Below are 139574 nucleotides of genomic sequence, written 5' to 3' on the forward strand. Positions count from 1 at the left end.
CACATGGGAGAGTTGGATTACAATATTTCTTGGAACAGACTTAGTTAATATTTATTTGTCTAGTGAACTTTAACCTTTTCAACCTGGTATTAGGCATTCTTCTTTAGGTATGGTAAATATTTGTATGATCTCTTTGAATAAGGATTTGGGATTCACAGATCCTCCTGAACCCAAATAACTAGAATAATTTTCTCACTCTTTTTTTAATTTTATTTTTTTTAAATTAGGTCTGAGGACTGAACTCAGGGCCTTTCATATGCTGGGCAGGTGCTCTGCCACTGAGCTAAATCTCCAAATCTGAATATTTTGTCTTTTAATTTTATCCCAAATGGACTGAAAATCTCCCTCACTACTCCTCATTCTTTATTTTTCCTCCTCCAACTATGTATTTTCGAACATCTTATCTTCATGCATACTCTCTTACTGTGGATACCTTCTATAACACTTTTAATTTTACTTAGTATAGTTTTCAGATCAAGGCTTTCTGTTAAATTTTTTAATTGCTTCAGTTTCTCTGCTAAAAGTCTGCATTGAAATATAGTCATGAACCACCATTTGACCCAGCTATTTCACTCCTCCATTTATACCCAAAGGACTTAAAATCAACATACTACAGTGACACAACCACATCAATGTTTATAGCTACTCAACTTACAATAGCTAAACTATGGAACCAACCTAGGTGCCCTTCAACAGATGATATATATATTATCAAGATTTTATATATATATATATATATAATGATATAATGATGATGATATATATATTCAACAGATTATATATATATATATATATATATATATATATATAATCAAGTATTACTCATCTTTAAAGAAGAATGAAATTATGTCATTTGCTGGTAAATGGATGGAGTTGGAGAATATCATGCTAAGTGAAAAAAGCCAAACCCCCAAAACCAAAGGCCAGTGTTTTCTCTGATACGTGGATGCTCATTCACAATGGAGTGGTTCTAGGGATGAATAGATTTACTTTATATTAGGTAGAGGAAAGTGAAAGGAGAGGAAGTGGTATGGGGGTAGAAAGGATAATAGAGTGAAACAGACATTATTACATCATGTACATGTGTGACTGCATGACCAATGAGACCTACAATATGAGCAATCAGAAAAATGCAAAATTACACCATCGATGCATGAAAAATATATAGTCATTGACTTGTGTTTCCTTGAAGATCATTGGGTTAACTTTAATGGTTGTTTTTGATCAGTTTCTGAAAACTTATTTTGACTATTAAGTCATTATTTCCTGAATGCTCTTGTCTTGTTAATATATGATGATATGGGGCAAAAAATAGGTATCCTAGCTTCATAAATTAGGTTTGTCTGTGTTTTGTTTGTCTAGGATTCTAAGCATTGTGCCAACTGTGATTGAGGCTATACTTCCCTCCAGTGCCTCACAAGTAGGTGGCAACCCAACTTCAGGTTTCCTCAGTCAGCTATTGCTGTTTTGACACAAAGCTATATTACACCCTGAGTCCAGAACTCACCAAAATCATCACAGCACTGAGGGAAAAACAAGTCCTACAATGATCTGCACTGTGTATTGATGAGATGTCCTCATGGCCCAAGTTTACTGAAACTAGACATATTAGAGCTATCATGAATTAAATAATTTGAAACTGTATTTATTTTCTCATACTAGACAAAGGTGCCAAAAGTATGCAATGGAGAAAAGATAGCCTCTTGAACAAATGGTGCTGGGAAAACTGGAAATCCATATGCAGCAGAATGAAACTAAACCCCTATCTCTCACCATGCACAAAAATCAACTCAAAAGGGATCAAGGACCTCAGAATCAGACCAGAGACCTTACATCTTATAGAAGAAAAAGTAGGTCCAAATCTTTAACATGTCCGCTTAGGATCAGAATTCCTTAACAGGTCTTCCATAGCACAAGAAATAAAAGCAAGAATCAACAACTGGGATACATTCAAACTAAAAAGCTTTCTCTCAGAAAAGGAAACTATTAGCAATGCGAAGAGAGAGCCTACAGAGTGGGAGAAAATCTTTGCCGCGCATACTTCAGATAGAGCACTAATTTCCAGAATATATAAAGAACTCAAAAAACTACACCAAGAATACAAATAACCCAATCAACAAATGGGCTAAGGAAATGAACAGACACTTCACAGAAGAAGATCTACAACCAATCAACAGATATATGAAAAAATGTTCCAAATCTCTAGTAATAAGAGAAATGCAAATCAAAATTACCCTAAGATTCCATCTCACCCCAGTTTGAATGGCAATTATCAAGAATATTAGCAACAATAGGTGTTGGTGAGGATGTGGGGAAAAAGGTACACTCATACATTGCTGGTGAGGTTGCAAATTAGTGCAGCCACTCTGGAAAGCAGTGTGGAGATTCCTCAGAAAGCTTGGATTGGAACCACCATTTGACCCAGCTATCCCACTCCTTGGCCTATACCCAAAGGACTTAAAATCAGCATACTACAGAGATGTAGCCACATCAATTGTTCATAGCTGCTCAATTCACAATAGCCAGATTGTGGAACCAACCTAGATGCCCTTCAATGGATGAATGGATAAAGAAACTGTAGTATATATATGCAATGGAATATTACTCAGCCATAACAATAATAAAATTATGGCATTTGCAGGCAAATGGATGAAATTGGAGAATATCATGCTAAGTGAGATAAGCCAATCTCAAAAAAACAAAGGATGAAGGATCTCTTTGATAAGTGGATGATGACCCTTAATGGAGGTGGGAGGGGGACAAGAATGGAGGAAGGAAGGACTGTATAGAGGGATAAGACGGGTGGGAGGTGTGGGGGGGGAGAAAAAATAACAGAATGAATCAAACACCATTACCCTAGGTAAATGTATGATTACACAAATGGTACGCCTTTACTTCATGTACAACCAGAGAAACAGCATGTATCCCATTTGTTTACAATAAAAAAATAAAAAATTAAATTAAAAAAATAATTTGGAACTGTCTTTCTCTGATAGACAATAGAATTGTTTCGGGCTCCATTCTCAGACAGTCCTGAGTTTGGAAGCTATTAAGTTCTGATCAGCTTTCAGTTTCACCAGCCTACTTTACATTTACATTCTTTACATTTCTGGAAGAATTTTCAGATAATGTTTGCTCTTTTTTCTCTAAATATGTATTAGAATTCTCCAGTTCAGCAGGGATTTGGGGCAGAAAAGGTGAGTTTTTTTTTTTTTTTTTTTTTTTTTTTTTTAACACACATTTCATGATTGACATCCTCCTTACCATGATTTTCTCCTCATGCCAGTGCAAGTGAAAAATCACACTACTTACATCTCTGACAACCACAGAAAGCTTTTCCTTTCCTAGTTTTTCCTTTTTCTTTTTCTTTTATTTTTTTCTTTTGAGGTGCTGGGATGGAACCCAGGGCCTTGTGCTTGTGAGACAAGGACTCTTCCAGCTGAGCTATAGCCCCAGCCCCACAGAAAACTTTTTATAAACACTCGAGATTTCTTTGAATTTTTTTCTTTTTCTAAATGTGTTTTGAACTTACTCCATAAAATATGAAACTACATCCACACAAATTATTTTTGCAAATAATAAAATCATAAGTCAGATTTTTTTATATTCCATGAAAAATTTCCTGAAATAACTTTTAAATCCATATAATGATGTAAAAGAGAACCACTGTGAAATGAAAACGTGTATCAAATATTAAATATTAATCCATTATTTTGTGGTTTTATCATTTAAGGACTATATAAGCTCCATAAAGAATTATTTTAGAAGTGCTATATTGAGTTATGTTTATTGATATTTTTAAATTTATATATTAGAGGCTCTTACCTTCATCTATTATAAAAGTCAAATTTTTTTCCATGAAGTTAATTTGGTATAACAAAAAATAGCTAATAAAATTAATAAAAAAATAATTTTAAAGCTATTACAATCTTGTGTCCTTTACCAAACCATATTAACATTTTATCTGACCTCTATCCAGCCCCATTTTCTAGCCAATCCCAGAACTTTATATATGCATATGATGAGTAAATGCATAGCTAACAACTAGGTATATTAAGCTTTCACAGGGAACAAAAAATAAAACATGTACACTCTGTAATAATGTTTATATTCACATGAAAAATATTTGTATGCTTTTACTTTTCCAATTAATTATTTTTATACATATGTTTAGATATATAGATAAATATTTTACTTGAGAGTGTAAAGAGGAAACAGATCAATCTATATATGATACAAATAAAATTCCATGAATGTTAAATTAAAAAAAAATAATAAAGAAAATATGAATATGTTTGGGGAGGGTTTTACATGAAATGTGCCAAAACAACAAGAAAAGCGTTTGTGTTGACACAACCACAGTACACTCTCCCTACAAACACAGATCAGCTCAAGTCATGGCTTGTCTGCATTTGATTCTTTCAAGTCATGTTATCAAATCTATGTAAAGAATGAATACTAATGAGAAGACCGGACACTCTCTTTGGGACCAAATAGTACAGAAAGCAGTCACTGAACAAGGAGCAAGAGACTTGCTTCATCACACAACATGAGACATGGGCAAGAAAACGAAAATATAGGCTGAGTTTTAGACAAAAATTTTTCTGTTCTTTTGGAAAGGTGAGGACAAGTAGCCATTTATTAGACAAATATAGGGAGAAAAATTTAAAAGAAAAATGAAAGTGCTGGAAGCTTATAGTAAAAACAATATCATCTCTTAAATATGTATTCATCAGTGTCTATAAAGGACTAGATTAGATGGAATTGTATTAGCAGCACTGAACCTCTGATTTTCTGAATAGTAAGTTAGGTTAGGTAAATAGGCTCTTTTGAGCTGGTACATGAAAGAAAGGCCACTGATGAGGAAAAACTGGAGCCTGGAGCCCCAGGTAGAAGAGGGCCACTGAGTACTGGCATCTGACTCAGTCATTTAAATCACTGTGCTACAGTGAGCTCCTGATGACACATGCAGTTTGATTTTAGCACAACCCATAGATCTGTATGAAACCTAGAGCAGAAAGGTTACGCTTGCACAAAAAGAGAAACACACAAGCACATGCACTGTCATTGGAAGTTTATTACAATAGTTGTGACTATAAAAAAAAATAACTCTTTTTCCACACGTAACATTTTTTCTCATTTCAGTACAGCATCAAACTCTGACAACTCCCTGTGTAAACTATAAACCCTAAATTCATTCTACTTTATCATACAGTTTATTCAGTATTTTTTCAATTCATCTTTTCCCATTCAGTAAAGCAGATCTTGCTGTTTTGCTCACTAATGTACTTTAAGCATTTAGAAATTTTACTGTTAACTACAATAAAAGTAATTTTTTAAACATATGTTGTTTGCCGAACATGCTAAACATGGGAAGACAGACCTGCTTCACAGTCAAACCATATTCATGCAATTCATATTCTATGCCCATTAAGAGATGACACTGCATATCCTTTTCCATGTGCTTAGTAGGGCATACTTTACATCTTTATTCCTCAAACTGTAGATCAAGGGATTCAACATGGGGATGATCAGAGTGTAAAATATGGAAGCCACTTTATCAGTGTCCAAGGAGTGACTGGACTTGGGCTGCACATACATAAATATCAAAGTCCCATAGAACACAGTGACCACAGTCAGGTGGGATCCACAGGTGGAGAAAGCCTTGCGCCTGCCCTCAGCTGACTTCATCCTGAGAATGGCTATGAGGATGAGCAGGTAGGACACCAGGACGATCAGAAGAGAGGAAAGCAGATCAAAAGCTGCAAAGCTCATAATTATTAGTTCAACATCATGAGTATTGGAACATAGCAAAGATATCAAAGGCATACAGTCACAGTAGAAATGATTAATGACATTGTAGCCACAGAAGGATAAACTAAAAATCTTTATAGTGACTGTCAGTGACATAAATGTACAATAGAGATAGGGGATTGCCACTAGCAACTGACATAACCTGTTCGACATGACGACAGTGTAGAGGAGAGGGTTACAGATGGCCACATAGCGATCGTAGGCCATTGCAGACAGAATAAAAAGTTCACTTCCAATGAAGAAGAGAAAGAAAGCCAGCTGGGTAGCACAAAAATAAAAGGAAATTGTATTTTGATCCACAACAAAATTGACCAACATTTTGGGGCCCACAGATGTAGAATATCCAAAATCAGTGAAAGCAAGGTTTCTAAGAAAAAAGTACATGGGTGTTTGTAGCCTGGAGTCCACCTTGGTGAGGATGATCATGCCCAGGTTGCCTAGCACTGAGACCAGGTAGATGATGAGGAAGAGCCCAAACAGTGGAGCCTGCAGCTCAGGGCGCGATGTGATACCCATCAGAATGAACTCATGCACCACTGTGAGGTTGTGTTTCTCCATCCAAGTTCATTAAACAACCTGTTTCAGATACAGCATCAGTGCAATCAATGGATTGCAAATATTATTACTTGAGAAGATTTTATTATGGAAGGCTGGTATACATAAGATATATTCAGACTTTCCAAAGTAGTAAACTTGAAATCATATGCATAGGTACATGTACAAATACATAGAAATAAATTATCAATAGTTCTAATCTATGGTGATTTTACTCACAATAGAATCCTATTCATTGTTTAGTCATATTTGGGTTGTCCCAACCTTGAAGTCAATTGTCACTGACATTTACCAATTAGATGCCAGTTAAGTTGCTAAACATTCAACTCTGTCCGATGTGCAGTCCGAACGATATTTACATCAGTTACCTTCTTCCAAGGATGAGAAACCCTGATGCATAGAGAGATGTACAGATGTATATAGATAGATATGTAAAGCAAGTAGGAAAATAATTTAAATTTTGTTAATTTTTTTGGTGTTAGATAAAAGTACAATTATAGGTTTTTTTTGTTTTTAAGTTTTTATTTTCATGTACTTAAATTACACAGTCACAATTAAAATTGCATGGAATAATATCAGATAATGCACTACAGTTACACAGTAAGGATTCCTAAAGAGAAATTATAAGATTGTATACAGCTCCCTATATTAAAAGTTACTGAATAATTTTCTTGAAAGAAATGGGGAAGAGGTCCACCTATTAACACAGCTGGTTAAGACTAGAAAGATGTATGAATAGACAATGTGCAATTGTTTTGGATTAATTATCTTCTAATCAAAACAACTATTATAAAAATAAATTAACATATACTATCATAATAGAAATCAACAACATATTATTCATCCCCTGTGATATTTTATTATAAATGAAATATGCTTACTTGTGTGTAACAAATTAGATTCACTTTATTGTACTATAACATAAGGGAATATTAGGAAAATATGAACAAATGTGGAGAAAGAGATATTTCATTGATGTTATACAATGAGGACATATAATCTCATTTAGATACTTTAAAGAAAAATGCTCAAATATTTTCAAAATAAATTTTAAAATATTCTATATTGTACATTTTTGTGACATATAACACCATGTAGACAAAATAAACTATAATAAAGATGAGATAAAGATATTTGGATATGTTTTATAGTGCTCTGTACATTTAAACTGAAATAATTTCTTCCAATATAATGTATCACACTTTACAGGTGTACGTGTGCATAACAAAATAAAATAAACTTCTCTAATAACCCAGAAATTAGAAGGTGTGGCAAAATAGCAGGTGTTTGGCAGGTACATCCTTAGCCTGATGTAAAAGCTGTGAAGAAGCATGTTTTCCTTCATAAAGAAAGGAAAGGGACATGACCAACTGCGCAGTGCAAATTTTAGTGACAGGCACTTTTTACAAGAAATACAGACTAACAATTTTACAATGGTCTAAATAAAACTGTCTACATGTAATTTCCACTTAGCTCAAATATAATATTTCTTATATAGTTGTAGCTGCTGATATCTTACCCTTAATTAAAATGATAAACTCCCTCATTTTATGTTAGAGAAATACCTTTAATAAAAGAACAGGAAATAGATTGAACCATGTAATTTATTTTTTCTGTTTTGGTTTGGTTAGCAATCATGAAATACTACAATACAACATGAATAAAATCAGTATTAATTAATAATCTTATAAGATAAAGAAAAGTATTATTATTAGCTTAGTTGAATCATTTCACATTATATTGAAAAGTCATAATGCCATTTTATGTCCATACATGTATATACCTGTAATTGTCAATAAAAAGTGAAAAATAAAGAATGTTTTATGTTCAACAGTTTTGAGGTTCCATGAAAAGAACCAAACTGCTTTTCACAGTTTACTCATCTTTACCAAATACTCAAATTTCCTTTTAATCTTATGCTCTGAGAAAAATTTAGTAAGATCTCACTGCAAAATATGGAAAATTTTGTTCTTTTTATAAAACCAAGTCTCCTGATATTGAAAAAAATGCTTTTTATATCTCAATGTGAAGCAGTTACTCCAATCTCTTAGTAAGAGATCTGGAATAAATGATATGTATTTAATTACATAAATTTAAATATTAAATTATCTTAGGATCATAAGAGAGCATAGAGCCACTAAATGCCTAAATATTTGGGAGGAAATAAAAAAGTGGTTATTAATCTCTGTTGTTTCAATTATTTGCCATTATGTGGTCTTTTAATTTACATATCATCCTCAGGTTTTTTTTGCTTTTACATATTAAATTGAATGTATGCACAATTAAATTATTTTATAAGCCCACACCTTGTGTACACTTATGAGCTTTTAACTTCTCAGGTGTCAATATTCTAAAAAGATGAAGGAAACAGAGAGAGGTTCTATTGCTACTGAGGTATTAAGGAGCTGAAGAAAACTCAGAAACTGAAACAGAAATGGTCACTTGCAAAAGATTACAATGTCACAGCGAAATGTATCTACTTCAGTAGCTCCTGCTAACACATGCAAAACCTTCCATCTTTGTTACCTGCACTGAAGCCTCTCTCTTGATTCTCTCATGTGTTCCTAACATTGCATTACTGAGGACAATTTATGGATTTTTTTCACCATTTGAGACTCTCCCTCAGGAGATGCCAAGCAACTAGTAGATTATCCCTAAAGCATTTTAGAACTTAATGAAAGGCCTGGAGTTTGTCCATGAATTGTCAGGGACAATTTGTATTCAATATTTATTTATTTATGATAGGATGTAGCCAACCCTCTTTTGAGTTCTGTGCAGATTTGAAATTAGAATCTCAAATAAATGCCAACACCCTCTTGTTTTTTGTAGCATAATTTGAAATAGATGAGATATGGGGAAACATTTAATACTATTTCTAGATTAATAAATTTGTAAAATGTGTCATAAACACAATGTGGAATATTAATTACCCTTAAGAATGATAACCTGCACTATGCACATGGATGAAACTGGTGAACATTGTGTGCTGTATGAAAAAATCGACTCACAGAAAGACAAGTCCCCATGCTCTCCCTTACATTAAATATGGAAAATAATAAAACTTATGGAATTAGTATTGGAATGGTGATTACCAAGGGCTAAGAGTTTGGAGGAAAAAGGAGATGCTCAAAAATAAAGATGAAATCTTGATTATACTAAATAAATATTTCAAGAGATCTGTTTTAAACACAGTCTTGTTTCCTGCTTTGAAATTAAGAGTCTGAATCTTATGTTAAGCACAACACAGTTATCTTTAAAAGGAACTGTTTCAATACATGCCAGATATGAATATAGAAATCAAACTAATTCAAAGTAGACAATAAACAAAGCTACCTTTGCCATAAATCCTGTTTTAAGAAATATGCATAGTAGAAAAATACATAGAAATGGAAAAGAGTTAAGGAGGAACTGAAGGAAGTGAAGGAGGGGGAGAGGTAACTAAATGGGTCCTTTCATAATAATAAGTGCATCACTTATTAACAAACCTTCAAAGGATTCAGTGTTATAAAGAGTAAATAAATATGAATGTTAGAGATTGAATATTATAAGATCAACTTCTAAAATTAGTATAAATCTATTTCTATTAATCCAAATCAATAGTACTTGGAAAACTAAATATCTTAGGTTTTTGTTTTTTGATCTAAGTTCACAAAAGATGAGAGAAATTATAGCAATCCTATTGAGCATGTGCTGCAGGAATGAGCTTTTGCTGTTTACTTCTTTTAGTAATAAAGTCCTCAGTCTATTTATAAATTAAATTGTTCTTTACTATTGAAAGTACTTCAATATTAGTTCCATTTTAGATATATATTCCTAAAGGTTTTCTCCTGTTTTGTACCTTGCCTTTCACTTTGCTGATCATTATTCTTTGCCTTGCAGAGGATTTTTAGTTACGTGTGTTGATACTTGTATGATTTTGTTTCTTTTGCTTGACTTTGGAGTTATATCCTTTTAAATTATTGCCAACTTCCAGTCCTGATTTAACTGACCATTCTTTTTCCATTATGTGTTCTCAGCACCCATTTGAAAATCAGTTGACCATATAAGATGGTATTGCTTCTGGACACTCCATTTTGTTGCTTTAGTCTACCTCTATATTTAAGCCATTTCCAAAATTCTTAGTTACTGCAGCTTTGTAACTTATTTGCAATCAGAAAACTTGATTCCTGTAGCTTTGATCTTTTTCAAAATCATTTTGAAAGTCAATAAACCATATATGTGTGAGATTGTGGTATATGTTGAATTCCAGTACTCAAAATGTCTCCTTTTTGCAAGACCCACAAGTTTTTAAACAATTGTATTAAAGTTAAATTCATCTTAACTCCCACATAAAATAATACAAAATAATGAAGCACTAGGTGATGTTTCTATATGCGTATGCATTGGGTAATGTTTAAATCAGTTGAAACAAGTTCATCCTCTTTAACACATCATTTCTATGAGGTGAAAATGTTCAAAATTCTTTCTTCTGGTTTTTGAAACATACAGCAAACTGCTACCTATACCATCCGTAGTGTAAAATAGCACAACAAAAATTCTTCGGCTTATCTAATTGTAATTTAGCACACAGAGATCAGTATTTCCTCAGTGCCCACACCCACCCTTCCTCCTGGCCACTGGTAACCACCAGTCTACTCTAAACTTTTATAAGAATAACTTTTTTACGTGCCACACATGTGTGAAAAAATGTGGCACTTGACTCTATGTGCCACATTTATTTCATACAACCTAAGTGTTTCTAGTTTTATTCAAGTTGTCAGAGAGGCCAGGATTTCATTCCTTTTGAGGTTAAACACCATCCATTGTGCATATGCACGTTTCTTCCTGCACATTCACCGGGGGATGGGTGCTTAGGCTGCCTCCCTTGGTGACTGCTGTAAGTAATGATGCCGTGAACACAGGAGCACAGATATGTTGTTGCCCACATACTAATTTCAGCTTTTTGAATACCAACTTAGCCAGATGATTGCTGGATCATGTGGTAGAGTGATCACTAACTTTTTGAGGAACCTCCATGGTTTTCCATAGTGGGTATGCTAATTGACATTCCCAACAACAGAGTGCAAGTTTCCCTTTTCCCCATGTGCTTCCTGATGTTTACCAATTTTTTTCTGCCATCTGATCTTCATTTGTGTATTTTCTTTTGATAAATGTTGATTTAGGTCTATTGTCTATTATATTTTTTGGGCTATTTTGGTTTTTGGTTTTTAAGTATTATTTGGAGTTTCCTATGCCTTCAGGACATTGACCTTTGTTTAGTATATACATGGCAAACATTTTCTTCCATTCTTTGTGTTGGGTCTTGATGATGTTTTTCCCTGAGAGCAGGAGTTTTTAGTTCAGTGTAATCTAATTTGACTATTTATATTTTCAATTTGTGCTCATCAAATCTCCAAAAAATTCTTGCCCATTTCAATATTCTGAAAAATTTTCTTCCTGTCTTCTGGAACTTTCATGGTTTTGGGTTTTTGATTTATGTTATTAATCCATTTGGGGTTGATTTTCATAGCTGTTAAGAGATAGAGGGCTAGTTTCAGTGTTCTGCATATGATTGAACAATGTTCTGAGCATGGTTTATTGAAAAGACTTCTCTTTTTCAGTGCATGTTTGTTAAGGTTTGGATATGTGATGCCCCAAAAAATCTCATGTATGAGACAATGCAAGATTCTTCAGAATAGAATTGAGTACATTATGAGAATAAAACCTATCAGTGGATTAATACACTAATATGGATTAACTGGTGGTAACTGTATGCAGATAAGGTATGGAGGAGATATGTAACTAGGGGTATGCCATTGGGTTTATATTTTGTCCCTGGTGAACAGAACTCTCTGTTTCCTGCTGACCATGTCCTGAGCTGCTTTCCTGTACCATGCTCTTTCATCCTGATGTTCTGTCTCACCTTGGGCCCAAAGCTATGGAGTCAGTCATCCATGGACTGAGACCTCTGAAACTATGAGCCCCAAATACTTTTTCCTCCTCTAGGTTGTTCTTTTCAGGTCCTTGGGTCACAGTGTTGAAAAGGTGACTAACACAGCAGGATTAGAAGACAGATGGTGAAAAAGTCCATTGTCCATTAAGGCTGGTGCTAAGCTGGGTCACAGTTGACTCTCACAGCCCAGGCAGCCTTGTTTGCTGTGTGCCTGACCCACTCTAAGTCTGGCAAAACTTAAATTTGCCTCACAAGCATGTAGGTATCTACCTGATGTCAGTGCTGTTCTTAAATTTCATCTTTGTGCTCTGGCCTACATATAGGGCCATTTGTTTCTGGCTCGTGCTGGTTCTCTCTGCAGTGTGCCAGGTACTGAGCTCTACAACAAAGTCTTCTGGTGGTATTTATTCTGAGATTCTACATGGGTAGAATCTTGTTTCCTACATTGCTGTGAAAAGTTCATGGAGGATGATGGAAGTAGTCGCTTTGCAGACTGGATAACACTGTTCCAGTAGGTAGAGGTCAAAGCACTCTGCCTAGGACTGGGATCCAACATGGCAAGGCTTGATGCTGGGTTCATGCATAAGGTCTTGATTTAATTCCCCTTTTCTCTCCCATATGGGAGGTAGCTCTCTCCACACTGCAGTTTTGGGGGAGTTGGGAGAAGACCACCCTTTCTTTGCTGGCTTCTTTAACTCTGTTTTCATTATACTAAAACCAGGCTCCATGTTCCCTCAGGTGGCTTCCTTAGCTCTAGTGATGGTAGGTTTGTTCCCTTGATATCAATTACAATTAGTGTGACTGTAGGAAGGGAAGCACTGGACAGTAATCCTCACTGGCTATCTTGTTCCACCACGCCAACATTTAAAATACAATTTAATTACTAAGGGAATTCTACTAACCTTAAATGCCCTGGCAAATTGCTACTGGTAGAATTTCAGGTTTTTTCTATATTAAACCATGGTGGAATTCTTAATAAATATTTGTACTTCTTCACTTCAGTTAATCTTTGATTTATTTTTATCATAAAATTATACTTCATAAAAATTCTTAAACTCTTTCATCTATTTTGAATCCTGGTTCTGATCCTAATAAGAAGTCTTCTTTACCCTATTTCTAATTCATCATGTGTATGGAAGTAGCCTTTTGTAAGATATATTTGCATAATCATTAGAAATATCTAGTCTAGTTTCTCAAATTAAATTTGTATTTAAAACTCTAAATCTCACATTATACAAATTTTTCAACCAGATGTATTTTTGTTTCCATGTGAATTTATTTGGATCTAATTGGTCTTTGATTTTTTTTTTTTTTTTTTAGGACACGTAAACTTACTAAATATGTGTTTGTTTCCCAAAGTGACTATAACTTATATACCTCCATGGCAGCTCTACACTTTTAAGCATGTTCCAATATTATGAAACTGTAAGAGCAGTTGATATAAATTTTTACATGTTTTGTGCAGAATATTACTGAAGTGAAAGCATAGGACAGAAAATATTTCTAAATTTTTAATTTTTCTCTCTACATACTTTGTTTACTTTTCTATGGATTTTAGACATTTTAATTAGTAATTCCATAGATGCACAATTATATTTCTTTTTCTACTCTGTGGTGTATTTATTTTACCTTATTTGGGATTCTTTTCAGTGTGCATACTTTGTAATCTTTAATGCATAAATCTATCAATCTTTGTGATTTTCAATTGTATTTAAGTGTCTTGTCTGTGCTGAGTTATACTCAAGTACACACACACACACAAATAGCACACACATGCAGACAGTCCTTGTTTGCAAGCTTAGAAATTCAGGGATAGTGCTAATCAGTGACCATGACTAAATGTTGACACTTAAGGAAAAGAACCATATGAACAATAGAGAAGTGATCCTTCCGAAGCAAAGCAAAAATATTGCAGTACAAATATGTGAGGCTGTGTGTATATAATATTGGGGATTATTTGAACTCAATAATATCAATGTAGGGTAATAACCTTTGAATTCTGCTTTCTAAGAGATTTCCCTGTAGGAATAAAGTATTAAAGTCTCTCCTTGACAAGGAAATGAGTCTTGCAGTATAATAAAAATTAAAAAGAACCAAAGGAGAGACAGTAAAAAGGGAGAATACTGTATTAGGACATTCCATTTTAATATCACTCAGTGTTTTTGTTATTAATGCATATTCCAGCTTTTGCCTTTTTTATATTTATTGTGATATCATATGTGTTTTTCTTTTTCGTTTCATTACATAGTGAATATTGCAGTTTTGAATATTGAACCAAATACAAATGCCTTGCTTACACATAACTTGGTGTATTACTGATTGTACTTACTGCTAGATTGATTAACTAATATTTTATTTGGAATTTTCACACAAATGATACCTTTATCTTCCTTTGATATCAGTGAAGTGGTCCTCAGAATGTCAGAAAACATAACTTCTTTTTAGATTTTGGAATTTCTAGAGTGATGACTCCTTTTCCCTTTGACACATAATTCACCATAGCCACTGAGGACTGATTTTTGGATCAAGCTAGAAATTTATTTTTAATACAAACTTCCATTTTGAGGCCATTTTCAACATGAAATTTTTCCTGTGGTGCATCTAAGTGACTCTATAAGTGGACAGCTACAGTACACCACTGCTTATAACCCTGAGTAATTTTTCATAGACATCCTAATGTGCATACAGTTTGTGTATTTTTCTTATACTAAATCGAAGTTTCTGATCTGTATTACAAAATATGAAAATTTACTGATTCAAATTATTACAGCACATCATAAAATCATATGACAGATTGTAGTTTTTAAGTGTTTTATGCTGTCTAAATCCATCTAAAATAATTTATAAATTCATGCATTAATGAGAAAAAAAAAACCTAACTTTTAAAATGAAGGTGTGATGTGTTATCAATTGTTAAATGTTAGCATATTGCTTTGTGGTTTTTGTTTATCATTTGATACACTATGAAAATTCAATCAAGATTTATTTTACTTATAGAGTTTTGGATTATGTTTATTCAGATATTTTTGCTTGTATTTTAAAGCAGTTTACCTTTCTATATCATAAAAGTTATAATTTTCAAAGTATTAATTTGGTGAAACACATAAATGATTTTAAATATATTGTTTAAATTTAGTATAATCTTGCACCCACAGAAAAACAATATAAGTATTCACTTTACATCTGTCCAACATACACTTCCTAAAAAATTACTTTTTTCTTAGATATTTGTGTATATATGAATAAAAATATAGTGAACCATAAGGTATATAACATAGTCACAATAAACATAAAATCAGTTATGCAAACTATTTAGGAATATTTATTAGCAGGTGAAAATATACATGTGCTTTTACAATGCTACTTAATTATTTCACTCCTATTGATCAGCTGTATAAATAAATTTACTACACGTTGGCATGGCAAGAAAACAAATAATTGTTTCTATGATATAAATAAAATGCAATGTGTGTCTAACAATAAAATTAATGAAATAAAAAAGAGGACTTTAGAGAGTGTCATGGATGAAGCATATCCAGAGAGAAGAAAAGTACATCAGTTGCAACATATCAAAGTATACTCTCTCTAGAATTACAGCATATTTTAAATCATTATACTATCTTTATTTACTTCTCACAATTCTGAACATTGATTGGGTATAGCCAAAGAATGGATTCTAACAAAAAATGTTACAATGATACAAGGGGCAAATACAAAGAATGTTGGCTATAAGGAAGAGGCAAAACAAATCCATTTCATCATTAAGTATACAACTTATATGGGAATTAAACAACAGAGTATGCCTTTTAAACCAGACGGAGGTGTTCTTTTCATTTAGAGAATAAGTCAGAGTGACTATCTATTAACAAAAACAAGCAATGAAAAGGGGAAACATCCTTGCAACCCTCAAAAACTTCTATGGCAAAACTTAAGAAATATATCTTAATTGGTGTCTTCACTCAAATACAAATATATTCTGAATGAGATGGAATTTGAGGCAGCACTTAATGCATCAGGTGCTACATAACCAAATAGGTACATTTAATAGACTCTCCCAAGCTCATATGTGAGAGAAAAGGAACTAAGGAAAACAAATAAGAGTCTAAGATCCTGACATAGAATAGGAGCATCTGAACACATTCATGTGACTGAATGCTTCAAATTAGCCCAGTACAATGAGCTACCTGATACCTTTGGAAGTGGATGACCTAAAATGGAAAGATTGTGCTCACACAAAAAGAGAAATTCATACAAAACACACGTGGGAATTGGAAAGTTATTTGTAGTTGTTTAGAATAAATAGAACTATTTCAAATCCCCTTCTGTAAAAACAAATCATTCTTAGCCTTCTACAACCTGCTGCTCTGCTACCTGATCTGTTGTGCTCCATAGACTTCAAACCTGTTCTAATTCACTCTAGAATTTACTCTATTATTATGATTAAAATCCATCTCTCTCCCTCCAGGAAAGCAAAGACTTGTCTTTCTTTGTTCACTAAAGTATTTTCAGCCTTTAGAAGTTTTACTTTTATTCCATGCTGAACCCATTGGTAATTACTCTACATTCTGCATCCCTTGTTTGTAGAACTCCTTTTATATCTAACTTTTAAGAAATAACATAGCTTATCTTTTTCCAAGTGCTTTGTATGGCATGTTTTACGTCTTTGTTCCTCAAGCTGTAGATCAAGGGATTCAGCATGGGGATGACAAGGGTGTAAAATATGGAAGATACTTTATCATTTTCAGAGGAGTGACTGGACTTGGGCTGTACGTACATAAATATCAAAGTCCCATAGAACACTATGACCACTGTCAAGTGGGATCCGCAGGTGGAGAAAGCCTTGCGCCTACCCTCAGCTGACTTCATCCTGAGAATGGCTATGAGGATGAGCAGGTAGGACACAAGGACAAACAGAAGAGAGGACATCAAATCAAAAGCTGCAAAGGTCATGATTATTAGTTCAACATCTTGAGTATCTGAACACAGCAAAGATATCAAGGGGACACAGTCACAGTAGAAATGATTGATGATATTGTAGCCACAGAAGGATAAGGTAAAAATCTTTAGGGTGACTAGAAGAGACACAAATGAGCAGTAGAGATAAGGGATTGCCACCAGGGCCTGACACACCCTCTGTGACATGACAACAGTGTAGAGGAGAGGGTTACAGATGGCCACATAGCGATCATAGGACATGGCAGACAGAATAAAAAGTTCACTTCCAATGAAGAAGAGAAAGAAAGCCAGCTGGGTAGCACAAAAATAATAGGAAATTGTATTTTTTTCTGCAACAAAGTTCACCAACATTTTGGGGCCCACAGCAGTAGAATAACCAAGATCGGTGAGAGCCAGGTTTCTGAGAAAAAAGTACATGGGTGTTTGCAGGCTGTGGTCCACCTTGGTGAGGATGATCATGCCCAGGTTGCCCAGCACTGTGACCAGGTAGATGATGAGGAACAGCCCAAACAGTGGAGCCTGCAGCTCAGGGCGCGATGTGATGCCCTTCAGAATGAACTCGTGCACCACTGTGAGGTTGTGTTTCTCCATCCAGGTATTTTATAAGCCTATTCTGGGTAAAGATACCAGCACAGTTAAAAAAAAAAAAAAAAAATCAGATATCATCAACTGGGATTGCATTATGCAAGGCCAGAGTAAATAAGGTAAAGAGATTTTTCAATTTAGAATATTTAAAAATGCACGTATATTTGCACTTAAATTATGTATAGAGATAGTGGTAGATATGAGGTGCTCATCGTTTTTATTCACAGAATATTAATCAGTCTATCCACATTTTGCTTGTCCCAACTGAGGGATGAACTGCTGCTGGCATTTAATATTTAGATAGTACTGTTGAACTGCTAACCATTTTATTATATCCAGTACCCAACACAAACCAATATTCACATACAAGGCTCGTAAATGCTTTAAGATAAGAAATCCTGATATATATATACATATATGTGTATGTATATATATATATATATATGTAAAAGATATAGAGATAAAATATATAAAACAAAAATGAAAAAATATTTTGATAAATGGATGATTATTGTACTCTAAGTTTTCTACACGTTCCTTTTTAGTTGTATTCCCAGTGAAATTTAATAGATACATTCAAAAACATACATGACACTATTACAAATAGCATAAGACCTTTTTTTTATAATCCTCAAGAATGTAAAAAACTACCTACTTCAAAGTATAGTTCTATAAAATTTTTAGACTTAAACCTGTTGCAACTTAAACTTTTAATGCATTTAATAGATTTGGATGGAAGAATGAATGAACAAAATAGTAATGGATTACACTGAAATTTTCTCTATAAGAAACAAACCAGGAGAGATATATGTATGTAGATATAGACTATATTATACATTAACTTGTATATTACAACAGGTCAAGTAGTACTTAATATGTGCAAATAAATTCTTCCATTCTCTCCTTAGTACTGTTCCTCCCCACTCCATGACAACAATTAGACAATCAGTGTGTTATTATTTTGGATTAATTATTTTCTGTTTCAAAATAATTTAATGACATTTCAATACATATTATCTTGATATGAATTTACTTAAAATATTATTTTCCTCAGTGAGAATATTTGTTGTGATTAAAATATGCTTGTATTTAATAAATCAGATCCACTTTTTCATACCAAAAAAACTGAAAGACTATAAGAAATTTTGAACAACAACAAAGAGATGTCATTGCATTGATTTTACACAATGAAGTCTCATAAAATTCATTTTGAGTGAATACACACACACACATTTCTTTTTTTAAGTATTGGCGATTGAACCCAATGCACTTTACCAACTGAGCTACATCCCAACCATTTTTAATTTTTGTTTTGAGACAAAGTCTTGCTAAATTACCTAGATTGGTCTCAAACTTGCCATTCTCCTACCTCAGTCTCTTGATTCACTGAGATTACAGGCTGCACCACCACGTACAGTAGAAATAATGTATTTTAAAGAAAAGAAGTCTAATTTAAGTACCTATCCTTGACTAAATTATGTGATGTGTATGTACAAATATGTGACAATATTGGTTACTATGTTGTATCGATAATTTTAAAGGTTGAAATGATTATAATAATTTTTATAAAATTTTATATTCTATAAAATTTTCTATGGTACACAATAGGGACTCAATAAATAAACTAGAGTTGAGATACACATTTATTGTTGGATACATTTTGAAATTTTCTGCCGCAAGGCCACAAAAACTTCTTCCAAATATGACAGAGCACATTATGCTAATAAATGTGCATAAACCAAATAGAATATATTTGATTATCTCTAAGAGCCCAGGTATTAAAAATCTAGCATAGTAGCAGATAAATGGCATTTAAGTAAAACAATTATTATTCTTTTGTTATTATTTATGAAGAAAATGAATACCAAAATGTTCTAGATAAAAAGAAATTGTAATTGGCACAATTTGCTTAAATATAGTGACAGTTATCTGTACACAAGCTACAAGCACATAAAATCATTTAGTTTTGCAACATGTACAGATACCTTTCTCATATTAAATATTCCAAATTTGTCAGATATGGCATTAGATAAATATCTTTAATGGATGCAATAATAAATAAGTTTTTTTTATATTTTGGTTTGGTTCATAATAATGAAAATACCTCTAAATAGGGTGCATATGATAAATCAGTACCAATATCCCTTTAAAGCAAAGAAAGATAAGCATGCTTCCTTTAACTAGTTTTGGAGTTTAATGGCAAGAATTAAAGAAAAGCTTTTTCATTGTTCATTAATCCTTATTGAATTTTCAAGTTTATTTTTAAAAATTAGATTCAAAAACATGTGGTGGCATCTAAATGCATTTTATTATTACCATTTCTTTAAAACTGGTCACTTAAAGTCTCCTGATACTAGAAAAATGTTTTCATATATGTAAACAAGAGGTCAATTTTTTTTCCTTATCAAGAGATCACAGATAAATCTCTTTCATACATTTATTTACATAATTAAAATTGAACTGATTTCTGAGAGAGTTCCCAAAAAAAACTAAGAGCTGCTAAGTATGGAAGGACATTAAAATAGGATAAATGATCCTTGCTGTTACAATTTCTCCTCTACAAAAAAATAGTTTTTTATTTATGTTTCATCTACTATCACTTTTCCCATCCATTTGATATGAAACTGAATGTGTTCAAAATTATTTTCTCAGTACATACAATGTAAGCATTTCATGCTTATGAGTGCTCACCAGTTCAACTTGGGTGCAAATAATAATATTTAATATGCAGAGAGAAGAAAGAGTTCCTACTCTGAATGTTGTTCAAGCATTATGGAGTAGTAGAAGCATAGAAGCATAGAAGCTAATCAGATATAGAATAGATGTAATAGCCATAACAAATGTGATAATTTCTAAAGAGACATTTACCACAGTGTGACCTCATAAAATCTACCTCTGTTACCTATAATGAAGCTTCTTTTGTGATCCTCCCATGTATTTCCAAATTAGGCATTTTCAAGGACAATTTATGCATTGTTTCAACTTTAGAGATGCTCCCTGAGGAAATGCAAAGCAATTTATTTATTATCTCTATGGCACTTGAATGCTTAATGAAATGCCTGGAGGCTGTCCACAGATTGTCAGGGGCAACGTTTTTCACCTTTGATTTCCTTCCTTCCTTCCTTCCTTCCTTCCTTCCTTCCTTCCTTCCTTCCTTCCTTCCTTCCTTCCTTCCTTCTTTCCTTCCTTCTTTCCTTCCTTCCTTCCTTCCTTCCTTCCTTCCTTCCTTCTTCCTTCCTTCCTTCCTTCCTTCCTTCCTTCCTTCCTTCCTTCCTTCCTTCCTTCCTTCCTTCCTTCCTTCTTTCCTTCCTTCCTCTCTCTTTCTTTCCTTCTTTCTTTTTCTCCTCATCATAGAATCCTGCAAACTCAATTCTGCATTTTATCCAGAAGCATCTGAACATTAGGGTTCCAGAGATATTAGTGCTCTCACATTCCTTGCAGCATAATTTGAAAGAGCAAAGCTGTGTAAATGACATAAATATTCATTGATGGATGAATAAATAAAAGTGGTATATGCAAACAATGGACTATCTTTCAGCCTTAAAGATTTCTATCCTGATATGTGTGATAACATGGAGGTACTTGGAGAACATTATTCTGAATAAACCGATCATCGAATGATGAATACTGCATGATGCCATTTACATGAGATATTCAAAATACTCAAGCTCACAGATTCAGAAAGCAGAAAGATGGCTGCAAAGGACAGAGAGTTGGAGGAAATGAGGAGTTGATAATAAATAGGCATGAAGGCTCAATTTTTTCAAGATAATCAAATTCCAGAGATGTGCTGAAAAACATTGTGCCAATTGTTAACAGTACTGAATTGCGTAGTTTCAATATTAAGAATGCAGAATTCACGTTAAGCACCATGACTGGGCATGGTGGCACAGGCCTCTAATCCTAGTGGCTCAAGAGGTTGAGGCAGAAAGATCACAAGTTCAAAGCCCACCTTGGCAATTTAGTGAGGCCTTAAGCAACTTAGTTAGACACTGTCTCAAACTAAAATGTAAAAAGGGCAAAAAAAGCACCATTATGTTTTTAAAAGGAATAAAGAATTTGACGTAGAAATATCTTTGCAATGAAAACAAGATGTGCTGGAAAGCAAGGCTAGATAGGAACATAGAAAAGAACCTTTTCTGATCTTTCCATCTTGGATTTCAGCAATGAGAAAGTGTATCATCTGTAAAGCTCTCACAAAGTAATAATGTCAAAAGAAAACACAGCTAAAAGCTGAGTAGGGGCCAGACTAGTATGAAATCTCACATTAATAGATGTTTGCATTGTTCTGGCAAAAGCAATATCTGCCAGGTGTTTCTATTTTATTTTTGTATTTGTTTTTCTTGAATTTAAGACTAATCTTGATGAAAATGCTGTATAGTTTCTGTATTCTGTGAGGAATTAAAAATGGATCTATACCTGTGGTACAGATGATTAAAAGGAGGGAGGGGACACAGCATCATGAGTTAACTCAGGGATAATACTCAGGAATTTCAGTCCATTACCTGAACCTCAGCCTGCGATTGAGAATGGAGCTCATTGCTTTGAACTGAAATCAGGCACCAGTGACTTCATGGAAAGTGCTCTGGGCTAATGGCAACAGTGATAAGTGTTTGGATTAGGAGTATTTGATGAAGCCATTCAGATACATCAGTATCAGCATTTATGCACCCACATACTTATATGCACATATTAGTATAAATACTGGAAAATGCAAATTGAGGATTTTTGTTCTTCATTTTAAATGAACCAAGACAGAATTCACATTAATTTTTATTTTAAAATATCTGCAAAAGAAGAGAATTGCAGATAGTTGTATATTGTTCTATATACAACCCAGTGGTACCAGGACAGTGGTGCACATTGTGGAAAAGCCAAAGGAAGTGACAGAGAGAGTGTGTGAGACCTATGATTTATTGAGGAAAGCTTATGAGATCAGTGATTGCTCCAAGAAGAGTTTGGTGGTGAGAGGCTGAAGAGATGGCACCTGCATCCCTCAAGGAGCTTCAGCAAGCAATTCCTCTTCTCCCTCGTGGTGCTTTGTTCGGTGATACCTGGCTGATCTGTGACTCATAACCTTTCTATGGTGTCCTCAGTTCCAGCCAGTCACCATTGAGAGGGGAACAGAAACAGTGACATAATTAGCAACAGAATGCTTAGTTTTATTGTATGACCAGCATCCCAGAGGAACAGTACCCTAGCATACATGCAAGAAAGTAACTTTCTAAGGTAACACTAACATGGCCTAGTTCCTGCTGTGCATGAAAAAGCCAGTTTCCTCAATGATAATATGCATCTGGTCATCTTGACCCAGACTTGTTCTCATTTTCTCCTCAGCTTGGCAAGATTTTAGGAAACATAAAGGGGACATGTGTGAACATGGTGTTTAACTTCCCCCTTTTCTTTAACAGTTATGCATATTAATGAATCAAAACAAAAATTTCACCTTACCCACTTGATATGGACATATGGAACATGAACATCATTTTTTTAAATGTGGAAAATGTGCTTAAATGATAAACCAGTTTCTTTCAAATTTTTCTGTGTTGCCTCTTTTGCATCTTTATCAAATTATAAATGATGTGATTCAGCATGGGAATCATAATTGCATAATATAGCTATGTTATTATGTCATGATCCAAAGCCTAGTTGGAATTTTAACTCACATATCTGAAAAGAAAAGTCCTATGAGAAATGGATACACATTAGGTGAGAAGCACATGGAGAAAACTGTTTTCCTTCAGCAGAGTATATCCTCAGAATAGCCAATAGAAGGAAACCATAGGAGATCAGGACTACTAGTACAGTAGATAATCTCAGGAAACCTGGCACAGAACAAGAGGAGAAGCTGGTTTGTGCTGATGTTAAAATAAGCAATAGCAAGGAGAGAAGGGATATCACCGAAAATGTGTCTGATCTCATTGATCCACAGAAGGATAGTGTGAAAGTGGCCACAGTGTGTATACTAGCCTGCAGAATTCCTCCAACGTAGGACACAATGATGAGTGTCATGTAGCCTCTCTGATAAGCTCATTGAATTGTATAGTCAAAGGCTACATAGTTTCATAAGCCTTTGCAGCCAAGAGAAATCCTTCTGTGTCTCTGAAAGTTATACCAAGAAACATCTGTGCTGCATATCCAAGGAAGTTTCCAATTTACAGTTTGTTCAAAGTTTGTGTCATTAATGCATATTGGAACTTCCACTTTTTTTTGTATTCATTAACATGTCACATACATTTTATTTCTTTATTTCTAGTTTCTCAATATAGGTAATGACCTTTTGATTTTCAAATGATAAGTGAAACATTAGATTCTGGCTTAAATCGGGCACAGTGTATTATTGTTTGTATGTTCTGCTAAATTCAACTTCTAACATTTCATTAGGAACTTTGAAAGAGTTGATGCCTTTATTTGTCTGTGATATCAGGTGAGTACTCCTCAAAAAGTTGAAAAATGTACCACCTTCTTAGTTTTCTTTAAGTGTTTCTAAGGTACTCTTTTTTTTTTTTTTTTTTTCCCCTATACATTTTGAAGAATTTCAGATTGAATCACCTGGACCTGATTTGAGGATGATGTGGGAAGATTGATTTTAATACATTTCCATTTTGAGACCCTCTTCATCCATGATTTTTTTTTCTAACGTGTTGTTTAGTGTCTCTGAAATTATTCAATATAATACCCCACAGCTTATGATTCTAATCGTAACTATAGATTCGTTTGTTTAAATACTCAGAGGGCTCTTAATTTTCAAAATATCTTATTCTAAATTGCATAGACCTTTGGAATCATTATTGTATACAACATTTAATTCTATTGACTCAAATTTTCCAATCAAATATTTAAATCATAGGCCATTCTTGGTTTTCAGAATATTTCATTCAATGAAAAAAAAATCCATGAAAAAAAAAATCCATGAAACACCTTCTAATTCCACATAATAATGCAATAAACACCAATTTTCTAAATGAGGAAGATGTTATAAAATGTTCAACCAGAGCATACTATTAACATGAAAATTTGAAGAATTATCAAAAAGCTTGTCAATGTTTATTTTAGAAGTAACATATTAGGCAATATTTACTCAGTGTGGTTTTTGAAATTTAAATATTAGAATTATTTTTTTCTTAAAAAGTTATAATTATCACTGAAATTAATTTGAAGGAACATAAATTAATTAGGAATTATATTAATTTATACATATCCAGAATTTGTATTCCCAAACTACTAATTAAAAACATTTCATTTTATCTCTGTTCAACATAAGGTCTCTTGGGAATTAAAATATTTTTTTAGCCAGGTACAGTGGCACACACCAGTAATCCCAGTGACTTGGGAGACTGAGGATGGAGGATTGCAAGTTCAAAGCCAGTTTCAGCAGCAACTTAGGGAGATCCTGTGTCAAAATAAAATATTAAGAAAGGGCTCGGGGATGAGGCTCAGTGTTGAAACATCACTGTGTTTAATCCCCAGTACAAACAAAAAGAATATATATATATATATATATATTATATATATATATATATATATATCTTGCATATATAAACCATTTGCAGAAATTTTATTATATTATATAATAAATTATATAAACCTCTTAGTTATATATACCTACGCATGAAAATATACAATTGCTGTTAGTATTCTAATGAAATATTTTTATTCACATTTGATAGGTTCAAAGATAACTTTATTACATGTTGGTGTTCTAAGAAAACAGATCAGTCCTTACATAATATAAAGGAAATGCTACAAATGTAAAAGAATAACAATAATAACAAAGCATGGATAATTTTAGAGAGAGTTACAAAGTGTGTCCAGAAGTTATGACAATTAAAGATAGATACATATCATGCTACTCTCTATTGGAAATATATTACAGTTCAAATTGTGAGACTATCTTTGTTTGCTTCCATTAACTGGGATTATGAAATAATGGAGGTTAACCAAAAGGTAGTACACTGTCATATGTACCAAACCTAAAGAATGTTATCCAAAGGGGAAAGAAAGAGAGAGAGAGAGGCCAAGAGTCTATTCCATAAGAGACAGGTCCCTTAGGTAAGAATAAAATAATAAATAGACAATGATTTTTCAAACAGGATTTATTCTTTGCATTTAAGCCTGGTAAAGGAGAGTAAATATCTTGAGACAAACACAAGCTCTAATTAATCAAGACTGAGCCAGGAAAGAAGTGGGAGCAAAACCCAGAAGCTTCAAGGGCAGAACTTAAGAGATCTCCCTTAATTGGTGCATTCACTTCCATACACAGATGTGGTGAATTAGGTAAGATGACATACAGCACTGAACCTGTAGGCTTCTAAATAGTCAAATATGTTAATAGAATGTCTTGGACATATATAAAACTAAGACTATTGATAAGAAAAGAGAAAAATCTCAAGATCTTCAAGTGGAAAAGGAAAATGAGCAGATTTTTGTGACTGATTCCTTCAAATAATCAGGCCACACAACTTATAGAAATGTGCTTAAGACAGAACGGTTACATTTACATCCAAGAACAACACATTTTAAAACAAGCATGTGAACTGAAAATATGTTTCCTAGTTGAGACTACAGAAAAGCTGCACAGAAAAGCTCCTTTTCTGCACATATTACTTATTCTCACTCTCCTACTGCATACACCTTAAAGTATATAGACCCTAAGCCTATTTATTCAGAATTTCCTTAATTTTTATACCACAATTCATCTCTCCCCCTCAAGGAAGGCAAAATCTTTCAGTTTTTGTTCAATTAAATATTTACAGTATTCAGAAATGTGAAGGCCAATCCAAACTCAGTTTTGCTTACTGTTCTGGAGGGAAGCAGAACAGGTTCACAACCAAACACGATTTATGGCTCATAGAATATAAAAACGTCAAGAAAATACATTGCGTATCTTATTCCAGGTTCTCTTTAGGGCATACTTTACATCTTTGTTCCTCAGGCTGTAGATCAAAGGATTCAACATGGGGATGACCAGGGTATAAAATATGGAAACCACTTTATCAGTGTCCAAGGAGTGGTTGGACTTGGGCTGCACATACATAAATATCAAAGTCCCATAGAACACAGTGACCACTGTCAGGTGGGATCCGCAGGTGGAGAAAGCCTTGTGCCTGCCCTCAGCTGACTTCATCCTGAGAATGGCTATGAGGATGAGCAGGTAGGACACAACAATGACCAGAAGAGAGGAAATCAAATTAAAAGCTGCTAAAATCAGAATCATCACTTCAATTTCATGTGTGTTTGAGCAGAGCAAAGATATTAAAGGGAGACTGTCACAGTAGAAATGACTGATGACATTGCAGCCACAGAAGGATAAGGTAAAAATCTTTATGGTAATTAGAAGAGACACAAATGTGCAGTAGAGATATGGGATTGCCACTAATACATGACATACCCTCTGTGACATGATGACAGTGTAGAGGAGAGGGTTACAGATGGCCACGTAGCAGTCATAGGATATGGCGAACAGAATAAAGAGTTCACTGATAATAAACACAAGAAAGAAAGCTAGCTGTGTAGCACAAAAGTGGTAGGAGATTGTATTTCGATCCACAAAAAAATTTACTAACATCTTGGGTCCTACAACTGTAGAATAATCAAGATCTGTAATAGCCAGGTATCTCAGGAAAAAGTACATGGGTGTTTGCAGGCTGTGGTCCACCTTGGTGAGGATGATCATGCCCAAGTTGCCCAGCACTGAGACCAGGTAGATGAGAAGGGACAGCCCAAACAGTGGAGCCTGCAGCTCAGGGTGTGACATGATTCCCTTCAGAATGACTCATGCACCACTGTGAGGTTGGGTTTCTCCATCCAATTTTATTAGAAAGCCTGTATTGGAAACACACAGTAGCAATGTCAGTAGATTACAAATATTATCATGTGGAGATTTATTCTAAAAATCTGCAAATAAGATAAATCCTTAGTTTCTGAGTTATATTAGAAAATAAACATCTTTACAAATAAAAATATGCAGAAATTGAGACTGAGATCAACTTGTTCTGATATAGGGTGATTTGGCTTACCAGTGAAATTTGTGCAATGTCTGGAGATATTTTGATATTTGCAACAAGAAAATGAATTGCTACTGTCATTTGATGATTAGAGATTATCTGTGATCCACAATATCTTTCCCAAAACAATATGCACACCAACAACTTGTACCAAGGTTGAGAAACCTACATAGATAGATAGATGATAGATACATGCATAAATAGATGAATAAGCAGAGATACTGATGAAGTTATACAGAATTATAAAGCAAAAATGGCCACCAAAGTTTAAATAACCTAAATACTATTTTTGTTAGATAAATGGATAATTGTACTATTCTTTAATATTCTGTATAATTGCAATAACATCTTGACATCTGTTAATTTCATTTTACAAACATTGTATTGATGTAAATTACACAAGTAAAATGTCTAATAATCAATTTTCTAATTCATACAACTCTCTCCTTCAAGACATGGTCCTTTGAAATTCAAATTCTCACAGTTAGAGTTGAAAATATACCACAATTGGCAATTATGAATAGGAAACTCTAAGTGATCACTTTGCTAATTGTTTTTATGAAAAGAAGCAAACCAGAAGAAAAATATACATATGTTAATACTGTTTTATTTGCATGTAACCTTTTCATATATAACTCTGTGACAGTAATTTAGCCTAAACCCTTTATTCTCAGATACAAAACCAGTATATCCTTCCACGTTTGTTGAGAAGGTGATTAAACAATTTGGTGTACACATATTACCCACTAATAGCTCTCAGGATCATGTTCTTGATGCTGGTGTTTTTTGTTTGGTTTTGTTTGTTTTTTTAAAAGCAAACTACCTGAAGAAGTTTTCGTTACAGATGAATTTGAACACTTCTCAGCACTTTACTCACCAGACTCAGATGATGAATAGGTGAGGAACAGGTCAAGGTAGGATGTAACCTTGCAACCTGTCCTGATCTCTGCAGCTGCCCCAGTTTCTTGATGACTTAAATTGAACCAACTAGGCTGTGGTTTTGGATGACTTACCATCTATAGTTTTTAAATTTAATAAAATTTTAATGTAAGATATTATGATTCAAATTCACTTAAAATATTAATCTTCCCCTGGGTACACTGTCAGAGTAATTGATATATACTTGTTTACATGTAACAAATCCGATATATAGTACATGCAAGAACACAGGGCGAGTATAAGGAAGTCTGATCAAATTAGGACAAACAGGTTCATTCTGTCTTTATACAAAAAGAGTGAAAAACTGAATTTGGATGAAGCGACACTGTACTTTAAGGAGAAAGAAAGTTTCATGTGCTTTTGATTTTATAAATTTCTATCCTGTATAAAACTTATAATATGATCTATAATATCATAGAAATGTAATGAAACATATTCAAAATGACGAATGCATGGAGTCTTAGATGTTATTTGAAATCCCTCTGTCCACAAAGTCCACAAGAACATTTTTTCAAATGTAATAAAGCATTTTGGGTAAATGAACATGTGTAAAAGACAAGATATATCTTCATGGTTCTAATAGACTGGAGATTGAAAGGTGTAACATGCAAGCAGGCATTTCACAGTGAAGGCAGGATTATTATTACCAGTTGTGTAAAATAATGTGAGCACCAATCTCTCCTAAATTACAAAAGAAGAATAAGGGCATACTTTATACTGAAAATTGTGACAGAAATCTCTAAGAAATGCATAGGGAAACAGGCAAAATCATGACATTTGACAATGTTAAACATACAGCTGATTAGGTACAACTTCCATTTACTGTATGTAAAATCCTGCTTATATTGTTATGACTGTCTGAAATTCAACCTTGCCCTATACATACATGCTGCTTTAATTAGAAATATGAAAGTGCACCAGTCTAAAGCATTAGATAAATACTTTTGATAAATCCTATAAGAAAAAGGGTATATCTTGTTTTTGTTGTTTAGTTTGCTGGAATCTGTAATCATAAGAAGCTAAAAGACAAAGTGCCTTGGTAAGTACCAATCTCCTAAGAGGTAAGCAGAGATAGAAACTGCTTCCTCTCACCAGTCTTAGAGTTCAATGGAAAAAATAACAATCTGCTTTTATGTCTGCCTGTCTTTCCCTTCCTCTTTACTTTCTTCCTTCCTTTCTTTTTTTTGTGTGTGTGTCAGGAATTGACCCCACTGAGCCACATCCCCAGCCCTTTTCTTGCATCTTATTTTGAGATGGGTCACACTAGTCTGCTTACAACCTCTCTAGGCTGCTGCCATACCCCTGCCTCAGCTGCCCAAGCTGCTGGGATTACAGGTCTGCAAAACATAGTTTTGCTATCTTAACTGAATATCAGAATTTCATTTTTAACCCTATGCACCATGAAAAGTTGAATCAGATACCACTCCAAAATAAAGAATATTTTACCATCAGTATACAACTGGGGACTTTGTTTCCTAATCATCAAGAAAGGCTTTCCATCTCTCAGTGTAAAGTGAAAACTCCCATTTGCTTATTAAGAGATTGTTAATGAATACACTTACATATAATTTACATAATCATTAAATTTTAAATTACTTTTGAAAGGGTGACAAAAAGAGCCTGGAGTGACTAAATTAGTATTTGGGAGAACTTCAAAATGAATGACTGAATTTTGGCAGTCCTTCAGCCTCTTGGGTTGGAGTTGTCATTTAGTGGTGCAGTACTTGTCCAGTAGGAATGGGATCCTGTGTATTGCCAGCAACAAGAAATTTGAATTTTGCCTTTCACCCCCCAAAAAATCCTTTGGGGTTCATCTCCTCATGTCCTCTTTCTTTGAACTTCTGCCATTCATACACACACACACACACACACACACACACACACACACACACACATACACACATAACACAATACACATATGAATGTATACATATGAATGTATACATGTGTATATATAATATATTATTATATGTGTGTTTTTATGTATGTCTAAATATTTTTCAACCTCACAATCTATTTCAAAAATACTCCATTTAAAAATATTCAATATTAAAAAATTAATATGAAGAGAAAAGGAAAGAGATCTTATTGCATTTAAGGCATTGCAAAGGAGAAATAGCCACTTTCATCAGATGGCAAAGCCAGGGAATTTTGTGGCCATTTCTGTAGATATTATTCATATACCATACCCCTTGAAACCTTCACTCTTTGTTACCTATAATGAAACATCTCTCTTGATTCCCCCATGTTTTCTTAACATGATATTTGTGAGGATGTTTTATAGATTGTTTTTTCATATTTTGAGACTCTCCCTGAGGAGAAGTCAAGCAACAAGTAGATTATCCCTAAAGCATTTGAAATTATAATCAAAAGCCTAGAAGATATCCACTAATTATCAGGGACAATTTGTATTCAACTGTGGATTCATTTATTTATTAATAGTATAGTATGAACCAGCCATCCAACTTCTGGATTTTGTTCAAAAGAATTGAAATTAGGACTCAAGGAGATATCAGTGCCCTCCTGTGTTTTTGAAACAGCCCAAAGTGGAAGTAACATAAATATACATTCATGGTGGAATACATGAATACAATTTATGTACAATATGGAATATTCATAAGATTTAAAAATGATATATTCTGCTGAGTGTGGTGGTGCATGTCCGTAATTCCAGTGACATGGGAGGCTTAGGCAGGAGGATTGAAAGTCGGAGGCCAATCCCTGGAACATAGCAAGACTCTATTTTAAAGTTTAAAAAACAAAAAAAGTTTTAGGGATGTAGCTCAGAAGTAAACCACCTCTGGGTTCAATCCCCAGAACCAAAGAAAAGTTGGGAGGACAGGTTTTGGCTCAGTGGTAGAGCACTTGCCTAACATATGTAAAGCGCCACATTAAAAATAAATAAAAAAATAAAATAGAAGTATTGAAAAACCTCTTTAAAAAATGTTATCCTCTAACATATGATATCACAGAAACCTTGGAGAAAATAAGGTTGAATAAAATAGTCACAGACAAATAATTAATGATTTTCACTTATGGTATTAAAAATTATGAAATCAGAATGTGGGATGATAGTTTCCAAGGGTTAGGGGTTGGGGGAAATGAGTTGCTAATAGATGTGAAGAGTCAATAACTGAAATCAAACATGTTCCAGAGGTCTGCTGTGAAACATTGAGTTACAGTTAAGAGTTCAGCTTTATACATTTGAAATTATTAAAACTGCAGCTTTTATGTTTACAACTATGAAATGAGTATTTAAAAAGCATAATGAAGTACCGTACAAACTCTTAACAGGTGTGACTCTCGAAAATATAATACTCAAAGCTTCTGGGGAACAAAGGTCACCTATATTATGAATACTTTTGGAGTTATCCAGAAAAGAAAAGGAAAAGAAAAGGCATGAGGAGGGACGAGCAAAGTCAGAATGAGGAGAAATTAACTTTCACTAGTGGAAATACTGCTCTAGAGTTGGTGGCTATAAAGCATTGTGAACATAATTGGCACTAAATCATTACCTTTTAATTTAAAAGAATTCACTTCAAGGAAGGTGAAGTTTACTTCAATAAAGTATCTTTAAATGAGTTTAGATATACATGTTTGTTGTCTGTGTCTTTTATAAGTAGTGCCTATTTTTATAATGTGTCTATGTAATATGTATGCATTCTTGATAGTAAATTGTGTATTTTACATGCAATAAATAATTGCCTTTTTATGAGTCATAATAGTTTTGGTTTACAAAAGTTTCCCATGTAGTGTGCTTACATTAGTTTGTGTTTAAAAATTATTAATTTTTAATGAAAAAACTAAAGGGATTCTACTTAAGAGTTCTGGTAAATGTTAAAATATTAACCATAAAAATATACCTTTTTGGATTATTTGCATTCTTGGTGTAGAGTTTTTTGAGTTCTTTATACATTCTGGAGATTAGTGCTTTATCTGAAGTATGATTGGCAAAGATTTTCTCCCACTCTGTAGGCTCTCTCTTCACCTTGCTGATAGTTTCCTTTGCTGAGAGAAAGCTTTTTAGTTTGAATCTATCCCAGTTATTGATTCTTGCTTTTATTTCTTGTGCTATGGGAGTCCTGTTGAGGAAGTCTGGTACTAAGCCAAAATGTTGAAGATCTGGACCTACTTTTTCTTCTATAATTTGCAGGGTCTCTGGTCTGATTTCGAGGTCCTTAATCCATTTTGAGTTGAGTTTTGTGCATGGTGAGAGATATGGGTTTAGTTTCATTTTGTTGCATATGGATTTCCAATTCTCCCAGTACCATTTGTTGAAGAGGCTATCTTTTCTCCATGCATGTTTTTGGCCCCTTTGTCTAGTATAAGAAAATTGTATTTTTTTGGGTTTGTGTCCATGTCCTCTATTCTGTACCATTGATCTACCTTTCTATTTTGGTACCAATACCATGCCGTTTTTTTACTATTGCTTTGTAGTAGAGTTGAAGATCTGGTATTGCGATACCCCGTTTCACTCTTCCTGCTAAGGATTGCTATAGCTATTCTGGGTTTCTTATTCTTCCAGATGAATTTCATAATTGCTTGCTCTATTTCTGTAAGGTACTTCATTGGGATTTTAATTGGAATTGCATTGAATCTGTATAGCACTTTTGGTAGTATGGCCATTTTGACAATATTAATTCTTTGTATCCAAGAACATGGGAGACCTTTCCATCTTCTAAGGTTTTCTTTAATTTCTTTCTTTAGTGTACTGTAGTTCTCATTGTAGAGGTCTTTTACCTCTTTTGTGAGATTGATTCCCAATCTAATTGACAAATGGGCTAAGGAAATGAATAGACACTTCACAGAAGAAGTTCTACAAGCAATCAACAAACATATGGAAAAATGTTCAACATCTCTAGTAATAAGAGAAATGCAAATCAAAACCACCCTAAGATTCCATCTCACCCCAATTAGAATGACGAATATCAAGAATACAAGCAACAACAGGTGTTGGCAAGGATGTGGGGAGAAAGGTACACTCATACATTGCTGATGAGGCTGCAAATTAGTGCAGCCACTCTGGAAAGCAGTGTGGAGATTCATTAGAAAACTTGGAATGGAACCACCATTTGACCCAGCTATCCCACTCCTTGGCCTATACCCAAAGGACTTAAAATCAGCATACTACAGAGATACAGCCACATCAATGTTCATAGCTAATCAATTCACAATAGCCAGATTGTGGAACCAACCTAGATGCCTTTCAGTTGATGAATGGATAAAGAAATTGTGGCATTTATATACAACGGAATATTACTCCGCCATGAAGAATGATAAAATTATGGCATTTGCAGGAAAATGGATGAAATTGGAGGATATCATGCTAAGTGAGATAAGCCAATCTCAAAAAACTAAAGGATGAATGATCTCACTGATAAGTGGATGAGGACAGATAAGGGGGGGTATGAGGGGTTAGCGTTAGGGTTAGGGTTATATTTAGGGTTAGGAATAAGGAGGGTGGTAAGAATGGAGGAAGGAAGGACTGTATAGAGGGAAAAGAGGGGTGGGAGGGGTGGGGGGGAAGGGAAAAAAATAACAGAATGAATCAAACAATATTGCCCTATGTAAATTTATGATTTTTAATTAAAATTAAAAAAAATGAAATATATACCTTTTTTTGTTTTTAAGTACTGAGGATTGAACCCAAGTGTTATTAACAACTGAGTCACATCCCCAGCCCTATTTTATATTTTATTTAGAGACAGGGTCTCCCTGAGTTGCTAAGTGCCTCACTAAATTGCTGAGGCTGACTTTGACCTTGAAGATACTCCTGCCTCAGTCTCTGGAGCTGCTGGAATTACAGATGTGCACCACCTTGGTTGGCACAAATAAAGATTTACTTTTTCCTATAATTTAATGTATTTGGTTTTCCTAACAGATATTAAATATAAGTGTGATTGCCTTTATATATTAATGTTAATCTTTTTTACACATAAATATCATATTTTATACAATTTGAGGTCTTTGCACATCTATTTCACCTTGAGTTTCTTCTGGTACAAATCCCACTCAGTTCTCTCCTTTCCCAGATGTAAGCACTATTTACTCTTTGTCATTGGTTAAATCAAAATTTACTTACTCTTCAGCAAACATGCTATAAATATACAGAGGCTCTAAGTAAATATTTGTAACATATTACTGAATGTCTTAGTCTGCAAATTTCTTTCATCACATGGTTATTTTTTACTATTTAATGTTATTTCATCTAGTTAGAGATTCTCCTTGTGATTCTGCTGAATACATAAATTTATCAGATATTTGATATATTCTTACATCTCATGTTCACAGCACAAGACTTTTTATTTATTTATTTGTTTTACTTCATCTCCTCCCCACCTATATGAAATCACCAACTTTTAAATTTGTGTTGATTTAGGGCATTTGGAGTATTTAAAAAGACTTTACATTTAAATTTTTCAAGTCATTAAATTTAAGTTCAAATATTAACCCTAAGAGGTTTATTTCTTTGTTATTTTCTTTGGTATAAATATGCTATCTAAATTTCCTAAAGGATTAATAGTCATTTAATTCAGCAATGTATATTGTAGCTATTTTTAAAAGTATGTGGTGTATTTCACTATTGTTGTGATTACTATGAGGTAGATGCAGAGCTGAAAATGTATATGCATAAAATTCTTGGTAGGTTTGAACAGTGATTAAAGGACTCTTGCATCCTTAATAATACATGAACACACACACACACATACACACACACAGACACACACACATATGCATACACAAGGTCAGTCCTGATTTGCATCTACTGGAAATGCACAGATATTAAATGCCAATCATCAGAACTCAGTTTTAATACTTGAAGGGAATAATCATATAATGTCACAAGAGAGTGTAATCCAAGGGAGAAAAAGTCTTAAAAGTATTCTGTAGGATTACACTGTGGTAGGAGATAGACTGTATTTGTCTATTACAAAGTTACTTAAGTGTATTCATTCCATTTTAGGAACACACCTTCAGATTGGATTCTTTGTTATAAGCATGATATTCTGCATCAACTAATGAATAAAGGGGACCATTGAGGGAGAAAACAAGTTTACAAAATAATTTAGAAACAATACAGGAAAATGAAGGAAGAAAAGAGAAAAAAGTCACTGAAACAAATTTAATGGAGACGTATCTGTGTAGTGAAAATTTGGAGTGTTGGAAGCAGGGTTAAAAGTGAGCACAGTAGAGAGGCTAGAATGTTCATTCTTGTACCTGGGTGGCGAGAAGGGGCACCATCTTCAAGACCTTCACAGAGTGGGGGCATCAAGAACAGAGCCAAAGCTGAGTATGCAGCAGGCCTGCAGGGAATCTTATAATGACCCATGTGTGCTCCATTATGGCAAGAGCAAAAGCTGCCATTGGGTTGTAGTTCAAAACTTTCTGAATCGTGCTTTTCTTTTGACTTGTATTCAAATTTAACCTTGAAAAATGCTGACAGTATCAATGGTCTCGTATCAATATCTATGAGGAATTAAAGGATGGGATTAGGCCTATGATGTGGAAGACAGAATAAAAGGAGGAAATTCACCCTCACAAATCAGGTCAGTGATCAGACCCTGGAATTCAAGCATGCTATCTGTGGTGTAGGAACAACAAGATGAATAGATTGCTCACAGATATAACATGCAGTAGATTGCTCTAACTGGACTGAAGAACTTATGACATCATGGAAGATTTCCAAACATTCTGGGCTTATGAAAACAGTGGCTTTTTGTGTGTGTTCTTTTTGGGTTAGCATGGTGCTTGATCAAGCTGGTCAGACAATATCTATTAAAAATTTGATAATTGCAATTAAAATATAATTTAGATAGAAATCAATAAAACAATACACAGAATATTAAAGAATATGTAAATATATTCAAGTGTGTGTTGGATTTTGTGCACTTCACTTATATCAACACTATGTATATGCATATGCATATGCATATAGAAATATGACCATTGTAGAGTAAATGAATGATGTAGGATTTCTGCATTTAAAACAGCACAAGAGAGGATTGAGCATGATCTATATTTTAAATATTCACAATAAGAGAATTACAATGATAAGAGAAAACAAACATTTCAACCATACTCTCATGAGGCTGTCAAACATGTCACTCAATTTTTTTCATTGAATGTCTTCTATGAAAAACAGACTTTATTGATAAACCAATTATTCCCCAAAACTCTCTTCACTGCCTCTTTTACATCTTTGTTCCTCAAACTGTAGATGACGGGATTCTGCATGGAAATAAAAATGGTGTAAAATATCGACACTACCATGTCATGCTCCAAAGCATAGTTGGATGTTGGTCTCACATATACGAAATACAGCAGTTCCATGAGAAATGGACACTGCAGTTAGGTGGGAGCCACAGGTGGAAAAGACTTTCCTCTTCCCTTCAGCAGAGCGGATTCTCAGAATTGCCAACAGAATGAAACCATAGGAGATCAGGATGATTAGGATAGTGCAAATCTGAATAGAGCCAGCAAAGTAGAAGAGCAGAAGCCGGTTGGGGCAGGTGTCAGAACAAGAAATGGCAAGGAGAGGAGGGATGTCACAGAAGACGTGTTTGATTACATTGGTAGAATAATGTCAGTAACTGGCTAGTTACATATGGTCTCCATGATCCTGAGGTGCCTTCCCTTCCATTTCTACATGTTCAGTGTTCTTGTTTTTAGAAACACATTTTCTGCACATGTGGAGATAATCAGACATATGGTTTTGATTTTCATTCTGGTGATAATGTGTATCACATTTATAGTTTTGTATATTGACACATACCTGAATCCCTGGGATTAATCTCACATGATAATACTGAAAAAACTTTTCAACATATTGTTGCATCTGATTTGCTGGAATTTTTTTAAGGATTATTGTCTCATTTTTGAACAAGGATATTAGACAATACTTTTAATGGCATGTCTTGTATGGTTTTGGTGTCGGGGTATTGCTGGCCTCATAGAATGTGTTAGAAAGAATTACTCCCATTTTTATTTCTTGGAACAAATTAAGAAGAGTTTGTCTTAGTTATCTTTTATCTCTTTAGAACCCAGAGGGAAATTTTTTTTCCTGAGCTTTTCATTCATGAGAGATTTTTATTATTTATTCAAACTTGTTGCTTCTTACAGGTTTACTCAGGTTTTATATTTCTTCTTAATTGGTTGGTTCTGTTGCTTCTGGGTCAGGTATGCACATCCAGGATTTTGTCCATTTCTTCTAAATTATCAACCATGCTGACATAGTGCTGCTTATAAAAATCTCTGATGACCCTTTGCATTTCTGAGGTGTCATATGAAATTAACTTCCACTATTTTTTTCTTCTGTACTGGGTTTGAACCCAGGACCTTGTGCATGCTAGGAAAATGCTCAGATGACTGAGCTCTATCTCTGCTCCCTAGTCATACATTTTTTATTTAATCAAGTCTTTTTTTTTCTTTTGCTAGTCTAAATATGGGTGTGTCAATATTTCTGATCTGTTTTGAAGAAACAGTTCCTCATTTTATTGATTGTTTGCATTTGCGTTAGTCTCAGGTTCACTTATTTAAAGTCTATTCTTTATCATTTTTTCCTTTGAAAATCTTTGTTTGTTTGGGTTTGTTTTGTTATCCTTCTTATTCTTGTTTCATGAGTGGTACTGGTAGAGTGTTTGAGTTCTATTTTTTTTTTATGTAGGCATTGCTTGATATATAATCACCTCTTGATATTCATTTTCCAAATCCCACTGTTTGTTTATTGTATGTTACATCTGTCTCTGAATTTATTTCATGAATCATTTAAACTTTCTTCTTGAGTTTTACCATGATCCATTAGTTTATCCAAGGTAAACTATTTCATTTTCATGTAATTTTACAGTGTCCAACATATCTCTATCCAATGGTTTCCAGTTTTCTTATATTTAGATTGAAAAAATTATATGATTTCAACTAAAACATTTTTCATAGTTGTCTTTAATTGGTCATGTGAAGAATTCTGCAGAACATGCCATGGGCTGATGAGATGGAGGTGTAGACTCAGAGTGTGATGGGATTTGGATGTCTATTGGGTCTGCTTTGTCCGAGAAGCAATTTAACTCTTGTTTCTTCACTGATTTTTACTCTGCTTAACATATCCATAGCTGGAAAAGGAGTATTAAATTCCCTTAGCATTATTTTATTACAGTATTATTATTATCTCCAAAGAAAAAGAGAGAAACTGTAATCTTCCTTTAATATTTGTGTATTTGGGAGCTCTGATTTTGGATACATAAATATTTAGAATTTTTATTACCTCTAGCTTAATTGACCCCTTTATCATTTTATAATTATCCTTTTGTAGTTTTGTGACTTCTTATTTTAAGTACATTTTATCTGATGTAAATGTGGTTACCTCTTTTCTCCTATGGATTCCATCTGCATGGGATATCTTACTTTATTTTTCAAAATCAACCCCACCATTTACTTAGATATAAAGTCACTTCTTGAAAGAAACATACAGTAGTTTCTTGGGTTTTTTAAAGTATTCATACACTCTACATCTTTTAATTGGAATATTTAATCCAATTACATCTATGGTAATTATGTACAGGGTCTTCATTTCCATGTCATGGCTAAAATGATGAATAACAGGGATCACATCAAGCAGGATGAAACAGGCAATTTACCCCAATCTCTATCTTCCCCTCACATGTCCAGACAAAACCATTGGGCAATTTCCAGTTGTTCTGTTTTTCTTGTTTTGTTTTTTGGTGTTTAAGGGAGATTTCAATGTAACTTAACTTGATATAAATTTACATAAATATTCATCTTCGTCTGGGGAATTATTATAGTTGAGATACTCTTACTTATGTATAATAAGTAGGATATTCTGCATTGTCTGTTACAGGCTTATTCGAATTTATTAATCCCATTTTAGAAAAATATCTTTTGGTTGTATTCTGTGTAATAAACACCTTGTCCTACAGCACTTAATGAAAGAAAGAACCCTTCAGAGAGGAAATCGTGTTACAAAATAATACAATAAAGGAAAATGAAGGGAGAAAGCAAAAAATATCACTGAAACAAACGTAATAAAGACACACCTGTGCAGTGAAGTTTTGGCTTGTTGGGAGCAGGGTTAAAGATGAGCACAGTAGCCATTCTAGAGATTCATTCTTGTACCTGGGCAAAAAGGTGGCATGCTATTTGCAAGAGCTTCTCAGCACGCCGGAATCAAGAACAAGCTGAACAGGGTCCAGGTCTGTGGGGGATCTCATCATGACCCTGTGAGTTCAGTTCTGGCAAGAACAAAATCTGTCATCCAGTCGTACATTACTCTCCAAATTGTGCTTTCCTTTTGTTATTCTTGTTTAAATTTAATCTTGAACACTGCTAAAGTCTACATCAATAGTTTGTGAGAAATTAAAGAATGATTTTATGCCTATGCTAGGGAAGGGACAAAAAAGAAGAAGAAATCCCCCTTCACCAATCATGGCATGGAAGTGATTCTGGAATATGAGCATGTTATCTTTGGTGTTTAAACCATAGACTGAATGGGTATTGCATAGAGATAAGAATAGAGCAGATTGCTTTGAACCGCATCCAAGTACCTATGATTCTATGGAAAACATCCTGGGCTTATGGAAATGGTGACTTTTTTCCCATGGTTTAATATAGTACTTGATCAAGTTGGTTGACATAATGTAATTATTCACAACTACAAGGAATATAGTCCAACATTATGATTTAGGCAGAAAAAATATACAGAATATTAAAAATTACATCAATAAATACAAGTGTGTATTGGAGTTTTGTATATTTCACTTATTACATGATGTACATACATATGTGTATACATGTTTAAGTATGATCATAGCAAAAAGCAAATGGATGATTCCACATTTACAACAACACAAGAAAGAATGACCATGACTGGTATATCAAATGACCACAAATCAGAGAACTATCAATACCAGGAAATTTTGAGGAACTCTTATGATCCTGTCAAATGTATCTCTCTTAATTTATTCAGTGAATGCCTACTGTGAAAAACAGCCTTTATTGATAAGCTGATTATTCCCAAACACTTTCTGCATTGCTGCTTTTATATCTTTGTTTCTCAAACTATAGATGAGGGGATTCAGCATGGAAATAAAAATGGTATAAAATATAGACACTACCATGTCATGCTCCAAATCATAGTTGGATGTTGGTCTCACGTACATGAATAGAACAGTACCATAAAAAATGGACACTGCAGTTAGGTGAGAGCCACAGGTGGAAAAGACTTTCCTCTTCCCTTCAGCAGAGCGGATCCTCAGAATTGCCAACAGAATGAAACCATAGGAGATCAGGACGATTAGGATAGTGCAAATCTGAATAGAGTCAGCAAAGTAGAAGAGCAGAAGCTGGTTGGGGCAGGTGTCAGAACAAGAAATGGCAAGGAGAGGAGGGATGTCACAGAAGACGTGTTTGATTACATTGGATCCACAGAAAGACAGGCTGAAAGTGGCAGCCGTGTGTGTTATAGCATGCAGAATCCCACCAACACAGGAAGCCACCATGAGCGGCACATAGACCCTGGGTGACATGCTCACTGAATAGAGAAATGGGTTGTAGATGGCCACATAGCGATCATAAGCCATGGCTGCCAAGAGAAAGCACTCTGTGGTTCCACAGGTGACAGCAAGGAACATCTGGGCTGCACATGCACCAAATGAAATGGCTTTCTCCCTTGACAGAAAGTCCACCAACATATTTGGAGTGATAGCAGAGGAATAGCAGGCGTCTATTGAAGACAATACACCCAGAAAATAGTACATCGGGTTGTGCAGCCGGGAATCCGCAATGACTAAGACAATCAGACCTAAATTTCCCATGAGAGTAAACAGGTAAAGTGCTAGAAACAGGAGGAAAAAGAAGATCTGCAGTTCAGGATTGTCAGTGAAGCCCTTCAGCACAAACACAGTTACTTCAGTGACATTCTTCATGCTGAAATCCCATGGAGCACACTTGAAGATGATCATAAAATCACAGCTGAGATTACTAGGAAAGAAGGAACAGCACCATGACTGTAAGGAACAGGATCCATGCCCAATAATGTACAAATGTATGTTGTTGAGATTTTTCTGGGTCCTCTCTACCATGCCCTACTTGGAGGAGGAAAGGCTTGACTGCTGGAGGAGGATGTTGGCAGTTTTTCTATTACCCCCAATATTTATCTTGTCAATAAATACACAAGAGCCAATACTTTTTTTATGAGAGGGGATGTGATGGTTCTGGCCATACCAACTCCAGCCTCTTTACCACAACCGAGTCGCCCAACTCTCCTTTACTTATAAAATACAGGTAAAGGGGACCAGGACTGGGAGGAGCTTCTTCTGTGATGGACAGGATAGGGTGGAGTTAGGGGAGCCATCCTCTTATGGGGAAAATTCCAGAAGGAAACAGAGAACCACTCCCACACAGTGCCACATACTTGCTGGCAGTTCCTAGAAGCCAGGCCTCTGCGTCCCTTGGCTCAACCTAGTCTGACTCTGCTAAATAAGGGAAGGCTTTGCATAGACATTGTATAAATTCTATACAGCAGATCAGAAGACAGTGTCAGTGGATTTTTCATGCTGATTACTGCAGAATCGTGGGAAAGTTATCGGTGTTTCCACAGGACAGATATCATGTCATTTTTTAAAAGTAATCCTGTTAACAGGTTACTGTACTACTACTGAGTTCCATTAGGCTTTTTCTTTCTTTCTTTCTTTTTTTTTTTTTTTATTAAAGCACATTAGGGCAAATCTGAGGAACAAAAAAACATGTATTTGATATCTACTTACTGGAGATATTATATCAGGGCAAAGCTTTGGAACAGAATCAGAATTCTACATCTTTCAACAATTGAATAAAATGATTTCATATAAAATACTCATCTATAAGTATCAGAGCACCAATATTTTTTTCAGGATTGCAGGGATGAGTAACTTTAGAGGAAGTGCTGCATGAGGTTGCCTTTAAAGATTATTCTCTGTGGTTAAATGCATTAAATCACACTTAGGATTTTGATAGTTTTTCCATGCTTATGCTTTATGTTCCTGAATTTTTTTTTTCTTTTTTCTTTTTTTTTTTTTTTTTTTTTTTTTTTTTTGTAGCAGGGATTGAACACTCTGTTGCTTAACCACTGAGTCACATCCCCAGTATTTTTCATCTTTTTATTTGGAGACAGGATTTTTTTTTTTTCAATTGCTATGTCCTCACTAATCTCTTGAGGCTCATTTTGAAGTTGAGATCCTCCTGCTTCAGTCTCCTGAGTGACTGAGATTACAAGTGTGCCCCACCGCACCTGGCTCCTGTATTATTCTTTAGCGAATAAAAAGCTTTTTGAATTGAGTGATTTTTAAAAAACTACTTGAAAATTACCATAATTCATTTTTCTACATTACAAGGGGCTTACTTTTGCTATGATAAATTATATTTCAAGAAAATTCTTCCTAGACAGACATTTATCCTAAATGAAAAAGCAATACTATAATCATTTAAAGTGAATCAATATTAGTATATATTCATGCAATAGGTTAGAGAGAGAAAATATCTATGATTCTTGAAGATAATATAAGAGAAAGTTATAAATTTAATCTTGAACTACTTCTACAAATCTAATCAAAATTGAAGGTAGATAGCATGGATTAGCTTGGGTTCCATGAGCAAACATTGAATCTGCAAAAGAGGAGCGAAATGACAAAACCCACTTATTGAGCTGTTGGTGCAGAAATGTTACTTTGTATTTTCTGCTATTTCACCTTTTGTGAGTTTCCCACATAATAATTGCTAGAGAGCAGATTTAGTGCCAGATCTCCCTCCAGAGTGGATGCATTTATGGACACTGTTTTCCTGACTTCCTTAATATATTGACTTTATTGTGCCACTGGACTTGCCCCCAGGCAACACCCTGACCCAGGAAATTAAAATAAGTTTCAGTTTGATGTTTTAGGATTTTTTAAGTCAGTTTTTTAAACTAGCAAATGGTAAGAAATAAGTAGCAATCTGTAGAGACTACTAAATTACATGCATGAATTATTGCAAAATTTGTGCCTTACCCATTTTATCAAAATAGAAGATGCCAAAGAATTTGAAGTTAATATCAAGTGTCTTCTTACCCTGTGTCCAGAGTCTTGATTGTCCTTACCTTGAACGATCTTCATCCATCATCAGCAGGAAAGCACACATGCATTAAGAAGCACACTCATTGGTGCAGTAAATGTAAATTCAATATTTTCTATTTTTCTTCTTTTCCTTGAAGTTTGGGTTTAAATTTCTAGGCAGAATACTTACTAAATCAGATACTAAAGAGTATAAGTAATCCACACACGCAATAGGCAAGAACTAAAGTGTTTAGTACTACTGCTATTACTAAAATGTCTAGTACCAAATAATAGACTTGCACTTGAAATCCTAGGTTCAAGTACCCAAAACACCCTTCAAAATTTCTGAAATTTCCTCTTACTGAAGGATCAGCAAATATACATTGGGATGCAACATGAATGTGGCAAATTTAAACGTTTATATACACCAAAGGAACTGTTAATGAAGCCCACAGCAGATGTCCCAAAGGGAATATGCTCAAATTATCTTCTGTTTCCACACAGCAGTCAAATTATTTGCTTCATAACAAAAAAAATAAATCATGCTGGCTGAGGCCTGACCTGATGCCATTTATTGAGTGAATGGTGTTCTCTGTCCTGTGATTTAAACATTTCGGATTTACATTTCCCTAATTATGCGTGATGTTGAACATCTTTTTCACACATCTTTTTGTCATTTTCTTCTTTGCCTGAAGCATTTTCAATTCCTGTGATTATTTAGAAATAAGATCTTGTTATTTGGGCTTTAGGAAATCCTTGTGTTGTTCATACTCATTTCATATTAGATTGTGGTTTGCAAATATTTCATTGCTTTTTGTCACTTGCCTTTTCATCTGCTGATGGCTTCTTTCCCTGGCAGAAGCTTTATAGTTGCATATAGTATCATTTATCTAATTTTGATTTTGCTGCTTGGATTTGGTGTGGTCACCAAAATCTCATGGTCAATCCCATAACCCTGCAACCTTTTTCTTATGAATTATTCCTTTAGGACTTTTGCTTAAATCTTCAATCCATATTAAGTTTATATACCAACATGGTGTAGTTTGAGAGTCTGATTACATTCTCTTCCATGTATATATTTATTTATACCAAAACCATTTGTTTATGATACCATCCTTTCCTCATCCCGTAGTCTTCACACCAATGTTGAGGATCAGTGGACATAACATGTGTGGCTTTGTTTCTAGTAGCCAATTGAGTTTAGTTGCTCAAGATTTATTTTTCATGGTAGCACCTTATTTTAAGAACTTCTTTTGGTTATGTTAATAAATTCTTACTGATCTGATACATACAAAACAAATTATTTTGATACATAAAAACCAAATTATACATATTTATGGGCTACCATTTAATATTTTATGTATTCATTATGTAATGCTGAAATCAGTTAAAAATATTTATCTCCTCACTTATTTCTTTTAAGTGAAACATACAAAATATTTATAGTTTTTGATTTATTATTGCTTTTATTATTACCCACTATGCAATATCACTACAGAATCTATTATACCTGTCTCTCTGTATTGACACATCAAGCAACATGTCCTCATCCTTCTCTCACCCTTTGCTAAACAGCATTCTTCTCTCAACTTTTTGAGGTTAACTTGTTTGTGGGCCACATTTAAGTGAGAAAATGACTTACTTGCCATTTTCTATCTGGTTACATACAATAGCACAATTTATCTCCTGTTCCATCCATGTCATCCGAAGTGACAGGATTCGATTCCATTCAGGAGGTGGATAATACATCATTGTCTCTGTGCACCAATTTTCTCTATACCTGCATCAGTTGGTGAGCAATTAGGTTGAGCTTAAGCTTTTCTGAATAGTGGTAGAAAGAACACTGGAGTGTAGATGTCTCTTCACCATGATGATTCCATTTTCCTTTGCATATGTACTCAGCAGAGGGATGACTAAATAACATTGCAGATCTATTTTTCATTTTTCCACAATCTTCCATACAGTTTAACATAAATCACATTCTGACTTAAATTCCCACTAACAGTGCAAAGGTCTTCTTTTCTATCCATATGTTCACCTCAACATGTCATGTTTTCTATTTCTGGGGAGTTTTGTTTGTTTATTTATTGTTGTTGTTGTTTTGGGTAATAATCACTATTACTTTTGAGATGATATTTCATTGTTGTTTTGATTTAAATTTTGCAGGTGTTTAGTGGTGTTGAACATTTTCATTTTTCTCTTTGCCATAGGTATGATTTCTTTTCAGAACTATTTTGACCTTTGTGTATTTTTAAACTGGGTTATTTGAGTATTTAGCTATTGATTTTTTTGATATTGTTTATATAGTCTGAACATTCACCCCTTGTCAGATACAAAAGCTATAAATATTTTCTCCCATTCTGTAGGTTGTGCCTTAACTGCTATGATCTTTTCTTTTACTGCCTGGAAGTTTTATAATTTAATTCTATTAGTTTACTTAAAATTTTCTTTTGTGCTTTTTTGAGGTCTCCTTATGAAATCATTCCTAATTTCCATGTACTAAACTATATAAACTTTGGGTAGTTTCTTGTTTTCAGATCTTCCTTTTAAGTCTTTAATTCATTTCAAGTTGATTTTAGTAACTAATGAGAGATAGAGGCCGAGTTTTATTCTTCTGAATGCAGATATTCTCTTCTCTAAGGACTTTTTCTTGAAAAGACTGTCTTCTTCCCTAATGCATGTTCTTAGCCCTTCCATTGAAGATCAGGTGATTTGAGATGCATGGGCTCATTTCTAGTTTCTCTATCCTGTCGCATTGTTCTAAGGGTCTGTTTTTAGGCTGACTGCAACTTGTCTGGTTACTGTAACTTATTTAGTTTATTTTGAAATGAGGTAGAGTGAGTCTCCTGCTTTGTTTTTATTGGTCAAGAAGGCTTTGTCTGTCGGATGTGTGTGTGTGTGTGTGTGTGTGTGTGTGTGTGTGTGTGTTTCCATATAAAACCTTTTTCTATTTCTATATATTAGTTCTTTGGTATTTTCTTTGGGATGGCCTTAAATGTGTAGATCATTTGGGATAGCATGGACGTTTTAACAGTATTCTTCCAGCCTATGGAGATAGGATCATTTTCCAATTTATTGTGACCTCAATTTCTATCATTAATATGTCACAGTGTTCATTTTAGAGACTTTTCACTTTGTTCGTTAAATTTTGCCTAGATGTATTCTTTATTTATATTGGTAGCCTTTGAAAATGAAATTTCTGTCTCCATTTCCATTTCAGGTGATTTATTATAGTTATAGAACAGAACTTCTGGTTTTTGTATTTAGATTTTGTATTCTGCAACATTTCTGTGTCTTTATTAGTTCTAAGATTATTTTTCTGCAGTCCTTTAAAGTTTTCTGTGTATAAGATCAGGTTGTCTACAAACTGCAACGGTTTGACTTCTTTTTTCCAGTCGGGTGACAGTTTTCTTTGTCTTACCTTTTTACTCTGATTGGTGAACAAAAATGGAGATAGCAGACACTCTTGTATGTTCCAGATCATGGAGAGGAAGAGTTCAGATTTTACTTTTTCCATTTAATGTTAGCAGTTAGCTTGGTATATATGACCCTCATATATGGAGTATATTCCCTTCCATTCCTACTGGTTCAGTGTTCTCGTTTCATATAAAGTTATTGAATTTTATGAAGCATGGTTTCTGCATATATAGAAATAATCAAGGTTTTGATTTTCTTTCAGTTTATATGAATTATCACATTTATACAGTTTTATATGTTGATGCATGTTTGGATTCCTGAGATAGATCCCACTTAAAAATATTTAAAAATATTTTTTAACATGCTGTTGGATTTGATTTGCTAGAATTGTGTTGAGGATTGTTGTAGTTTCCTATTGATCAAAGATATTAGCTAATACTTTTTATGCTGGTTTTTGTGTGGTTTTGGTGTAAAGGTATTGCTGGCTTCATAGACTGTATTAGGGAAAATTCCTCCCTCTAGGAATAATTTAAGAAGAATTCATACTTTTTCTTATTTAACTTTTTAGGAGCCAGCAGGGAAATATCTACTCCTGATCTTTTCTTTGATGGGAAATGTCATTATTTGATCAAAGTTGTTACTTCCTTATTGGTTCATTCAGGTTTCCTATGTCCTATTGATTCATTCTTGGTTCTCAGTGTGTGCATACAGGAATTTGCCCATTTCTTCTAGATTGTCAAACTTGCCTACATAGAGTTGTTCTTAATAATCTCCTGATCTTTCGTGTTTCTGAGGTGTCAGTTGGGATAAATTATCACTACTTCCTTTGTGGAATGCTAGGGGTTGAATCTCATCTTGTGCACACTTGGTGAGTTTTCTGACCCTGAGCTGTATTCCAAGATCCCTAATCATTCCTTATTTTATTTAATTCGGTTATTGCTTTATTTGTTACTTTAAATACAGGTGTGTCCATTTCACTGACTTTTTTAAGGAAACTTTTTTATCTTGTTGATTTTTTTCATTAGTTTCAGGCTCTTTTTTTTTTTTAATTTCTGGTCTGATCTTTGTATTTCTTTCTTTCTTTAAAACCAAGTTTTTAAAGAAAACTTGTCTTTAAAAACCAAGTTTTTAACTTGGTTTATTGTTTCCTTCATTTCAAGGATTTCTGTTTGTTATTTTTTTTCAGTATCTCTAACTCTTTATTGAAATGATCTCTTGCTTCCTGTATTTGTTCTTTTAACTGTTGATTGGTGTGATCATTTAATGCCTGCATTTGCTCTTTCATCTCCTCCTTCCATGCCTGCATTTGCTCTTTCACCTCCTCGTTTGCTTCCCTGATTGTTTTAATTATGTACATTCTGAACTCCCTTTCTGACATTTCTTCTGCTGTGCTGTCATTGGGTTTTATTGATATAGTATCTAGGTTTGTTTGGGACATTTTCTTCCCTTGTTTTCTCATATTGGTCAGATGTCAGTGGGACTCTGTGATATTGCAGATTTCCTCTATTGGCTTATAGTGTCCCTGTAGATTTCCAGTGTATCACCTCCCAGCCTTCAGTAGCCTGAAGTCTTGGAGTAACTTGATAATGCAGTGCTTCTGTAGAAAGCTGCCCCCAGCCCCCTACTAGTTCCAGAGCTTGGAGCTGGCTCTGTGTGGAAAGGCTCTCACTGAGGGGCCTGCTTTGAGAATCTGGCTGTGTGGGAGGAGCCCACCGCTAGAGTGCACAGGGTTGCCTGGGGAAGACTCTAGCTGCCCTGCCCTACTCTAATAAGCCTCCCAAATCTGGGTCTGCCGCCAGGGCCAAGCTTCACCAGGTGGGGAAGACTCACCCCGTGCTCTATTTTAGTCCGAGTCTCTCAATGCCTCCCCTTCTTGAATCCTGGTTTCTGGAGTGACTGGAGATGCAGTCACCCTCTAGTCTGCCATCTTGGATCACCTAAACCTGATTTCTTTACTTGACAATTACTCAGTTATTATGTCTACAATTCATCCTTCCTCCTCATAGAAAGCAAAGACTTGACTGCTTTTGTTTTAGCTTTTAGAAATTTGGTGGGAATTAAGAAGGTCAATTCTTATATACACATTGTGCCCCTTTGTGCTTATCAGACATTCTGGAAGAACACAAGGCAGGTTCATATTCCATCCATATTCTTAGGATTCACATTTTATGTAATTTTTATTAAATGCAGCATACTTTTTCCATATTTGTTGTACAGCATATTTTACGTCTTTGTTCCTTAAGCTATAGATCAAGGGATTCAACATGGGGATAACCAGAGAGTAATATATGGAAGTCATTTTATCAGAGTACAATGAGTGGCTAGACTTAGGCTGCATGTATATGAAGAGCAAAGTCCCATGGAACACGATGACCACCATCAGGTGGGGTCCACAGGTGGAGAAAGTCTTGCACCTGCCTTCAGCAAACTTCATCCTGAGAATGGCTATGAGGATGAGCAGGTAGGACACAATGATGACCAGAAGAGAGGAAATTGAATTACTATATATTAAAACCGTAAATATGATTTTAATTTCATGTGTATTTGAGCAGAGCAAAGATAATAAAGGAAGAACATCACAATAGAAATAACTAATTACATTGTAACCACAGAAAGATAAAGTAAAAATCTTTATGGTGACCAAAGAGATACAAATATGTTGTAGAGAAAGGGGACAACTTCCAGTATATAACATACCCTCTGTGAAATAATGACCATGTAGAGGAGAGGGTTATGGATGGCCACATAGGATCATAAGCCATCGAAGACAGAATAAAAAGTTCACTACCAATGAACAAAATGAAGAATGCTAGTTGTGTAGCACATAAATATTATGAGATTACATTTTGACTCACCACAAAATTTACTAATATCTTGGGACTCACAGCTAAAGAATAACCAAGATCTGTAATAGCCAGGTGTCTGAGAAAAAAAGTACATGGGTGTTTGCAGGCTGTGGTCCACCTTGGTGAGCATGATCATGCCCAGGTTGCCCAACACTGTGATCTGGTAGATGATGAGGAAGAGCCCAAACAGTGGAGTCTGCAGCTCAGGGCGTGATGTGATACCCATCCAAATGACTCATGCACCACTGTCCGAATGTGTTTCTCCACTCGGTGGTATTAGAAAGCCTGTATTTGATAGACACAGTAGGAAGGTTACTATGTTTTGACTGTAATCCTATGAAGACTAATTATTCAAATCTAGGGCAAATAAGATATATCCAATATTTCTAATTTAGAATAGTTGAAAGTGAATCAACATTGACACAAATAAATATATAAATAGAGATAGAGGCAGAGGTGCAGCAGTGGTTCTCATATAGGGTGAGTTTACTCAAAAAAGAGCATTTTTAATTGCTGCATATTTTCATTGTCCCAACTGGGACATGAACTGCCACTGACCTCTAATGGTTAGTGGTTATTTAAACTGTTCAATGTACCATATCCAATATCTAGCTCAAAGTGCTATCCATGTCAATAAGCGTGTTGCAAATTGAGAAAAAGTAACAGATGGAATACCTGGAAAATAAAGACGTACAGATTCAGATAAATTGGTATAAGTTATAACACAAAAGTGAATTAAGTTTAAACATTATTAAAATATTTGCTGTTAAATAAATTGATGATTATTATGTAAAGTTTTCTTTTTCATTTGTATCATTAAATTTATATGGTGATATTTAATAAGTACTTTCAATATTACTTAATATATATTCTAATTATGTGCTTTTTAAAATAACAAATTCCAAAAAATTGCAATTGACTTCCCAATTCAAAACTTAGTCTTACAGATCCTAATACTTCAAGGAATTAGATGAGCAACTTCTAACTTCCTTGATAGTTATTGGCCAGATGCATGAATAAAAAGTTGATAGTAGATCACACTGCATTTGTATCGACATGAAGAAATGAACCAGGAGTTGTATGCATGTAGATGTAGTTCATGCTATATTAACTCAGTGTATACAGAGAATACTTTGGGCCAATCAATCATCTATCAAAGTTGATCGCCACATACAGAACAAACATGATCTTGCTGTGTATTTGGAAGGATGAACCATGATTAAATGATTCAATGTGTCCATGCTATTTCAAAGTACTTCTCAAATATACCTTTGCTTTTATTTTTATTTTTAAGTGGTGGCAGTAACCAACCTGAGATAGGTTTTCTTTTCATATTTTTCTGTACATTCTTCTACAGAGGAGCTCCACTTCTTTTAAAATGCTAAAATAAAAAAATAGGTGAGAATAGGTCAAGTAGGTATAATGCATGCCGATTTTTCCATTTTCTATTGCTCTTATTATTCTTTTGGATTACTTAACCTCTATTTTTTTATAAAAATTTATAACATTTTAATATAATTTAGCATGATGTAAATTTATTTAAAATATTGCATTTCCCCTGAGGGCAATTTCATTAAAATTGAAATATATTCACTTGCACATAACAAATCTGATAGACTTTATGGTTCACCTGAAGGAGTGTGAGGAAATCTGAACAATCAGGAGAAAGAGAGGTCATTGGCACTGGTTTTGTACAATGAAGAGTCACAAAATTTCCTTAGGATAAAGGACACTATCTCAAAGTAAATAAAAAAGGTCAAAAACTTTTAAATAGATTTTTAAAGTTATATATAATATAAAATATTTACTATGGTGTGTAAACCACAGAGACATATACGCTGAAGATGAGGTATATAAGGCTTCTTCCTCATCTTTTAGAATCTTACTTACAATAACTCCATGAGAACTCTTTTTCAACTATGACAACACATTATTCAGATAAATATCCAAATAAAATTATATCTGAATACCTAAAAAACTCCAGAGATTTGAAAAATAAAGCATAGTAACAGACGAGTAGCATTTTTAAGGTAAGATTATTAGTATTTCTATAAAAAAATTTGTAATTAATTTTCCCTACATAAGAAAAATTAGCAGAATGACACTCTAGTAAAAATAGTAGTGACAGCTGTCCGTGTATGAGCTACAAGCAAACAAAAACATCATACAATTCTGCAAATTTATATATAAACTCAGTTATATTTACATACAATTTGGTCTTAAATCATATAAGTTATTATTTATATGGTTGAGGCTACCTGATATCTTACTCTGTTCCTACCAGAACCCTTTCCATATTAAATATAACAAAGTACTTCAGATTATCCCACCAAAGAAGTCCATTCAATAAATGAAGTAATAATGTTTAAATCTCATTTTTATAGTTTTATTTTGATTTGGTGTGAAGTTATGAGATACTACCAAGTAATGTGCATATGATAATCTATTTTGCTGCAATGTAAAAAAATACAGAAATGTTTCCTCCTATTGGTTTTGGGGTCCAACAGACAGAACCAAGCTGATTTTGCAAAGTTTAATAACCTATGTTCATACCCAAGTGTACTTTTTAAATTACACTGTGAAAAAAACTTTAGTCAAATTCCAATCAAAAGGAAAAATATTTCATATGACTAAAAAATTGGATATGTAAAAATCTCCTGAAAGTCAATAAACTATTTTTTTATTTCTCTACATGAGTAGTAAACTTTTTTCCTTATCAACAGATTGGAAATGAATCTCATTCATACAGTCATTTCCATAATTTTAAATGCTAATTATTTTGAGAGGATCACTAAGACCTGCATATTCAGAAAGACCTAAGAATAAAAGACCAAATCCTTGCTGTTTCCACTTTTGCTTTCAAATATGTCTCCTTCTATTTATGTTTCATCTGCTCTCACTTTTTTCATCTGTTAAATGTAAAAGTATACCTCCATAAAATTCAATATTATCTAGGCACCCACACAATGTGCATGTTTCAAAGGTGCTTATTATGAGTATTTAAAGAGAACATGTTCCAAAATTTATATGAAGAAAAAGAGAAAAAGATCCCATTGCTGTTGAGGCATTATGGAGTAGAAGAAAGTGCAAAAATTGAATGAGAAATGCTCACTTATATTAGAGGGAACAGCTGTTGTGAACATATGCTCATTTCTGTAGAGACTGGCGAAATATGCCAACTCATCAAACTACACTTGTTATCTGTAATGAAACTCCTCTCTTGATTCTCCTGTGTATTCCTTAAGATGACATTTCTTTGGAAAATTTATTAATTTCTTCTTACTGTAGAGATTATCTCTGAGGAGACACCAAACAATTTGTGATCATTCCTAAAGCACTTGAAACCCTAATGAAATGAGTGGAGGTTGTCAACTAATTACCAGGAAAAAATTCATAAAAATTTGACTACTTGTTTATGCATTTTTGTAGAATCCCACAAACTGACTTCTGGATGTTATCTAGAAGTATTTGCATATTAGGATTACAATGAGATCTTAGTACACTTATGTTCATTGCAGCATAATCTGAAAGAAAAACATATAAATGTATTTATTGAAGGACAAATGGATAAGACAAATATTGTATATGCAAACAATGAAATATCATTCAGACTTAAAGAATTATATGCTTCTTCGTGTGATAACATGAATAGACCAGTAGAACAATATATTAAATAAAACAAACCAGTCCCAGAAGAAGAATAATGCTATTTTCTAAATTTACATGATATATTCAAAATACTCAAAAATAGAATCATAAAGTGGAGTGGTGATTGCAGAAGACAGGGAATTGAGGAAAATGAGTTTCAAATAAATAGATATGAAATCTCAATCATGCAGATAAATTTCAAGATGGGCTGTACAACATTGTGCCTATTGTTAACAGTACTAAATGGAACATTTAAAATATTGAGAATGCAAATTTCATGTTAAGCGCAATTAAATAAGTTTTTACAAAGAAACAAAGATCCAATACATCTTAAAATAGATATGAATCTTCAAAATATTAAACCAATTTAAAAAACAGGCAAATAATGACATCTTTCCTCTCAGTTCTTTATTTGTTACAATGTATTTATTTATTTTAAATTTATTTTAGGTATACATGACAGTAGAGTATATTTTGGAGTATTATATATAGAAAGACTATAACTTATTTTATTTAGGATCCCATACTTGCAGTGCTATATGATGTTGTGTTTCACTGATGGTGTGTTCAAATACGAACATAGGAAAGTTAACGTCTGATTTATTCTACTCTCTTTTCTATTTCCATCCCTTCTTCCTTCTCTTTATGCCACTTTGTCTAATATGATGAACTTCTATTCTTGCCTCACCACACTTTTTTTGTGTTAGCATCCTTACATCAGAGAGCACATTTCATCTTTGATTTAAGGGATTGGTTTATTTCACAAATAATGAAAGTCTCCAGTTCCATTCATTTACCAAAATGCCATTATTTCATTTTCCTTTATGATTGAGTAATATTCCATTGTGTATATATATACCCCATTTTCTTTACCCATTCATATATTGAAGGGCACCTAGGTTGGTTCACAGTTTAGCTATTGTGAATTGATCTGCCATAAACATTTATACAGCTGCATCACTGTAATATGCTGATTTTAAGTCCTTTGGGTATATAGCAAAGTAAGGGATGACTTACCTGAGTCAAATGGTGGTTCCATTCCAAGTTTTCTGAGGAGTCTCCAAACTGCTTTCCATAGTGGTTGTACCAATATGGAATCCCACAAACATTGTATGATTGTATCTTTTTCTCCTACATCCTTGCCAATATTTATTGTTATTTTACTCTTGATAATTGCCATTCTGACTGGAGTGAAATAAAATCTCAATGTAGTTTTAATCTGCTTTTAGTAATTGCTACTGATGTTGAACATTTTTTCATGTATTTGTTGGCCATTCCTGTTTCTTATTCTGTGACGTGCCTGTTGAGTTCCTACACCCATTTATTGATTGGGTTATTTTGTTTCTTGGTGTTAAGTTGTTTGAGTTCTTTATATACAGTGGAGATAAATGTCCTATCTGAGGTGCAGGTTGCAAATGTTTTCTTCCATTCTCTAGGCTTTCTGTTCACGTTCTTGATTGTTTCCTTTGATTTGAAGAAGCATTTAAGTTTGTTACAATTCCATTCTTTGATTCTTGATTTTACTTCTCATGCTTTAGAAGTCTCGTTTAGGAAGTCAGTTCCTAAGCTGACATGATAGAGATTTGAACCTACATTTTCTTATAGTAGAAACAGGGTCTCTGGTTCAATGACTAATTCCTTGATCCACTTTGGGTTGAGTATTATGCAGGGTGAAAGACAGGGTTTTATTTTCATTCCACTATATATGGATTTCCAGTTTTCCCAGCACCAGTTATTGAAGAGGTGACCTTTTTGCCAACATATTTTGATGGTACCTTGGTCTTGTATGATATAAATGATTATATGTGAATTTGTCTCTATTCACCTCTATGAATTATATTCTGTTACATTGATATTCATGTCTGTTTGGGGGCCAACACCATGCTGATTTTGTTACTGTAACTTCGTAGTATAATTTAAGGTTTCGTATTCACTTTTCTCATTAAGAATTGCTTTGACTATTCTGGGTCTCTTATTTTTTCAAATGAATTTCATGACTGCTTTTTCTATGAAGAACATCAGTGAAATTTTAAGAGGGATTGCATTGAATCTGTATAGCCCTTTTGGTAGTATGTCCTTTTTGACAATATTAATTCTGTCTATCCATTGTCTAAGGTCTTCAATTTCTTCAGTGTTCTGCAATTTTCATTGTAGAGGTCTTTCACTTTATTAGATTGATTTCAAAGTATTTTCTTTTCTTGAGGCTATTGTGAATGGGATGATTTTCCTAATTCCTCTTTCAACTAATTCATCATTGGTATGTAGAAACAAAAACTATTTATGGGTATTAATTTTTTTGTTCCTTCTGAGGCGTGGGGGAATCAAACTGCCGTCCTTGTGCATGCTAGGTGAGTGCTCTCCAAAATGAGCTATTTCTTCAGTTCGAATGAGCTATTTTTTCAGCTCTAATTTTTTTATCTTGCTACTTTAATGAATTTATGAGTTCTATGAGCTTTCTGATGTAGTCTGGTGGGTCTTGTTAATATTACATTGTGTCATTGGAAAGTAGGGATAGTTTGAGCTCCTCTTTTCCTATTAGTGTCCCTTTTATTTATTTTGTCTAATTACTTTGGCTAGGGTTTGAATAACCATGATAAGTAGAAGTGGTGAAGGAAAGCATCCCTGTCTTGTTTCAATTTTTGAAGGAAATGCTTTCAATTTTTCTTCATTTGGAAAGATGTTGCCCTTGATTTTAGCATACTTAGCTTTTACAATGTTGATGTATGTTCCTACTCTCCCTTGTGTTTTGAACATGAATAAATGTTGAATTTTATCAACACTTTTTCTGTATCCATTAAGATAATCATATGATTCTTGGCTTTAAATCTATTGATGTGATGAATTAATTACATTTATTGATTTCTTCATGTTGAAACAACCTTGCATCCCTGGGATGAATACCACCTGATCATGGTGGACTATCTTCTTAGTATATTTTGCATGTGATTTGCCAGTATTTTATTAAGAATTTTGCATCTGTGTTCATTAGGAATATTAGTTGGAAATTTTCTTTCCTTCCTTGTATGTGTCCTTGTATGATTTTGGTATCACAATGATACTCTTAGAAGAATGAGTTTGGAAGGGTTCTCTCCTTTTCTATTTAATGGAATAATTTAAGGAATATTTGTGTGAATTTATCTTTGAAAGTTTTATAGAAATTGACTGAGAATCCATCTGGTCCTTAGCTTTAATTTGTTGGTAGACTTTTGATGGCGTCTTCAGTTTCATTGCTTAAAATTGATCTGTTTAAATTTTCTAAGTCCTCCTTTTCAATTTGGTAGATTATATGTCTATAGAAATTCACTGATGTCTTCATTATTTTCTATTTTATTAGAGTATAAATTTTTTAAATACTTTCTGGTTTTCATTTGTATTTCAGTAGTGTCCATGATAATATTTCCTTTTCACCATGAATTTAAATGATTTCAGTTTTTTCTCATTTTTTTTTCATGAGTTGGGCTTAGGGTGTGTCAATTTTATCATTTTTTTTCAAAGAACCATCTTTTTTCTCATTGATTTTTTAAATTCTTTTTGTTTGCTTCAATTTCATTTATTTTGGTTCTGATTTTAGTAATTTCCTGTTTTCTACTGCTTTTAATATTGACTGGTTCTTCTTTCTCTAGGGCTTTGAGATGTAATGTTAGGTTATTGATTTGGTGACTTCTGGTCTTTTAATGAATGAGCTCAATGCAATAAACTTTCCTCTTAGAACCATCTTCATAGTGTCCCAGTGATTTCAATATGTTTTGTCACTATTCTCATTTACCTCTAAGCATTTCTTAAAATTTCATCCCTGATTTCTTTTGCTATCCATTGGTCATTCAACAGCATATTATTTTGTTTCTGAGTGTTATAGTAGTTTCTATTTTTTAAAATTTTATCATTAATTTCTAATTTCATTCCATTATAACCTGATAGAATGCAAGTTATTATCTCAAACTTTTGTGGTTGCTAAGAATTGCTTTGTGGCCTAAGATATGGTTTATTTTGAAGAAGGATCCATGTTCTGCTGAGAAGAAAGTATATTCCATTATTAATGGATAAAATATATTCTATATATTTGTTAATTCTAAATAATTAAGTGTATTTTTAATTCTATAGCTTCCTTATTTAGTTTTTGCTTGGTATATCTATCTAGTGATGAGAGAAGCAGTTTAAAGTTACCCAGTATTATTGTGTTTTGGTCTATTTGATTCTTGAAATTGAGATGGGTTCGTTTGATATACATAGATACTCCATTGTTTGGGACATAAATATTAATGATTGTTCTGTCTTCCTTATGTATGATTCCCTTAATCAATATGAAATTTCCTTCTTTGTCCCTTTTCATTATATTTGGCTTGACATCCACTTTAATTGATATGAGGATAGAAACCCCTGCTTGTTTATGAGATTCATATGAATGGTATGTGTTTGTTCCATCCTTTTACCTTCAGTCTGGGGATGACTTTGCCTTTGAGGTTAGTGATTTGGAGACAGTATATTGTGGGTTATTGTGTTTTAATACAATATGCCACTTGTTGTCTGTTGATTGATGAACATAGACCATTCACCCTCAGGGTTATTACTGAGAAATAATTCTTATTCCCTATCATTTTGATTTCTTTCAAGTTTTTATTTTGAAATAGTTTCTCCTACGATTGATTGTTTTTCTAGTGAATTTCCTCTCTTTTCTGGTTATCAATTTTATTTTTCTTTTTTCTTCATGAAATATTTTATTATGTTTTGTAGTATGAGCTATCTATTTGTGAATTCATTTAACTTTTGTTTCTACAAGGTTTTTATTTCATCATCGAATCAGAAGGTTAATATTGTGGGATGTACATTCTTAGTTGGCATCCATTTTCTTTCAGGCCTTGGTTTATATTTTTCCAAGACTTCCTAGCTTTGAGAATCTGAGTTGAAAAAATCAGCTGAGATCCAGATTGTTTTTCCTCTAAACATGACCAGTCATTTTTCTCTAATAGTCTTTAAAATTCTACCTTATTCTGTATGCTAGGCATTTTCTTAATAATGGAACTGTTTTAATTTTGCATATTTGGGGTCCTCTATTTGACTTTTCATTTCATTACTTAGGTCTGAGAAATTTTCAGATATCATTGAATTGAAAACATTGTATATTACTTTGGTTTGTATATACAAGTTTTCATCTATCCCAATAATTCTTAAGTTTGGTCTCTTCATGTTATCCCATATTTCTTGAAAGTTCTGTTAGTTCTGTTCATGGTCTCTTAACATCTTTTTTCTGTGGTCAACATTATTTTCAAAATTATTTGTGTTATCTTTATTGCCTGAAACTGTCTTCAAAGTAGTTTAGTCTGCTGGTGATGCTTTCCAGTTAATTTTTAATTTTTTTCATTGCTTCCTTCATTTTGAGAATTTTTGACTGATTCTTTTTCAGGATCTCTATCTCTTTATTGAAGTGATCTTTCAGTTTTTATATTTTCTCTCTAATTTCAATTCTTACATCATCTTTTACTCATGGATTAATTTAACCATACAATTTCTAAGTTTCATTTCTGACATTCCCTTCATTATAGGGTCACTGGAATTGATGTTGAGGTATTCTATGTTGTTTTGGATGATTTGTTCCCTTCCTTTTCCATATTGCTTTTGTATCTTCCCATCTATCAGGATGAAGCTGAAGGTGTAAAGTTTCTCTCTTATGACTTTATACTGTCCTTCTATATTACTGCCTCACAGATTAAGGGGGAAGACCAATGATAGCATTAATCTATGCAAACAATATATAGCAATAGATTTGGTATTTAGTTCCTATTTTGATATTTATAGTGTTAATTGGTACAATATGCCAAAATAGTAGGAACAATAATTTCCAACAGAAAAACAGTAAATAACTATGAATTATGTCTGGCATAAAATCAAATAATAGGAGTTCTCTATGACTTCTGCCTTATCAATTATTTCTGGGGTATTATATATATACATGTATATGTATATATACATATATAAATATATCATAAATATATATATATATATATATATATCAATTAGTATTGAGGTGTTAAAGATAGGGGAAAAGGGTATGAGGGCATCTTGATCCTGGCTCATCCAGTCACTCAGTCTGGCATCCAGCAGGATCTTAGAGACAACTTGGGCAACACTTGTTGGGACCCAACATCACCTGGCCTGCTGTTTTGGCAATTGACAGGGTCCTCTGGTTCCCCAATCCCCAGTTTCCCAACCATCCGCTAACCACCCACACGTTTCAGGTCCTGCAGCTCTGTGGCTGGCCCACAGCTTTCAATGCCTGGTTCTGATTTTTCCAATACAGACCATCTTTCCCAGACAGGGGCATAGGTCTGCGACTTAGCGCTCAGGACCTCCAGGGAGAGACACAATTCAGAGACTAAACTATAGACCAGGAATTTTGGAGCCCACAAGTGAGGGAAAGGACTAAGATGAAGCTCCTGCATCACATTAGTGGACCCGAAAGGAGAGACCAGATGTGCAGTCTTCCAGAGGGACTGGCATTGCTATACTCAGCCTCAAGGAGTCTTGCCTCCAAGTCTAATCCTCCCACTTTAGCAACTGTCACCGTCCTGAGACTGGAGTTACCTGCAAACTCCAGAAAACCCTGCCTATCAGCATAGAGGGGAGGAAGAGGAGATATTAAACACCGCACAAACAATTGTTCAATTTTCCTTCAAGATCTTTTTATTTCTTTTCCCCCAATGTTTTCTTTTTTCATTTCCTACTCTCACATCCCATTGTCTTTGAAATCAAATACCTTTCATGCATCAGGCACCTGAAGACTGGGAGGTTTGAATAGTATATTACTGTTTTGTTGTAGATGTTTTCTAACTTATTCGCTCTATCCTCCTCTTATTTATCTGCTTCTTCAGAGTCTCTTTCTCCCTTTTCTCCTAATAACAACCAACTGCTTTTGATTCCATTTTCACTCTTCCTATGATCTACTACCTCTATATTCTCACTACTTACCTCATTAACATCTCATACTACACCCCTACCCCATCCTCTCCTTGTCCACCATTAGAAATTTTAGACCTTATTGAAAACCTACTGTTTATGCTGTAGACAATAATCAAAAATGTCATCTCTGTTTATTATGACAATACTGTTAACATCGTAACAGGGGATATTTGGTTTAAGGCTGCATATTTTTTGCATCAAGTGATGTTAATATTGATATCCCCTTAAAGGTGAGGTATTGGAAACCTGCAGGGATTCTATAAATCTATAGTGTAGAAACCACACTATCTTGGATTTGCACTGTTAGAGGGGAAGATACATGAACAACATGAAAACACAAGGGAAGAAAGTCACCCAAACAATGATGCTATATTAATAGAATTCATTGACAGCATAGAAGAAATGTCAGAAAAGGACTTCAGAATGTATGTAACTGAAGTGATCTGCAAAGTAAGGGATGATATAAGAGAGCAAATGCAGGCAACAAAATATCACTTCAATAAAGAGTTAAAAGAACAAATTCAGGAAGCAAAAGTTTATTTCAATAAAGAAATAGAAATTCTGAAAAAAAAATATAAAGCAGAAATCCTTGAAATGAAGAAAACAATAAACCAAATTAAAAACTCAATAGAAAGCATCACCAATAGACTAGAACACTTGGAAGACAGAACTTCAGACAATGGAGACAAAATATTTAATCTTGAAAATAAAGTTGACCACACAAAGAGAGAAGATGGTTGGAAATTATGAACAGAACCTGCAAGAATTATGAGATAACATGAAAAGACCAAAATTAAAAATTATTGAGATTGAGGAAGGTACACACATACAAACCAAAGGAATAAACAATCTATTTAATGAAAGAATATCAGAAAACTTCCCAAATTTGAAGAATGAAATGGAAAGTCAAATAAAAGAGGCTTACATGACAGCAAATGTACAACATTGCAACAGATCCACAGCAAGTCATATTATAATGAAAATGCCCAGCATACAAGATAAAGATAGAATTTTAAAGGCTATGAGATAAAAGCATCAGATTATGTATAGGGGGAAACCAATATGGATATCAACAGATTTATCAGCCCAGACCCTAAAAGTTAAGAGTGTTTGGAACAATATATACCAAGCTCTGAAAGAAAATGGATGCCAACCAAGACTCTTATATCCAGCAAAACTAACCTTAAGATTTTACAAATAAAATGTCTGCATGACAGAACATTCTAAGGAAATATTCCATGAGGAGGAAATTAAAGACAACAATGAAAATCATCAAAAGGAGGAATTATACTGGTGGAAAAGTCAATCAAAGGAGAAACCAAGTCAAGCTAAAAAAATAAAAAATAAAATAATAAGCCAAAATAACTGGGAATACAAAACACACCTCAATAACTACCCTGAATATTAATGGCCTAAATTCACTAATCACAAGAAATAGCCTGGCAAATTGCATTTTAAAAATAGACCCAATAATATGCTTCCTTCAAGAGACTCATCTCATAGGAAAAGATATCCACAACTGAAGGTGAAAGAATGGGATAAAACATCATCCACACCAATGCAGTAAAAGATAGGGGGTTCCATTCTCATATCAGATAAAGTGGACTTCAAGCCAAAGTTTGGCAGAAGGGATAAAGAAGGACATTTCATACTGCTTAGGGGAACCATATATCAATAAGACATAACAATTGTAAATATTTATGCCCCAAACAATGAAGCATCAATGTACATCAAACAAACACTTCTCAATTTCAGGAATCAAATAGACAACAACACAATAATACTGGGTGACTTGAGCACACCTCTTTCACCAATGGATAGATCTTCCAATCAAAAACTGAACAAAGATACTATGGAACTCACTAATGCAATCAATAATTTAGACTTAACAAACATATAGAATATTTAATCCATCAATGAGCAAATACACTTCTTCTTCAGCAATACATGGATCCTTCTATAAAATAGACCATAGGTTTTACCACAAAACAATTCTAGCAAATACAAAAAAAAAAAAAATAGAAATGCTACTTTGCATTCTACCTTATCATAATGGAATGAAAATAGAAATCAATGATAAATTAAAAAATATAAACTACTTCAACACACCTGGAGACTAAATAATACACTATTGAATGATGTATGGATAGTAGAAGACATAAGGGAGGAGATAAAAAAATACTTAGAGGTAAATGAAAACACCGATACAACATACAAAAGTCTCTGGGAAACTATGAAAGCAGTACTAAGAGGAAAGTTCACTGCATTGAACTCATTCAATAAAAGAACAAATGACTTAACATTACATCTCAAAACCCTTGAAAAAGAAGACAAGGTCAACACCAAAAGTAGGAGATGAAAGGAAATAACTAAACTCGGAGCTGAAATAAATTAAATTGAAACAAAAGAAAGAATTGAAAAAAATGACACAACAAAAAGTTGGTTCTTTGAAAAAAATAAACAAAATTGATAAACCATTAGGCACAGTAATGAAGAGGAGAAAGAAAAATCAAACTACCAAAATTTGTGATGCAAAATGAAATATCATGAAGACACAATTGAAATACAAAACATAATTAGAAGCTATTTTGAAAATCTATACTCCAACAAAATTGAAAATTTCGAAGATATGTACAAACTTCTACAGACATATGATCCACCGAAACTAAATCAGAAGGACATATGCAATCAATTGCAATCAATGAAATGGAAGAAGCCATCAAAAACCTACTACTACTAGACTGATTCTCAGCTAATTTCTACCAGGACCTTCAAAGAAGAGCTAATACCAATACTCCTCAACGTATTCCAGGAAATAGAAAAGGGGGGAACCCTTTCAAACTCATTCTATGAAGTTAATATCAGACGGATACAAAAAGTAAACAAAGACACATCAAGGAAAGAAAATATCCTGATGAACCAATATCCCTGATGAACACAGATGCCAAAGTTTTAAACAAAATTCTGGCACATCACATACAAAAGCATATTAAAAAGATAGTGCACCATGATCAAGTGAGATTCATTCCAGGGATGCAAGTTTGGTTCAACATCCAGAAATCAATAAATGTAATTCAGCACAACAATAGACTTAGAGTCAAGAATCATATGATCACTTCGATAGATGCAGAAAAAGCATTTGAAAAAATACAGCACCCCCTTCATGCTCAAAACACTAGAAAAAATAGGGATAGTAGAAACGTACTTCAACATTGTAAAGACTATCTATGCTAAGCCCACGGCCAACATCATTCTAAATGGAGAAAAACTGAAAGCATTCCCTCTAAAGACTGGAATGAGACAGTGATGCCCTCGTTCATCATTTCTATTCAACATTGTCCTTGAAACACTAGCCAGAGCAATTAGAAGAAAGAAATTAAAGGGATACAAATAGGAAAAGAAGAACTCAAGCTATCATTATTTGCCAATGACATGATTCTCTATTTAGGAGATCCAAAGAACTTCACCAGAAAACTTCTATAACTAATAAATGAATCCAGCAAATTATCAGGATATAAAATCAACACTAATAAACCTAATGCTTTTCTATTCATAAACAATGAATCTTCCGAAACAGAAATGGAAACTACTCCATTCACAATAGCCTCAAAACAAAACAGAATGAAACAAAACAAAACTTGGGAATCAATTTAACAAGAGGTGAAAGACCTCTACAATGAAAACTAGAGAACAGTGAAGAAGGAAATTGAAGAAAACTTTAGAAGATAGAAAGATCTCCCATGATCTTGGATAGACAGAATTAATATCATCAAAATGGCCATTCTACCAAAAGCCCTATATAATTCAATGCAATTCCAATTACAATCCCATTGTTCCTCATCAAAGTAGAGAAAGCAATCATGAAATTCATATTGAAGAATAAGAGACTCAAAATAACCAAATCAATACTAAGCAGGAAAAGTGAAGCAAGAGATATCACTATACCAGAACTTTTACTATACTACAGAGCAATAGTAACAAAACGGCACAATACAGGCACCAAAATAGGTAGGTAGACTAATAGTACAGAGTAGAAGACACAGAGATGAACCCACGTAAGTACAGTTATCTCATACTACACAGAGATACCAAAAACATATAAGGGAGGAAAGATAGCTCTTCAACAAATGGTGCTGGAAAAACTGGAAATCCATATGTAGCAAAATGAAATGAAACCCTTCTCTTTCACCCTGTGCAAAACTCAACTCAAAATGGATCAAGCATCTAGGATTTAGACCAGAGACTCAGCACCAAATAGAAGGAAATTAGGCCCAAATCTTGATCATGTGGGCTTAGGACCCAGACTTTTAACAAGTCAACCAAAGTGAAAGAAATAAAAACTAGAATCAATAAATGGGATGGATTCAAGCTAAAAAGCTCTTACTTAGTGCAGGTAACAATAAATAATTGGAGAGGCAGCCTTCAGGGTGGGAGAAAAATCTTTACCACATGCACTTCATGTAGAGCACTAATTTTCTGAATTTATAAAGAACTCAAAAATCTTAACACCAAAAATACAAATAACCCAATCAATAAATGGGTTTAGAAACTGAACAGACACTTTACAAAAGAGGATATACAATTGATCAACAAATTTATGAAAAAATGTTGAACATCTCTAGTAATTAGAGAAATGCAAAAGAAAACTACATTAAGATTTCATCTTGCTTTAATTAGAATGACTATTATCAAGAATATAAGCAACAGTAGGTGTTGGGGAGGATGTGGGAACATAGGTGCCCTTCAGGTGGTGAAGGGATAAAGAAACTGTACTATATACACAAAATGGAATATTACTCAGTCATTAGGAAGAATAAAATTTATGGCATTTGCTGGTAAATGGATGGAGTTGGAGGATTCCATGCTAAGTAAGATAAGCCAACCCCCCAAAAACAAAGGCTAAATGTTTTCTCTGAAAGTGGATACTGATACATATTGGGGACTGGGGATAAAGAAAGAATGGAAGAATTTTGGATTGTGTAGAGGGAAATGTGGGAGGGAGGAGGAAAGGGGTAATAAAGATGGTAGAATGAGACAAATATCATTACCCTATGTACATGTTTGATTACATAAATGGTCTGACTTTGTATCATGTACAACCAGAGAAATAAAAGTTGTACTCCATTTGTGTATGATGAATCAAAATGCATTCTACTGTCATGTATAATTAAATAGAACAAACAATAAAATGAGAAAAACAATAGAAAACCCATAGAGACAGAATACAGGTTGCCAGGAGCTGAAGGATGTGAGGAACAGGAGAAATTGCTTTATGGTTATACTGCAGCCAAAAAAATTTAAGAAAATTTATTTTTATAAGCTTACAGGTTGGATTATTCAGAGAAAAAGACTAGAACCCCATAAAAACTGAGTATTGGAAGGATATCAGTATGAGAGGCTGAATCCCAGCTATTTTTGATTCAGTCTCATGGGCTAGAACTACTCAGTGGTGGTGGCTGCACAACATTGCAAATGTACTAACTGCCCCTAAATTGTTCCCTTTAAAATAGTTGATTTTATGATATGTAAATTTGCCTCCAAAATTTTCAGGTAGACTCTAATACAATCTTATGTTTGTTATCTGTTTTATTAGTGAAAAGCTTAATCATATATTTTATTATACACATACATCCCTGATAATAATTTGTCTAAATACCTACAATAATTTTTTAATTAGTTGATGTTAATTTTGAGATAATTAAAGCTTTGATTCTGATATATTCAAAATAATTTGTATTTGCAAATTCCTCAACTTAAATTATATATATTAAATATATGTATTTAAATTCTATATATAATATAGTGTACATTTAGCCTATATGATATATATATGAACCATATCATATATATATTTATAAACATATATATTTAACCCGATTACATCCTACTAATAATGAAAGTTCTGATAAATATTAACACTATCAATCTGCATTTTCTTAAAATAAAACATACTTGTTTTTCACAATCAAATTACATGAGAGTTCACCTGACTTTATATATTCACAGTAGTCCATTTTTAATTTACTTTTACTTCAAAAATTGTGTTCTATGAAACTGATACTCCTTGTTGAAACTTCTTCTCCCTGTGAGTCTCTGTCCTGATCCAACTGAATTTACTTCTTTACTGGAGGTTACCACATTTCATTCACAAGTGTCCTTGGTTATCAATGAAATTATGTTCTTATGAAAGACATGCTGACAGATGTTTACTCTTTGAATGGTAAGCAGAAGGAATATGGAGTGGCTATAACAGACCAAATAGACATCAAGGAGTATTGCCAGAGATAAGGTAAGAGGTTTTATAATCATAAAAGAATCAAAAGTCAGTAGATGTATAATATAAGCTTGGAAACAGAATTTTAAAATTTAAACAAAATCTAGGTTTTATTTTTCTTTATTTTTAAAGACAAATGAACAATCTTAATCATACTTGTAAGTTTTAATATCTTCCTCTAAGTAACTGGTACAACAGTGACTGATAAAACATTAATTGATAGAACAACTAAATGACCTCAGTGAGGATATCTGAAGAAAATTAGATCACTGCAACCTAACTGATATGTACAAAAACATGTGCAAGTGAATAAGGTAATTCTTTTAAAATTCATAAAGATAATGATATGCCTCATAAAGTCTTAATAAATCTTGACAATGGAAATAAAAAAAAGATAATGTGTTATATTACCTAACATCTTAGTATATAAATTTCTTTTTTCTTTGGATCATTTTTGGTACATACATGTTAATTTATTTACTGGGCATCCTTCTGATTTTTCTGAATATTTGAGGTCAATTGTAACTTACAGATTACTTTCAAAATCCCTTAACTACCCATCCACCAGAGGAGTAGAACTATTTTTAATACTCTGTCTTCTTATGATTAAAGTCACCAAATCTTAATTTTATACCAATTTATAGCTATGTAAGGCTGTTTTATATCATTTTATACATGTAATTTTGAAAAAATATAAATTACATGAAATACATAAATAAATTAAAATGTATACATTATCCATGAGAAATTTTTTTCTTTTATAATTTTTTATGTATACTTTGTCCCACAAATGTGTCATCTGTAACAGCCTCAGAGTAATAGGGTCAAAAGAAAGCAAAAAACTGAATAGGTACCAAGTCCGGAGAGAATCCCATAATGATGGATGTAGATTCAGTTCTGGGAAGAGCCAAATCTGCCAACCTGTTCTATGAGTTGTGAATTTTATTTTTTTTAATAATAACTTTAATTTTTTTTTTAGTTTCAGTATAATCTTGAAACATATTAATGTCTAGTCTTTGTATTCTGTGATAAATTAAAAATGGATTTTATATCTGTGCTATAGGTTATATGATAAAAGTAGAAAATCTCCCTCATGAGTCAGCCCAATGATGATGCCACAATTTGAGTGTGTTCCCTGTGCTGTCTGAGCCACTGGCTGTGTGAATAAATTGCTGTGTAGACTGAAGGATTGAGCAGATTACTTCAAATCCAGAACTCGGTACTAATAACTCCATAGAAAATAACGCGAGCTTATAAGAAAAGTAGTTACTATTTCTATTAGGTCATGTTTGATTAAACTAATTAGAAATTTCAAACATTATTTATAAATGTGATGATGGTGGTGTGGATAATTTGACTTAGATGGAGATTAAGAAAAATAAGATAGAGCATTTTAAATAAAGATTATGTAAATATATGCCTGTGCATGTGTTTTGTATGTATCAGTCAATATCTGCATTCATGTAAAAATTACATATGTATATGCACATATATTGTTAGGAACATCGCGAAAATCAAAATAAAAGGGCGGCTCATAATTTGCTCATTATCACAAAGCTAGCAACAAAAGTAGATGCTGATTCTGCCAAGAATAAATCCTGGTCTCTAGGAAAACAAAAATCAAGGAAAACATCATTTCTTTGGATGTGACACTGGACTCTAGTCTCAGATACATAAACATTGGTACAAATCTTTTTCTGAAATGTTATATGCCCCTTAAAACAATTTTTCAATTTTTATTATCATTTATTATCAAGTCAGAACAGCAAAGATGGATTCAAAGGATTGGGACTTGTCATCCTCTGACAAGTCCTCTGAGGCCTCAGAGGCTTCCTCATGTCTGATAAATGGTACTGTGGGGAAATTCAGCAACAAGAGTAAACAAATGATGACTTAAAAAAAAAAAATTGTAAAGAAAGATCTGCTTTAATGACCAAAATGCAAAACAAAACAAACCAAAAAACACACACACCAAAAGCATTAAATACTGTTTTTAGGGGAAATACATTAACTGAGTCAACACCTATTTAATTACCCTCCTTCCCTTCTAAGATCAGCAGAGATTAGTTGTTTCTTCGCTGTTGCTGTTAGACTGTCTAAGCACAGATGTTCCGTCCAGCAGAACCGGCGCGGAGAAAAGAGACACCACCAATCTTTAGTTGACGAGATTTATTGTGTCCTCCCTGTTTTTTCTGCCTCCTTTGTTCTGCTACTATCTCCCTTCTCCTATCCTCTCCCTTTCTCCTCCCCCAGGCTCCTAGCTTATCAGCCAATTATAGCAAAGCTTTCTCTCATGCAGGGGAGCATGCAGAGGAATGTCAGCATAGCACTATATGGATCACGAGCTGTCCATGTGCGGCGTGATATTAGATAGCCAATCCTAGAGCCTGGCGTTAACATGTCATAAGTCTCCAAGGAACTAGTAGGCAAGCAACCTTTTTGGGTACTTCCTTATATTGGTATCCAGTGCCGTTTGGTCACTGCCAGGTGCCATCTTGTCCAAGACGGCCCTCAACGCACAGATGCACTTTTCTGTCCTTTTCTGAAACACCTGCCACATCTTCCTTGCACCAATCATGATGAAAAGAAAATTACATTAGGCTGTGGCCATTCCATTCAAAAGTCATTTTCCTGTGCCCTTCTTCCTTGCCAGACTCATGATATCTGTCCCACTGCACTCTGTGAGTCCAGAGTGAGGGGAAAGAAAAGACTGGGGCTGGGTGTCAGAACACCTGGCTCAGGTGAGAGAGCTCTTCACTACAGAGGCATTCAGGTGATAGAGAAGACATAGGTAAAGCCTAGGGTATCTTCAGCCATAAGAGTCAATAGCTCTGTAGCAAAGGGATACCTGAGAGGGAAGGAGCCTTCAGAACGTCCTCCCTGTTAGTGGCCCCTGCCTGGTTTCTAATCCTCCTGCCTTTGGCCACTGGTATGAGGTGACCACCAAGATGTCTTTTATAGTTGGGAGACTCAGGATCTATTTTTGTTGCTAGCATCAAAATTGTGAGCAAATTACTAGCCTCAGCTTTTTTTTTTTTTTTTTCTGATTTTGTTTTCATTTTTTGGGTGGTTGTTAACTTTTTGTTGTTCTGTTTTGTTTTTATATGATGGGGAGGATTACTTCATTCGATATTCAATGGCTATTAAAGTACACTAATGGGGGCTCTGAAAATGGCTGTGGAGAGCAATCCCCCGATACACTACATGCTCTCTGAATGAATCAGACTAAGTGACAGTTCTGCATGGCAGGATGAGGTGGGAACGGTGTGGGAAATTGCCAGAAGGCAACTCAGAGAACTAGTAACCAGGTAAAAGCAACAGATATCGGGTTTGGGGAGAGAAAGGCAATTTGTAAAATGAACAGACTGAAGCAGCACTAGGTATGTGGGATTGCTCAGTGGGGGAGGGAAGGTCCCCTCATAAACTTGAAGGGAAGTCTGCCAGGACATTTAACAGTAGGCTGCGCTGTGCAGGACATTCAGTGTGAGCAGGAAAAATGCTTAGATACTGGGAAGTGTGCTGATGCGGGAGGGAGTCCAGGCACTTCCCAGCTGACTTCCTGAAAATGGGCACACTGCACCAGCAGCATAAAGAGACTCCTTGGATTTTTTGAATAGGATTATAAACCCCTACATTTTCCCTTCTTTTTCTTTTTTCTCTCTGCATGCATCTGTGTATATGGTATGTATGTAATTTTTGCAGCTCTGGGGTTTGAACCCAGGGCCTCACATGTGCCAGTCAAGTGTTCTAACACTTGCCTACATCCCAGCCATGAATATGTTTTTATTTATTTATTTTATGTATTTATTTTTTTGGAGGGAGAAGATTCTGAAATTGAAAACCTAGAAACAAGCATTTGCTTTTCAAAATTAAATATTGAAACTTTATCTTTCTCTAAAATGGATGATTGTTCATTAAAGTTAATTTCGTGTAGCCCAAAATAAACTATTTTAATATGAACACTGTAAAACTTGTAGTGAATTACATTTCACTGTATCTCTGCCCAATGTATTTTCTAGGAAATTAAAATATATTGTTGTATATATAAACCAATTGCTGAAACTCTGTATATGTACATACATATATGTACGTATATAAGTATATATATATGCTATTATTTCAATGATTTTTCATTCATATTTGATTGGTAAAAGATAATTTTATTAGATGATATTACACTAGGAAAACAAATCAGTCTCTATCAGTAAAATGCTATGAATGTTAAATTAATAAATACAATGAAAACATACAGATCATTTTATACAGGATGCAGTATCTTCAGACACTATGATGGTATGTATGTCAATATACAATATATTATGCCTTCATTAAAAATGTAACATAGTGCAGGGTGGGGGAACAGTTCAGTGGTAGAGGGCTCCCCTAATGTACCCGAAGACCTGGGTCTAAATTCCTGCACCACAAAAAAAGAACAAAGTAAGAATAAATACAGCATAATTCAAATATTGTAGGATTATCTCTGTTGCTTCCCTCAAACCAGATTACCATCAGTACAGTCAAAGAATCCATCATATCCAGAAAATAGTACTTTCACATGGAACCAATCTGAGGAAAATCAGCCCCAAGAAAGAACAACAATGTTAATTCATCACAAAGTAGTTACCTTGGGTAAGAATTAAATATCAAACAGACCGTGACTTTTAGAAAGAGAAAGAAAGAAAGGCAGGCAAGGAAAGAAAGATAAAGAAAGAAACAAAAAGGAAGAAGGAAAGAAAGAAGGAAGAGACAGAAAGAAGAAAGAAACAGGGAAGAGAGAGAAAGGAAAGGAAAGGAAAGGAAAGAAGGAAGGAAGGAGGGAAGGAGGGAAGGAGGGAAGGAGGGAAGGAGGGAAGGAAGGAAGGAAGGAAGGAAGGAAGGAAGGAAGGAGGGAAGGAGGGAAGGAGGGAAGGAAGAGAAAGTAAAAGAAAGAAGGAAAGAAAAAAGGAGTAAAATCTTGGGAGCATCTATGGAAGAACTTAAGTTTATCTTAATTGGTACGTCCACTCAAACATATATTCAAGGACTAGAGTAGACAAAAATCAAGTTCATTGCTGAATCTATGAGTTACTAAATATCCAAATACGTTGAGTTAGAGGCACTCCTGGGCTCGCTCTTATATGAAAGTAAGGATACAGATAAGAAAAAGGTAGGACTCTAAGATTTCCAAATGGAGGAGGGACATTGAGCATATTCTTTTGACATGCAAATGAGCATGCTACACTGAGTCTCTTTGTACCACAATTAAATTTGATTTAACACAACCCATAGATGTGTATGAAGCATAACATGGAACAATCATGCTTACGCCAAGGCATAACACATTCACAAACACAAATATGGGTCCTAAAATCTTATTACAACAGTCGAGGCTATAACAATATGTAGCTCATCTCTTATCTGTACATGATATTCTTTCTCACTCTCATGCAACATACAGCCTATAGTGTAGAGATGACAGACCAGTCATATTGTACTGATGAATTACTTTGATTTTCACACTACTAACTAAAGTCTCTCCATTCAGGAAGGCAAGCTTCTTTACCATTTTGTTCAGTGTGTGTTCATAGCATTTAGAAGTTTCAAGAAGACAAAGAAGGTCAATCTCAATATACTTTGAGCCCATTTTTTGCTAGCTATGCTATTTGGAGAAATGCAGTAGACGGTTCATAACAACCTGATGGATGACTCATAATGTATACAGTTTTCAAGAAAAAACAGTGCATATCTTTTTCCATGTTCTTTGTATGGCATGTTTTACATCTTTGTTTCTCAAGCTGTAGATCAAGGGATTCAACAAGGGGATAATTACAGTGTAAAATATGGAAGCCAATTTATCAGTGTCAAAATAGTGACTGGACTTAGGCTGCACGTACATAAAGATCAAAGTCCCGTAGAACACTATGACCACCGTCAGGTGGGATCCGCAGGTGGAGAAAGCCTTGCGCCTGCCTTCAGCTGACTTCATCCTAAGAATGGTTATGAGGATGAGCAGATAGGACACCAGGATGATCAGAAGAGAGGAAAGCAAATTAAATGCTGCCAATATCAGAATTATAACTTCAATCTCATGTGTGTTTGAACAGAGCAATGGTAACAAAGGGAGACTGTCACAGTAGAAATGACTGATGACATTGTAGCCACAGAAGCGTAAAGTAAAAATCTTCATGGTGACCAGAAGAGACACAAATGTGCTGTAGAGATAGGGAACAACTACCAGTATATGACATGCCCTCTGTGACATGATGACAGTGTAGAGGAGAGGGTTACAGATGGCCACAGAGCGGTCATAAGCCATTGCTGCTAGAAGGAAAAGTTCACAAGCAATGAACACAAGAAAGAAAGCTAGTTGTGTAGCACACAAATAATAGGAGATTGTATTTTGATCCACCACAAAATTTATCAACATTTTGGGGCCCACAACTGTAGAATAACCAAGATCTGTAATAGCCAGATGTCTCAGGAAAAAGTACATGGGTGTTTGCAGGCTGTGGTCCACCTTGGTGAGGATGATCATGCCCAGGTTGCCCAGCACTGTGACCAGGTAGATGATGAGGAAGAGCCCAAACAGTGGAGCCTGCAGCTCAGGGCGCGACGTGATACCCATCAGAATGAACTCATGCACCGTCAGATTGTATTTTTCCATCCGTTTTTATTAGAAAGCCTATTCTGGGTAGATAGTATCAAAGTCAATAGATTACAAATATTTGCAAGAGTCTAATATTTGTTATGCAAAGCTAGGGTAAATAAGCTATGTCCAAATATTCATATTTAAAATAGTCTAAAATAAATGCATGTTTAAAAATAAAAATCTAGAGAAAAGGAGTCAGAGATTGATCACTCATTCTCATCAAGGTTACTTTTCTTACTAATGATCATTTTGTGATATCTAGAGATATTTTGTCATGATTGTAAAGAGAACTGCTGCTGGTATCTTAGGTTAGTGATCAGGTAAACTACTGAGCACTCTTCCCAAATTAGTGTCCAGATCAACAATCTCATTCTGAGGTTAAAAATCCTTGATAGATAAAGGTAGTAGGTAGAGAGACAAATAGATAAATCAACTTTACATAGATGATGGATATATACATAAAGTTGGAAATACAGATACAGATATGTGAATACAGAAAGCAAAATGATGAAAGTTTAAATATTTTAAAATGAATACAATAATGAATAATAATTTATTGTTTCTTCTTTTTATTTGCACTTCTATAATTACAATCACATATTTACAATTATATTTATTAAATTACATGTCATTGATGCTGATTACATAATAAAAATTTCTAATGACAAATTCCATAAATTCATACAACTTTCTACTTTGACATAGTCTTATAAAATCTATATACTACTAGTTGATACAACTCAGACTCTTAGCCTATTCAGTGTATGCAAATACCAAAACTACAAAAAAAAATCACTGGAAATTATCTTTATATGTGTATAAAGAAATATATAGGTGTATACATATTATCCAAGTTGTATGTAAGCATATGGTTTATGAAAATTATTTTCAGAAAATATTTTAACAAAACCCTTTTCTGGGGTTGTTGAGAATGAAGGGTGACTACATGATTCAGTGTGTCTCTGTTACTTTGAAATATTTCCCACAGGTCATGTACCGAACGTCTTTGTTCTCTTGGTGTTGGTTATGTGACTGTTACCGACCTGAAAGAGGTTTTCTTTAGGAAGGTAAATGAGCATTCTTGTGCACAGGGACTCCACTTGTTCTCCAGGGCTGAAATAGTGAAGAGATGAACAGGTCACACAGGACAAGTATATAAAACATATCCAGACTCTATCTCATGACCCCCAAGCTTACTAAAACTGGAAGTGTGCTGTTGGTTTGGATTATCTACCTTTTGTTTTTCATAACAATTTTAGAAATATTTTAATGTAAATCACCTTAGTATAAAATGCCTTAAAATGTTAATTTCCTCCTGGGACACTGTCATTATTATTAGAATACCCTTACTTGTATGTAACAGATTCTTAGTATCTTATATGCACAAATCTGGATGTGGATGAGATAATGTGAAGAAATTTGTAGAAAATCAGTGACACAGGTTGTATACAATGAAGATTCATAAAATTCTCTTTTGATAAAGGAATATTAATTTTAAGAAGAAAAAAGGCTGAAATTATTTTGCAATAAATTTTATGAAGCTCTACAATTTGTAAACTTTTAATAAGGTACGTAATCCCATAGAAACACAATAAAATACAGCAAAGATGACATGGATGGGTTGCTGGATGTCATTGGAAATCCTCCTGTGCGTTAAATTCATAGAAATTCTTTCAAATGTTCAGAAGAACATCTTCCAAATATGGTAATGCATATAAACTTGTGTATAAGCAAATGAAATCTACCTGAACATCCAAAAGACTGCAGATGGACAGGTATAGCATAGGAGCAGAGGTATGACATTTAAAGAAAAAAATTACTGTTGGGATAAAATATTGTGAGCACCAATGTTTCCTAAATTAAAAAAAAAAAAATAGACATGACACTTTATAGTGAAAATTGTCATGACACCAATCTACAAGTGGGCTCCACAAGTCAGAATCATAGAATTTGATGACATTAATTATATATCAGATTGCATGCCATGGACTTTTAACTTACTTAAAATATTTCTTAGTCATGTGACTACCTGACAGCCTACCCTGCTACAAGTACTCATCATTCCTAAATTAGTCATAAGAAAATGTTGCAGACTAAAACATTAGAAAATATACTTTTAATAAATTCAATAAGAAAGAGTGGAATTCTTATTTTTTGTTGTTTAGGTTTGGTTTTATTTGTAACCATGAAGTGTTTAAAAAGTGACCTGATCAGTATGAACTTCTGTAAGTAAAGATGAAAACTGCTTTCACCAGTGTTGGAATTCAATGGGAAAAAAAATCTGATTTTTGTAGTTGAATATCTTTACCATATCTTGAAATTTCATTTTTTAACTCTATGTTCTAATTTCTTAGACTCGGTTCCCCACTGCAAAAAGAGGAGTACTTTACCATCACTATAGAACTGGGGACTTGAAAGTCTCTGACTCTTCAAAACATGCTTTTCATATCTCAGTGTGAAGTGGAAGCTCACTTTTGCTTATGAAGAGATCAGGAATGAATCACATTTATCTATTTACATAATCATTAAATTTCAAATCTTTTGTTAAAATGTCACAAAAACAGCCTAGAGACACTCACTAGGTAATTATGTCAAAATAAGTCCTAATGTTATGTATAACTAAAAAGAATCAATAAAAACAATTCTACCAAAAAAAAAAAAAAAAAAAAAAAAAAAAAACCTTATAATCACTAGGTAACTGTATGTTTGAAACTAGAATCAGAAATGATTAGTAATATTAGATGACAGAACCATAGCAAAATGTGACCTTTTCTATAGGTACTGGTAACATACATACCACATTAAAACTTCTGCTTCTGTCCTTGTTACCTGAAATGAAACCTCTTCTCTTGATTCCCCTGTTTTCTTGGCATGGCACTTGTAAGGATGATTTATGGATTCTTTCACCCCTGAGAATTTCCCTGAGGAGAAGTCAAGCAACTAGTAGAATATCCCTAAAGTATTTGGAAGATTAACAAAAGGCCCGAAAGTTAGCCACTAATTGTCAGGAACAATTTGTATTTAATTGTGACTTTATTAGCTAATTGATCACATGAGCCAGTAATCCAACTTCTGAGTTTTATCCAAAAGTATCTAGACATTAGAATCTCAAAAATATACAAGCACTCTCATACTCATTGCAACATTATTTGAAATACCCAAGATGTGGAAAAAACATAAACATCCACTTATAAAAGGTATTGAAAATACTCTACAGCACTAGTTTTCATTTGTCTTGTTATCTGTGAATGTGTATATCTACAAGCATTGTAAGTTTGTAGACATTTTAAGTAAATTTTTGTAATATACTAGTGACTGTCTTCTTCAGAAGATTTTTTTCTTCTTTTAATTATTTGTTTTGGAATGTTCCATGATAATTAGCTAGATGTTCTTCCCTTATTTTCATGAATACATAAATTTATTAGATATTTGGAATGTTTCCAAAAATATGTTATCATGTTATTATATAGTCCTATGAAAAGAGTAAAAATGTTCCTTTACCTCATTTGGTCACAATTACTTTGAAGTCACCAACTTTGAATTTGAGTCAGTTTATGAGTATTAATAGTGTTTGATATAATTTATTTAGAATTTTCAAGTTACTTTAAAATTTGAGTACAGATATTAACAATAAGACCTTTCATTCTGTGAGATTTTTGGTGTTTCTGTGTCATTCAGTGCCATAGGGATTAATGGTCTATTAATTCACCAAAAGTATATGTGTAGCTGTTTTCTAGGCTCTGTGGTACATTTTACTATATTTGTGATTGATCTTTATGATGCATACTTAAAATTTGGTATGCATATATTCATCATTCTTTGAGTGGGCTTAAGGAACTCTTTGTGCTTAACATATGCATATATATATATATACATAAAAAGACCTATACAATACAGTGCTCATTTTTCCATGTGCATATTCAGAAATAATAATATGTATCAATGACCATGATATATTTTTGAAATTTTGAAGTAAAGATTCATATAGGAGAACCCTCCAGAGAAGAAAAAATCCTTAAGGTGTTGTGTAACCATCTGTTGTAGTAAGAGGTGATCTCTAATTGACTGTTACAGTGCTATTGAAATTGATCAATACCATGTTAGATAAAACCCTTTGGTTGTATTCTATGTAATAAGGATATTGTTTTGCTATAATTAATGAGTAAATGGAATGCTTGTAGGGGAATATCAGTTCACAAAATCACTTAAAAGGAAACAGGAAAAGAAGGGGAAAAATACCAGTTAAAATGACTTTTAAGATTTTTTTTGTGTGTGGTGCTAGGAATCAAAACAAAGGCCTCCTGCACTGATGGATATCCCAACACTCTCAGCTGTCTCTTGGAGACATACCTGTGTAGTGGACATGAGGTGTGCTGGAGGCAGCATTAGACATGAGCACAGCAGAGATTCTTCTCTGGGCTTCCATTCCTGGACCTGGGCAGCCAGGCAGGTGGCATCTATAAAAGCCTCAGAGAGTGGTGGGTGTCAAAAGAAAACAGCCAACAGCTGAGCCCAGGCCCCCTGGAAATCCTGATGGAGACTCTGTTCTGGGGAGAGCTAAAGCTCTGAGCCTGTTCTGTTTTATTCTATGAACTGTACTTTTTTTTTTTTTTTTATCACTGTCATCCCTAACATTTAAGTATAAACTTGGTAAGTGCTAATGTCTACTCTGTGCATCCTGGTGAATTACAGAAGGGGCTTATTCCTGTGGCATATATAATATAATAAAAGAGGAAAAATGTCATCATCAAATAAGCCCTGGGATGGATGACGTATAGAAATTTGATATTATCTACAGTGTCTTAACCACAGGATGTGATAAGCTTGCAGAACAGAACTAAGGATGGAGCACATTGCTTTGAACTAGAATCCTAGGCTTATGGGAGCAGTATTTTATTTTCCCTTTGAATTACCTGGAGTCTGATCAATCCAGCCTGATAAACCTGAAAATTTGTTTATAATTGCAACCATCATAGTATACAAAATATGATATGGAAAATTAAAGAAAACCATGTACAGCATTCTGAAATAGAGATAGCATAGTGTGTGTGCATTTTGTCTATTTCAGTTACTATTAGTGTCAACATACAAATATATGCATATGCAAATATTAGTATGAGCATTGTAAATACCAAAGGGATGACAGGGTTTTCACACATTTAAAACAATCCAGGAGAGGATTGTGCTTGATCTTTATTATGAAATATGTATAAAGAGACAATTACACTAATAAAACAAATATTTTTAAGATATCCTCTTGATACTAACATACATAATACACTCTAGATTTTTGCAATGAAATTTTTAGTGCAAACAATATGCCTTTTTGTTAAACCAATTGTTGCTCCAAATTTTTGCATTACTTTAAATAATTGTTCCTCAAACCCAAGATTATGGAATTCAACATGGGAATCACAATGGTGTAAATTACCACAATTATCATGTCATGATCGAAAGAATATTGGGGATTGGGTCTCATATCCATGAAAAACGATACCATAAAAAATGAAAAGTCTACCTAGTCAAGAGCACTTCATATTTTCCCACAGAAGAGTATATCCACAGAAGAGTCAACAAAATGAAACCACAGGAGATCAGGACAATTTGTACAGAAGATACCTTCACAGACTCACCAAAGCAGCTTGGTGAAAGTGTAGAAATAGAGAGATGGGGAATATGACTGACATGGACCTTTACTGGATCCACAGGACAAATTGAAAGTAGCTGCTGTGTGCAGAAAGGGATGCGGAATTGCATCCCTTTCTTGTAGATAGCTACATAGTCTAGATGTGTTTGGATATTTTTAAGCAATTTAAGCTGGAGAATCTTTATGAAATAAGTAGTCATCTGAAATGACTATTAGATTACATAGCTAGATAACTAATTTTACAGAATCATTATTTCCCTATTATATCAAAATAAGACACCACTGCTACTTGAACATGCCCATTGTTTCCGACCCTCTATTGATGGACTCCTGAGTGTCCTCACCTCAAACCATCTGCATCCATCTGTAAAATGGAAGTGCACACCCTGTAAGGAGACTCTTATTTGCTTATCCAGACATAAATTCAATTTTTTTCTTCATTCTTTGCAGGAAAAATTGCTTTATAATTCCTAGTCAGGGCCTTGACTCAATCACCTTTATGAATACATGTGACTCACACATACAATAGTCAAGAACTGAAGAGTTTTATACTTGGATTCAGTGGCTAAAATGTTCTGCACATGTCATTGAAAATTTATGTTCACATTTATAAAATACCCTTCAAATTGTCTGAAGTTTTCTCCTTCCCAAGGAAAGGCAATTATAGTTTTAGATATACTGTGACTATGGCTAATTTTGATTGTGCAGTTCAACTTATTCATCTGCTGATGAAGTCTACAGGAGATACCCCAAGGGAAATAGGCCCCGGTGATCTGCTGTTCAATGTTGCAGTTTAATGATTTATTTCATTCTGGAGTAAGGTCAAGAGTGTTGTTGCTGTTTTTTGAGTAAATAGTGTGCTTTGTCCTCTATTTGAAATGCTTTAGATCTGCATCTCTCTAATGATTAGTAAAATTGAACAACTTTTCATATACTTGTTGGCCATTTCCTTCATTAAAGAAAAATATTCATGTCCTTTATGTATTTATAAATTAACTATTTTTTGCGATTGAATTTTAAGAGTTCCTTAATTTTTTTTATATTAACCCTTTATTAGACTTATTACTTTATCCTATTTTGTAGTTTGCCTTTTCACTTTGCTGATTGTCTTTTATGCTCAGCAGAAGCTTTTTGAATTGCATGTAGAACCACTTGCTGAACTTGGTTTTATTGCTCAGTTTTGGTGTCCTATCCAAGAAATCATGGCCAATCCAGAATCCTGAAGCTTTTCCCTTATGATTTGTTCTGGAAATTTTACTTCTGGGTCTTAAGTTCACATCTTTAGTTGATTTCCAGTTCATTTATCTGTATGTTGTGAGGAGGGTCCCAGTTCATTCTATTGCATGTGCATATTTAGTTTTGCCAACACCACCTGCTGAGGAGACTCTCCTCCTTTCCTTTGTTCATTATATTTATGGTATTAGGGCAGTATGAATACATCTGTTTTGTTACCCTTACAAGAAAGTTACATGTTGTGCCAAATTTTCATCTTACTCATTGATGTCTCTTTCAGTTAGAAAAGCACTTTAGCAATTCTTTACAGACAGATCTGATGGAGGTCTATTCTTTTTGTTTTGTTGTCTGGAAAAAATCGATGACTCACCATCATTTATTTTTAATTTGTAACAATAGAGTATATTTTGACATATTTATACAAACACTGAGTACCCCTCCATTTTATTCTAATTAGGATCACATTCTTGTGGTTGTTCACAATATGGAGATTCACTGTGATGTATTTATACATGTACATAAGAAAGTTAAATCAGATTCATTCCACTCTTTCATTTCTAAAACAATGTTTTACAGTGTGCAGAATTTTTAAGTGACTAATTCTTTTTTTTTTTTTTTTTTTATTCTTTCACTACTGTGAAAATTTCATGTCAATTTCTTTGACCTACAAGGTTTCTGCTGAAAACTCTATTAGGTGAATTAGGACATACTTTGATCTTTCTTTTTTCTCTTCCAGGATTGAGAATCTTCTGTTTATCTTTTACCTTTTAGAGTTGGTTTATATTTCTTAGGGAGGGAACTGGCTGTCTGGAGACTTTTGACATTCTTCTACTTGGAATTTTGTATCATTCTTGAAGTTTGAAATTTATTCCTTAAATAAAATTTCAAATCTCTTTGGAATCCTGTAACCCCTCTTGAATCCCAATTTTCTGAACATTTTCACTCTTAATGCTATCCCAAATTTTCTACAATCTTTCTTCATTCCTGCTTATTCTCTTTTTCTCCTTCAATATGGTATTTATTATCAATTGAACTGTCTTTAAACTCACTAATGATATCTTCAGTTTGACTAATCCTACTGCTGATGCCTTCTATAACTAATTTCACTTAGTATATTTTTCTGCTCAAGAATATCTACATATCTCTAAATTGCTTCTATTTGTCATTACGTTCAAGGCTGGAATATTCCTTTTTTTTTTCTTTTTTTTTTTAAGTTGCAAAAGGTTATTTCACTGTAATACTTTTATTGGCCATTAAATTTAATTAAAAAGACTCCAGAGAAGGAAAGAAAATTCATTGCTTTTTTCAGCATTTTTACTCCTTTCAGTTTGTCCTCTTCTTTTTTTTTTTTTTTTTTTTTAGATTATTTTTATTGTATTTCTTTTTTTTTTTATTGTAAACAAATGGGATACATGTTGCCTCTCTGTTTGTACATGGGGCAAAGGCATACCATTTGTGTAATCATAAATCCACATACAGTAATGTTGTTTGATTCATTCTGTTATTTTTTTCCCTTCGCCCCACCCCTCCCACCCCTCTTTACCCTCTATACAGTACTTTCTTCCTCCATACTTGCCCCCCTCCCTAACCCTAACTCTAACCTTAACATTAACCCTTCCCTCCCCCCCTTTATGTGTCATCCTCCACTTATTAGCGATATCATTCGTCCCTTGGTTTTTTGAGATTGGCTTATCTCACTTAGCATGATATTCTCCAATTTCATCCATTTGCCTGCAAATGCCATAATTTTGTCATTCTTTATGGCTGAGTAATATTCCATTGTGTATATATGCCACAGTTTCTTTATCCACTCATCAATTGAAGGGCATCTAGGTTGGTTCCATAGTCTGGCTATTGTGAATTGAGCAGCTATGAACATTGATGTGCCTGTATCTCTGTAGTATGCTGGTTTTAGGTCCTTTGGGTATAGGCCAAGGAGTGGGATAGCTGGGTCAAATGGAGGGTCCATTCCAAGTTTTCTAAGGAATCTCCACACTGCTTTCCAGAGTGGCTGCACTAATTTGCAGCCCCACCAGCAATGTATGAGTGTACGTTTCTCCCCACATCCTTGCCAACACCTGTTGCTTGTATTTTTGATAATCGCCATTCTAATTGGGGTGAGATGGAATCTTAGGGTGGTTTTGATTTGCATTTCTCTTATTACTAGAGATGTTGAACATTTTTTCATATGTTTATTGATTGCTTGTACATCTTCTTCTGTGAAGTGTCTGTTCATTTCCTTAGCCCATTTGTCGATTGGATTATTTGTATTCTTGGTGTAGAGTTTTTTGAGTTCTTTATAGATTCTGGAGATTAGTGCTCTATCTGAAGTATGATTGGCAAAGATATTCTCCCACTCTGTAGGCTCTTTCTTCACGTTACAGATAGTTTCCTTTGCTGAGAGAAAACTTTTTAGTTTGAATCTATCCCAATTATTGATTCTTGCTTTTATTTCTTGTGCTATGGGAGTCCTGTTGAGGAAGTCTGATCCTAGGCCGACATGTTGAAGATCGGGACCTAATTTTCTTCTATAATCTGCAGAGTCTCTGGTCTGATTCCAAGGTCCTTAATCCATTTTGAGTTGAGTTTTGTGCATGGTGAGAGATATGGGTTTAGTTTCATTCTGTTGCATATGGATTTCCAATTCTCCCAGCACCATTTGTTGAAGAGGCTATCTTTTCTCCATTGCATATTTTTGGCGCCTTTGTCTAGTATTAGAATGTTGTATTTATTTGGGTTTGTGTCCGTCTCCTCTATTCTGTACCATTGATCTACCTGTCTATTTTGGTACCAGTACCATGCCTTCTTTGTTACTATTGCTTTGTAATAAAGTTGAAGTTCGGGTATTGCGATACCCCCTGCTTCATTTTTCCTGCGAAGGATTGCTTTAGCTATTCTGGGTTTCTTATTCTTCCAGATGAATTTCATGATTGCTTGCTCTATTTCTGTAAGGTACGTCATTCTGATTTTAATTGGGATTGCATTGAATCTGTATAGCACTTTTGGTAGTATGGCCATTTTGACAATATTAATTCAGCCTATCCAAGAACATGGGAGATCTTTCCATCTTCTAAGGTTTTCTTTAATTTCTTTCTTTAGTGTTCTGTAGTTCTCATTGTAGAGGTCTTTCACCTCTTTTGTGAGATTGATTCCCAAGTATTTTATTTTTTTCGATGCTATTGTGAATGGGGTAGTTTTCCTAATTTCTCTTTCCGAGGATTCCTCACTTATGTATAAAAATGCATTGGATTTATGAGCATTGATCTTGTAACCTGCCACTTTACTGAATTCACTTATGAGTTCTAACAGTTTTCTGGTGGAATTTCCTGGTTCCTCTAAGTATATAATCATATCATCCGCAAATAGGGATAGTTTGAGTTCTTCTTTTCCTATTCGTATTCCTTTAATTTCCTTGGTCTGTCTAATTGCTCTGGCTAGACTCTCAAGAACGATATTGAATAGGAGTGGTGAAAGAGGGCATCCCTGCCTTGTTCCAGTTTTTAGGGGGAATGCTTTCAGTTTTTCACCGTTTAGAATGATATTAGCCATGGGCTTAGCATAGATGGCCTTTACAATGTTAAGGAATGTTCCCACTATCCCTATTTTTTCTAGTGTTTTGAGCATGAAGGGTGCTGTATTTTATCAAATGCTTTTTCTGCATCTATTGAAATAATCATGTGATTCTTGACTTTAAGTCTATTGATATGGTGAATTACATTTATTGATTTCCGGATGTTGAACCAACCTTGCATCCCTGGGATAAAACCCACTTGATCGTGGTGCACTATCTTTTTAATATATTTTTGTATGCGATTTGCTAAAATTTTATTGAGAATTTTTGCGTCAATGTTCATTAATGATATCGGTCTGAAATTTTCTTTCCTCGATTTATCTCTGTCTGGCTTGGGTATCAGGGTAATATTGGTTTCATAGAATGAGTTTGGGAGGGTACCCTCCTCTTCTATTTCATGGAATACTTTGAGAAGTATTGGAATGAACTCTTCTTTAAAGATTTTGTAGAACTCGGCTGAGAACCCATCTGGTCCTGGACTTTTCTTTGTTGGTAGGCTTTTGATGACTTCTTCTACTTCATTACTTGAAATTGTTCTATTTAAATTGTGTATGTCCTCCTCGTTCGGTTTAGGCAATTCATATGTCTCTAGAAACCTGTTGATGTCTTCGAAATTTTCTATTTGGTTAGAATATAGATTTTCAAAATAGCTTCTAATTATGTTTTGTATTTCAATCGTGTCTGTTGTGATATTTCCTTGCTCATTCCGAATTTTGGTGATTTGGGTTTTCTCTCGTCTTCTCTTTGTTAGAGTGGCTAAGGGTTTATCAATTTTGTTTATTTTTTCAAAGAACCAACTATTTATTTTGTCAATTTTTTGTATAGTTTCTTTTGTTTCAATTTCGTTGATTTCAGCTCTGAGTTTAACTATTTCCTGTCTTCTACTACTTTTGGTGTTGGTCTGTTCTTCTTTTTCTAGGGCTTTGAGCTGAAGTGTTAGGTTGTTTATTTGTTGATTTTTACTTCTTTTATTGAATGCGCTCCATGAAATAAATTTTCCTCTAAGTACTGCTTTCATAGTGTCCCAAAGATTTTGATATGATGTTTCTTTGTTTTCATTTACCTCTAAGAATTTTTTAATTTCCTTCCTAATATCTTCTGTTATCCATTCATCATGTAATAGCATCTTGTTTAATCTCCAGGTGTTGGAGTAGCTTCTGTTTTTTACTCTTTCATTTATTTCTAACTTCAATCCATTATGATTTGATAGAATACAAGGTAGTGTCTCTATCTTCTCGTATTTGCTTACATTAGCTTTGTGGCATAATATATGGTCTATTTTAGAGAAGGATCCATGTGCTGCTGAGAAGAAAGTGTATTCGCTCTTGGTTGGATGGTATATTCTATAAATGTCCATTAAGTCTAAATTATTGATTGTGTTATTGAGATCTATGGTTTCTTTGTTCAATTTTTGTTTGGAAGATCTGTCCAGTGGTGAGAGAGGTGTGTTAAAATCACCTAGTATTATTGTGTTATGGTCTATTTGGTTTCTGAAATTGAGAAGGATTTGTTTGACATACATGGATGAGCCACTGTTTGGGGCATAGATGTTTATGATTGTTATGTCTTGCTGATTTATGGTTCCCTTAAGCAGTATGTAATGTCCTTCTTTATCCCTTCTGACTAGTTTTGACTTGAAGTCCACATTATCTGAAATGAGGATGGATACCCCAGCTTTTTTGCTGAGTCCATGTGCATGATATGTTTTCCCCCATCCTTTCACCTTTAGTCTATGGGTATCTCTTTCTACGAGGTGAGTCTCTTGCAGGCAACATATTGTTGGATCTTTCTTTTTGATCCAATCTGCCAGTCTATGTCTTTTGATTGATGAGTTCAGGCCATTAATATTCAGGGTTATTATTGAGATATGATTAGTATTCCCGGTCATTTGGTTCATTTTATTTATTTATTTATTTATTTTGAGACGACTTGGTTCTTCCTTTATTTGACAATTCCTTTAGGATAGTTCCTCCCATTGCTGATTTGTTTCTTTGTTTTTCATCTCTTCCTCATGGAATATTTTACTGAGAATGTTCTGTAATGCTGGCTTTTTTTTTGTAAATTCTTTTAGCTTTTGTTTATCATGGAAGGATTTTATTTCATCATCAAATTTGAAGGTAAGTTTTGCTGGGTATAAGATTCTTGGTTGGCATCCATTTTCTTTCAGGGCTTGAAAAATGTTGTTCCAGGCCCTTCTAGCTTTTAGGGTCTGGATTGAAAAATCTGCTGATATCCGTATTGATTTCCCCCTGAATGTAATTTGATTCCTCTCTCTTGCGGCCTTTAAAATTCTGTCTTTATTTTGTATGTTCGGCATTTTCATTATAATGTGCCTTGGTGTGGGTCTGTTGTAATTTTGTATATTTGGAGTCCTATAAGTCTCTTGTACTTGATCTTCCATTTCATTCTTCAGATTTGGGAAATTTTCTGATAGTATTTCATTGAATAGATTATTCATTCCTTTGGTCTGTTTCTCTAAGCCTTCCTCAATTCCAATAATTCTTAAATTTGGTCTCTTCATGATATCCCATAGTTCTTGGAGATTCTGTTCATGATTTCTTACCATCTTCTCTGTTTGTTCAACTTTGTTTTCAAGGTTAAATATTTTATCTTCAATGTCTGATGTTCTGTCTTCCAGGTGTTCTATTCTATTGGTTATGCTTTCTATGGAGTTCTTAATTTGGTTTATTGTTTCCTTCATTTCAAGGATTTCTGTTTGGTTTTTTTTCAATATCTCTAACTCTTTATTGAAGTGATCTTTTGCTTCCTGTATTTGCTCTTTTAACTGTCGATTGGTGCGATCATTCAGTGCCTGCATTTGCTCTTGCATCTCGTCATTTGCTTCCCTGAGCATTTTAATTATGTACATTCTGAACTCCCTTTCTGTCATTTCTTCTGCCATGCTGTCGTTGGGTTTCATTGATGTAACATCTAGATTTGTTTGCAGCATTTTCTTTCCTTGTTTTCTCATATTGTTCAGGTATCAGTTGACCGCTATGATATTGCAGATTTCCTCTATTGTCTTATAATATCCCTGAAGATTTCTATTATATCCCCTCTTAGTCTTCAGTAGCCTGAAATCTTGGAGGAAGTTGATAATGCAGTGCTCCACAAGGGAGCTGACTCCCTAGGGGTGGTGGCCTTCTGGTGGGGTATATTCCCTGCTAGTGGGCAGAGGTACCTTCACTTGCTGAAGAATGGTCATCCAGAAGGGAAGTAGGATGTGGGCTGATGCAAGACCAGTTTGGGCCTGTGTCTCTGATTTTACAGTCCTTTTGGGAGAACCTCACCCAACAGGGAGGAGTCACCCGGTGGGGAGTTCTCGCTGGTCGGTTTTCCTCCCAGAGGTTCCGTTCAATTCACAACTACTGCCTGGGCTGGGCAGCCTTCTTCTGCAATGTTCCCAGGGACCCGGACCTACCTCCTGGGCCTGGAAGCCTCACCCTTCGCAAACGAATCTCCTTAGGCTGCCTTTCCTCAGAGAAGCTGCCTGCAGTCCTGGAGCCTTCGCTCCGCCCCTTAGTTTGTCTGTGGGGCTCTTCCACCAAGAAGCCGTCTAGGACCCTGCTCTGCACTTTTCGCCTGGCTATGCGGCCCCTCCTCTGAGCAGCCACCTGGAGCCCCTTACAATCGCTCCGAGTCCCAGTGACCCGCCACACGCCTTTTCCTCCGGCAGCCACCTGTTGTTCCGTGCAGTCTCTCTAAGACCAAGTGACCCACCACACACCTCTTTCTCCACCAGGTGGTCACCCAGAGATCTGGTGCGTCACGAGTCCCAAGAACTCACTGTGCACCTTCTTGTCCTGACTGCCTCCTGTAGCCCTGGTGCAGTCACTTCGAGCCCAAGCACCCCGCTGCATTCCTCCTCCTTCTCCAGACAACCCCCGTGTTCAGGAGCGGATGCTCTGGGACCAAACCACTCACCACGCTGTTCCACCGGATAGCCGCCCAGAGCCCTGGCGCAGCTGCTCCAAGTCCAAGCGACATGCGGAGCCCGTATTTCTCCTTCTCCTCTGGGCACCCCCTGTGTTCAGGGGTGGTCGCTTTCAGTCCAAACGGCTCACCAAGCACCTTCTCCTTTGGGCAGCCTCCCAGAGCCCGGGTCGGTTGCGCCGAGTCCAAACGCTGTGGTGAACAGCCACCTCTCCAATGCTCCCAGTTGTCTGTGATCACTGCTCCGGCGGGGGGAGGGGCGTCTCGCCTGCAGCTCTACTTCGCAAAGATCCCTGCTTTTGGGGCTACCGCCCCGTCCGGGACGCCTGCCCCGTCCGGGATGACTGCCCAGTGGGAGACTCTCGCCCGGCTGCTTTGAGTTGGTCCCAAGTCTCTCTATATCTCCTCTTCTTGAGTCCTGAGTCCTGGAGCAACACGAAACGCAGCCACCCTCTAGTCCGCCATCTTGAATCCCCTGTCCTCTTCTTGAGGTTCTGAGATCCTTTCTTTTTTCATTTGTTTTGTTTAAAGACTGTCCTTTACCACTGTTACAGGAAAAGTCTATCGGCAACAAATTCTGTTTTCCTTCATTGAACCACTTGCTAGGCAAGCACTCTGCTACTGAACTACATCTTCAATTCTCTGCCTTTGTTTCACTTTGAGAGAGAGCTCACAAACTTGTCCACTCTGGCCTCAAATCTATGGTCTTCCTGCCCCAGTCTTCGAAGAAGCGGAGGTTATAGATGAACACCAGTCTGCTCAGCCTCTTCTTTCCCAGAAGATATTTTCATTGGACATACAATTCTAGGATGACTTAAAGAATGTTCTGTTCTTTCAGCATTTGAAGAATGTTCTATCGCTTCCTTTTGACACCGAAACTTTTGGGTAAGAAATCCTGTCATTTGAATTACTTCGTCATTTGAATTTAAGTAAGGTCAATTCTCCTCAATGACTTGAAATTTTCATTGTCTTTATTTTTCAGAAGTTTGACTCTGGTGTGTCTTGGCATCTATTTCTTTGCATTTATACTATCTAGAGTTCATTCAGATAGTTGAGTCCTTCATTTCTCTTTGTTTTCTTGAAGGTCCTTGACTTAAGTAGCTGGTTTAAACACTCTAATCTGGGATTTCTCCCATATTGATTACTATGCATTTTGGTTCTAGCACCTTATTTTGAACATTTAGTGATGACATAATTTCCTAAAAACTTTTGATATTCCTCATCATGGAACGTCATCTGGACATTGAAACCTTGGGTATTTATACTAATCTTTGCTATTTTTCCAGAAATTCAAAGACGTATTCCCATTTTCTTTGAGTCTGTAGTTACTTACCACACTTCAACACTAGATGGCAACCTGTGTTCAGGTTTCCCACTGATCAGTGCTTGAACTTTTTTGTCCTGCATAACTGTTGAAGATGATGGAAGCCCGGGTTTTACCAAGTCTGCACTGTTGTGTGGTTCAACATGAACTAAGAGTACTTTTAGGTAGCCCATCCCTGGAAGGCCTTTCCTGTGACCGGAATAGCCACTTATGCCTTGTCCACCGTCACTGTCCTGTGTTTGGACACTAGTATTCTGTTTGGATCTGGGTCCAATCTCCATGGAGGGGCCACCACAGGCTCCTGTGCCAGACCTGTACTCCTCAACAACACAAAGCTATGTCGCACCCGTAACCCACACCACAACAAGGTCAGCAGATCACTGGAAGAGGACAAAATCCTGGCTGCTAAGGGGTGCCTATTGATGAAGATGTGCTCATGGCCTGAAATCAACACATTCAAGCCTCGGTTGATGTTGACATGAACAGAAATGCTGGATCTGTGTCTCTCTTCCTAACACCAGGAATACTCCAGAAGCTCTACTAAGAGACAGGTCTGAAGATAGGGATTCCAGCATTTCATTTCTCCATCCTGGCCTGAGATCTGAGTCAAATTCCTCTGCTCAGTGTCCTGAAATTCTCTCGGTGAAGAGTCTTGCACAATGGTCTACTGCCCGAGGTGGGTATAATGTTGGTAAAGGCAGTCCTTTGGTCAACAAGGCTGACACTAATCTGGGTCATGTCTGAGTCACATAGCCACAATGTTCTTCATAGTCTTAAGAGCACCTGGAGGCCCATATCCCAGCTGGCGGCAATGAAGGCCGAAACTTGAGTGTCCCACTGAGGGACAGTTCACTACTGGTGATGGACCCAATCTACAACAGTGGTCTGAAAATAACTGTGCTGCCATAGGGAAGGGAAGGGGTGGTACAGACAGTCCATTGTCCAGCAAGGATAATGCTAGGCTGGGTCACATGCCCTCACAGGGCTGGGTGTGCCCCACTAACACTCTGAGGTTGGCAATGACACAGGCAAAATTTAACTGTGTTCTACTCAAACACAGTTCTTTACCTGATGCAGGATTTGTAGAGGCTTCATCTGTGGGCTCTGCCCTGGGCGTAAGGCCCCTTGATTTCTGCTTATGCTGGTTCTTTCTGCAGTGGACCTGGCTCTGAACTCTAAGACAAAGGCATGTGCTCAGTTCTATATCAGGCTAACCTGCTGATAGTCTTGCTTCCTGCACTGATGTCCAAGGCTAGTAGAAGCATGGTGGAAGCAGTTTCATTGTAGCCTGGATTATGAGTTTTAGTGGCTGAGTCTCAGGTATCACCTTCAAGTAGGGATCAAAGTCTCTTCCTTGCACGGGGCTTTATCTTGGTATGTTTAAAACTGGGTTTCAAGTCTATGGCTTTGACTCAATTCTCTGTTCCCCTCTCACAGGGGAAGCATTTCTTTTCAAGCTTTACTGCAAAGAGTTGGGTAAGGGGAGTGCAAGGCACTATTCCCTTCCTGGTTTTCTAAATTTATTTTTATTATACTGAACCAGGACTCTATGGTACCTCACCTGGCTTCCTTAGATGTTATGAAGATACTTTGGGCTTGAAAGACTGTTCTATTTAGTATAAATTTGGAAAGAGGACACTGGAGGATTTTTCTCATCTGCCTTCTGTTTCCCCAGCTTTTAAAATACAATTTAATTAACCAATAGAAATCTAATAAACCTAAATGCCCTAGCAATTATTAACCATATAACCACATGATTCCACTATTATATTATACTGGATTTTCAAACTGAAATTGTTAAAAATTGACTTCACCTATTCACATTAGTCCATTTTTTATTTATTTTTATTATTTATTTATTCATTTATTGATACCAGGAATTGAACCCAGGGACCCTAACCACTGACCCATATCCCCCTCCCTTTTTTAATTTTTTAGAGACAGGGTCTTCCTGAGTTCCTTAGGGCCTCACTAAGTTGGAAAGGCTGTCTTCTAACCGCAGTCCTCCTGACTCAGCTAATGGTAATACAGGAATGTCCCACCTCACCCAACTTGATTTATTTTTATAATAAAAATTATATTTTATAAAATTGAAATTTTGTACATCACTTTTCGTCCCTTTTAATCATGGTCCCAAACCTAAAAAGTTTTACTCTTTACCAGAGGCAAATCCTATCACTAATTTGTCAGTCATTTGAAAGTAAACATTAAATTGATGTACTCATTAAAAATGTATAGTATAGATTTACAAATAATTGAAATTAATGTTTAAAAAATTGAAGGTCTTATTCTGAAAAATGTTTTGTTCACTCTGATAAATGCAGTTGAACTAATCCATGTAATTATATATAAATAAAAAAATGTTCCTTGATTTTTCAGGTTGTTCAACCTTATTGATTGCAAATTTTTTTCCCAAAATGGCTAAAAATTTTGTCTTCCCACTAGAACAGTGGGTGTGTTTCTTTTACTCCACCTTTCCACCATGACCTGAGAGTCCTATAATTTAACACTTTTTCCATTTTACAAGATTGTGTTTTATATGTTTTTGCTTTTTCAAATTATTTTGGAAGTATAAGCATAGATCATAATATTTTTAACTTTATGATTCTTTTGTCAACTTTTCTATGGACTTTTGACCTATTAATTATTAATTCTACATTTGCAGAATTGTATCTATTTTCTCCAACTGTGGCATGTTTACTTTTTTATATTTGTGGTTATTTCCATTGTATAAATATTAGAAACTTTAATAAATAAGTGTTTTGATCAATCTTTTTGATTTTTGGTTTGTTTAAGGACATTTTCTGTGCTGAATCATACACAATTAGACACACACATGCACACACAGAGAATACATACAGATAATCAGTATCAGTGACCATATTTAACTTTTGACATTTAAAGAAGAAACCATGTGAATAATAGTGAAGAGAGCCTTCCAATCAAAAGCAGAGAAATTGCACTAAGAATATATGATGAAAAGAAGTACTCTAAAAATATGTTTTTAAAAGATTAGATAAACATAAAAATATCAATTTAGGAAAATAATGATTGAATTCTCTTTTCTGAGATTTTCCTATCAAAATTAAAGAATAAAAGGCACCCTTCAAGAAAGAGTTATACAATATAAAAACATTTTAAATACAAAAGGAGAAGGAAAAAAAGATAATATTACCAGTCTTAGAAACTGCCATTTTGAAGCCAATCTCAAAAAGCCAAAGGACGAATGATATCACTAATAAGTGGAGGATGACACATAATGGGGGGGAGGGAAGGGTTAGTGTTAGGGTTAGAGTTAGTGTTAGGGAGGGGGGCAAGTATGGAGGAAGGAAGGACTGTATAGAGGGTAAAGAGGGGTGGGAGGGGTGGAAAAAAAAAAAAAAGAAACTGCCATTTTGCTTGGAGAAAGTTATTATAACAATGCATATGAGAATTAAAACTTTTTTATGTGTATCAAGGTGTCTGTTTTAGTTTCTTCATATGGTAAATGACATTAAATTTTAAATATTGAAGGAAGCATAAATTCCTTAATCCTGACCTGGTGTATTATTGTTAGTATATTGCTGGACTTATCAAATAACATTCTCTTTAGAATTTTCACATATATTATTTAAAGATGTGTCTAATCTAAAATACACTGTTAACATTCACTTTATCCCTGCTTACTATACAATCTCAAGAACATTCAATTTTGAGTATATATATACAAATATATACAAAACTTACAAATAGGTATAAAATTAGGAATAAAATTTTTGCCTCGATAAGAAATAAGTGCATGAACTGTTTAGCAAGTTTTATCTTTATATGACAATATGCATATACCTTTATTATTTTAGTAAATTATTTTATTTGAGTGACTTTACTGATAATTTGAATGCATTGTGATGTACTAAGAAAACACATCTGTGATTTCATAATGATAATGAAATGCAATAAGTTCTAAACAATAAAACAATGAAGGTAACATGGAGAATTTTAAAGAAGCTGATGGATGATATACAAAAACATTACAAGTACTTATGATGTAAAATGACATACTATACTCCAAATAGAAATATAGCATAGCAGAAATCAGGAGCTAATCTTTAGTTACACCAACTCAGAACATTGAAAATACAGGGACTACAAACATATTTCATCTTAGAATAGGTATATGGTGCTAAAATAATACTAAGAAATAGATTGAGACCTTTTAAAAGATTATTCCTTGCATTTAGTGAGATAAGGAAGAGTGCCTATCCATGAAACCAAAGCAGGAAGAAAGAAATTCAGATCAGACAATAAGGATAATAAATTAATGAATAAACCGTGGGTGTGTCTTTGGTTGAATCTGAGACATCAGTCTTAACTGGTGCATTTACTTGCATATATGTACATACTAAGACAAAATGAGATGCTGCACTGAAGCTCTGAGCCACTGCAGAGCTGATGATGTTTAGATAATAGCCTCTTTTGAGCACTTATAAGGTCAGGGTACTGATAAAATAAAAGAAGGAGCCTAAGATCCCCACATGGAAAAGCAACAGGTTAGCATATTCATATGACTATTTTCTTCAAGTGATCAGATTACACTAAGCCTTCTGTTACCACACTCAAGATTGAGTTTAACACAAGCCACAAAAACATAAAGATCAAAGTGGAATGAGGGTGTTCATGTAAAAACATAAATACACGCAAAAACAAAAACATGGACAGTGGAAAGTTTATTGTAATACTTGAGAAATATCACAAAAAAATTGTAAATTCTCTTTCACACACAGTACTCATTCTCTAATAGAACGTGAGACTCTACTACCTACACTAATAGGATGAGCATCCGAAATCCATTATAATTTACCATAAATGTAATCATTTATTATCTTTACGATTCATATCTCATGCTTCAGAAGGGAAATTCTTTTGCCATTCATTTTATTTACATGTGTATTTAAAGCATTTAAAATTTTGACCAGTACAAAAAAGTTAATATCTACTTATATATGTTAAATCAATTTATTTTATTTTATTTTTTTGCTTGTTATACATCCTGGAAGAAAAGAGACCACGTTGGTGTCAAAATCTGATTTAAATGACTCATATTTTATATACCTTTAAGTAAAGATATTGTGTACTTTTTTCCATGTGCTTAGTAGGGCATACTTTACATCTTTGTTCCTCAAGCTGTAGATCAAGGGATTCAACATGGGAATGACCAGGGTGTAAAATATGGAAGCCACTTTATCAGTGTCCAAGGAATGACTGGACTTGGGCTGTACATACATATATAACAAAGTCCCATAGAACACAGTGACCGCTGTCAGGTGGGATCCACAGGTGGAGAAAGCCTTGTGCCTGCCCTCAGCTGACTTCATCCTGAGAATGGCTATGAGGATGAGCAGGTAGGACACAAGGACGATCAGAAGAGAAGAAAGCAAATTGAAAGCTGCTAAGATCAGAATTATCACTTCAATCTCATGTGTGTTTGAGCAGAGCAAAGATACCAACGGGAGACTGTCACAGTAGAAATGACTGATGACATTGTAGCCACAGAAGCGCAAAGAAAAAATCTTTATGGTGATTAGAAGTGACACAAATGTACCATAGAGATAAGAGATTGCTACCAAGAACTGACACACCCTCTGTGACATGATGACCGTGTAGAGGAGAGGGTTACAGATGGCCACATAGCGGTCGTAGGCCATCACTGACAACATATAAAGTTCAGAAGTAATGAACACACAAAAGAAAGCTAGCTGAGTAGCACACAAATAATAGGAGATTGCATTTTGATCCACCACAAAATTGACCAACATTTTGGGACCCACAGCTGTAGAACAACCAAGATCACTGAGAGCCAGGTGTCTCAGGAAAAAGTACATGGGTGTTTGCAGGCTGTGGTCCACCTTGGTGAGGACGACCATGCCCAAGTTTCCCACCAGTGTGCTCATGTAGATGATGAGGAAGAGCCCAAACAGTGGAGCCTGCAGCTCAGGACGTGAGGTGATGCCCTTCAGAATGAACTCATGCACCACTGTGAGGTTGTGATTTTTCATCTAGCGTTTTCTTTAGAAAGTCTTATCCGGAAAGACACAATAGCCGAATTAATAGTTTTCAAATATTTTCATCATGGGAACATTTATTATTCAAAATGTAAATAATATGTATATAAAGTTTCAAATTTATAATATTCAAAAATAAACACAATATGCATTGTCACAATGAAAAATATATAGAAATAGAGAGAAAGTGACAGGACAGTTTTTCTCAACTGAGATGATTTCACTTACCAAGGCACATTTTTAACGTCTGTAGGTACTTTGAATGGCACAACTGGGAAGTGTACTGCTACTGGCATCTCATGGTTCCAGGGCTGGTAAGCTGCTAAACATCCTACTAAATCTAATATCCATTCAAATGTAGTATCAATAGCAATAAAAGTGTTCCAAGGTTGATAAACTCTGATAAAAGTAATAAGAAGACATAAGGTTAGTGATAAAGATACAGACATATAAGACAAGTTAATCATTACTTATACTTTGGGTGTTGTATAAGTAATTATTGTACTATTAAATTTATTTTTTACATAATTACAATAACATGTTGATATTTAATAATTACATTTTATAAAATGTCTGGGTGTATCAATTACATAATAAATATTTCTATTTATTAATTTCCAAAATGAATGTAACTCAATAGTTCAATTGATTGTCCTGTAATATCTATATTCTTATAGATATTCTTATAGATGTAGATACAGATAGAGCTGACATTCTGAACACTGTAGGTAGGTATATGATTGGAAAACTACAACAGATCACATTAGAAATTGTCTGTAGAATCAGAAGAAATGCCTCTTAATGTGTTTCTATGTGATATACTCATTTAGTGGATGTTGAGATTACTTTAGGCAAATAATTAAAAAAAAAAAAAACTATTATCATATACAGAACCAAAATGTTCTTCAAGTTTTATTGAGATGAATTATGAGTTAGTGATTCCATGTCTCCATTCTTCCTGAAAATATTTCTCTAATATCATTTATAAAGAAAGTGAAATCATTATACTCAGATAGGCATAATGGTGTTTATATAAGTACAATTCACAGTAGCCAAGTTATGGAACCATCTAAATGCCCATCAACAGATGAACGCTTACAGAAACATGGTTTATGTGCACAATGGAATTCTGCTTAGTTACAAAAAGAAATTATGTAACTTGCTGGTAAACAGAGAGAACTGGAGAATATCATGTTAAGGGAAATAAAGCAGACTCAGAACATCAAAGGTCAAATGTTTTTTTCTCATCTACAGAAGATAGAAATCAGAAAATTAAACAGGTTGAGGGGGAAATTCCTTGAAAAAAGGAGGGAGATCAGTGGAGCAGAGGAAGGGGACTGAGGGGGAGAGAGGAGGATGGGAAAAGATAGGAAATGTGGATTGAAATTCTATACATGTACATGAATACACCACAGTGAATTAAACTTTATGCATATCTAAAGCACCATTTAAAAAACAGTGGAAGATCAGCAGAGTAGAAGAGGGGAATGGAGGAGGGACAAGAGGAGGGAAAGAGAAAATACTGGGGAATAAAATGAAACACATTGTATTCCTCACAGTATGATTATATCAAAATGAACCCCACTATTATGTATAACGATAATGCACCAATAAAATATAACATGTATAATAAGAAAGATCATGTATAGATATAGATTTTTACTTCTTTATATATATATATATATATATATACTTACACATATGTATATATATGTACACTGACAACATCCTAAACTGAGAGAGGTTTCTTTTACATATGCAGACAAGCACTTTTGTGGATTTCATCTCTTTGTCAGGATGAATAGGTGAGGAACAGGTCAAGTAGGATGGATACATGCTATTTATACCAATCCCCATTCACTCCTCTTCCTCAAATATACTCAAGGACTGCAACTGTACACACTGTGTGCTGTGGTTTAGATTTCCAGCCTTCTGTCTTTCATAAATACTTCAACAACATTTTAGTATAAGTCACCTTCACATAAATGTACTTAAAATATTAATTTTCCTCATGGCGCATTGCCATTATGATTGAGATAGGTTTATTTCTCTGTAACAAAACTGATGTATGTTACATGGTAGAAACTGAGGGAGCATAAAGAAAATTGAATGAATTGGGAGATAAAGAGGTTAGTAGCATTCATTTTAAATAATGAAGATTCATTAAATTTTGGGGGGACAAATTGATAAATGAAATAAATTGAAACATTTTTAAAATGAATGTAAAGTTCTACATTGTATAAAACAACTACATGACACAGTACCATAGAGGCAAGATAAACTACAGTGAAGTTGATATACACAGATTCCTACTTGTGATTTGAAATCTTTTTGTGGACTAAGATCATAAGACATCTTCCAAATATGATACAACCATTAGTGCAGAAAATATGCACATAAGTAAGTAAAATCTATCAGAGTATGTCTAATAGGGTGAGAATTGAAAAGTATAGCATAGAAGTAGGTGCATGGCATTTAAGGGAATTATCTCTGGTGCAAAATGATCAGAGATATTTTATACATTAAAAAATTTAGAAATGACATTTTATAGTGAAAAATTTGTTGAATGCAGTGTAAGTGAGCAACTGAGCTATGAGAAAACAAGATCATAAAATTTTAGAGCATTAAATATATAGCAGATTACATGTAATTGATATTTAATCAATTTAAAATTCTGCTTGCATGGTTGTGGCTAACTGATAATCAGCCGTGCCCAAAGCTCACACCTTTCTGTAATTATAATTATGTTAAAGAATATCAGAGTACAACATTCAAGAAATTCCCTAAATACAATAAGAAACAATGTAAAGTCTATTTTTTTTTGTTACAGTTTGATTTAATTTCTAATCAAGAAAAACTACAAATAAAGTGCACATAGTAACAAATTTTTCATAAGGTAAAAAGTTATATTTTTCCTTTAACTAACTTCAATGAAGAGAATCAAATTTCTACTTCATAGTTGAAAATCTATTAAATACTGGTATTTTATTTTTTTGTGTGTCTCCCTGAGAAATACTTTCCAGATTCCACTGCAAAAGGGACATTTACCATCACTGTAAAACTGGAAACTGAAAGTTTTCCTAATCTTCACCTTTCACATATCAGTGTGAAGTGGAACCACCTCTTCTTCATCAAGGGAAGAGGAATGATCACATATGTATATAATATATATAATATACATATATATTCATAATCCATAAAATTTAAATTATTTTAAAAGGATTACAAAAAGAGCCTAGTCACTAAATAACCAAATGTTTGGAAGATTATCACAATGAAAGACTAAGTCATTACAGTTTCAAATTCTATCATTAAAGAAACTGGCATCCCTTAATACTTCACCTCCTCCCACTTTTGGCTGAACTCATATATAAAATTATACATGTATGTGAAATTAAATATTTTCTAAAACACACACATGCAAAGTGTGTGTTTCAAAGATGTTTACCTTCTCTACTCATTTGAAAATATTTAAAAATTAGCTTGCATGCAGAGATTAGGAGAGTGCTTATGACTTATAGCTTAGTGCTTACAGCTGCTCAGCTTTTAGGGAGCTGTAGAAAGCACAGAACTGACTGAATAAGCTCTGTTCTCTTACATTCAATGGCAAAGTCAGAGCAAATGGGATTATTTCTATAGGTACAGGTAGCATATAGCACCATGTGAGACCTTCTGTGTTTGTTACCTGCAATGAATGCTTTCTCTTGATTCTTCCATGTGATTCTTAACATTGCATTTATGAGGAACATTTATGAATATATTTTCACATTCAAGACTGTCCCTGAGGAGATGCCAAGCACCTAGCAGATTATCCTCAAAGCATTTGAGACCTGAATGAAATTCGTGGAAGTTATCTGCTAATTGTCAGGGACAATTTATATTCAACTGTGGCTTTATTTATTTATTAACAGAGTATAAGAGCAAATAAACAGCTTCAAGGTTTTGTCAAAATGTGCTAGTGTGAGAATCTCAGAGATCTGCTAGTAATCTCAAATTCATAACAATGTAATTAAAACTAGCCAGGGTGTGGTACCCATCTATCCATTCAACAATAAATGAACATGTAAAATATGATACATAGATGCACTAGACTATTAATAAGACACTGAAGACACTTTAAATCAATATAACATAGTTACACCTGAAGATAAGATACTACATCAAACAAACCAGGTACAAAAGGAGAGATACTGCATTAAGGATCTTAATAAAGTATCCAAAATACTCAAGTAGAATCAGAAAGTAGCATAATAATCACAAGGAATAAAAATTGGGAAAAACGAGGAGTTCACAATCAATAGAAAATCTCAATTGTCAAACCAAATATGCCCTGGAGATCTCTTGAAAAAATTGTGCATATATTTAAAAGTGACATATTATACATTTGAAATATTTTAGGAAAATAGATATTATGTTAAACATTTTGAAATAAATTAAAATAAATGTTGATTTTGATACCACTTACTGAAGTATTTAAGCTTAAAATGAAGAGTTTTGTTACACACACACACAAAAGAAACTAACACACACATGTGGACACTGAAAAGATTATTATAATACACCGGACAATAACAACAATAAAAAATCTCAAATAATTTTCCATATATATATATATATATATATATATATATATAACTTTTCATTCCCATACTGCATACCATTCTACCTGCAATTTGAATCTGAAGACTTTAAACATACATTAATTTACTATAGCATTTACTGATATATTGTTTACATTATAATTGATTTCTTGACATCAAGTACAGCAACATATTTTGTCTTTTTGTTCACTTACATATTTATAATATTGAGATATTTGACTAGTGCTAAGAAGATCATTCTTTAAATAAATGTTGAGCACCTTTCTGCATTCTATACATTCTGGAGGAAAACAATGCAGGTTTTCTGTGGCTCAAATTGTATGCAAGTTTTAAGGAAAAACATTCCATCTCTTTTTTCCATGTCCTCTCTAGAGCATGCTTTACATCTTTGTTCCTCAAACTGTAGATCAAGGGATTCAACATGGGGATGACAAGGGTATAAAATATGGAAGCCACTTTATCAGTGTCCAAGGAGTGACTGGACTTGGGCTGCTCATACATAAATATCAAAGTCCCATAGAACACAGTGACCACTGTCAGGTGGGATCCACAGGTGGAGAAAGCCTTGTGCCTGCCCTCAGCTGACTTCATCCTGAGAATGGCTATGAGGATGAGCAGGTAGGACACCAGGATAATCAGAAGAGAGGAAAGCAGATCAAAAGCTGCCAAGATCAGAATTATTACTTCAATCTCATGTGTGTTTGAGCAGAGCAAAGATACCAATGGGAGACTGTCACAGTAGAAATGACTGATGACATTGTAGCCACAGAAGGGCAAAGAAAAAATCTTTATAGTGATTAGAAGAGACAAAAACGTACTGTAGAGATAGGGCATTGCCACCAACAACCAACACACCCTCTGAGACATGATGACAGTGTAGAGGAGAGGGTTGCAGATGGCCATGTAGCGGTCATAGGCCATTGCAGAGAGAATAAAAAGTTCACAAGAAATAAACAAAAGAAACAAAGCTAGTTGTGTAGCACAAAAATAATAGGAGATTGTATTTTGATGCACCACAAAATTGACCAACATTTTGGGACCCACAGCTGTAGAATAACCAAGATCACTGAGAGCCAGGTGTCTCAGGAAAAAGTACATGGGTGTTTGCAGGCTGTGGTCCACGATGGTGAGGATGACCATGCCCAAGTTTCCTGCCAGTGTGCTCATGTAGATGATGAGGAAGAGCCCAAACAGTGGAGCCTGCAGCTCAGGACGTGAGGTGATCCCCTTCAGAATGAACTCACGTACCACCGAGTCGTTGTGTTTTTCCATTCACTTGTACTCAAAATCTATTCTGGAAAGTCTTAGTAGCAAAGTCAATAGGTCCACTGCATGGGGAACATATATTATGCAAGGCTTATATAAACAAGATACATTCAAACTTTCAAATTTAGAATGTTTAAAATTAAATACTTTTCACAAATAAAAATATTAAAATGAGAGATAAACCTAGTACAGTTGCTCTTATCTTGGGTGATTTGATTTACCAAAGAGTATTTTTCCAGTTTAGAGATACTTTCATTGTCCCAGTTGAGAGGTGGATTGCTATTGTCATCTAATTTGTAGAAGTCAGATAAGCTGCTAACCAACATTCAGTCCATTTCAATAAGCACATCATAAAATTGTTCCAAGGTTGAGAAATCCAACAAATAAAGAAGCACACAATGATACAAATGCAGGTACATGGATATATAAATTTTCTTTTTATTAGATGAATGGTTGTCCTACTTTTATATTTTTCCAAAAGTATTGTGGTTGTTATTTATTTAACTATAATGACATGTTAACCTTCATTTATTAACTTAATAATTTTATATATATATATATATGCCAGTCACATAAAATTTTTTTAACAATAAATTTCAAGAATGCAAACATTTTCCTACTGTAGGATACAATCGTATAAATACCATATTTGCACAGGTGGTAGTGATGAAACTGTAGATACATGATTTATAAACTTGGTAGATGTATGAGTGGAGAGCTGTGACAAATCACTTTGGAAATTGTCTTTGTATGAAAACACAATCAGAATAAATATGTACATATGCAAATATGGATTATGTTCCACACTATCATAGTATATATAGTTTACTTTGTGCAAATAATTTAACGGAAACTCTATTCTCATATACAAAACCAAAATGTCCTTATGTTGGAAAGAATGAATGATGATTTACTGATTCAATTTGCCCAAGCTATCTGTAAATGGCTCTCGAAGACCATGTATATATGGTTTTTGGTTTTATTTTTATTTTTTCAGGTGGTTACAAGTACCTGAAGGAGGAACATTTTCATGTACATGTGAACTAACATTCTTCAGTACACGGACCTCACTTGATCAGGGCTAAAATGGTGAATGCCTGAGGAAGAGGTGGAGAAAGATGAAGACATGCAAGACATCCAGTTCTGTGTCCTGTCTTCCCTCAAGGTCACACTTGACGCAATGGGACAAATGGAGCTTCAGGTTTGGATTACTCATCTTCTAAGTGTTGTAAGTACTTCAGTAATATTTTAGTGTAAGTTTCTTTGACTTAAGTTCATTTAAAATGTTAGCCTTTCCCTGCAACATTGTCATTATAATTGAAATACCTTTATTTACAGGGAACAAATCTGATATATGTTATATGCAGTAGTCTAGAGAAATATGAAGGAATCAGAGCAAATTAGGAAAAAGAGCATTCAATGCCATTGGTTTTATACAACAAAGCCTCAAAAGTTCATATATTATATGGAGGAAATAGAGGTTGAAATATTTTTTCAATAAATTTTATAAAACTCTGCATCATACAAAACTTTTATGATGCTGGACAATATCATAGAGAAGAATAAAATCAACAATGATGGCATAGTTCTGCATTCCTGGATATGATCTGAAATCATCTTGTGCATTATGTCCATGAGAAATTCCTCCTGCTGTTAATTATTTATTCCATAATTCAGAAAAACACATGTAGAACAAAGAAACATATCCAAATATCTCTAATAACCAAGGAACTGAATAGTATAGCATAAAAACAGGGGCAGAGCATGAAGTTTAGATAATAATTATGGGTATAAAATAGTGTGAGCAGCAAAGATTTCTAAATAAGGAGAAGAATAAATGAAAATGGTACTGTTTAAAGTTTAAGTTGCAGTGACAAGAGAATGTAAGTGAATTATAAGGAAACAATATTCTGCAATTTATAACATTAATTATAAAACTGATTACACATATTGTACCTTTAAGAAACATAAAATATTGTTGAATTTGCTGTTGTTACCTCAGTCCTACTCTGCTCCAAGATGTACCTTCTAACAGTAGATGAACCTAAAGTGTATCAAACTACATCATTTGTGTGATACATTCATTATTCAATAAATCCAACAAGAAACAATGGAAAGCTTTCTTTAAAATATTTTAGTTTGACTTAGTTTGTAATCAAGAAAATTAAAAACTAAAGTGGTAAGTATCAAATTTTCCATCAGGTAAAAATTATTGTTTTGAGGGGGCTACCAGAGATTGAACCCAGGGGCACTTAACCACTGACCCACATCCCCAGTCCTTTTTTAATTTTTTAGAGACATTGTCTCCCTGAGTTCCTTAGGGCCTCACTAAGTTGGGAAGTCTTTCTGCATACCCTCAGTCCTCCTGCCTCAGCCTCCTGAGCTAATGGAATTACAGGCATGTGCCACTGCACTCAGCTTGATTCACTTTTATAATAAAACATATTTTATAAAATTGAAGCTTTGTACACTTTTATGTCCCTATTAATTATGATCCCTTAATTGTGATTCTTCTTTGCCAGAGGCAAATCCTATTTCTAATTTGTCATTCATTTGAAAGTGGACATGAAATTGATGTACTCATTAAAAATATATAGTATAGATCTGCAAATCATTGAAATTAACGTTTAAGAACTTGATGGTCCTATTCTGAAAAATGTTTTGTTCACTCTGATAAATAAGGTTGGACTAATCCATGTAATTCTCTGTAGATAAAAAAAAATGTCCCTTGATTTTTCAGGATGTTCTACCTTATTAGTTGCAAATTGTTTTCCCAAAATGGCTAAAAAATTTGTACTCCCACTAGAACAGTGGGGGTGTTTCTTTTACTCCACATTTCCACCATGACCTGATAGCCCTATAACTTAACACTTTTTTCATTTTACAAGATTGTGTTTCATATATATTTGTATTTACTTTTTCAGATTATTATTGAAGTATAATAGATCATAATATTTCTAATTTTATGATTTTTCTCTATATATCCATTGTCCACTTTTCTACAGTTTTTTTTTTACCTATTACTTGTATATTTGCACAATTGTATCTATTTTTTCCAACTGTGGCATGTTTAATTTTTTATATTCATGGTCATTTCCATTCTATAAATATTAGAAAGCTTAATAAATAAGTATATCAATCTTTTTGATTTTTGGTTTTGTTTAAGGATCTTTTCTGTGCTGAATCATACACAATTAGACACACACATACACACACAGTCCATTTGTATGAAGAGAATATATACATATAATCTGTGTCAGTAACCAATTTAACTTTTTGACCTTTAAAGAAGGAACCATGTGAATAATAGTGTAGAGAGTCTTCCGGTCAAAAGCAGAGGAATTGCAATAAGAATATATGATGAAAAGAGGTACTCTTGAAGATGTGTTTTTAAAAGACTATTTAAACTTATAAATATCAATTTAGGAAAATAATCTTTGAATTTTGTTTTCTGAGAAGATTTTTCTACCAAAATTAAAGAATACAAGGTACCCCTCAAGGAAGAATGAGCCATGCAATATAATAAAATTTTAAATAAAAAAGGAGAGAAGGAATGAACACACAAAAGAAAGCTAGCTGAGTAGCACACAAATAATAGGAGATTGCATTTTGATCCACCACAAAATTGACCAACATTTTGGGGCCCATGGCTGTAGAATAGCCAAGGTCACTGAGAGCCAGGCGTCTCAGGAAAAAGTACATGGGTGTTTGCAGGCTGTGGTCCACCATGGTGAGGATGACCATGCCCAAGTTTCCCACCAGTGTGCTCATGTAGATGATGAGGAAGAGCCCAAAGAGTGGAGCCTGCAGCTCAGGGCGCGACATCATGCCCTTCAGAATGAACTCATGAACAGCTGTGAGGTTGTGTTTCTTCATCTAGGGTTTTAGGAAAGTCCTTTCTAGAAAGACACAATACCTGAATCAATAGATTTCAAATATTTTCATCATGGGAACATTTATTATTTAAAATATAAATAATATGTATGTAAACATTCAAATTTATAATATTAAAAAACAACAATATGCATTATTGCAAGGAAAAATATATAGAAATAGAGAGAGGTAGTGACAGGACAGTTTTTCTCAACTGGTGTGTTTTCACTTACCAAAGAACATTTTTCAACATTTTCTAAGTACTTTGATTGGCACAATTGGGTAGTGTACTGCTACTCGCACCTAAGAGTTCCAGCATTGGTAAGCTGCTAAACTTCCTTACAGCTAATATCCATTCAAATGTATTAGCCATATCAATAAACATGTTCCAAGGTTGATAAACACTGATAAAAGTAATAAGAAGATATAAGGATAGTGATGATGATATGGGTGTATAAATAAAAACTAAGAAGAGTTAAACATTACTTCAACTTTTGGTGTTTGATAACTAATTATTTTTATAACTATTATGTTTATTTGTCACTTAGATAATCACAATAACATGTTGATATCTACTAGCTATATTTAATAAAATGACATTGTGACATATGAATTGCATCATAAATATTTCCATTTATTAATTTCCAAAATCAATATAACTCAATGGTTCAATTAATAGTCCTATAAAAATCTTTCTACTTATAGGTGATAGAGCTGAAATTCTGAACACTGTAGGTAGGTATATGAATGGAAAACTACAACAGATCACATTATAAATTGTAGAATCAAAAGAAATGCCTCTTAATGTGTATCTTTGTGACATACTCATTTAGAGGATGTTAAGATTACTTTAGGCAAATAATTCTAAAAAACTATTATCATATACAGAACCAAAATGTTCTTCAAGTTTTATTGAGATGAATTATGATTTAGTGATTCCATGTCTCCATGCTTTCTAAAAATAGTTCTCTAATATCATGTACAAAGAAACTGTAAGCATCATACTCTAGTGAGGCAGGCATAACAGTTTGTATTAGTGCAATTCACAGTAGCCAAGTTATGGAACCATCCAAATGCCCATCAACAGATGATGCTTACAGAAACATGGTTTATGTGCACAGTGGTGTTCTGTTTAGTTACAAAAAGAATGAAATTGTATAACTTGCTGATAAACAGAGAGAATTGGAGAATATCATGTTAAGGGAAATAAGTCAGACTCAGAACATCAAAGGTCAAATGTTTTTTCTCTTCTACAGAAGTTAGAGATCAGGAAACATAAAAGGTTGGGGAGGGAATCCATTGATAAAGGGAGATCAGTGGAGCAGAGGAAGGGGATCGAGGGAGAGGGAGGAAGGATGGGAAAAGAGGAAATGTGGGTTGAAATTGACCAAGTTATTCTATTCACATACATGCGTACACCACAGTGAATTAAACTTTATGCATATCTAAAGCTCCAATTTAAAAATTATGAGGAAGAGCAGTAGAGTAGAAGAGGGGCATGGGAGAGGAAAAAGAGGAGGGAAAGAGAAAACACTGAGGAATAAAAGGAAGCACATTATTATCCTTGCAGTATGACTATATCAAAGTTAATCCCACACCGTTATGTATAACTATAATGCACTATAAAAATATAAAATGAAAAGAGAAGAAGAACATGTACACATGTAATTTTGTTTTTATTTCTTTATATATATATATATATATATATATACAAACATATATATTTGTGTGTGTGTGTGTGTGTGTGTGTGTGTGTGTGTACTGACAACAACCTACCTGAAAGAGGTTTGTGTTACACATGCAGATGAGCACATTTGTGGACTTCATCTCTTTGTCAGGGCTAAAGGGATGAATAGGTGAGGAACAGGTCAAGTAGAATGGATACAACCACCATTCACTCCTCCTCCTCACATATACTCAAGGACTGAAACTGCACACTGTGCTGTGGTTTGGATTTCCAGCCTTCTATCTTTCATAAGTAATTCAATGACATTTTACTATAAGTTACCTTGATATAAATGAACTTAGAATATTAAATTTCCTCATGGTGCATTGCCATTATAATTGGGATAGTCTTATTTCTATGTAACAAAGCTAATGTATGCTATGTGGGAGAAATTGGGGGAGTATAAAAGGAAATATGAGTGAACTGGGAAAAAAATGGTTAGTGGCATTGGCTTTACAGAATGAAGATTCATTAAATTTTGGGGGATAAATTGATAGGATAAATAAACTGAAACATTTAAAAATAAATGTAAAGTTCTACATTGTATAAAACAACTACCTGACACAATGCCATAGAGACAAGATAAAATACAGTGAAGCTGATAGATACAGATTCCTACTTGTGATTTGAAATCTTTTTATGTACTATGATCATTAGACGTCTTCCTAATATGATATAACCAGTAATGCAGAAAAAATGTGCATAGTAAAGGAAATGTATCAGAATATGTCTAATAGCCTGAGGATTGAAAAGTATAGCATAGAAGTACGTACATGGCATTTAAGGGAATTATCCCTGGTGCAAAAAGATCATAGTTGTTTTACACATTAAAAATTTAGAAATGACAATTTATAGCGAAAATGTAATGAGTACAGTGTGTAAGCGAGCAACTGAGCTATGAAGAAACAGGATTATGAAATTTTAGAACATTAAATATAAAGCTGATTACATGTAATTGGCATTTAATCAATTGAAAATTCTGTTTGCATGTTTGTGGCTAACTGATAATCAACCTTGCCCCAGCTCACACCTTTCCTTAATCAGAAATATGTTAAATAATATTAGAGTACAACATTCAAGAAATCTCCTAAGTACAATAAGAAACAATGTAAAGCTTATTTATTGTTATGTTATGTTATTTATTGTTATGGTTTGCTTTAATTTCTAAACATGCACACTTGCAAATAAAGTGCACATGGTTAGTAACAAATTTTTCATAAGTTTAGAAAATTATTTTTTTCCATTACCTAGCTTCAATGGAGGAATGAAACGTGTGTTTAATAGTCGACAATCTATTAAATATCACTATTTTATTTTTTTCTGCATTTCTCTGAGAAATTTTTTTTCAGATTCCACTGCAAAAGGAACATTTACCATCACTATAAAACTGGGAACTTAAAAGTTCTCCTAATCTTCACCTTTCACATATCAGTGCAAGTGGAAACACCACTTCTTCATCAAGAGAAGAGGAATGAGTCCATAAAATTTAAAATATTTTAAAAGGATTACAAAAGAGCCTAGTCACTAAAAAACCAAATGTTTGGAAGATTATCACAATGAAAGACTGAGTCATTACAGTTTCAAATTCTACCATTAAAAAACCTGGCATCCCTTAATACTTCACCTCCTCCCACTTTTGGCTGAACTCATATAAAATTATTTATGTATGTGAAATTAAATAATTTTTAAAACACACACATACAAAATACATGTTGCAAAGATTTTTACCTTCTCTACCCATTTGAAAATATTTAAGAATTAGTATGCAGAGAATAGGAGAGTGCTTATAGCTTATAGCTTAGTGCTTATAGCTGCTCAGCTTTTAGGGAGCTGTAGAAAGCACAGAACTGACTGAATAAGCTCTGTTCTCTTACATTAAATGGCAAAGTCAGAGCAAATGGAATTATTTCTGTAGGTACAGGTAGCATATGGCACCATGTGAAATCTTCTGTGTTTGTTACCTGCAGTGAATACACTCTCTTGATTCTCCCATGTGATTCTTCACATTGCATTTGTGAGGAAAATTTATGGAATGTTTTTTCACATTTGAGACACTCCCTGAGGAGATGCAAAGCACCAAGCATATTTTCCTCAAAGCATTTGAGACCTGAATGAAATTCACGGAAGTTATCTGCTAATCGTCAGGGACAATTATAGTGTAAGAGCAAATAAATTCAAGGTTTTGTCATGAGAATAAATTCAAGGTTTTGGTATGAGAATCTCAAAGATCTACTAGTAATCTCAAGTTCTTTACCAAGTAATTAAAACTAACCAGAGTGTTGAACCAACCTAAGTATCCATTCAATGATGGGTGGATGTATAGAATGTGTTACATACATGTGCTAGACTATTAAAAAAACATTGAAGACACTATAAATCAATATAACATGGCTATACCTGAAATCAAATAAACCAGGTACAAAAATAGAAATACCACATTAAGTTATATAATAAAGAATCAAAAATTCTCAAATAGAATCCGAGTAGGATAACAGTTTCAAGGAATATAAATTGTGGAAAATGAGTTCTCAGTCAATAGAAAATGTAAGTTATTCAAACTAAATATTCCCTGGAGATCTTTAGTAAAAACTTGTGCATGTATTTGAAAGTAATTTATTATATACTTTAAATATTCTAGGAAAATAGATATGTTAAACATTTTGCAATAAATTGCAATAAATATTGGTTCTGATACCAGTAATTGAAGTGTTTAAAACTTAAAATTAGAAATTTTTCTTATACACAGAAAAAGAAACTAACACAAACACACATAGATACTTAAAAGTTTATTAAAATATACAAGATAATTATAAGAATAATAACAAAATCTCAAGTCCTTTTCCATATAATTATATAATTTTTCATTCCCATACTGCATACCATTCTACCTGCTGTTTGGACCTGAAGACTTTAAACACACATTACTTTACTCCAGCATTTGCTGATTTATCATATTTGCAATTCATTTCTTTTCATCAAGTAATGTATTTTGCCATTTTGTTCACTTACATATTTATTATATTGAGATATTTGACTAGTACTAAGAAGATCATTCTTTAAATATACATTGAACACTTTTTCTGCATTCTACACATTCTTAAAGAAAGCAATGCAGGTATTTGTGTGATTTGTGTGGCTCAAATTGTATGCAAGTTTTAAGGAAAAACATTCCATCTCTTTTTCCATGTCCTCTCTAGAGCATGCTTTACATCTTTGTTCCTCAAACTGTAGATCAAGGGATTCAACATGGGGATGACAAGGGTATAAAATATGGAAGCCACTTTATCAGTGTCCAAGGAGTGACTAGACTTGGGCTGCACATACATAAATATCAAAGTCCCATAGAACACAGTGACCACTGTCAGGTGGGATCCACAGGTGGAGAAAGCCTTGTGCCTGCCCTCAGCTGACTTCATCCTGAGAATGGCTATGAGGATGAGCAGGTAGGACACCAGGATAATCAGAAGAGAGGAAAGCAGATCAAAAGCTGCCAAGATCAGAATTATTACTTCAATCTCATGTGTGTTTGAGCAGAGCAAAGATACCAATGGGAGACTGTCACAGTAGAAATGACTGATGACATTGTAGCCACAGAAGGGCAGAGAAAAAATCTTTATAGTGATTAGAAGAGACAAAAACGTACTGTAGAGATAGGGCATTGCCACCAACAACCAACACACCCTCTGAGACATGATGACAGTGTAGAGGAGAGGGTTGCAGATGGCCATGTAGCGGTCATAGGCCATTGCAGAGAGAATAAAAAGTTCACAAGAAATGAATAAAAGAAACAAAGCTAGTTGTGTAGCACAAAAATAATAGGAGATTGTATTTTGATGCACCACAAAATTGACCAACATTTTGGGACCCACAGCTGTAGAATAACCAAGGTCACTGAGAGCCAGGTGTCTCAGGAAAAAGTACATGGGTGTTTGCAGGCTGTGGTCCACCTTGGTGAGGATGACCATGCCCAAGTTTCCTACCAGTGTATTCATGTAGATGATGAGGAAGAGCCCAAACAGTGGAGCCTGCAGCTCAGGACGTGAGGTGATCCCCTTCAGAATGAATTCACGCACCACTGTGAGGTTGTGTTTTTCCATTCAGTTGTGTTCAAAAGCCTTTTCTGGAAAGACATAGTAGCAAAGTTCAATAGATTTACTGCATGCGGAACATATATTGTGCAAGGCTAGTATAAATAAGATCCATTCAAACTTTCAAATTTAGAATATTTAAAATTAAACACTTTTCACAAATGAAAATATAGAAATTTAGAGATAAACGTAGAACAGTTGCTTTGATCTTGGGTGATTTGATTTACGAAAGAGTATTTTTCCAGTTTAGAGATATTTTCATTGTCATAATTGAGAGGCGAATTGCTGTTATCATTTAATTTGTAGAAGTCAGTTAAGTTCCTAACCAACCTACTATATACCATATTCAGTTCATTTCAATAAGCGTATCATAAAATTTTTGCAAGGTTGATAAATCCAATAAATAAATAGGCAGGCAATGATACAGATGTATATACATGGATACATAAATTTTTTTGTTAGATGAATGGTTGTCCTACTTTTTTATTTTTCCAAAAGTTTTGTACTTGTTATTTTTATAATTATAATGACATATAAACCTTTATTTATTAATTTAAATATAAATATAAAATTATATATATGACAATCACATAATAAACTTTTCTAATAATAAATTTCAAAAATGTAAACATTTTCCTATTTTAAGACACAGTCTTATAAGTACCATATTTCCACAGGTGGTAGTGATGAAACTGTAGATACATGATGTATAAACTTGGTAGATGTATGAGTGGAGAGCTGTGACAGATCACATTGGAAATTGTATGAAAACACAATCAGAATAAATATGTACATATGCAAATATTGATTATGTTACACATTGGCATAGTATATATAGTTTACTTTGTGCAAATAATTTAACAGAAACTCTATTCTCATATACAAAACCAAAATGTCCTTTGAGTTATGTTGGAAAGAGTGAATGATGACTTACTGATTCAGTTTGCCCAAGCTATCTGTAAATGGCTCTCAAAGACCATGTATATGTGGTTTTTGGTTTTATTTTTATTTTTTTAGATGGTTACAAGTACCTGAAGGAGGAACATTTTCATGTACATGTGAACAAACATTCTTCAGTACACAGACCTCACTTGATCAGGGCTAAAATGGTGAATGCTTGAGGGAGAGGTGGAGAAAGATGAAGACATGCAAGCTATTCCAATTCTGTGTCCTATCTTCTCAAGGTCACACTTGGCGCAATCTACAAAATGGAACTTCAGTTTTGAATTACTCATCTTCTAAGTGTTGCAAGTACTTCAGTAATATTTTAGTGTAAGTTTCCTTGACTTAAGTTCATTTAAAATGTTAGCCTTTCCCTGGGACTTAGCCATTATAATTGCAATTATTTATAGGTAGCAAATCTGATGTTTCTTTATGTGCAATAACCTAGAGAAGTATGAAGAAGTCACAGAAAATTAGGAAAAAGAGTATTCAGTGGCATTGGTTTATACTATGAAGACTCATATAATTCATATGTTATAAGGAGGAAATAGAGGTTGAAATATTTTATAATAAATTTTATAAAGTTCTGCATTGTACAACACTTTTACGATGATGGACAATACCATAGAGAAGAATAAAATCAACAATGGTGACATATTCCTGGATTCCTGGATGTGTTTTGAAATCCTCTGTGTACTATGTCCACAAGAAATTCCTCCTAATGTTAACTAGCCCATAATGCAGAAATAAACACTTATAGAGCAAAGTAGCATATTCGAATGTCTCTAATAACCAAGAAATTGAATAGTATAGCATAATAAGAGGTGTACAGCATGAAAGGTTAATAATTATGGGTATAAAATACTGTGAGCAGCAGAGATTTCTAAATAAGGAGAAGAATAAATGAAAATGGCACAGTTTAAAGTTTAAGTCGTAGTGAAAAAAGACTGTAACTGAATTATAAGGAAACAAATTCTGCAAGTTTGTAACATTAAACATAAAACTGTTTATATATATTTTGCATTTAAGAAACAAAAAATATTGCTGAATTTGCTGAGGTTACCCCAATCCTACTCTGTCCACAGACATACTTTCTTACATTAGATGAATCTTAAAGTGTAATAGACTACATCACTAGAGAAATTCCTTCAATAATCCAACAAGGAACAGTGCAAAGCTTTCTTTTTAAAAAAAATTTAGTTTAGCTTAGTTTATAATCAAGTAAAATTAAAAACTAAAGTGATATCAAACTTTCCATAAAGTAAAGAATTTTTGTAGGGAGAGGGTACCAGGAATTGAACTCAGAGGCACTCAACCACTGAGCCACATCTCCAGCTCTATTTTGTATTTTATTTAGAGACAGGATGTTACTGAGTTGCTTAATGTCTTGCTTTTGCTGAGGCTGGCTTTAAATTCTCCATCTTTCTGCCTCAGCCTCCCAAGCTGCTGGAATTACAGGTGTGTGCCCCCGGGTCCAGTTAAAGGTAAATATTTTTTTTAGAAGTTTTCTCTTAGTAACATTGAATTTCAATTGAAATAATCAAAAAGTTTTTTCACGGTTATATATATTCACTGAATACCAATATTTCATTCTTTAATAGTATTCTCTTAGAAAAATTCTGTTAGATCCCACTGCAAAATGGAAGAATGTTTCCCATCACTATAAAATGGGAATTTCAAAGACTCTAGATTTGCATATAATGCATTTCATATCTCAATGTTTCGATGTGAAGTAAAAAAAAAATCCCCTTTATTAAATTATTTTGAAAGGGTTGCAATTAAAACATAGGGTCACTAAATATGTATTTGGAATTACATCAAAATAAAAGACTGAATCAGTGCATTTTCTATAATTAAAAAAAAGAAAGTCTGTATCTCTTTATTCTTTGCCACCATTACTGGCTTCCATTACACATAAAATCATGTTTGTATACAAAATCAAATATTTTCTAAACACACACAAAATGTGTATTTCCAAGATGTTTACTCTCAATCTATATGAATATAAACAAAAAATTAGTATAAAGAAAAATATAAAAAGAGTTCCCACTATTGCTATGTCCTTATAGAATGGTAGAAAGCACAGCAATTGAAATAGAAATGGTCACTCACATTAGATGGCAAACTCAGGACAAATTGTGAGCATTTCTGTAGGTAACGTTCATGCACAGCACCACATGACACCTTCTGTCCTTGTCAGGCATTATGAAACATTTCTCTTAATTTGCCTATTCACTTTTTAACATGACTTTTGTAAGGACAATTTATGCATTTTTATCACCTTTGAGACTCTCCCCAAGGAGATGCCAAGCAACTAGATTAGCCCTAGAGCATTAAGCATTTAATGAAAGGCCTAGAAGTTATTCACTAATTGTCAAGGATGATCTGTGATCAACTGTGACTTACATATTTATTTCAATTGATTATATAAGCTAACAATCCAACACTTGTTTTGTTCTTTTCCCAAAAAACAAATGGTCCTAGGATTTCAAAGAGATATTAATACTCTTATGTCTCTTATAGCAAAATTTGAAATAGCCAAACTGCAAAACAATGTAAACATCCTTTCAGGAATGAGTGAATATGTACAATGTGGCATGGAGACACGGTGGAATATTAAGTAGATTTGAAAGATGATGCACTTCAACATGTGAATTTATAGATAAACCTGCAGAATAAGATGCTAAATGAAATAAAACAGTCACAAATAGACAAACATTACATGACCCCACTTGCATAATATAGTGGAAATACTGAAACTTTTATCATCTGAAAATGGAATGGTCATGGAAAAGGGGCAGGGTTTGGGGAGAATGAGGATTTGCAGTAGACACAGTTTCAATTAAGCAAACAAATCAAATCCTAGATATCTGCTCTGAAACACTGAACTTACAGTAAAAAGCGTTGTATTATTCACTTGAAACTTTTAAGAATATAGATTTCACGTTAGACACAATGACATTTAAGCTTTTAAAAAGGAACAAACTTCCTGTACATGCTATTATAAGTATGCATCTCAAAAAAATTCAAAGCAGCTAGATAACAATGGTGATATTTACTTTGAATTTCTTTGGAACATGCAGAATAGGAAAATAAATAGAACTGTGAAACAGATTACAAGGTGCTAAAGGAAGAGAAGACCTGTGAAGAAATTTATTCATGAATACTTCATATCAGTGAATATGATCTAGAACTATATAGCAAGACATTGTGAATGTAGTAATTACTACTTAAACATGCCTTTGCAATTTAAATTACTACTAAATCATGTCTTTGCTTTTTAAACACTTTATTTTATGACATATGAATCTTATCTCAATAATTATTTAAAATAAGATATAATATATTCATTTGATTTATGTGGGTCCTTTTTATAGAACTGCCTAGTTTTATATTTTGCCTGTATATTGTAGGCTTGCTTGAAAATCATTTCTATTACATGCAATACAAAGTGGTCTTTTTCATTCATCTATCATTGTGCTATTTTGAAGTTTTACTTTTGGTGTGTTCACCTAAATTTGCATTAGGAATTTACTCAATTTTTATAAAATTATACTAAACAAAAGGGGTTCTACTGATTGTAAGAGTTCTGTATATATTAACAAACTATATATTTTGCTAAACTAAGATACAATTGTTTTCATAATGATTACTATATATTACTAAGATTGACCCTATAATTTATATTAATCATTCTTTATTTTGACCATAAAAATAAAATTTTCTAAGATTGGAAGTATTTGTATACTCCTTACTCTTTCTGTGAATTCTGGTCCTTTTCCTATCCATCTCTACTTTACCAGATATAAGGAATATCTGCGATTTGCTATTGGTCAACCATAAATTCACTTACCATCAAAATACATAGGTAATTTCAAGGTGTCCAGGTAAATTTTGGTTTGGTTGTGCACAGATAATGGATATCAATGTCCATGACATGGTTTTGACATTTGAAAGAAGGTATCATGTGATATCACAAGGACAGAACACCAATGTAACGTTTCTCTTCAGGACTATATTGTGGAATGAGATGCACTGTGTATGCGTTTTAGTTTTCTTTCATTTTATTAATCTCACTGAAAAATACATTTTGGTTATATTCTATGTACTAAGGATATTGTTCTGCTACAATTAATTAATGAAGAGAAACCTCCAGGGAGATAATGAATTCACAGTATAATAACTTGAATTTAATAAGTGATGATGAAAGAGAAAAGAAGAAACAGTACCACTGAAATTGAAAGTTGAAGAAGACATTTCTGCACTGAAAATGGTATCCATGGGGAGCAGGGACAAACATGAGCAGAGTAAAGATTCTTTTCTGATTATCTTAAATTTCATTCTTACACTTAGGCCATCAGGAAGAGTGACTTGTACAAAAGAATCACCGAGTCATAGGAGTCAAAAGAAAACAGCAATAAACTGAGTGGGAACGGGTGTGTGTCTGTGCTAGATGCTATAACAAGTGAGGAAGAAATTCACCATCATCAGCCTGTCCTTTGAGGACACCAGGTTTCTGTGCCTGTTACCTGTGGTGACTGAACCACAGGCTGAGGTGAGATTGCTGTATAGATACGAGGATGGGGCAGATTGCTGGGAATAGGAATCAAGTACTGACGACTCCATGGAAAATGGTCTGGGCCCACAGGATTTGATAGTCTTTTATCAAGAAAATCAGAAATAAAAATACACATCATTATAATCACAACTATGGGAACCTATCAATTTGATTTAGATTGAAATTAAAGAATGTCAAATACAGCATTTTAAAGTAAAGATCACATAAATACAGAGCATTTGTGTACATTTCTTTGTATATCTCAAAATATCAGCATCAAGGTAAGCATAGTGTGCATACATATATTAGTGGAATATTTTAAAAACCAAGGATGATACAATATTTTTACTCTTAAAAGGAAAAAAAATGTTCAGTGAGGACCCAGGCCAAATCCACCCAGAATGTGTTCAGTAGCCTCTGCATCCATCTCGGATTATCCCCAAAGCAGAAGTGGTCAACTTCAGATGGGGCAGTTCCTCCGGCGAGAGACTAGAAGCGCATTATCAGGTACTTTCCATGCATCAGGCTACCAAAGACTGGGAGATTTGAATAGTATGTGACAGTTATATTGAAGTTTTTTTTTTTTTTTATTTCAACTTTTTATTTTTTATATTTTTCCTCATTTTTCTCACTCTATTTTCCTCTTATTTACCTGTTTCCCAGGTGTTTCTTTCTCCCTTCTCTCATGCTGACAACCAACTTCTTTTGATTCAGGTTTCACTCTTCCTATGATCTAGTACCTCTGTATACTCAGTTCTTATCCCATAAACATCACATCCTACACCCTTCTCCATCATCTTTGTCTGCCAATAGAAATCATAGACCTCATTGCAAACCTATTGATTATACTATAGATATTAATCAAACTCATCCCCTCTGTTTGTTACAATAGTACTGTTCCGTCTTAAAAGGGGCTATTTGGATTAAGACTGCATATTGTTTGTATTGGGTGCTGCTGATATTGATCTCCTCCCTAAAGAAGAGGTTTTGGAAACCTGCAGGGACACTATAAACCTATAGGGAGGACACTGTATATCTCAGATCCGCACTGCTAGAGGGAAAGATACATAAACAGTATGAAAAAACAAGGGAAAAAAGTGACCCAAATAGAACAAGATGCCATATTAATAGAATTCATTGACATAGCATATCAAGTAGTAGAAGAAATATCAGAAAAGAAGTTCAGAATTGCATAATTAAAATGATCTACTAAGTAAAGGATGATATAAGAGACCAAATGCAGGCAATAAACAATCACTCTAAAAAACAGTTAAAAGAGCAATGGCAGGAAGCAAAACTCTTTTCAATAAAGAGATAGTCTGAAAAAAAAAAACCAAATTATTGAAATGAAGGTATAAACAGAATTAAAAACTCAATAGAAAGCATGACCAACAGACTAGATTACTTTGAAAACAGAACCTCAATGAAGACAAAATACTTCATCTTGAAAATAAAGTTGAGCACATAAAGAAGATGGTAAGAAGTCATGAACAGTAACTCCAAGAATTATGGGTTAACATGAAAAGATCAAATTTAAGAGTTATTAGGATTGAGGAAGGCACAGAGAACAAACCAAAGGAAAGAACAATCTATTCAATGAAAAAATACTAGAAAAGTTCCCAAACCTGAAGAATGAAATGGAAAATCAAATACAAGAGGCTTACAGGACATCAAATGTATGAAATTACAACAGATTCACTCCAAGTCAATTATGATGAAAATACCTAACATCCAAAATAAAGGTATAATTTTAAAGGCAGCAAGAGAGATGTATCAGATTACATATAGAGGGAAACCAATGTGGATATCAGCAGATTTCTCACCCAGACCCTAAAAGCTAGAAGGGCCTGGAACACCATATTTCAAGTGCTGAAAGAAAATAGATGCCAACCAAGAATCTTATACCCAGCAGAACTTACCTTCAGATTTGATGACAAAATAAAATTCTTCCATAACAAACAAACATTAAAAGAATTTGCAAATAGAAAGTCTTCACTACAGAACATTCTCAGCAAAATATTATATGAGGAGAAAATGAAAAATAATAATGTAAGTCAGCAGAAGGAGGAACTACCCTAAAGGAAAAGCCAATGAAATGAGAAACCAAGTGAAATTAAAAACCAAAAATAAGCCAAAATATGCAGGAATACAAATCATATCTCAATAATAACCCAGAATGTTAATGGCCTGAACTCATTAATCAAAAGACATAGACTGGCAGGTTGGATTTTTAAAAAATGACCCAACAATATGCTGCCTTCAAGGGACTCACCTCATAAGAAAAGACATCCCCAGACTGAAAGTGAAAGGATGGGAAAAAAAACATACCATACTCAATAACAAAGCAGGGGTATCCATCCTTATATCAGATAAAGTAAACTTCAAGCTAAAGTTAATCAGAAGGGATAAGGAAGGACATTTCATACCACTTAAGGGAACCATAAACAGCAAGACATAATGATCATAAATATTTATGCCCCAAACAGTGGTACATCCGTGTGTGTCAAACAAACCCTTCTCAATTCCGAGAACAAAACAGACTACAACACAATAATATTGGGTGACTTTAATACACCTTTCTCCACACAGGAGAGATGTTCCAAACACAAGCTGAACAAAGAAACCACAGAACTTAATAACACAATCAATAATTTAGACTTAACAGACATATATAGACTATTCCATCCATTAATGAGGGAATACACTTCCTTCTCGGCAGCACATGGATCCTTCTCTAATATAGACCACATGTTATGCCACAGAGCAACTCTTAGCAAATACAAAAAAATAGAGATGTACCTTGAATTCTATCAGATCATAATGGAAGGAAATTAGAAATCAATGATAAAATAAAAATTATAAACTACTCCAACAATTGGAAACTGAATAACATGCTATCGAATGATGCATGGATAGCAGAAGACATCAGGGGTAAATAAAAAAAATTCTTAGAGGTAAATGAGAACAACTGCATTCACAACTACTCCATTCATAATAGCCTCAAAAAAAAAAAATACATAGAAATCGCTCTAACAAAACACGTGAAAAATCTCTACAATGAAAACTACAGCACAATAAATAAATTAAAGAAAACCATAGAAGATGGAAAGATCTCCCATGTTCTTGGATAGACAGAATTAATATTGTCAAAATGACCACACTACCAAAAGTGCTACATAAATTCAATACAATTCCAATTAAAGTCCCAATGATATACCTCATAGAAGGAGAGAAAGAATTCACAAATTTCATTTGGAAGAATAAGAGACTCAGAATTGCCAAAGCAATCCTGGGCAGAAAGAGTGAAGCAGGAGGTATCACAATCCCAGAACATAAACTGTACTACAGAGCAATAGTAACAAAAACGGCCTGATATTGGCACCAAAATAGGTGGGTAAGCCAATGGAACAGAATAGAAGACACAGAGACAAACCCACATAAATATAGTTATCTCATATTAGACAAAGTTGCCAAAAACATACAATGGACAAAAGATAGACTCTTCAACAAATGGTGTTTGGAAACTGGAAATCCATATGCAGCAAAATGAAATTAAACTCCTATCTCTCACCCTGCAGAAAACTCAATTCAAAATGGATCAAGAACCTAGGAATTATACTGGACACCCTGCAACAAATATAACGAAAGTAGGACCACATCTTCATCATGTTGACTTAGTACGAGAAATCCTCAACAAGACTCCCAGAATGTAAGAAACAAAAGCAAGAATCAACAAATGGGGGGATTCAAAATAAAAGACTTTGGGCTGGGAAAATAGCGCAGTTGGTAGAGTGCTTGCCTTTCAAGCACAAGGCCCTGGGTTCAATCCCCAGCACCGCAAAAAAAAAAAAAAAAAAAAAAAAAAAGCTTCAGCAAAGAAGCAAACAATAATGTACAATAATGTGAAATGAGAGTCTACAGAGTGGGAGAAAATCTTTTTCACTTGTAGTTCAAATAGAGCACTAATCTCCAAAATTTATAAAGAACTTAAAAAACTTACCACCAAAAATACAAATAATCCAATAAACATATGGGCTATGGATCTGGGCAGACACTTTACAGAAGTTACACAAGCAATCAGCAAATATATTAAAAAGTGTTCAACATCTCCAGTAATTACAGAAATACAAATTAAAACCACCCTAAGATTTCATCTGACTTCAATTAGAATGATTATTATCAAGAATAAAAGCAAAAATAGGTGTTGGTAAGAATGTGGAGGAAAAGGTACATCCATACATTGCTGGTGGGGTTGCAAATTGGTACAACCACTCTGGAAAGCAGTATGGAGATTCCTCAGAAAACTTGGAATGGACCCACCATTTGACCAAGTTATCCCACTCCTTGATTTATACGCAAACGACTTAAAATCAGACACAGTCACATCAATGTTTACAGCAGCTCAATTCACAATAACTAGATTGTGGAACAAACTAGATGCCCCTCAGTACATAAATGGGTAAAGAAACTGTTATATAATACAAAATGGAATATTATTCAGTCATAAAGAAGAATAAAATTATGGCATTTATAGGTAAATGGATGGAGCTGGAGAATTTAAGTGAAATAAGCCAATCCTAAAAATCAAAGGCCATATGTTTTCTCTGATAAGTGGATGTTGATATATATAATGGGGCAGGGGTTGGCAGGTTAAGAGAAGAATGGAGGAACTTTGGATTGTGTAGAGCAAATGAGGGAAGGGGAAGGAATGGAGGAAGGAAAGATAGAGGAATGAGACAAACATCATTACCCTATGTATGATTACACACATGTTGTGAATATACATCATGTACAACCATAGAAATGAGAAGTTGTATCCCATTTATGTACACTGTATCCAAAATGCAGTCTGTAAAAATAAAAATAAATAAATAAATAAGTAAATGGGGAAAGGAGCCACTACTATGTAGGAGTGCATTCTTCTAATCCCAGGACTTTTGGAAGTTGAGACAGGAAGAGCGCAAGTTCAAAGCCAGCCTCAGCAATTGAAACTGTCTCAATGTATGAAATCCCGGGAATGAGGCTCAATGGTTTAATACCCCTGGGTTCAACCCTGGTGCCCAAAGCGCGGAAAAGGAGCAAAGGAGAGGAATGATTATGACTTTGCCTTAAACTAAAAAACTCCAAGAGAATAATTACAGTCACCAATTAAAGCAAACCTTTAAACATACCCTTCTGATATTGGCATACATAACACTACTTTAATTTTTTAATATTATCTTTATTCTGAAAAATATACTTTACTTTTAAACTGATACTATGCAAGCACTTTCTATTTTTTCCTTTATATTTTATCTCTTTAATTTGTAGATGAATAATTGCAACATGGGGATCACAAATATTTACAATATTAATGTTATCCCATCGAGCCTCAAAGCATAACTGGAATATGATCCCAAATAAATGAAGAAAAGAATACTATGTAGATTGGACACTCAAATTAGGGGAGAAGCACATGTCGAAAGACTTGCTTTCTCATATAACAGTGTATCCTCAGAAAAGCAGACAGAATGAAATTATAAGAGATCAGGATGATTATTGTAGGAGTCATCTCAATAGACCCAGCAAAGTATCATGTTGAAGATGGTTCATGTCAGTAGCAGAATAAGAAATTTGTGGAAGAAGACAGTTATGGGAGGTGCCAGGAACCATCCCCAGCAACTCGCGGGTTCCCTGAAGGATGGGTGGAGTTGGCACAACCCCTGGAGCAACTTGAATCAAGTGCTTCTCAGATTTATTTTAGCTCTTCTTTTATAGTATTAAGTAAAGCAGGATTAAACAAGATACAAGTTATAGAGAAATTACCACAAGACTTGTCATTAACCACACTTTCCAGCAGGTGTCTAACATAGAGCGGGTACATTAGGGTCAACTTTCTATATTTACTTAAAGTTACTCACATAAGCAAATTACAGTGAAAGTTATTTTCCTCTTTTCATCCTACTGGCCTTTATTTACCCTTTGGTGTCAGACCTATTGTCAGTCTAGTGACCCTATTTTGTTTTAAGTTAATTTTACCAAACTGCTAAGCAAAACATGCACTAATCTTTAGCTCATAACATTTTTGACTTAACCTTAAAGGTCTATCCTATTACCTAAACAAGCTCAGTTAAGACTAAGTTAGGTTATATATGGCCAAACAATCAGTGTGAGTGCCTAATTTTATCCTATTATTTTTTATGTCATTGATTTATCCTCTACCTATTGTAATACATATGTGAGACTTAAGTCCTCATAAACTACCCATAACTGGTTAACAAGCAATGAGGGAATTTGATCTTAAGGTAATACTTTTCTAGTTGTCTGCATATGCGTCTCTTTGTTCTTTAGTCCTACATTTCCAGGGTGGCCATTGACTTCCAAGCCTTTGAAGGAAGGACAAATATTGGACATTTGTCCATTTACCATTAATATTAGCTATCCATCATCATTTTTATTGTACACTCCTGTATATTGAAGAGGTGGATCTGTGGGAGGTGGGTCCTTATTCTTATTTGCTTGTTTCCCTCTAGATGGATACCACAAACATCCCCCAATCATGAAAGCTAAGTAGGGTGGTCCTTACACTGTGGGGACAACAAGTCTTCTGTTCTGTTTGTCAGGCTATTTTACTGGTAAAGCATTAACTGGGGCAGTTGTGGTCAGCATAGGAGCAAGCAATTCCTATAACTGTAGTTTTCTTGAGGACTCCTCAAACTCCTGTATTTTCAGACTTATTACGTGTGATATTAGTACATTTTTTACAACATTCCTCATCTTTCCCCAAGCTCCGCAGACTTATTGAGGTTAAATTCTTATCACAACAATCCAGGGAATGTGATTTGCAGTTGCATAGTTATGAGTATGATAATTACAAGAAAACATCCAATTCCTAGCAGAGATGACAGCGGCAGTTTCCTGGAATGGTGGCCTTGGCAAGCCCTTCCCCATGCTCGGAACTTGTCAAGGAGCATGGAGGAAATGGTCCCCGCCACAGAGGCACATCTAATTTCATTGGATCAACACAAGAATATTCTAGCATTGCCCATTGTGTATAATAGAATGAGGAGCTCCACCAACACAGAATGCTGAGTGATGCATCGACTGTGGGTGACATTCTCACTGAATGAAGAAGTAGATTGTAGATGGGTTCAGAGCAATCAGAAGCCCTCGCAGACAGCAGAAAGCATTTGGTGATTCCAAACTAACAGCAAAAAATGAGCGAGTTGCGATTCCACAGAACAAAATTACTTTTCCATTTGATCTACAATTTACTAATATATTTGAAATACTAACACAGGCATAGCAGGCATCTACTCAATACAACAGACTCAGAATATAGTACATTGCATTGTGATGCCAGGAATAACCAGTGACCAATAAAATAAGTCCTACATTCATGAGGATAGTACAAAGGTAAATTGCTAGAAATACAAAGCAAAAGATGATATATAGTTCAAGATTTATCTGTGAATCTATTCAATACTAATAGAGTAATGTCTGTGACACTCTTTGTGATGAAATCTAATAGAAGAAATGTGAAGATAACCATAAATTACAATTCCTACAATTATGAATGACTGAATAATACTGTAATTTAAAGAACATGAAGTATGCATATATCTACATATATATATATACACATATATCTATATATATATTTGCAAAGTGTGTGTGCATGTGTGTAATTATCTCATTGTACAATTTCCCTGCAGTGGATCAGAAGACAGTGACATGAAGGGTATCCAGTGTTAGTGGTTTTTACAAAAGAATCAGATATGTGATAGGAGTATTTAAATAGTGTCTGAACTCCTGCCAATTAAACCATGAGATCAGCTACTGTATGTGCAATAAATTCTATTTCCTCTTTTCATACTAAATCACACCACAATCCAAAGTGTGTGACTATAAACAATTCCTCTGACATTCAAACACATGAGATAGTTTATTAGGGGACACAGCAATGGAACAAAATCAACATTCTGACTCAACAAAAAGAATGATTTGCTATAATCCATTCACCAGTAAAATGAAAAATTTAGTATTTATTTTATAAGATTGAAGTAAATATTGAAGAACAAATTATGCTAAAAATTGAATATTTCAAAGAATTTTAATTGCAGAATATATTGAATTTGCTTGGTTTTATAATGTGTTCTTTAAGGAATAAACTCAGTGACATGTCTTTTTGGGTTTTTATTACTTCCTTTGCCATTGCTTTATATACACACAATGTTCTTAAGAGAATAAAAATTCTGAATTTTGTGATTATTTGAAAATATATGTGTGCATGTATATGCAAAGTCATGTACATGCAAATTGATGTATATGCAAATTACCAGAATTCCATTTCACACATTGCAGTGAGCTTACTTTTGCTTTCTTCAAAAGAGATATTTTGGCTAAATATCTCTTGAGGCAGGCATTTATATTAGATGCCAAAAGAAATGTTCAATGGATATGAATAAGAATATGAACACATATTTAAGAGATTCAGAGTTATCAAGAGAAAATGACCAAGATTTTTAGAGACTGTGTAATGTGAGATCAAATTATAAAATTAGTGGAAATCTACTTCTATAAAGCCAATATGCATAGGAGAAAGAAATATGCAAATTTCTTGGACTTTGTGATAAAACATAAATTTGCAAAAATAAGAAAAACAATAATACCCATTAGCCATTTATTCAGAACTGACTACAGAATGGACACTTAGAAGCATTAGGTTAATTCATCCTCACAGCAACTTAAATAACTAGTAATCGCCTGACACAATTCAATCCCAAATCTCTCTCAGAGCGCACACACTTGTGAGGATTTTTTCTGGCTCCTATTATACTATGGCTTCATACAACTAGAGTCTCCCTAAACTCCAAGGAAAGAAAGCAAAATGAGTCTTGAAGTATTTACATGTTTTAAACCATTAAAACTAGAGAGATTATGAAATAAGTAGTAACCTGAAGTGACACCTATGTTAAGCAACTAATATATAAATTCTAAAAACATATTTTTTTCCTTATATCAAACTATAAGACTCCGGATAATTGAATATGTCAAATATTTCCTTAACCTCCTTTGATAGCTTCATGATTATTTTTGAACTGACTTCCTTCTGCAGGAAGAGAAAAGCACAAACCTAAAAGGGGCACACTTACTTACCTAAACAAACATAAATTCAATATTTTTTTCTCCTTTCCATGAGGTGATGGCTTGAATTCCTACAGAGAACTCTCAGTAAAATAAATTTTAATGAATATACGAAATTAACACTACAATAGCAAGAACTAACACATTTAGTACTTGATGCTTAGTAGCTAGAATATTTAGTGCAGAATAACACAATTGTGTTTGAAATTTTTGGTGGTAATTCACAAAATATTCTTCAAGTTCTCTGAAAAATTATCTTACTGAACCACAAATACAGGTTTGAATACATTAAAAAATGGCTATTTTAGATAGTTTATATTCACTTATTGAACTATTAATCAAGCCCAAAGGAAATTCCTCAAGTAGAATATGTTATAATTTTGGTCTGGCTTCAAATAGCAACAAAATATTTTCATAATAAAAAAGAAAATATTTCTGAAATAATAGACTACCTGCTACTGTTTGTTGAATGAATAGTGTTCTTTGGTCTATGTCCAAAATCTTTCAGATTTGCATTTCCCTGATGATTAGTGATTCAAAAATACATAGAGCAGATAGATTTTTAAAAGCTACAAGAGAAAATTGACAGATCACATTTAGAATTAAGACAATTAAATTTTCTGATTCCTTATCCTAAACCCTATAAGTCAGGAGAGATCAGATTAATATTTTCTAAACCCTGAAATATAACCAGTGGTAACCAAGATTTTTATATCAAGCAAAACTATCCTTCAGAACTGAAGATGAGGTTTCCGGATGCGGGACTGCCCATGACCAAAACCACCTACCGCTTCCTGACCCTGGACCAACTGCAACCACCAGCTGCTACCCGACCTAGTCACCTGCACCCCAGTGCAGAGTTGGCACCCGCACTGCAGCTCCCCAGCATGTATAGAGGCTAGTGCAGACGTCTTGACTTATCCCTGAGGGACTAGCCACCATCTTTGGGAGGGGAAGCTCCAACCTGAGTCCCTGGTGAGAGAATGGAGGCTCATTGACAGGTACCTTGCTGTCATGGATACTCAGGACTGGGAGGCTTGAGTGGTGGATGACTATTGGTACTGTGTAGATTTTTTTTAATTTTTAATTTTTATTTTCTTTTTTTTTCTAATTCTATTTTCCTTTCATTTACCTGTTCCCTCAGTTTCTCTTTCTCACTTTACTCATGCTAATGAACAATATCTTGTGATCTGGATCTCACACTTCCCTTCATCTAGTATCTATTTACTCATTTCTTATCCAATTAACAGTTGCATCCTACACCCTTCCATCCTCTTTGTCCACCATTAGCAATTGTAGAGCTCATTGGAAGCCTATTGGCTAAATTGTAGATAATAATTGAACACATCCTATCTGTTTATTATAATACTATTAATGTCTTCAAAGGGGCTATCTGCTTTAGGGCTGCATTTTCTCTGTATTTGGTGATGCCAATATTGATCTCCCCCTTAAAAGAAGTATTGGAAAGCTATAGGGTCACAATAAGCCTACAGGGGGAAGCTGCAATACCACGCAGCTTCCCCCTGTAGGCTTATTGTGACCCCTCACTGCTAGAGGGGAAGATACAGGAACAACATGAAAAAACAGGGGAAGAAAATGTCCTTAACAAACCAAGATGTTATTTTGATAGAATCCAATGATAGTATGGCAGTAGAAATGAGAGAAATGGAGTTTATAATGCACATAATTAAAATTATCCATGAAGCAAAGGATGAAATAAGAGCGCAAATGCATTCAATGATCACTCTAATAAACAGTTAAGAAAGCAAATACAGGAAGCAAAACAGCAGTTCAATAAAGAGATAGAGATTGTGGGGGGAAAAAAAAGCTAACAGAAATACCTGAAAAGAAAGAAACAGTAAGCCAAATTTAAAACTCGGTAGAAAGCATCATCAACAGGATAGAACACAGAATCTCATGAACACAGAATCTCAGACAATGAAGAACTCATGGAAAACAGAATCTCAGACAATGAAGACAAATATTTAATCTTGAAAAGAAAGTTGGCCAAACTGAGAAGATGGTAAGAAATCATGAACAGAAATTCCAAGAATTATGTGATATCATGAAAAGACCAAATTTATGAATTATTAGTATTGAGGAAGGCACAGAGATACAAACCAAAGGAATGGAAAACCTGTTCAATTTAATAATATCAGAAAATTTCCCAAAACTGAAGAATGAAATGTCAAATACAAGAGGCTTACAGAACACCAAATGCAAAAACTTACAACACATCCACACCAATGCACATTATAATGAAAATGCCTAACTTACAAAATAAAGATAGGATTTAAAAGGCTGTGAGAAAAAAGTGTCAGATTATATATAAGGGGAAACCTATACAGATATCAGCAGATTCCTCAGCCCAGAGCATAAAACCTAGAAGGGACTGGAACAACATATCAAGCTCTGAAAGATCATAGATGCAACCAAGAATCTCATAGGCACCAAACTAACCTGTAGATTTGGTGACAAAATAAAATCTTTAAACAATTAACAAAAGTTAAAAGAATTTACAAATAGAAAGCCTTCACTACAGAACATTCTCAGTAAAATATTCCATAAGGAGGAAGTGAAAAACAACAATACAAGTCAGCAAAGGGAGGAACTACCCTAAAGGAAAAACCAATCAAAGGAGAAACCAAGTCTAGTTAAAAACTAAAAATAAGCCAAAATATCCAGGAATACAAATCATATCTCAATAATAACCCTCAATGTTAATGACCTAAACTCATTAATCAAAAGACATAGACTGGCAGATTGGATTAAAAATAAAGACCCAACAATATGCTGCCTTCAAAAGACTCACGTCATAGAAAAAGACATCCACAGACTAAAAGTGAAAGAATGGGGAAAAACATACCATATACCTGGACTCAGTAGAAAAGCAGGGGTCTCCATTCTCATATCAGATAAAGTGAACTTCAAACCTAAATTAGTGAGAAGGGATAAAGTTTATTTTATATGCTTCAGGGAACCATAAAACAGCAAGATATAATAATTTTAAATATTTATGCCCCAAACAATGGAGCATCTATGTACATGAAACAAACTCTTCTCAATTTCAAGAACCAAATATACCAAAACACAATACTGCTGGGTGACTTTAACACACTGCTTTCACCTCTGGATAGATCCTTCAAACAAAAACTGAACAAAAAAAACTATAGAATTAAATAATACAATCAATGCTATAGACTTAATGGATATATACAGAGTATTTCATCCATCAGTGAGTGACTATACTTTCTTCTCAACAGCAGCTCATGAATTCTTCTCCAAAACAGACCATATGCTATGCCACAAAGCAACCATTAGTAAATACAAAAAAGAGATGCTACCTTGTATTCTATCAGACCATAATGGAATGCAATTAGAAATCAATGTTAAAATAAAAACCAAAAACTAATCCAATACCTGGAGACTAAACAGTATGCTATTGAATATTGTAATGATAACAGAAGACATCAGGGGGGAGATAAAAAAATCTTAGCGGTAAACGAGAACAACAATACAACATATAAAAATTTCTGGGACATTCTGAAAGCAGTACTAAGAGGAAAGTTCATTGCATTTAGCTCATACATTAAAAGAATAAAAAGTCAATTACTAAATGACCTAATATTACATCCCAAAGCCCTAGAAAAAGAATAATAGATCAATACTAAAAGTAGTAGAAGACAGGAAATAATTAAAATCAGAGCTGAAATCAATGAAATTGAAACAAGAGAAAAAATTTGAAAAATTAACAAAGCAAAAAGTTGATTCTTTGAAAAAGTAAACAAAATTGATAAACCCTTAGCCATACTAACAAAGAGGACAGAGAAAACTCAAATTCCTAGAATTGGTTATGAAAAGGAAAAATCATGACAGACAATATTGAAATACCTAATATAATGAGAAGCTATTTTGAAAATCTATACTCCAACAAAACAAAAAATATTGAAGACATTGACAAATTTTTAGAGACTTATGATTGTCCCAAACTGCATCAGGAAGACATAAACAATTGAAACATTGTTTTTAAGCACTAAAATAGGAGAAGCCATCAAAAGCCTACTAACCAAGAAAAGCCCAGGACTAGAGTAATTTTCAGTCAAATTCTATAGGACCTTTAAAGAAAAACAAATACCAATACTTTTCAAAGTATTCCATGAAATAGAAAAGGAGGGAACCCTTACAAACTCATTCCATAAATCTAGAATCATTCTGATACCAAAACCAGACAAAAACACATCAAGGAAAGAAAACTTTAGACCAATATCCCTGATGGACATAGATGCAAAAATCCTTAACAAAATTCTGGCAAATTGCATACTAAAAGCATATTAAAAAGATAGTGGGGATTTACCCAGGGATGCAAGGTTGGTTCAACATCAGAAATCAATAAATGTAATACATCACATCAATAAAAAAGTTAAAAATCTTATGACTATTTCAATAGATGCTGAGAAAGCATTTTATATATAGCACCCTTCATGCTCAAAACTAGAAAAATTAGGAATAGTAGAAACATACCTCAACATTATAAAGGCTATCTATGCTAATCCCATGGCCAACATCATTCTAAATGGAGATAAACTGAAAGTATTCTGGCTGAAAATTGGAACAAGACAGAGATACACTCTTTCACCACTTCTATTCAACCTAGTCCTTGAAAATATAGCCAAAGCAATTAGATAGATCAAAGAAATTAAAGGGATACAAATATGAAAAGAAGAATTCAAGCTGTCACTGTTTGCCAATGACATGATTTGACATTTAGAGGATCCAAAAAACTCCACTAGAAAACTTCTAGAACTAATAAAAGAATTCAGCAAAGTAGCAGGATATAAAATCAATACACATAAATCTAATGCATTTCTATTCATACTTCTGAAAGAGAAATTAAGAAAATCACTCCATTTACAATAACCTTAAAAACGTTTCTTTCATAATTAATTTAACAAAAAAGGTGAAAGACCTCTACAATGCAAACTACAGAACACTACTGAAAGAAATTAATGAAAACCTTAGAAGATGGAAAGATATCCCATGTTCTTGGATAGGCAGAATTAACGTTGTCAAAATGGTCATTCTCTACAGATTCAATGCAATCCATTTAAAATCCCAATGATGTTCCTCATAGAAATAGAGAAAACAATTATGAACTTCATCTGGAAGAGTAAGAGATCTGGAATAGCCAAAGGAATGCTGAGCAGAAAGAGTGAAGCAGGAGGTATCACAATAACAGGCCTTAAACTATACTATAGAGCAATAGTAACAAAAACAGCATGGTATTGGCACCAAAATACACAGGCAGACTAATGGTACAGAATGGAAGACAAAGAAAAAAAAAAAAAAAAAACAGATATATATGGTTATCTCATACTAGACAAAGGAGCCAAAAACATACAATGGAGAAATGATAGCCTGTTCAAAAAACGTTGCTGGGAAAACTGGAAATCCATACGTCATAAAATGAAATGAAACCTCTATATCTTACTCTGCACAAAACTCAACTCAAAATGGATCAAGGACCAAGGAATTAGACCAGAGTCCATGCACCAAATAGAAGAAAAAATAGGCCCGAATCTTTAATATGATGGCTTAGGACCAGACTTCCTTAACAAGACTCTGGAAGCACAAGAAATGAAAGTAAGAATCAATGAATGTGATGGATTCAAACTAAAAAGCTTTTTCTCAGCAAAGGATACAATCAATAATGTGAAAAGAGAGCCTACAGAGTGGGAGAAAATCTTTTCCACAAGCACTTCAGATAGAGCACTAATCTCCGAAATTTATAAAGAACTTACAAACTTTACATCAAAAATACAAAGAACCCAAATCAATAAATGGGCCAAGGAACTGGACAGATACTTTACAGAAGAAGATATACAGGAGATTAATAAGTATATGAAAAAGTGTTCAACATCTCTAGTAATTAGAGAAATGCAAATTAAAACAATTCTAAGATTTCATCTTACTCCAATGAGAATGGCTATTATCAAGAACACAAACAATAATAGATGTTGGGATGGATGCGGAGATAAAGGCACATTTGTACTGCTGGTGGAGGTGCAAATAGGTGCAGCCACTCTGGAAAGCAGTGTGGATGTCCTCAGAGAACTTCAAATGGATCCACCTTTTGATCCAGTTATCCCACTCCTCGGTTTTTACCCAAAGGACTTAAAATTAGCATACTAGAGTAACACAGCCACATCAAAGTTTATAGCAGCTCAATTAATAGCTAGATTGTGGAACCAACCTAGATGCCCTTCAACAGATGAATGGATAAAGAAACTCTGGTATAAATACACAATATAATATTATTCAGTCATGATGAAGAATAATATTATGGCATGTGTAGATAAATGGATGGAATTGGAGAATATCATACTAAGTGAAATAAGTAAATCCCCAAAAAAACAGGCTGAATCTTTTCTCTGATAAGTGGATGATGATAAATAATGAGTTTGGGGGTTGGGGTAAGAGAAGAATGGAGAAACTTTAGATTACCTAGAGGGAAATGAGTGGGAGGAGGGAGTGGGGTATGAAAGATAATGGACTGAGACAGACATCATTACCCTATGTATATGTGTGATTACATGAATGGTATGAATCTACATCACGCACAACCATAGAAACAAAATTACTACTCCATCTGTGTATAATGAATCAAAATGCAGACTGTAAAAATAAAAAAAGAAAAAAGAACTGAAGATGAAATAAAACTTTCCATTATAATCAGAAACTAAAATAATTCAAAACTACTGTGCCAGAATTATAAAAATGCCTCAATGAATTGTTTTACACAGAAGCAATGAAAACAAAGTATCAGAGTTGGCATATGGATAAATATCACTAGAAATGTACTCAATTTAGGGAAAATTAGGTTCAAATTAAGCATTAGAAATTAATCAAACTGACAGGAAATGGAAATCATCTCTTTACCGTAACACTGTATGTAAATCATGCAAATTCTCCAATCAAAAGACACAGATTGATCCAACTGATTTAAAAAGAAAACCCAATCATGTGCTGTTCAAAAGTAACTGAACTTACTGGCAAAGACATCCACATGCTGAAGGTGAAAGGAAAAAGATATATTATACAAATGGAGATTAAAATCCAAAATTAATCAAAAGAGACAAAGATCACTTCATACTGGTTAAGGGAACCATCTAACAATAATATACAATAATTAGAAATATTTATTCCCCTAACTTCAATACACCTATATACATTGAACAAATCCTACTCAATATAAAAAAAGAATTTGATCTCAATATGATAATATTGAATGATTTCAACTCATCTCTCTCACCAGTAGTTAGGTCATCTGGCATCAAATAAATAATGACTCTTCACAACTAAAAAATATTATTAATCACATTGACCTAACAGATATTCTGTAGAATATTCTATTCATAAGCAACTTAATTTAATTTTTTCTCAGTTGCACATAAAGCCTTCTCTCCTCGCTATTTCTTGTTCTGATACACTAACCAGCTTCTTCTCTTCTACTTCGTGGGTTCTATTGAGATAGTCACCATTCTGATTGTCCTGATCTCCTATGCTTCATCCTGTTGGCCATTCTGAAGACCCATTCTGCTGAAGGGAAGAGGAAAGTGTTCTCTACCTGTGGCTCTCACCTGACTGGAGTGTCCATTTATCATGGGACCACCCTCTTCAGTTATATGAGACCAAATTCCAACTATACTTCAAACCATGATATGATAGTGTCCATATTTTACACCATTGTGATTCCCATGCTGAATCCCATCATCTACAGTTTGAGAAACAAAGATGTAAAAGAGGCAATGAAAAAATTATTGAAATTTCTTCATAAATCATGTACATTTTTAGATTTGAGTAAAATTTAAAAAATAAATAAAAGTGGATGTCTGTTCATATCTGTATATTTCAGACACTAGTGAGGAAATGTCCTGGTTTTAGTTAATAGTGCTATATATACTAGTTTACTTATGAATAAAATTATTAACTCTCCAGTACAGCACTTCTCAAGTTATGATAAATTGTGTCTGCTATTTGTATATGCCCATTATTTTACCAAAGAAATCCATATTAAACATTCTGGGATATAGGGCTCTTATGGTATTCTGGTAATGGTGGAATTGAGTTTTGTTTGCTTTAACTAGAAGCAATGTCCTCAAGATTCTATGAATTAAGAATATTTCTAATTACTTATAGCAAACCTTCCACATTCCTTATGGAGTTAATTTACCATTCTAGAATCCATATGTGAGAATCCCAAATCTTATGTTCTAAACATTTGATCACACACTGAGATCCATTCAAGCTTGTGAGCATGACTTTTGCTGTTTTTCTGTTCCTATATCATGAATTTTCTTTCCCTATTAAATCTTTCCTGGCCCTTTTCATTCATAGAAATTAATGATCCATTTTGGAACTACCAGAAATGTTCTGGTAACAAATGTAAATATTTACTGAGAAGTCTTTTAAGGTTCAAGAAAAACAAAACTGCTGGCTAGGAAAGAGCTATTTATAAATGACTGCAAAGTTAGCCTACTTTAGGGGTTTACTCCAATTCTAAATCCTTCCTCAGCTCCTACCCCCACCTTCCTTATTTATATCAAAGAAACCATCTTGCAAAGTTATCATTACTCAAAATTTACATCCACCGAACAAGGGCACAGCATGGAAACAGTCTGACTTCACTTCTGTTGGCATCTGCTCCTACTTTCTTCAAAATTATTCTTTAATTTTGTTCTAAAATTTATTTGACGAGGTGCTAAGGACAGAAATTCACCCTTCTTTCAATGAAATACTACTTTCTTTCCAAGCCTATTTTTCCTGTGAATTACCAATCAGAATACAGTAACAAAATGATGTTTATTTTAATTATTTTTAAATTTTTTTTACAGACTGCATTTTGATTCATTGTACACAAATGGGGTACATCATTTTGTTTCTATGGTTGAGCATGATGTAGATACCATTTGTGTAATCATACATGTACATAGGATAATGATGTCTGTCTCATTCCACCATTTTTCATACCTCCCCTCTGAAGAGTTAAATATGTAGTATGAGTTTGAGATTCATACAAATAATCTTCAAATATGAATTTTTAATGAAAAATATTTGCTGATACCTGTAATCCCAGTGGCTCAGGAGACTGAGGCAGGAGGATCACAAGTTCAAAACCAGCCTCAGCAAAACTGAGGTGCTAAGCAACTCAGTGAGACCCTGTCTCTAAATAAGATACAAAAAGGGCTAGGGATGTGGCCCAGTGGTTGAGTGCCCCTGAGTTCAATCCCTGGTACAAGAAAAAAAACAACAAAGACAACAAACATTTAAATATCTGCCTGTAAAATTCAAAATGTCTGCAGTATTCCAGAATCATCTTATTCTTAGAGTCTATCATTTTATTAGGGTGTTTAAATTGGTAAGATGTGTTTAGTATATCTTGTCTGAAAGATTTTGGACCTGTTTATTTTTCTAATTAATAAAATACAGTCATCATTTCCTAAGAAAGAAGTGAACAGTAGGTGAAGTGGTGTGCTGACATATGTCTGGAAATATTTGACTAATTTCACATTCTACAAATTCATCAACAATCGATGTCAATTTAACCTACATGAAAATTCTACTATTCTCCTTTCATTCCTAGTAAATTAGAGACCAAATAGTGGAACAGCTTCTGATGACTTGCTATTTGTTTAAGAAAGTATAAAGAATGAAATATTTAAATTTCAAATTAATAAACCATCACTCTATCTCATCTCAATTACCTTTCCTTACCTAAAGAAAACTTTTTTTTTTTTGTGGGGTGGGGGACTTTGAATTGAACCTTATAGTGTTTTACACTGAGACACATCCCCAGCCATTTACATTTTTTTTCTTTATTTTGCAGCTGGATTCCACTAAATTGTTGTGGCTGGCTTTGAATTTACAATCTCCTGCCTCAGTCTCCCAAATCACTGGGAATACAGGCACGTGCCATCATGTCAGACAAAAAATAAATAACATTCTTTCCCTTATTCTGTCTACTTGGGGCCTCTTTTTTTTTTTTTTTTTTTTTTTTTCATTACTTAGCAATGTTGTCATTCAAAATGTTTTGGTGTACTGTGATTATTATCACTATCTACAACTATCTTCATACTGTAACTTGTATTAAGACAGTCGTGGTACCTATGTGTCCTCAGAATTACTTCCCTAGACCTTAAAAACATACCTGGAACTTGGGGTTTACTGAGAAATTACTTATTAAATAGTGAGTCAATTAATACATAGGTAATACCAAAAACTGAGAATTGTAGGCAACTTATTAGGTTATATACTGAACAAGAACATAAATGTGATGTATGTTCACACACATAAGCACATACATATGTTTAAAATTACATAAATATTATATATTATATATAAATATATAATATATTACATATATAATATATATTTCCTTTGCTCCCATAACAATTCCAGAAGCAGTAATAATATTACTATTTATCATAGATGAGAAAATAGCAACATACAAACTTTAAGAAATTTACTTGACGGCACACACAGCACTTGAGACCACCAGAATTTAAACCTAAGCTACCTGGTCACAGAGTCCCAATTTTGCAGCAAGCTATCCATTTAATGAAAGAACAGACATTTCTTTCCACCTTACCAACCTCATTGCTTACCTTTTAGATGATACTTTAGTAATGGTTAAAGATCTTCACTAAGACAATGGGAAGTATTTGGAGTATTGGTAATGTGGCTTCTGAGAGGTAACAGACAGATGTGAGCAATGGGAACATGAGGTTAAGGGGATGATTCTCTAACCTGGGCCCACTGTGCTGGAGAGGGAAGAGGGGAGGAAAAAGGGAAACATTGAAGATGATATTGGCCAAATTATATTGTTATATCGTGTGCCTATACGAATGTTTAACAACAAATCCCACCATTAGGTACTATTGTAATATACCAACAAAAAATATGGGGCTCAAAATCAATTCACTTGCAGGCCTGCCTGGTTTAAATCCATAGGCTATGTTATATTCCTCAGCAAACTTGTTACCTGTAAGAGACATGCAGGCCCCAAATACTCCACCTTTCCAAGTTATCCTGAAGAAGGGAGACTTCTAAAACCCTCACCCAGGCCAGATTTCAGAACAGGGAGATAAGGATAACTCCCAATAACCATAAAATCTGTATGAATAAATTCCAGTTAGAACTGGTCAGCATGGGTCAAAGTGACCTAGAGTTTTTGAATCTTTACCATGCACAATGGGAATTAAAAGTCTGATGCAATCCTGCTGTCAGTCAAAAGTAAAGAGGCAGACCTGGGCAGGACTCTGGAAGCGTTCTTGGGACTCCCAATACAACTGGAGGGCAGAAGGGATGTGATATCCTTCTCCTCTCTGGGAGTACTGACTGTCTCCCTTAAGACTGTTCCCTTTACCTTTTTCATACCTCTTTTAATAAACTTTGCTATTCTTTTCCTACATCTTATGTCTTGCCTGGAATCATCTTAAGCAGGAATGCAAGAGTCAGGGATGGAGACCTCTCTAACAGTCTCCCTCAGGACCTGCTGGTGGGTCTTTGCAATGGTTTCCACTATAGCTCATAATTCATTGCATCCATTGATCTATGTGGAATTTACAGGAATTTAGCTGTTATAATAAAAAATGCAAGGGCCAAAATTAAGTAACTCTAATATACAATAGGCAAACAACATTAAATCTTAAAACTGGGGGATAATCTTTTACTCCATGTTTCACCTCTTGCACCCTGAGTCTGTCTAGGTGGAAGAAACCATTACACCTCACCCTAACACTACACATAAGGGGTTATAGTGCTGCAGTTGTCCACTTTTCTGCCCATCATGCAGAACTACCTATCAACCACGATGGAGGTGTCTCTTATCCTGCCAACTCATGGTAGGAAACTCCTATAAAGTCAGTTCGGCAGAATCATGGACCATGGGCCTTTTAGGGCACTTCATGCAACTTACTTGGGCTTTTCAGAGCCTGTTAAGGACTGATCTCATGATGGGATGCTACTGGATATACCCAAATGGGTTGTGGATTAGAAACTACCCATTTCCTTGTGTCGGGGATGTCATTTGGTGGTAGAGCACTTGCCTAGAAGCTCTGGGGGTTTAATCCCCAGTCCTCAAAAAGAGAAAGGGAAAGACAGAATGGGGGAGGGTGAGAAGAGAAAGAGGAAAGACATGACAAGGCAAGGCAGGATCCGACCCATTTCCTCAAGGTCAGCTTGAGTCACATGGCAACTTTGAGCTCTATGGCTAAGCATTCAGTATCTACTAAGGTCCTGAAGCTATCACTTATCTGTTTCTAAAAGACTAGTTGTCCAATAGAGCATGGCAGGGCTCTTCAACATCTGAATGGCCTGCACCTTCAGGATACTAGCAAAGGTTTCAAACAGCTTCATCTGCTAGTGATATTTCATGTGCTGGGATAGATGTGTGTCATATGGCTCAAATCTCAGAGGAGCTTGCAGGGCAGGCTCAACTTGTTGAGGCTTTGTTTGTGCTGGGTGCCAAACAAACTTGCAGCTTTTCAGTTTATGAAGCATATTTTCTGTAGTAACTTACTTGAAAAAGGAATATGCCCTTCCACCAAAGTCCAAATAGGCCCATTAAGCTTTCTGTCTCTTTCTAGATTGAACGAAAGAAAATGCAACAAATTGACCTTCATCTGAGAAGGAATAGTCCCACATACCCCATAGAACTTGACACTCAGAAATTCTCCTGAAGCTGAAGTCCATGAATTGTTGTCAGATTTCCCCCATCCTCTGACAAACAATTCTTTTACCAGTAAGTCTAGAGTAATTGCTACTTTTTGTTCAGTAGTTCCACCAGCATGTCTTCAATATAGTGGACCAGCATGATATCTTTGAGGTTGTAAAGATGTGTGAGATCTGTATAATTTCAGAGCTGAATAGTTGATATACCACTGAGTATGAGAGTGAAGATACATTACTGGCTTTGCTATCTGGAAGCTAACTGCCTCTGATGGTGTTTATGACAGGGATGAAGAGAAAATATTTTCCTGAACAATCGGTGTGAACAGTAGTTACCAGAGATGTGTTTATACATTCAAGCAAGGAAACTAAATATGGTATGGAAGCCACATCTGGAGTCACTGCCTGATTAAGTTTACAATATTCCACAGTTCTACAAAACCCATTTTCCTTCAGAATAAGTCAAAGAGGAGTCAAAATTGGAATGTTTTGGGAATCCCCACCCCTTTACTGTTCAAGTCCTTATTTTGAAAGTAATTTCTAAGATGCCTCTAGGAACTCAATGCTGCTTTTGCTTTACTGCATTCCTACATAAAGAGAGCTCTGATGGCTACCATTTTCATCTCTCACCATCATTACCCTCATCTACAGGTTAGGAAATCAGTGGAAGGATTCTTCTAGCTGAAGATGACAAGTATATTTTTTATAATTAATATTTCAAAATTGGAAAATTAATCACAGGATAGTTTTATGAAGACACTGGACTTGCTGTGATACTAACCTCTGTTAAAATACCTTTAGGTGCCTTGATAAGCATCTATTCTGATGGTACACCAATTTTTGATTTCCTGTAATTTCTGGCAGTTTAGAGTTATAGTCTAATAATCTTTGAAAGATATGGTCAGATCTTTCATTTAATGCACAGTTAATCTGGTAAAAGGTCACAAGTATCTCTGAGAAAAGACTAACAACACAAAATTTTGGGAAGTGTTTGAATCCTTCCCCTGGGGTACATGAACTCTGTTCAGGTTATTTTGAATCTATATATTAGGTCAAGCATAAATATTTTAAAGGGGTTGTTTCATTTTCTTTTTATGATTCAGATTAGACCTTCATTCACTTGACCTGAAATATTTCTGCTTATACAGAGGAAATAATAATTTAGTAGGCTTTTATCTATTTCACTTCTAGGATAGTCACAATCAACTTGCCAAGATGATATGTCTGCTTGGGGTAGATCATTTATTATTGCTTTAACTCTATAGTTCATTACAGTAGCTGTGATTA

General features: G+C 34.3%; 5 protein-coding genes and 2 pseudogenes across 8 annotated transcripts; all 7 read right to left on the minus strand.

Annotated features, from left to right (window-relative positions):
• Nucleotides 1-5430: 5430 nt before the first annotated feature.
• Nucleotides 5431-6372, minus strand: LOC306638952 (olfactory receptor 8K3-like; the record flags this gene model as incomplete). Its single annotated transcript, XM_079102402.1, has 1 exon — nt 5431-6372. One exon carries the CDS (start codon nt 6370-6372, stop codon nt 5431-5433), a length of 942 nt encoding a protein of 313 aa, XP_078958528.1.
• A 10534-nt stretch (nt 6373-16906) lies between these two features.
• LOC306638959 (olfactory receptor 8K3-like) lies at nt 16907-17848 on the minus strand (the record flags this gene model as incomplete). Its single annotated transcript, XM_079102409.1, has 1 exon — nt 16907-17848. One exon carries the CDS (start codon nt 17846-17848, stop codon nt 16907-16909), a length of 942 nt encoding a protein of 313 aa, XP_078958535.1.
• Nucleotides 17849-26708: 8860 nt separating this feature from the next.
• LOC306639030 (olfactory receptor 8K3-like) lies at nt 26709-95375 on the minus strand (the record flags this gene model as incomplete). Of its 2 annotated transcripts, none has more annotated exons than XM_079102472.1 (2): nt 26709-27533; nt 95259-95375. In XM_079102472.1, the coding sequence occupies 2 exons, from the start codon at nt 95373-95375 to the stop codon at nt 26709-26711; spliced, it is 942 nt and encodes a 313-aa protein (XP_078958598.1). The 2 variants fall into 2 exon arrangements, with proteins under 2 accessions (XP_078958598.1, XP_078958597.1); XM_079102471.1 differs by lacking the exon at nt 95259-95375 and adding an exon at nt 73336-73647 and having other exon boundaries at nt 26709-27350.
• Nucleotides 36919-41723, minus strand: LOC306639097 (olfactory receptor 5T7-like; annotated as a pseudogene). Its single transcript has 2 exons — nt 41202-41723; nt 36919-37345 (listed from the first exon to the last, which is right to left on the minus strand). The product of its transcript is annotated as an olfactory receptor 5T7-like (transcript).
• On the minus strand, nt 49435-50354 carry LOC306638445 (olfactory receptor 8K3-like; annotated as a pseudogene). Its single transcript has one exon. The product of its transcript is annotated as an olfactory receptor 8K3-like (transcript).
• Nucleotides 95376-100216: 4841 nt separating the features above from the next.
• LOC306638447 (olfactory receptor 8K3-like) lies at nt 100217-105124 on the minus strand (the record flags this gene model as incomplete). The annotated part of the gene is made up of 2 exons (XM_079101719.1): nt 100217-100950; nt 104812-105124. The coding sequence occupies 2 exons, from the start codon at nt 105122-105124 to the stop codon at nt 100217-100219; spliced, it is 1047 nt and encodes a 348-aa protein (XP_078957845.1).
• Nucleotides 105125-109887: 4763 nt separating this feature from the next.
• Nucleotides 109888-110951, minus strand: LOC306638970 (olfactory receptor 8K3-like). Its single transcript, XM_079102419.1, has one exon. It carries the CDS (start codon nt 110942-110944, stop codon nt 110003-110005), a length of 942 nt encoding a protein of 313 aa, XP_078958545.1. The 5' UTR covers nt 110945-110951; the 3' UTR covers nt 109888-110002.
• Between the last annotated feature and the right edge of the window lie 28623 nt (nt 110952-139574).

The sequence above is a fragment of the Sciurus vulgaris genome (assembly GCF_902686455.1).
Source record: "Sciurus vulgaris genome assembly, chromosome: 11".
NCBI classification, from domain to species: Eukaryota; Metazoa; Chordata; class Mammalia; order Rodentia; family Sciuridae; genus Sciurus; species Sciurus vulgaris.

Coding starts and splice junctions, on each gene's coding strand:
- LOC306638970 (XM_079102419.1), bottom strand. CDS start 110,944: ATGGAAAAACACAACCTCACAGTGGTGCGTGAATTCATTCTGAAGGGG.